Here is a 104626-nt window from a genome sequence, read left to right on the forward strand (position 1 = left end):
ACGTAAAACTGATTAAAATATGCCTAAATCCTTCAACCTAGTAATTTCACTCCTCCGAATTCTACTTAACACAAGTGTTCAGAGCAAACTTATCAATCTTTTCTTCCTTGTAAATTTCTCATTCCTCCCCACATGGGACAAAATAGAATGCTTCCACACTTTACTCCATCCCCTTAATCTCTTCTACATGAAACAGCAACTGCCTCAGTCAAGTGCCTCTGTGTAGGACACTGTTGTTGCCTCACAGAGAAAGACATAAAATGAGTGACAAGCAGAGCCAGCTGCTTACCCACGGCTGGAGGAAGAGGTCATCTTTCCTACCTTTTATCCCACCCGAGAAAGACTTTTTGTCTAACTCCCTTAGAGTTCCCCAGGCTAGGCATGCGGGGTTATCCCCAAAGTGTTTTCAGACCTATGATAATATATGAACAAAATCTGCTCAGTCTTCCTTCCTAGAAACAAAAGTGATAAGGTGCAACTCTGAAAGCTAAAGGAAAATCCTGAATGCAACTTCACCTTTCAAATTCCTGCAGTGGTTTTCAAAATATGCTTCACAGGTAATGGTTTGGAGTACTAGGAGGAAGGAGAATGGATTTTCTATCCCTGGAATCTAAAGCATCTATACCCTGTGCATATTCCACAGATCAGCAACAGCCCCCTTCCTCCCATCACCCACTCCTCCACCAATAAATAATAAATAATTCCTTTTCTTTCTTTATCCCCTACTCACACCCCCAAATTAGGCACTATTTATTTATTTATTTAGGCTGCATTGGGTCCTCATTGCTGCGCACGGGGCAGGGGCTACTCTTCATTGTGGTCGCAGGCCTCTCACTGTGGTGTCTTCTTTTGTTGTGGAGCATGGGCTCTAGGCGTGTGGGCCTCAGTAGTTGTGGCACGTGGGCTCACTAGTTGTGGCTCGCAGACCCTAGAACGCAAGCTCAGTAGTTGTGGCGCATGGGCTTAGTTGCTCTGCGGCATGTGGGATCTTCCCAGACCAGGGCTCAAACCCGTGTCCCCTGCAATGGCAGGTGGACTCCCAACCACTGTGCCATCAGGGAAACCCAAAACTGGCACTATTTAGAGCCCACCTTTTCAGGTTACCTGATTCTAGCCTTTCATTGCTTTTTAGGTATTTTACAACTCTGTAAACTATGGATAAATGATAGCAATGCAACGAAAGTCTTGTCTATAAACATGCAAATATATTGTCTGATGGACGTTTAATTGACTTTTCTCCTCCCCATGGAAAAGCCAATTTCCCTATTCATTTGTAAATTCATTTCAACATTCCTTTATTTCATATAAGTTTGTGTTTCTTGACTTCCTGTTTGAACTGGTTAACATCTTACAGGTTCCTTCATTAATAATAAATTAAATAAATATTTAATACATGCTCGTATATCTAATTGAGAGTTATGATTTTAGCCTTTTTTGAAAATCATCCTTTAACAAGATCAAACCTCCCAATTCCAATAAGAGTACTAGAAAAATCTAGCCTTCCAGTCAAAGAATTGCTAAATAAAGTATAACAATTATCTCCTTAAGTGAGTGGCTAAACTCGCAGATTATAAAGGAGAATCCCCAAGTGCCAGAGTAAAGAAGGAATGGAAAACCAAGGTGGTAAGTACAAGAGATAATCCTGTGGCTGTCCTAGAAGTGACAAAGGGACTAGAGACAAACCTTGGTTCCACAAGGGTTAGGGGAGGTGGAAGTGAATAAATTGAGCCCTTTGAAGGTCTATGACCTCAGTGACAGAGTAGATCAGACTGAAATGTGTCCACCAGTCAGGGAGATGTCAAGGAAGCTTCTCTGTCTCTGTTCTAGACTCTGGTTAAAAACAGGTTTTGTTTTTTCTTTTTGATTTTGTTTGTTTGTTTAGAAGGTTTAAACCCTGGGCCTTATACCTCATTCAGTTTTGGTGTAAGAATTTCATGATTCAGGAACTCCATCCCCACCCCCCCAGCTGATAAATTAATATAAAATACTGTAAGATTAGTGATATCTTCCAGCTCTGTGAAAAATCCAATGCTCTTCTGTGGAAGAATGTTTCCACAACTCAGGCCAGTAACTATTTTCACAGAAAACACAACCCCCACTAAAGTGAGTTAACTCTAAACAATTGTTAAAGCATGAGGAAATAGTCCACCGTAAGTGATTCAGTGAACACAAGTACCAGAACTTGAGGTAATTAAAAAGATAAACTGGGACTTCCCTGGCAGTCCAGTGGTTAGGACTCCACGCTTCCACCACAGAGGGTGTGGGTTCAATCCCTGGTCAGGGAATTAAAGATCCCACATGCTTCATGGCACGGCTAAAAAAAAAAAAAAAACTGGTAAACTGAAGGAATAAAATAATTATTGAAATTATTTAAAATATTTTTAAAATAATCAAAACCAACCAAAGAAAACCACAAGACCCTATTTTTAAAGGCAAATTTGAGGAGAAAATTTGAAAAAGAATTAAATAGAAAATTTAGAAGTAAAAAAGAGTTATTCGAAATTAAAACAAGCACACACACACACAATGGATGAGTCAAAACCCATTAAACAAAACTAAAGATAATTATCAGGCTATTAGATATGAGAAAATGATCCAAAATACTAAAGAGAGATAAAGAGAAAGGGTTATGGCCAAGAGATTAGGAGACATAGAAGGCAGTATGAGAAGGTTAGCCATACTTAGAATAGGAATTCTGGGAGGAAAGAGTGAAGAGAGAGAAATTTGAAGAGATAACTGGCATAAAAATTTTCAGTCTTGGTGAAAGACATAAATCCCCAGATTCAAGGATCACTATGATCTGGAAATCAGGAAAAGTATAGATAGACTCACTGTCCCAAACACCTTAGTGAAACCAAAAAACAAAGAGAAAATCTTCTAAGACTTAAGAACCCTGAGAGAAAATACATATAATGCACAAAGAAAGGACAGTAAATTGATAGCTGACTTTATAACAGCAATAATAGAGAAACCAGGAGGTAATAGAATAACATCTGATTGCTGAGGGGAAATAACTGTCAATCTGGAAATCAATATGCAAGCCATTCAAGACAGAAGACAGAATAAAAACATTTTCATACAAACCAACAAAAAGACAGAGCAATTATCACTCACTGTTAGTTGCTGAAAGAAGTACTAAGGGATGTACTTCTGGAAGAAGGAAATGGAACCCAGAAGGAATGAGATGCAAGAAGAAATGGTGAGCAAATAAACTGGTAAACATGGAGCAATGTAAAAACAACACAGGCTCATAAAAGACAACAATAATAACTAATTTGGGCAAAGAAAAATACTAGACAACATTAACATACATTATGGAAGAAGAGATGATTGAAATCAAAGCATGTTAAAGTCTTTGTTCAAGAAGGTAGAAATAAACGTTAATTTTAGACTTCATCAAACATACCTAGTTAAGTTTTAAAAGTGTTCATTGAGAGAATAGGTATAGAATGTATAACTATGAAAAAAAGATGGTGGGCGGGGGGTGATAAAGAAGCCTCAGTTGGATGCTCTCCCAAACACAGCACCCAGTCTCCCAGGACTGCTGTGTCCCATGCACCAGGGAAGGAGATACAAACCCAGATCCCCATGGCAGCCATGCCCAAGAATAAAGGTAAAAATAGGTACAGAGGTAAGAATGAGAATGAATCTGAAACAAAGAACTAGTGTTCAAGAATGGGCCTGTAGCCCAGGTAAGTAAATGTTGGGAAATGGACAATTAGAAGCAATGTGTTTTGATGGTCAGAAGAAATTGAGGAAAAAAATGTTTCAATAAGAACTTAAGACACTATATTGTTGGGCTTGCAAGACTACTGGACAGCAAAGCTACATAATTTTTCATTACATTTCATACATAAAGGCATCTGCAGGCATATGTTGAGCTTCCAAGACAAGCTACAGTCGAAGGCAGGTTACATTTGTTCCCAGAGATGATGCCAAAATCCAGTTAAATGTTGGAGATGATGATGAAGACACTGAGGATATCTAAATTGAACTCAACGTTTAACATCCTGATTTTTCTGAGGATTCTTGCACAATTTGGATCTAGCCACGATCCGTGAAGAAGACTAAAACATCATTAGCACGAGTGACGTGTGTTAAAGCAGATAGATTTTTGATATTTGTTTTAAAGTATTATATTTCTCCTTTTAAATAATATTTATTTATTTATTTGGCTACACTGGATCTTAGTTGCTGCACGCAGGATCCTCATTGCAGCGTGTGGGTTCTTTAGTTGCAGCATGCAAGATCTAGTTCCCTGACCAAGACTGAACCCAGGCCCCCTGCATTGGGAGCACAGAGTCTTAACCACTGGACCACCAGGGAAGTCCCTAAAGTATTATATTTCTTTAAAAATGTATGATACTAAGGGACTTCCCTGGTGGCGCAGTGGTTAAGAATTCGTCTGCCATTGTAGGGGACACGGGTTCAAGCCCTGGTCTCGGAAGATCACACATGCCGCGGAGCAACAAAGCCCGTGAGCCACAACTACTGAGCCTGCACTCTAGAGCCCGAGAGCCACAACTACTGAAGCCCACGTGCCTAGAGCCCGGGCTCCGCAATAACAGAAGCCACTGCAATGAGAAGCCCGAGCACCACAACGAAGAGTAGCCCTCACTCGCCACAACTAGAGAAAGCCCGCGTGCAGCAACAAAGACCCAACACAGCCAAAAATAAATATAAAATAAAATTTTTTAAAAAAATGTATGATACTGAATTATCTTAAGTCAAATGTTAAATCCACTTTGTTCTTTTGTTATAATGGAATTTACTTTGCTTTAAAAAAAAAAAACTACATCTGCTGTTCAGAGAAAAAGAAAAAGAAGCTACTAGTTTTCTGCTGTGACCAGTTCACTCCAGTATGTGGATGTTCTGAATAATAAATTTTATGCCCTGTAATTATTATGGATTATGTGTAAATCCCTAGTTTTGTTTGACTAGTCTGTGAACTGATCAGAGGCTTCTTGTATGCTCCAGCTACTTTGATGTCCTCTCACAGTTTTGGTAAAATTCAAGGGAGGCAGGGACTTCTCTGGTGGTCCAGCGTCTAAGACGCCGAGCTCCCAATGCAGGGGGTCCGGGTTCAGTCCCTGGTCTGGGAAGTAGATCCCACATGACTCAACTAAGACCCGGCGCAGCCAAATAAATAAATAAATATATATTTTTAAAAAGTTCAAGGGAGGCAGAAATCTGCATTTGATATCACAATGCATGGCTCTTTTTTTCATATTTAATAGATTTTTTTTTTTTTACTAATTTTGATCACATACATTATTTTTATAGTCTTAGGTTGCCAGCATAAAGAAATCAACAAAAAGTCATTTCCAAGTGCAGTTGGGTTTAAATCTGTAAGATTAGCAGTTGCAGAAATTGAACACTAGGTGGCACCAAATCATCATCAAAAATATTAATGTATTCACTTTTTTTACTTAATACGGAAATTTTCACACAAAAAGAAACTTTCTTTTAAATATTTTGCTAAGTATAGAGTTTTAAATTTTTTTCTTTATATTTATAGTTCTCCAAATATAGAGTTTTAAGTATTTTTTCTTTAAAATAATTTCAAAGTTAAAAAATGTTGCAAATATAAAAATAGTACCAAAACAGTCATATACCCTTTACCCTGATTTACCTAGTACGAACATTTTATATCATTCACTTTTATCATTCTCTCTCTCTTTCTTTCTAATAACTCTTTCTATCTATAATTATTTTCCTGAACCATTTGCAGAAAAGTTACATACATAAGGAGTCTTCACCCCTAAATATTTTAGTGTATATTTCCTTATGATAGGGATATTCAAAAGAGTCTCTCTTTTGATGGTATTTAGAAAATATTTTTACAGTACAAAAGATTAAGATAAAATTTTTTCCGAAAGCTTCATACATTGTAAGCTACAGTTGTGTGTGCTTTACATGTACTTAAATTATGATTTAGAAATAAAAATAGTTTTATACTAACTTCTACAAAATAAGCCCCTCTCAAATTATCCCTAACCTGGGAGGAAAGAAAAAAACTAAATGGAAAGATGGTCTCCAATTTCTGAAGAAAAAAAAAGGTAAAAATTATACTAAAGAACATATCATGCTGCTGAGATAGATTTTTTCCATAAAAAAGCTCAGAAATTTCATAACCCAACAGTCCAGTAGAAGGCAGAAATAGGAGTTAAATATAAGCAAAATAAAATAATGAAAACATGATAAAAGTTAAAATACATGGTAAACAGAAAACGATAAATATGATAGTAGAAACAAATTCCAAAACATCACTAATAATAATATATATAAATGAACTAAACATAGTTTTTTAACTACATAAAAACATATTCAAATTTCAAGTATATGGTATTTAAAATAGATACGTGAAACATAATAACATAGAAAGATTGAACATAAGGAGATAGAAAAAGATACCAGGAATTCCCTGGTGGTGCAGTGGTTAAGAATCCACCTGCCAATGCAGGGGACACGGGTTCAAGCCCTGGTCCAGGAAGATCCCACGTGCCTCAGAGCAACTAAGCCCATGCACCACAACCACTGAGCCCGTGCTCTAGAGCCCACGTGTTACAACTGCCGAAGCCCGCACACCTAGAGCCCATGCTCCGCAACTAGAGAAGCCACCACAATGAGAAGCCAGCATACAGCAACGAAGAGTAGCCCTGCTCGCCACAACTAGAGAAAGCCCGCGCACAGCAACAAAGACCCAACGCAGACAAAAATAAATAAATAAATAAATATTTTTTTAAAAAAAAGACACCACACAAACAGCACCCAAAAGAAAGGTGAATACATATATATATGAATATATATTCCATATGAAATATAATAAAGTCAGAAAGCATTATCAGAGATTAGAATAGATACTACATAGTGGAAAAAATGTTATCAGAAAGGGTATAATTTGAATATATATATGTATAACTTATATACTTTGCTGTACAGCAGAAACTAACACAATATTGTAAAGCAACTATACTCCAATTTAAAAAAAAGCAAAAAAAGTAAAAAACAAAAAATTAAAGTTAAAAAAAGTAAAAAAAAAAGGCATAATTTGAATACACCTAAACATAGTCTCAAAATATTTAAAGCAAAAACACGCAGAAATATTAGAAGAAACTTAGAAACTTACAAACCCATAAACTTCTATCAAGAAGTTTAAAAATTAATAAGAATCTAGATTTAAACAACATAATTAACAATTTGATCGAGGTGACAAACACAGAACTGACACCACAAACTAAAAAATACACATTATTTCTTTTTAATGATATATAGTACATTATAAAAAGTAACCACATAGGGATACTGGCTAGGAATATAATGTAGAGCAACCTCAGTGGAAAGGAATTTGAGAAGACTGCATTTATCCTTTAACCCCAAAATCTCAGTTCCAAGAATTTATCTCAAAAATACATGCGCAAAAATATGAAACAATAAGGAATTCCCTGGTGGTCCAGTGGTTAGGACTCAGTGCTTTCGCTGCTGGGGCATGGGTTTGATCTCTGGTCAGGGAACTAAGATTCCACAAGAGACTGTAAAACAACCCAAATGTCCATGAATAGGTTACTGGTTGAATAATCATGGCACATTCTGATTATGCAACTGTAAAAAGAAGCAAGGAATATCTGTATACTGAAATGGACTGATGCCTAGTATATGAAATTTTGTTTTGTTTTGCAGGATATATTTTAAGTGAAAAAAGCAAAGAGAAGAAAAAGATATGTGTGCAGTGCTGCCATAAGAAAGTGCTTGCCTAAGAAAGTGATGATATCTGTATAATATTTATATCTCTACCTCTATCTGTCTATGGAAGAACAAAACAAAAACTTTTTCAAAAAGGTTATCTATAACCGAGCAATTCCACTCCTAGACATATACCCAAAAGAAAAGAAAATACGTATGTCCACACAGAAACTTCAACATGAATGTTCATAGCAGCACTATTCATAATAGCCAAAAAATGGAAAAAAACCCATCAACTGATGAATGATTAAATAAATTGTGTTATATCCAAACAATGGAATATTATTTAGTCATTAAAAAAAGAAGACATATTGATTCATACTACAAAATAAATGAACCTTGAATACATTGTGCAAGTGAAAGTAGTCAGTCACAAAGGCCATATATTATATTATTCCATTGATATGAAAAGTCCAGAATAGGCAAATCCAGAGAGAAAGAAAGAAAAAAAAACTTTTTTTTTTTTTTAATATATATAAATTTATTTTGGGCTGCATTGGGTCTTTGTTGCTGCGCGCGGGCTTTCTCTAGTTGTGGCGAGCGGGGGCTACTGTTTGTTGCGGTGCACAGGCCTCTCATTAAGGTGACTTCTCTTGTTGTGGCGCTCGGGCTCTAGGTGCGTGGGCTTCAGTAGTTGTGGCACATGGGCTCAGTAGTTGTGGCACACGGGCTTAGTTGTTCCGCGGCATGTGGGATCTTCCAGGACCAGAATAGGCAAATCCAGAGAGAAAGAAAGTAGAAGGAAGAAAGAAACTCTTCCCCCCCAGAGTTAGGGGGAAGGGAAAATGGGGAGTGACTGCTAACTGGTATGGGATTTCTTTTGGGGAAGATAAAATATTCTGAAATTAGATAGTGATGATAGATGTCAACTTTGTAAATATACTAAAAACCACTGAATTGTACACTTTAAAGGGTGAATGTTATTGTGTATTAATTATATCTAATATTTTTAAATGTTTCAACCTTATCAGTAGGCAGAGGCAACAGAGTAGAAAGGATAGGAATAGACACTGGATTTCTCTGAATATACATTGTTTAACAGATTTGACTTTAGAATCATGTAAATGTGCCACATAGTTATAAAATCAAACTAAAAAATTAGAAAGAAACCCCCAGGGGTCTATTTCTGGCATGGTAATGTGAGGATCTTCACGGTCCATTCCACAGTAAAACTGGTGAAAATCACTTTAAAATATTCAATTCTCTAGAGATGATCTTTAGGCCATGTAGCAAATGCAAAAACATTTATTCAGGAAAACTTACTAAAATTTGGTAAGAGCAATGAGAATTTGTGGCCTCTGAACCCACTCCCTCCCTTCTCCCAACTCAGGGTGATGGAACCTTCACTCCAGATGGACGCTGCCAAGACATAAGGCTCCCACCCCCCACTCATGGGACAGAGGCTCTACCTTGGGTTTGGCACACTGAGAATATTAAGGTCTGATTCCCTTCGCTCCAGCTCATTCATAAAGCAAAGTTTCCATGCTCAGACAAGCAAGCCAAGAATACCAGTGGCTATACAGCAGAAATTAAAGGAGTAGAAAATAGAAAAACAATAGCAAAAATAAATGAACTTGAAAGTTGGGGACTTCCTTGGTGGTGAAGTGGTTAAGAATCTGCCTGCCAATACAGGGGACATGGGTTTGATCCCTGGTCCAGGAGGATCCCACATGCTGCGGAGCAACTAAGCCCATGCGCCACAACTACTGAGCCTGCGCTCTAGAGGATGCAAGCCACAACTACTGAGGCTGCAGGCCACAGCTACTGAAGCCCACGCAACTAGAGCCCATGTTCCGCAGCAAGAGAAGCAATGAAGACCCAACACAGCCAAAAATAAATAAATAAATAAATAAATAAATGTATTTTTTTTTTAAGTTGCTTCTTTGAAAAGAACAATAAAGTTGACCAACCTTTAGCTAGATTGATCAAGAAAAAGAGAGAAGGCTCAAATGTAAGAGGGACATTACTACTCATCTTACAGAAATAAAAAGGATTGTGAAAGAATATTATGAACAATTGTATGCCAATAAATTAGGTAACTTAGAAAAAATGGACAAATTTCTTAAAAGACATAAACTGAGTCAAGAAGATAGAAAAGCTAACAAGTATATAGATAGAATTTGTAATTTTAAAAAACTATCAATAAAGAAAAATCCAGACCCAGATGGCCTCACTGGTGAATTCTTTTTTCCCTGCAGCTTTTTTTTAAAATTAATTAATTTATTTATTTATTTATTTATTTATTTATTTATTTTTGGCTGCATTGGGTCCTTGTGTGCGGGCTTTCTCTCATTGCGGCGAGCGGGGGCTACTCTTTGTTGTGGTGTGCAGGCTTCTCATTGCGGTGGCTTCTCTTGTTGCGGAGCACAGGCTCTAGGCACTCGGGCTTCAGTAGTTGTGGCATGCTGGCTCAGTAGTTGTGGCACACGGGCTTAGTTGCTCCATGGCATGTGGGATCTTCCCAGACCAGGGCTCGAACCCATGTCCCCTGCATTGGCAGGAGGATTCTTAACCACTGCAACACCAGGGAAGTCCCTTCCCTGCAGCTTTATTGAGATGTAATTGACATATAACATTGTGTAAGTTTAAGGTGTACAATGTAATGATTTCATATATGTATAAATTGCAAAAGGATTACCATTCACTGGTGAATTCTACCAAACATTTAAAGAATTAATACCAGTTCTTCATAAACTCTTCCAGGAAATAGAAGAGGAAGGAACTCTTCCCATTTCATTCTATGAAACTAGTATTATCCTATCCTGGTTATACCAAAACCAGACAAATACATCTCAAGAAATGAAAACTCCACCCAGATCTCTTAGGAATTTAAATGCAGAAATCCTCAACAAATGCATTGCAAAAACCCACAGCTAACATCATACTTAATTGTAAAAGGCTAATGCCTTTCTCCTAAGATCAGGAACAAGACAATGATGTCCACTGTTGCCACTTCTAGTCAATACTGTACTGAAGGTTGTAACCAGAGTAATTAGACAAGAAAAAGAAAAGACATTCAGATTGGAAAGGAAAGAACTAAGATTATTTTTATTTGCAGAAAACAATCTTGTATGTGGAAAATCCTAAGGAATCCAAAAAAAAAAAAAAACTGTTAGAACTAATAAATGAGCTTAGTAAGTTTGCAGGACACAGGGCAATATACAGAAACAAATCATTTTTCTATATAGTAGCACTGAGCAAACAAAAAACAAAAGTAAGAAAACAATTTTGGGAATTCCCTGGTTAGGACTGGTTAGTGGTTAGGACTTGGAACTTTCACTGCCAAGGGTGCAGGTTCAATCCCTCATCAGGGAACTAAGATCCTGCAAGCCCTGGGGTGTGGCCAAAAAAAAAAAAAAAAAAAGACAAAAGAAAACAATTTCATTTATAATGGAATCAAAAAGAATAAAGTGCTTAGGAATAAATTTAACATAAGTGCAAAACATATACGTTGAAAACTACAAAACATTGTTGAAAGAAATGAAGGAAAACCTAATAAATGAAAAGATATCTCATGTTCATGGATTGTAAGACTTAATATTGTTAAAATGGCAATGCTTCCCAAGCTACAGATTCAACACTATCCCTACTAGAATGCCAGCTGACTTCTTTGTAGAAATTAACAACCAGATTCTAAAATTCATATAAAAACTTAAGGAACACGGAATAGCCAAAATGATCTTGAAAAAGAACAAGGTTAAATGGCTCACACCTCCTGATTTCAAAACTTACTACATAACAAGAGTAATCAAGACATTCTGGGACTGGTGTAAAGCTAGTCGTATAGATCAATGGAATAGAACTGAAAGTTCAGAAATAAACATATATATATAAACCACCTGAGGGACTTCCCTGGCAGTCCAGTGGTTAACCCTAACCCTAACCCAATGCAGGGGACAAGGGTTCAATCCGTGGTTGGGGACCAAGATCCCTCATGCCCACGGTGCGGCCAAAAAAGTAATCAATCAATCAATCAATTAATCACCTGAAATTCCTCTCTGTGATTATGCCACTAATTTGTTACACAGTTAGGTTCATTTGTTCCATTTGATTTTGATTTTCAGGCTTTTCTTTCTTTCTTTTTTTTTTTTTTCCTAACAGCTTTATTGAGATATAATTCACATATCATACAATTCACCCATTTTATTAAAGTGAAAAATTAAGTGGTTTTTAGGATATTCAGAGCTGTGCAACCATCACCACAATCACAACATTTTTATCACCTCAAAAAGAAATCTAGTACCCTTTGGCAATTACCACTCAATTATCCCCCCTCACTTTATAGCCTAAAGCAATCACTAATATACTTTCTGTTTCTATATACTTGCCTATTGTGGACATTGCATATAAATGGAATCATTTGATATGTGATATTTTGTGACTGGCTTCATCCATGTTGTGGCATTTATAAACACTTCATTCCTTCTTACAGCTGAACAATATTCCATTATATGGATATACCATACTTTGTGAATCCACTCATGAACTGATGGAGATTTGGGTTGTTTCTACCTTTGACTATTGCGGGTAATGCTGCTATAAACATTTGTGTACCAGTTTTTGAGTGGACATACGTTTCCATTTCTCTTGGATATATACCTAGGAGTAGAATTGCTTGGTCAAATTGTAAGTCTTTGTTTAACTTTTTTGAGGACTGCCAGATTGTTTTCCAAAGCGGCTTTACATCCCCACCAGTGTATGAGGGTTCCAATTTCTCTAAATCCTTGTCAACATTTGTTATTATTGTCTTTTTGATTCCAGCCATCCTAGTGGGTGTGAAGCGGTATCTCACTGTGGTTTAAATTTGAATTTCCCTGATGGCGAATGATTTTCATGTGCTTATTGGCTGAGTGTGTATCTACTTTGGTGAAATATCTATGCAGATCCTGTGCTTATTTTTATTTTATTTTATTTTAGTAAGAACATTCTGAAAATTGAAGTATAATTGACATACAACATTATATTAGTTCAGGTGTGCAACATAATGATTCAATATTTGTATATATGCTGCAAAATGATCACCACAATAATTCTAGTTAACATCCATCCCCATACATAGTTACAGATGTTTTTTTCTTTGCGATGGGAACTTTTAAGATTTACTTTCCTAGCAACTTTCAAATATGTAATACAGTATTATTAATTATAGTGGCCATGCTCTGCATTACATCCCCATAACTAATTTATTTTATAACTGGAAGTCTGTACCTTTTGACTCTGTTCACCCATTTCACGCACCCCGCCCACCACCCCCTGACTCTGGTAACCATCAGTCAAAGAACATTTAATATGAGATCTCTTTTTGCCCATTTAAAAAAATATTTATTTCTTATTATTGATTTGTAAGAGATCTTGATATAATTCTAGATACAAGTCCTTTATCAGATATATGATTTGCAAATATTTTCTCCCAGTCTGTGAATTGTGTTTTTAACTTTCTTGATAGTGCCTTTTGAAGCACAAAAGTTTTAAATTTAGATGAAGTCCAGTTAATCTACTTCTTTTGTTGCTTGTGCTTTTGGTGTCATATCTAAGAATTCATTGCCAAATCTAAGGTCATGAAGATTTATGCCCATGTTTTCTTCTAAGGGTTTTATAGTTTTGGCTCTTGCATTTAGGTCTTTATCAATTTTGAGTTTATTTTTATATATGATATAAGGCAAGGGTCCAATTTTATCCCTTTGTTTGTGGCTATTGTTGTCCCAGCACCATTTGTTGAAAAGACTATTGTTTTCCTATTGAATTGCCTTGGTGTCCTTGTTGAAAACTCAGTTGACTCTATCTCCCTCATGAAATATTGCCCAAGGACAAAAAGAACTGCAAAGAAATTTTTTAAAACACTGTTTTCAGTAATCATAGTGTTAATAAAATTCTTATTGTATTTTGAAGCTAGTGTAGATTTAGTAGGATAAAGTAACTAAATAATTACATTAATGTTCTCAGGAGCCAAGGTTTTCAATTTAAGAAAAAAAGAATAAAAATATAAAATTTAAGAAATATGTGAAAGCCTGTAATCTTAAATTTGAGTTGGAATTATCGATATAAATTCATGTTGTATTTTCTCTTTAAAGTACATATTTTCTATCTCTGTTCACTAAAAGTCTTAGAAGCAATGAAAACACAGGGGCAAGGAGCATCCACAGACTTTAGGTTGTGATCTCTAAATACCGTATCCTGGTACAGAGAACTCTTTGAGAAAATGGCCAATTCCATATCTAGGGCAGGAAATATCTCAGGTGAATCTTGGGCATCTTGTTATGCCAGTCTCTTTTCTACGTGCTTTACATGTGTTGGGCTGTACCCCTCAGGCCTAGAGCCTGGAGTCAGCAACAGAGACATCAATGGTTTAATGGATAAGGGGGAGCTTACACGTCTGAAGCAAGGTCCTGGAGTGACGTCCCACCATGTGTGGCAGACAGTGAGTGGGACATGGTGGCAGTCTTCGCTGGGTTGGGGGTGGGAGCAAAATTACCAGTTATAGGGGAATTGACATCAGGTAGCCTCATTTGTTACCAGGGAAACGAGCAGAGGAGCAAGCCCTTATCACACCTTTGATCAGCTATCACTGGGAATTCTGTGGAGGTCCAGTGGTTAGGACTCTGATAAGCTATCACTATCTGGGGCCAGGGGTGAGTACTAGGAAGGTCAGTCATATGGGTAGGGCAGAGGTGAAGTAGGCACTGGTTGGGCAGGGGATGTACAGAGGGCAAGAGAATATCCATCTTGAGTGGCCTGATCATGCAACATGCATTAGCTCATTTAATTTCATTTTATAGTTGCAAAACTGAGACTTTAAATAGATTGCCCAAGGTCACACAGATACAAAGTGATAAAAAATAGATACAAACCCAGGCTTCAGAGCCAGCATTTGAAAAGTTGCTCAACCTTGCTAGGAATCAGAGAAATGCATATTACAACAACACTGAGACTATTTTATTAGAAACGCAAAAGTTAATGTCAGATAAAATGACATTTTAGGGAGCACTTGAGGATATAGGAACTCTTACACATTGCTGGTGTAAATTTAATTTTTTAGAACCTATTTTGGATAATGATTTCACCATACTTAATACATTTGAAGATGTACATACCTCATACTCAGAAGTTCCACTTCTAGACCAGAGAAATTCTATGTACATCTGTACAAGGAAACAATGTATAAACATCCACGTTCTTTACAGCCCTACAAATTTTGAGAAAAAGAAAGCTGGTGACTTCCTGCCACGTTAAATATGGAGGCTGCCTTCTTTTTGTTTTCGATGAGCCAGGCCCCTTACCCTATCAGAGATCTCTTTGCTTTGCGGTTCACGAAGTAGGGGAATGTTATTTGCATAGAGTATTTTTAACTTTTCAAAGTACTTTTACCATCATTAGGTTTCATAACAGTTGCGTGTGACAAGAGGGTAAGTGTTTCCTTTTCCTTAGGCCAAGAAACTTAGGGGGATTTAAGGCCATAGATCGAGAACTCAGAGCCCTCTTCAAAACTTCTCAAAGTTTAATTTGCATACAAATCAGCTGGTGGTCCTGTGAAAATGCAAATTATGTTTCAGTGGGCCTTGGGTGAGGCCCGAGATTCTTCATTCCTAACAGGTTTCCAGGTTACTGTGGGTCCCCTGGCCACACTCTTGAGTAGTGGGAGATTAGACCATTGACACAGGCTGGATATTAAACTCCACTGGTCCACTTTCCCTGTCTGTCCTTCGCAGTGCAGATGGATTTAAACGTAATGTTTAGCAAAAGAGAGGGATCTCACCTTGAAAAAATCCTGATGTTGTTCTCAAGCAAGCAGAAATGACTTTAAGATTTCATGTTTTCATTCTCTCTGGCACCTTCCTTCTTTGTGTAATCCATTTGTAATTAATAGGTGGGCCATGCATGGGTAACCAAGACTGGAGCTAGGCAGAAACATGCTTGGGTACTTCCAGTGTTTATTTATCTTTATGATTCAGGCTTTGTCAGAAATTATAGTCTGTCTCAGTCCTGGATGCCTTTCCACCTTAGAATCTACAATTGTTTATTAACTGATGCCCAGTGTGTCAAACAAAAAACAAACTTGCAGCACCTTCGTGCTTCACCCTGGTTCCCCAGCACTCCTGGGTGACAGGAACTAAGTGCTCTTCAGGAGCCCTGAGTGGGAGCATGGCTGGCATTTACCCAGAGGGGCCCTGTGAGTCTCCTCTGCCTCAAGTATGAGATCTGATTTGGTAACCACACCACACCCTAAATGCTTAACAATGTGGTACAGGCCTTGCTGTAGGGAATTCCTCTGTGAAGAGAAGCAGCTATTCTCCCAGGGACTGGGTCTGGTTTGGGGGGGTACAGAGCCATTCTGGGTTCCCAGTCTGGTGTGGAGAAGAGCATCCCAGTGTGGCATCCTTGCCCCTTCCTGTGCCCTAGAATGGGGCTGGGGACAGAGGGCAGCTGACAGCCCATAGGCACCTGTCCTAAACAGCAAGTGTGGTGGTTTGGCTCTTTCCTTATAACTGGACAGACGGGTATAGTGAGGTTATCAGCTTTCTTTGTGAAGCATTTTTTGGTTTTCTCAATTACAATTATTATGAATGGTTCTCAAATGTGACTAAAGGACAAATACGGCTCTTGATATATTTCCAAATATCAAGCTTCTCTTGGGAGAGTTTGTTTCTAAGGTAGTCTGAATTCTAATGCTGAGCCCAGCCATTAAGCAGAGGTTGCCAGGATTGGAAGTATCTGGGATGCATGTGATTCTGGGGTTGGATGATCTTACAAGACACGTTCTTACTTTAAAGATGATTCTGATATAATAGCGTTCTCATTGCTCTCCTTCACTTTATCACTCAACTAAAATGTTGGGCTCAGGACTTCCCCGGTGGTCCAGTGTTTAAGGATCCACCTTCCAATGCAGGGGAAGTGGGTTCGATCCCTGGTCTGGGAACTAAGATCCCACATGCTGCCAGGCAACTAAGCCCAAGTGACACAACTAATGAGCCCGCCTGCTCTGAAGTCCATGCGCCACAGCTAGAGAGAAGCTCCTGGGCCACATCAAAAATCCCTCGGGCCGCAACTAAGAACACAGCCAGAGATAAATAAATATTTAAAAATAAATAAATAAATAAAATGTTGAGCTCCCCCTATGTGTGTAAAGTTTCACACTAGCCTTTGTGGTGGTGAGAGTAAAGGAAAAAGGATGAAAAAGAAAGATATGGCATTTGTTCTTTTTTTTTAAAAAATATATTTATTTATTTATTTTTGGCTGCGTTAGGTCTTTGTTGCTGTGCGCGGGCTTTTCTCTAGTTGTGGCGAGCGGGGGCTACTCTTCGTTGCGGTGTGCAGGATTCTCATTGTCATGGCTTCTCTTGTTGCGGAGCACGGGCTCTAGGCACGCAGGCTTCCGTAGTTGTGGCACGTGGGCTCAGTAGTTGTGGCTCACGGGCTCTAGAGCACAGGCTCAGTAGTTGTGGCACATGGGCTTGGTTGCTCTGCAGCATGTGGGATCTTCCCAGGCCAGGGCTCGAACCCGTGTCCCCTGCATTGGCGGGCGGATTCTTAACCACTGCACCACCAGGGAAGCCCCTGGCATTTGTTCTTAAGGACTGCATACACTAGCTGAGAAACTAAGAAACAAAACTAAGAATCATGGGAACATAATAAACACTAACTGGTCCAGAGTCATCAGTTCCAAAGAGAGTGTTTCTGACTCCCATAGCAAGGGAAAACTTCACAGAGGAGGTAAAATTTAAGCTAGACTTTGAAGGCTGTATAGTATTGTAACGTAGGAAAAATGAGCAAAAACACTTAAAGTGCAGGTTATCTAGAGAACAAATAGGTGGTTGCCAGAGGGGAAGGGACTAGGAGGAGGAGAGAAGTAGGTGAGAGGTGAGGTGGTACAAAATTCCGGCTGCAAAATAAATGAGTCACAGAGGTGAAATGTGGGGAAAATAGTCAATGGTTATGTAATGTCTTTGTATGGTGACAGATCATAACTAGACTTATCATGATGATCATTTTGAAGTGTATAGAAATATTGAATCACTATGTTGGGTACCAGGAACTGACATAGTGTTGTAGGTCAACTGTACTTCAAAAACAAATCAACTAACTAACTCAGAGAAAAAGAGATCAGATATGAGGCAGTGGTGGAGCTGGGGGGAGGGGGAATTGGATGAAGGCAATCAAAAGGTACAACTTCCAGTTATAAGAAAAATAAGTATTAGATGTAATGTACAACCTGATAAATATAATGAACACTGCTGTATGTTATATATGAAAGTTGTTAAGAGAGGAAATCCTAAGAGTTCTCATCACAAGGACAATTTTTTTTTTCTATTTCTTTAATTTTGTATCTGTATGAGATGATGGATGACCACTAAACTTATTGTGGTCATCATTTCATGATGTATGTAGGTTAAATCACTATGCTCTACATCTTAAACTTACACAGTGCTATATGTCAATTATATCTTAATGAAACTAGAAAAAAACACTTAGTAAAGTGAACAAATGTTGTTGGAAAAATGGTGCCTATAGTTGATACTGGGTTGCTGCAACCTTTAATTTGTAAAAAAATGCAGTATCTGTGAAGCACAATAAAGTAAGATATGCCTAAGCAGATACTGCTTTCTTTTTTAAAAAATAAATTTATTTATTTATTTATTTTTGGCTGCGTTGGGTCTTCGTTGCTGCGCGTGGGCTTTCTCTAGTCGAGGCGAATGGGGGTTACTCTTCGTTGTGGTGCACGGGCTTCTCATTGAGGTGGCTTCTCTTGTTGCGGAGCACAGGCTCTAGGCGCATGGGCTTCAGTAGTGGCACACGGGCTCAGTAGTTGTGGCTCGTGGGCTCTAGAGCGCAGGCTCAGTAGTTGTGGCACACAGGCTTAGTTGCTCCATGGCATGTGGAATCTTCCCAGACCAGGGCTCAAACTCGTGTCCCCTTCATATTGGCAGGCAGATTCTTAACCACTGCACCACTAGGGAAGTCTGCTTTTTTTTTTTTTTTTTTAAGACAGATCGAGTTTTTGTGGCAACCCTGCATTGTTAGATGATTGTTATCATTTTAAAAAAATATTTATTTATTTACTTATTTATTTTGCTGCACCGGGTGTTAGTTGCGGCACGTGGGATCTTTAGTTGTGGCATGCGAACTCTTAGTTGAGGCATGTGGGATCTAGTTCCCTGACCAGGGATTGAATCCAGGCCACCTGCATTGGGAGCTCAGAGTCTTAGCCATTGGACCACCAGGGAAGTCCCAATAAAGTATTTTTTTAATTAAGGTATATTCATTTTTTAAAGACCTAATGCTATTGCACACTTAATAGACTACAGTGTAGTGTAAACATAACTTTTATATGCACTGGGAAATCGAACAATTCCTGTGACTCGCTGTATTGCGATATTCACTTTATTGTGGTGGTCTGGAACTGAACCCGCATTATCTCTGAGGTTTGCTTGTATATGGGGATCAGTTTTCTCTTGAAGTTCATTCTTCCTTCTAGAGGAAAAAAAAAAAGATTTTAATGCTAACCAATTCCACTAGTCAAAATAAAAGTAATGCAATAGAGCTCATGTACATTGAACCTGGATAATATGAGCCTTTCACGTACTTATGATCTTAACAGAACCCCAGGGAGAAGATAGTACTCAAAATGGTAAATTTTGAGCCAAAAACCAAGAGTTAAAGAATACGTTTTAGTTGTTTTCGCTTTTATAACTTCCCTCAAGTCAGAGTGTGTAGGCAAATCGCCATTTTATATCTCTATTTAAGGTCAATTCTGTGTTTGTTCTTTTTCCACATAAATGAAAAGAATTAGTTACCATGTCTGGAATGCTGAATCTGAAAAAACTGAGGTACAAGAACCTTATTGTGAATTATACAAATAAAGGAAGTAAGCATTAAAAAAAAAAAAAAGCACAAGGCACAAGGCATCTGAAAAATGAAAGTAGAGTCTTTGGGCTAGAGCGAGTTTATGACAGAAAGATGTTGGGACAAGGCTAGGTTGGGCCATGTTGTGAAGTGTCCTAAAAATAAAAGCTAAAGAGTTAATGCATCCCAATGGCAGTAGGAAGCCACTGAAGTTTAGTTAATCCTCAGATTTTACCTATATCAAACACTCAGGGGAGTTCATGAGATTAATATACAATCTTCTAAGGTAAAAGGAAACATTCCTAAAGAATTATAATTCCTTGGCACTCAACATGCTAAAGAGCCAATTTGGTCATCCCAAATCCGGTTTTCTAATACTTGCTCTGCTACTGGTTCATTGATGATGGGAAAGATAACTTCTCTAGGCCGTAATTTCCTCAAGTGTAAATCAAGATCATTTGAAAATTTCCTTTTAGCTCCAAACTCAATTATTCTCATTCTCCTGTTTGACTTTCTCGTAACAGTGAGAAAAGAAGAAAAACCTGTTACTAACCCATTTAATGATATTGAAATCATGGTTTTAATTTTGTACAGTGGAAAAGAAGTCACACATGCATTATTCACTGAAACTTTTATCTGTGGAGAGCACATATCTGTATTTTTTTGACTACTGGGCTATCAAAAATTATTTTTCAACATCACAGATAAAGAAATTAAGCAAAACTACTTTTAAAAATGTACTCTTGAATATGTGAAAGTGAATAACATTACTGATTTGATCTGTTAATTTTGTGCTGTACAGGAAACACCAATAGTAAATTTGTCACAAATTCATTTTCAAAAAAAAGTTGCGTCCATAAAAGGACAAACTTTTTTTCTTTCTTCTTTAAATTGGCAACATGAAAAAAAATTTTAGCTTCCTAAAAGCAGAAGCAAAGAGCTCATGAAAACAGAAGTGTCCTGTGTGGGTATTTTGCAGTCACTCTTATGGTTTCTAGATGGTTGAGTGAGTCAGGAAATCTCGGCTCTAGTTTCTACTCTACCTCAACTAGTTCTGTGAGGGCAAATCCACCATCTATCTGGTTTTACTTTTCCTTTGAAAGACTTATCACAATTATGGTCGTTTTCATTGTATTGTCTTTTTCCTCACTACTGGACTGAAAGATACCTGAGTGCTGAGATTCTGTATTCACATATCTATCTCCAGATCTGGCACATAAGTTACTCAATATTCACTGAATAAATGAATTTTTTACTTATCTGTAAATGGAGGCAGTTGTACTAAATTTCCCGTCATGTTTTTAAAAAATAAATTTATTTTTGGCTGCTTTTGGTTCTTCATTGCTGTGCATGGCTTTCTCTAGTTGCAGCGAGTGGGGGCCACTCTTTGGTGCGGTGTGCGGGCTTCTCATTGCAGTGGCTTCTATTGTTGCAGAGCACAGGCTCTAGGCACGTGGGTTTCAGTAGTTGTGCCATGTGGGCTCAATAGTTGTGGCTCACAGGCTTAGCTGCTCCGCGGTACGTGGGATCTTCCCCGGCCAGGGCTCGAACCTGTGTCCCCTGCGTTGGCAGGCGTATTCTCAACCACTGTGCCACCAGGGAAGCCCTCTATGTCATTTCTATCTTTGATTGTTTGATATGAATTTACTTTGAATTATTTAAGTCCAGACAGTTGAATTTTTCCCTTCAGCTTGATTTCTAGCATTTTATTGCTCATTAGCACTCTTTCCAGATTTGGACATTTTTGTTCTAACTTGAAGATAAAGTGGTACAAGCAGCTATAGTGGGACTGTGTTTAGACAGGAAAGGATTCTCTGAGGGAGTGTCGTAGAATCTGCTATTGAACCCAACTCCTACCTCTTAAAGTTGTGGTTTGCATCTAAAATGACAAGTTAAAAAAACTAATACGTAGGTAAATGTAAATCAAACTTCAGAACAATTTCTAAGTGGAAAATCTGATGATGTCCTAAATTTTACAGATGCTAAAAGCATAATAAAATTTTGTTGCTGAACCTCCCAAGAATATAATCCAGCACTACATGGTGGTCCTTTGTGCCAACAAAACTCCAGGAACCTCAGTGACAATAGCCATGGCCTTGCAGGTGAGTATATACATTTCTTTAATGTAAATCAAAGCCTATTACAATGCATTCTGTTACAATGAAAATCTTCACTTATTTTGGAAGCCCAATCATTTTGAGCAACATTATATACAACCCAACAGATACAATGAAATCACTGACAACTCCTTGAAACGTTATAGCTAAATTACAAAGAGTAATTGGATAATGTAGACAACCCCGATAAAGTATTTATTCTCACATCATTGTGCTCAACATTAGATGACATATAAAGTTCAACTGGGAAAGGGAAATCAAAAAAAAAAGAAAAAAATTGTGCTTTTTCCTTGAACCAAACTCAAATAATGAGATGAGGGTAAACCCCAGTTGGGAAAGTATTTAATTCATTGTGCTTTTATATATTTTTCTTGCTACCTATTCCCAGTTAAAACCTTAAATTTGTGCCTCTGGATACTATTTCTTTTAACTCAAGTACAACATACCAGGCGTTCCTTAAAATCATTTTCTATTAACTATAAAAAGTATACTCAGATAAGAACTCTATAAAATCATTTCCTTTTAGAAGGCATCAAATATTCAGGGATCTTTATTTTTAAAGGGTAAATGAAATGACATAGCTTTCATTGACCCAAACATGCATAATTCATCCTTAAAAATGCACCCAATTGGTAATGACACATGATATACAAAGGGAATGCAACTTTACATATGTAAAATGATTGCTCACTATGGCAATTTAACAGTCAAATTAACACACATTGTACATTAAAAAAAAAACAAAACCCTCAATGTCTTAAAGCCAGTTATCTATAGGAAACCAAGGGAAATTCTGATATGGAATAGTTTGACTCAAAGCAAAGAATAAGGCACCTGCTATGAATTTAGAACAATAACTTTCATTTTTTAAGTTACAACAAAATAGAATTAGTTAACCAAGACACTTGTTTCCAAGAGGGAAACAAGTACAGGGGTTGATTTCCTGGGTGAGAAAGGCAGGTAACAATACAGGTAAAAACCTGCTGGCCCAAGGTCAGCAGATCCCTTTCCTATTCTAGTCAAGTTCCTAAAAATCCTTAACCACTCCTCTCCTTCATTCTCCCAATACTTAGGGGTACCAGAAGCTCTGAGGTTCACACTGTATATAGACTAGGTAGTAGATTTCCCTTCTGTTCCTCTTAAAACAGCTTATTTTCAAGAGGTATCCTGAGGCAATTAACACAGCAAACAAGCAGCTTTCTTTCCAACTCATTAACACATAGACACCTCTCAGGCTTTTTTCATCATTATGGCTAAGAATTTAAATAGCCAATACTTGAAATTTTCAACAGTACCAGAAAGCTCAAAACCTGCCTTATCACTCACCCTTACCATTAGTAAAAAGAAAGTTTGATCAATCATAACCTGTAAAATCACACAACAAAGGGAAGACTAAAGACTGATCCTTATCAGTAAATCCATTTAATTTCACATGACACTTTAGTCTGATGTATCTAGTACCCTAACAGAATTTTAATCATAAATCAAGAAAAAGCATTTCCAAACTAATTTGCAGTTGATGTGCCTTTTTGGTATTAAAAGTGCTATTAACATGCTGTCTTACGGCACACTGGACTCAACAGTATGTCCTGATGAGGCATCCATTTTTAGTACTATTTTTCCCTAAAATGTTGTGAGCATTAATAGACCCCTTTGATATATTAAAGTAATTCTGGTGAAATCAATGGTGATATAAAAAACCTTCCCTGACTTTACTCCACCATGGCTGCTTTTAGCGAAACCGAAGTGACTAAATTATAAAATGCTCAACCAAGTTGTTTTCTTATGGCCTCTTACGTTAGTATATTCACTCATGCAAAATCCAAGGTAGTGTAATAGAAATAACATTGTTAAAATAGACGTTGTGGCTATAAGCATCTCCCTTTATATTAGGCATTTAGAAGCTTTTTAAAATTTTTAGGTGCTAAAGATTTCGGGAAAACTAGGCTGTGTAGTTGTTCCATTTATAAGCACCTTATTACAGGACGGTTACATGACCCTCTATGGGAGTGTGCTTTGAATTCAAGAAATAGTAATAAAGTGCCTAGCTATATAAAAACCGTAGGATTCCAAATTTTAAATTAAGCTAATTGCATTTACACATTAGGGCTAACAAGATCTAGACCCTGTCTACACAGATTCAATCTAATTACCTATATTGTATACTGTTCTAATAACCACATTAAAAAAAAAAAACTTACTCTTTACTGACTGAATAAGTAGGGTCCACTACTGTAGCTTAACAAATTTTATTGCTTTATTCATGTGGTGCTTTTGCAAGGCACTGTGGTATGGACTAGAAAACTTGGAATGACTTGTGAAGAAACCTTGGAATGACACATGAAGGATGATATGAAAAGTCATTCTGAGGCAGGATGCTTTACTGAATTGTTTTTAACCAGGGTATCAAACATCAGGAATGAGTTCAAGTTAAAATTCACAGGAGAATGGAAACATCTTAAGGTCAGTCACTTCACATGCCCATCCTGATACTTTGAATAATCTGGAAAATTGCTGTAAAGAGAAAGAGCAAGTATTAAAACATGCTTGGAATAAAACAGGCCTGGCAACTGACAAATATTAAGGTAGTTCAAGAATCCAAAAATACCCTTACAATTACTTGCAAGTACTAGGTAACTTCATAGTAATATGAACACAGGCCTACCTTAATAATACAATTTTTTTTATGCCTCAGCTTCCTTGAATTTTATGCCAAAATGTCTAGAGAGTTACCAAATAAGCAGTGATTTTTAGAAAGCAATTAAAGCACCAAAGCAAAAAGGTTTTTCTAGCATACAATTATTTTGGTTTAACCCTAAACATTAGGTGTACTTGGCCTGTAACATATGCACATTTCCTCATTCTCACAAGGCTGAAATTCAATAATCTTTAGGTTACATAAATTGCTTGGCTCTTGGCCATTTATCAGGAAAGCTTCCAATTGGTATGTTTAGGAGACAGGCAAAGTGAAATGTTCAAGAGAAACCTCAGTAACTTTAAAATGTCAGAACGTGTAAAACAGAAACATGTATTTCCATATTAACAGCTTGCATATTAAGATGAAGAGAAGAAATTCTGTAATCCATCTCCATGGGCAAGAGTCTACTACTCTAACAGCAGTCTGCCCTGATAACTATTTTTCCCTACCATATGTCAAACATTTCTTTTATTAAACTAAAAACATTTGTCTCGGACGTTAAATTGCCAATCAGGTACAAGTTCCTCTACAATGAATCAATTCTTTGCACTAGCTTTACTTTATAAAATACATCCAATTTTGACATAAAAACATTAGATTTTGGAACACGTTAAATTAAGTTTGAACATCCGCATGTACATGATGTTCAGAAGCTTCTTTTTCGCAAAGGTTGCAAAATATTCTAAATTCTCATCCTGGGAGGTGTTTTTGTTTTTTGTTTTGGTCTAATATTTGTCAACTCGATCATTACTAAGGACCTGACCTCCTTTTCTGCTCCCCTGTGAGCTCAAATCAAGCGGGGAGAAGTTTCTAGAGCATCACCCTCTGTGCATATGTGGGACAAGTAACTGGGTTCACATAAAACAGAATTATGCGGAGCTCCCGGCAGGTGGATTGAGAACTATGCGGGCAGGATTCACCACTGATGGATCACCACGTCATCCCCAACCCGTCATCCAACACCCTACCCGATGGTCGCCCCCAAAACACTTACCAGAACCACAAACAACAAAAATGAAGAGAGCCAATAACCAGGGTCCTACAGACGCCTTCTCTTCGGGAGCATTTCTCTGCAAAAAGGAAAATCCACGGTCTCCAATGCAAAAAAACCACTCTGACCCCGAGCTCTCACCCTGCACCCCGGGCCAGGTCGCCGGGTCCCTGCACCTCACTGGTTTCCCCTGCGTTGCCGAGCCGCCCGGCTCCGGCACCCACCTCCCTGAGCTCCCAACTTAGCGTCCCGCTCGCGGCCTCGGGCCCTTGAGTCGCCCGGGTCTGGGGAAGAGAGCTCGGCGCGGCCCCGGGCCTCATACCCGGCTGCGGAACCGAGAGGGGCGCCCGCTCTTCCCTTACCGAGGTCTTGGCGACGTTGCCGCGCTGGGTGATGTTCTTGCTGTGCTTCTCGTTGGCCATACGGATCCGCTGCTTGGCGACCATCTTCGCGGCGCAACCACCTGCCCCGGCCACCCCTGGGCCTCGCTCGCTCGCTTCTCCTCGGGCCGCTACGACCGACGCTCCGCTCCCGGTGCCCGCGCCGCCGGAGCAAGGAGGCTCTCAGGTGGGGCGCTAGCTCCGGCCGCTGGGCCTGGGCGCGGCGGGCGCGGGGGCTGAGCCCTTAGCTGGGCGCGGGCCGCCGGCTGACTGACGACGCCGGACCGTCCGGCCGAGCGAGACGGGCGCGCGGGAGGAGAGCAGGCCGCCGGGATATTCTCGCGTCGCCGCTGTGGCCTCCGCCGGGAGCGTAGACTGAGAGAGGAAGGGAACGCAACGCTACACAACGCAACAACGGGACGGTGCAACCCGTCGACTCGAACTACTTCGGGTTCGGCTGCCAACGTCAGCATTGGGCCGGCTCCGCCCCGCGGAAGTGCACGCTCCGCCTGCTGAGGAAGAGGGGGAGGGAGGGCGAAGGCCGGCACTCCAGCCTTAGCCCCGCCCCTCCACGCTCCGTAAAGTGTTGCCCCAGAGCTGCGCGTGCGCGTTCGGGCTCCTTTTTCGTGTCTCTCTCCGACCGGAAGTGAATTGGCCCCGAGGCTGGCGGCCCCGGAAACACCAGTTCGCCGTCTCACGCCGGAGGAGACGTGTTGGGGCTGGGTTCGGCTCTCGTGAACTCTGACCCAAGCATATGAGTTTCTCTTTCCGGGACAAGATGGCGCCGTCCACGCCGCTCCTTACAGGTGAGCTCTGAACGAGCAAGGGATTATTTCTTTAGAGCAGTATTTTTTGTGTCTCTAACCTTGGGCACCACCCGAGAAGCCTTGGAGTCTGATCCGCCTTTTCTTGTGGATTGCAGGAGAGCCGGAGGGCCTTTTGGATTTCTTGGTGTAGCGTGGCAGTCGGAAGTTAGGCTCTAGCCTCGGAGCTCCAGCATTCCCCCCTCCCTTTTGCCCATCCATCATTCTTTCCTGACACTTCAAGTTCTACAGGAATAGAGGAAGGGGCATAAGAACGAAGAGTGCTAGTGGGATTTGTTACTCTGGGTCTGCAATACTGGTGTTACACTAACGCTTACTTGGTGACAGGCCCTGTTGACAGGGTGAAGTCATTTAGCTCTGTAATAAGAAAAAAACGTAAACGTATGACTCGGTCTACTAGAATAACCACGCACTTAAATACACCTGAATTTAAGTGATACCAAATCCTGCACTCCTTGCTTTAATGAAATTTGTGGGACTCAGTAGGGCGAGTGGAGCTGCGGTAGTGTAGGTTTTAAGGGGATGAGAATGTGTTCTGGGGTGGTAGCATATGATGAACATTATAAAGATAAAGTTGCAACGTTAGAACATTACAGGATTCCTGAGGTTTCGAAGCTGAGGCAGAGTTTATAATGTTGGAGAAGATAATAAACTTAGTCTTAGACAATGTCAGCGGTGACTCTGGATTACAGTAATGGCTAGAGTCTCATATATGAGCATCAAGTAAGGAGAGGGGAGTTAGGAGGGAAAAGAAGGCTATAAGTTCCCAATAACTTAATAACATATTAAGGAAAAAGAAGCCATTGAGAGAAAGGTTGTCTACTTTTGAGGAAAGGGATTATTTCACCGAGACTTGGAAGGAACCTTAAAAAGCTTTTGCACTTTTCACCATTCTACATTTTGAGATCTTTGTTATTCAGCACCCTGCCCATTCATATTCAATCTGGCTACCACAGTTCATTCACCAGACATTTATCAAAAACTTGACTAATTTGTTAAATAACATGCCAAGCAGATACTGCTTAAAAAGTAACTAAATGAATTTATTTCTGTAGCTTCATAAAGGTAGCTTGTATGTTACTTATAATTTTGGAATACTAAATGCTTTTTTTGAACTTTAATTTAAAAATTGGTACATTTTAAAATTTGATCTTTTTTTTTTTCCCTTTTAAAATCTTTGCAGTGACTGCTTGCAGGGTAAATTCCATCCTGTTTAGCATAGCATATGGAACCCTTTATAATCCTTGAATAGCTCTTGTCATTCATTTTACTCCTTGCCATCCTATCCTATTTTGTTCTCCATCAGTACTGAACTGCTCATAAAACCCTTGAACAACCTATTTCCTCAGTCTAACACTACCCTCTTCCTCTTGATTTGGCTGACGTCTTTTTATCTTTTAAATTTCATTTTAGACATCATTACTTTGTGAAGTCTTTCCTTACTCTTCCCAGATAGTCTTTCCCCAGCCTATTTTGGTACCTCATATATACTTGAAGTTTTTTGTTTTTGTTTTTTTTCACTTATCACATAAGATGATTATCTAGCTGTTTAGATGCTTTTCTCTCCTGCTAGACTGTGAATTCCTTAATGGCAGGGGCAGAGCCTTATTCATCCCTGTCTTCTCAGTGCCAAGTACAATGCCTGCTAAACAATAGACACTAAGTGTTTAATGGAAGAATAACTTAATGAATGATAACCACTTTATCTGGAGTCAGGTTAACCAAGAGTGACAGTTTTCTTCCAGTGCTTAAGATCAAGGACTTCGTAAGAGCTTAAGGGTTATATAGTGCGTCTGCTCCGAATATTCTCATATTTATAGCAGCTCAGAGAAATTCACATTGCAAATTGGCAGAGTCAGGATTATATTCAATCATTCAACTCCATGGCCCATTTTTCTTTCACTAGAACACACTGATTAATCTTTTAAACATTCTTAGTATAGGTATTTCAGTCAATAATAGATTCTTTTACTTCCAAAATCTTTTTTTAAATATAGACTTATGGGACTTTGGAGTTGTGAATAATTTAAAGATTATGCAGTAAATTTTATTAGTTATGACTTTCAGTTGGAAATGACAAAAAGCTAAAGCAGATAAAAAGGGGATTTTTAAAAAATTAATTAATTTATTTTTGGCTGCGTTGGGTCTTCGTTGCTGCGCGTGGGCTTTCTCTAGTTGTGCGAGCGGGGCTTACTCATCGTTGCGGTGCGCGGGCTTCTCATTGCAGTGGCTTCTGTTGCGGAGCCCGAGCTCTAGGCGCGTGGGCTTAAGTAGTTGTTGCATGCAGGCTCAGTAGTTGTGGTTTGTAGGCTTTAGAGCGCGGGCTGAGTAGTTGTGGCGCACGGGCTTAGTTGCTCCGTGGCATGTGGGATCTTCCCGGACCAGGGCTTTGAATCCGTATTCCCTGCATTGGCAGGCGGATTCTTAACCACTGCACCACCAGGGAAGCCCCGAAAAGGGGATTTTTTTAAAAAACAAAAAAAGCTCATGTAACCTTAAAGCTTCTACTGTTACATCCAGGTATTCACATGACTCCAAAAACCTGTTTTTCTTCCTCCTTAAGCTCTTGCTTTCTTTCCGATTAAACTTATTCTCAGGCTGATGTTCTAGTCGGGAGCTCCAGGTTTACATTCAACCAGCTCAACGGCCCCAGAGGAAAGTGCACATCTGTGCCAGTCTCAAGGCTGGCTGCCTTTGGCTTGGCTCATGCTCATCTTTGAATCAGTCAATTTTTAATCAAATCACCAGGACCAAATTATATCCTCACCCCTGGATATTTCCCAAAGGAAAACTAAAGTCTCCTAAAAGGGGGGCCTGGATGCTAGGCATGTAAAACAACAATAGCCCTTACATGAAGCCCCTACTGTCCAATCAGCTTGCCTAGTTGAAGCCATTGCGATAATCAAGACTGAGTCATTTTCTTAAATTGATATATACTTCAGTGGATGTAAGCATTGGAAAAAGTATCATACTATAATGATCACCATATCCCTGGCATAGGACCCTTGTTTGTTGAAGTCCAGTAGTTTTCTCATATTAACTCAGGCCTAGAGCAATAAATGGTATGTGAGTATCTAGAAAGGCTAGTAAGTTTTAAAAAGATACTATGTAGGTACAGTATTTAATGTAATTGTTGTTTTTAAACAGTTATTCTGTGTGAAACTCTGGCATTTATTTGTTGCTTTAATGAAAAGAACTTAGCATTCTAGATTTTTCTTTCCAGTAGAACATATTGCTGATCCTTCTTGATTAAAGGGGAAAATCACTAAAAATAAGGAATCATATCAGGTGTCAATACACTATGTTAAGCTATCCCCACATTTTACTCACTGTTTTACATTTAGTCACTTCTAATTAAAATGAATTCCTCATTAGAAATTCATATGTAGAAAAAAATTGCTTCAGTTATTGAAAAGAGTTGAGTCCATATTTATTTTTGCTTTTATTAACTTATAATGCAGTTTATGTTCCGTTATGAACCTGATTTTGTGTTTCTTCTGATAAACTTTTGTATATCCATGTATTCAAGTTTGTATAAGAAGTTGCTCAAACTAATAAATCCAGTATAGTATCTTAGTGGTTCCAAAATGTCTTACAGCACTTTCTCATAGGATGCTTCTATGTAGGGAAGTGTGAAAGAAAATATTTGTTTTAAATAGTGGCTTACATGTATGAACAAAACTATAATGACTCAATATGACTTTTATGATGAATTTAATTGATAATTAGTTCACATATAACAGACATATCTATTGTAAAGCATCATGTACAAAAGTTGTCTAATTTAATGGGAACCAACAGTATCATCAGTGTATGAAGTAGCTTTGATATGTACTTTTGTCTTGCAGAATACGTTTTTATCTTAGTACAAAAATCTTGGTCTATTTGATTTTTAATTTTAATTTAGCACCTCTGTCCTGTATTCCCTGGCAAATCAGTTCTTGAGAAATGTTGACAGACTTTTGATTGGTTTTATTTCTTGCCGTGTTGTGAACAAGGTATTACCAAAAAGGGATGGGCTTTTAAAAAGCCTTTTTATTTTGATATAAATTAAAACTTGAAAGAAGTTGCAGAGAGAATAAAGAAAGTTCCTGCATATCCTTCACCTAGCTTTCCCCAATGATAATATCTTATAGTGTATTATCCAAACGAGGAAATTGACACTGGTACAGTCGTATTTACTAAACTGCTCTCCTTATTTGGATTTTACTAGTTTGTGCATGTCTATATTTTATCACGTGTAGATTCATGTAGCCACCACTATCAGAATATAGAACTGCTCTATCACCACAAAGATGTTTACCCGTTTATCGTTGGACCCTCCTTCCAACTCTAACTGTTGGCAACCACTGATCTGTCCTGTATCATGATAATTTTGTCATTTCATGAGTGTTATATATCCTGGTGAAAAGCCAACCATTTTTTTTTAGTAAGTTTTTATAGCATGGCCGAACATAATGATTTGTGATAAATATTGAATAGCAACCTTAATATAATACAAAATTATTGAGACTACCTAGTGAAATTATCTTGATTATTATTCAAGGGACAATTGAAATGTACTTCTAAATTTCAAACAACAACAGTTTGCCTTTTTTTCTCCATCTCTATGCAAAATACAAATGTATTTTCCTTAAAAAAAAAAAAAGTGTTATATAAATGGAATCATAGACTATGTAACCTTTTAATTTTTGTTTTCAAAGTGTTCTTTATTTAGAATGTGAACATATGCATGTTGAAAAGCTGATTAATCTAGCTGATTAATTTGACTCAAGATTTTGCTTCTCCAGAAACATACTAAAACCAGTAATTGAAAGCCACATGAGACTGAATGCTACTTGAGCAAGAAAGACATGGCACTTTTCACACTGACTTTTCTGTCGGTGTTGCCTTCTGAGATTTTGCGTTCATAATCTGCATTATTAAGTTAAGTGGGAGTTTTGCTCCTGTCTTAGTCCATTCTGGCTCCTGTAACAAAAATATCATAGACTGGGTGGTAAACAACAGAAATTTATTTCTTACAGTTCCGGAGGCTGGCAAATCCAAGATCAGGGCACGGGCAGGTTCAGTGTCTGGTGATCACCTGCTTCCTGGCTCATAGACAGCCATTCTGCACTGTGTCCTCACATGGTGGAAGAGACAAGGGACCTCTTTGGGGCCTCTTTCATGAGGGCACTAATCCCATTCATAAGGGTTCTTCCTTCATGACCTAATTACCTCCCCAAAGCCATTCCAAATACCATTAGGGATTAAGTTTCAATATATGAATTTGGGGTAGGGGTATGTAAACATTCAGTCTTAGCAACTCTTTTGGGATCTTCTACATGTCTTAGTTTGGGATGTAAGTATGAAATAGAAATTTTGGAAAAGGAAAAACTTGTACCCGTACTGGTTGCCCTGAATACCCTGAAAGTTCCCACTGCTGTGGCCAGAAGGCTACCTTCATGGGTTCTGAGGTACAGCTGCCACTTTAATATAACGTACGAAAACTTTGAATTTTCACCAAGTAAACATTGTGGTCGGTAATAACAGCAAAGTCAACAAATACAGAGGACCAAGGTCACTAGGTACAAGTGTCATGAGAACACAAGAAGCTGAGATGAGCTAGGGAAAGCTTTTTTTCTTTTTTGCCAGTCACTTCAGGCATGTGTTAAGGCAGTAGAGCATGGTTTGATTGCGTTATCATATGGCACATTTTAAAAGTATTTCGGCTTCATTGGGTATACACTGATAATGTACCGTTTTGTTTTCCTAGGTAAGTATGAGAATTTTGAAAGAGCGATTAGTGAGTTAAATTGTCACTGCAGCTTGTGGGAGGGACCTCATTAGGCTGACAGAATTTTATGCAACCTAACGATAACGTGTAATCTGACAACTGCAAACCCCCTAGTTTGGGAAATTCATTTTTTATTAATCCCTCAAATAAATGTTTATTAAAACCTTAACTGTAGTATTAAGAAAAGAATGGCTTGTTTTCTTCTAAATCATAATGTATCATACATTATATTGCAGCAGACGATTGATTTGGTGACAAGAAACAGCACAGCTTTGCCTGTGTAGTAAGAGAATTTTGATGCAATACTTGATTTTAGCCAGAACGCCAAGAAGCAGTTGAGAATTTCTGATGCCAAAGAATTAAACTTCATAGTTTTCAAGTCTTCTAGGAAAACATTTCCTGGCACAAAATGTTTACTAAATGTATTAGAGATTTTTAGAATAGATATCGTCAGTGTTTCATTCAAGGTGTAGCAGTAGACTGAGCTCCTTTTGAAATCATCATTTTGAGTGTAGTGATGGACTCATTTTTTAAGATCCCTACTGCCTAGCACATGGAGCTGTGCAGGGGCCAGGTATAGAGCCTTGTAGGCAGTAGCGTGAGGAGTTTAGATTTTGATATATGTAGAACACTTTGCTAGACTCCATTCTATTCAAGGGCAAACTACCCACAGCAGTTTGGCGACTCAGTTTAGTATATGAGGAAACATGGTATCCAGTTGTATACTTGTGGATATCTGACCAGAAACTCATTATTCAATTACGTGTTTACTCCCTTATTTTTCATCATTTCCACTAGAATGGAAGCTCCATGAGTACATAGATTTTTATCTTGTTTGTCAGTGGTTCTTTTACTTTCATTCTAACTTAAAAACAAAAAAATTATTTATTTATTTATTCATTCATTCATTCATTTTGGCTGCGCCAGGTCTTAGTTGCGGCATGCGGGATCTTAGTTGTGGTGTGCAAACTCAGTTGCGGCATGCATGCAGGATCTAGTTCCCTGACCAGGGACTGAACCCCGGGCCCCTTGCATTGGGAGTGTGGAGTCTTACCCACTGGACCACCAGGGAATTCCGTCATTCTAACTTTAAATTATTTACTTAGGGAAGGTAGATTATATTACTTTCAATATCTGAAGATTGAGCTAGTTAATTTACAGATAGAAAATTGATGTTATGAGAACTGTCCCTTGAGAAGGGAAAGGAAATAGGGATCAGAGTTGGAGCCAAGAGTGGCCCCTAGCTACCAACTTTGATGCTGAAGAGTGGGAGATTTCTGACTAGCTGGCAGAAAAGGAAGCAAGTGAAATTGTAGCCATGGACTTCAGTAAAACTTTTTCTTTTCTTCAGCTCTTATACTGTTGCTGCTAGCAGGAGTTCTAGCTGATAAAATAGTTACTCATCACCAAGTCCTGTCAGTTTTCTCTCTTGAATATTGAACACTTATTCTTCACTTTCCATTTCCACTGCCCTACCCTAGTCCAAGTTTTGTGTTGTTTTATTTTTTTGTGGCCGTGCTGCTTGGCTTGCAGGATCTTAGTTCCCCCCACCAGGGATGGATCCCGGGCCCCTGGCAGTGGAAGCTTGGAGTCCTAACCACTGGACCACCAGGGAATTCCCAAAGTTTCTATTATCTCTCCTGTGGGACTAGTGCAGACCATCCTGAGTAGTTTCTTCACATCTTACTGCCTTCTGGTTCACTCTCTACACTGTACCAAGTTGAGCTTTTCAAATTGCAAGTCTGGTTTTAAAAATCTGCCTAAAACTTTTTTGAAGTTTCCCAACATTCTTAGGCTGCAGTCCAATGTTGCCTAACTTAAGCCACAGGATCCTGCTTGGTCTGAGCCCTGTTTTCTTCTCCAGATCCACCTCCTTCCAGCCACACAGGCCTCCTTTCCATTCCTGTGACACTGTCATCTCTCTTGTCACGGAGTTTCTGCACCTGTTACTGTTCTCCTTGCTTGCTAACTGCTATTCATCTTTCAGATCTCAGCACACAAATCACTTACTCAAGGATGCTTTCCCTAACCTTCCATTTTTAGATTAAAACTCCATATTATTCACTCTAGTAGCCTCTTATATCTTTTCTTTGTAGCACTAAATGCAGTTATAGATTTCCATATATTTGACTAATTATCTGATTAGTTAGGTCAAGGACAAGGCTGATTTTCCTCCCTATTGTATCTGCAGTACTCAACATAAGGTTTTGGTGGTAGTTTTTTTTTTTTCTCCAGTAAGCATTTGCTGAATGAATGAATCATTTTATTTGGTTCAGCTTTAGAAGCTTCTAATTCAGCCATTTTAAAAAAGTATAATCTAGTTCTGTAGATGTTTTTGCTTATTTAATCTTGAACTTTGTTCCCACTTAATTTTTTAGAATATTACTATCGTTGGGAGCTTACTAAATGAATGTATCTCATCCTGTTTGTTCTCTTAGCTTGAGAAATTGTAAATAATAATGTCATATTTTTTAAGAACTTTGAATGAATTTATACTATATTTTTATGTTATTATTTTACATAAAGCACACAGTATTTTAAAGTTTATATTTTGCTGATTGGGGCACAGATTCAGAGGTGGCGATGTATCTAAGGTTCCACAGTCAGATAGGAACTGAGGTCTACCTTTGAGTTCATGTCCTTTCTACTATAGTACAACTGCCTTTCACTGGTGACAGTTACAATTTTGAGTTTTTAATTATAAAAGTTACTTGAGAGAGTAAGCTGATACAAAGAAGATTTAACTTAGACTCAGCTTCTAATTCTGTTTCCAGCATCCATACGTTTTGAAAATGAGATTAGAAAATAATGTGAAAACATAATACTAGGATCACTTTTTTCCATTTGAATGAAGGAATATAAGTATGAATGTTGTATCTCAATGCAAATGCATAGATTTCTTGTAAGATAGATAAAAGTGGATTTATTGAAGTAGTCTCCTTAGAGACTAAATGAATATGCTCTATAGGAAAAGAAATAAGAGGGATATTACCTGTCTTAGTTCAGGCTGCTATAACAAAGTACCACATACTGGGTAGCTTATAAACAACAGAAATTTATTTCTTACAGTTCTAGAGGCTGGAAGTCTCAGACCAGGGTGCCAGCATGGTCAGGGTCTGGTGAGGACCCTCTTGTTTGTTGACTGCCAACTTATTGTATCCCCTGTGTTTTTCTTGTAAAGGTACTAATCCCGTTCATGGGGACTCCACCTTTGTGATCTAATAACCCCCCCAAAAGGCTCCACCTTCCAATACCATCACATTGGGATTAGGGTTTCAACGTGAGGATTTTTGTGGAGACACATTCAGTCCATTGCATTACCTATTTATTTCTCAGCAGTTATATGATTTTATGCAAAAGAGGAAGAAAAATGTGCCCTTTTAATGCTGATGTTTGATAGTTCTGTGAAATGTTTAATGATTTCATTAGTATTTTGACTGAAAGCTTTTTTTTTTTAACATTTGTGATAACTGAGTATTTATTAACAAAGTAATGGTGGTTCTTTCCCTTTTTTTTCTTTAGTCCGAGGGTCAGAAGGACTATACATGGTGAATGGACCACCACATTTTACAGAAAGCACAGTGTTTCCAAGGTATGGTTTATTTTGTCGAGTAATGTTATAGAGAACTATACAATGCATTCTGAAGTATTTTTGTTGTTATATTCTGAACAAAAAAGAAAAAGAACAGATAAGCTAGTTTCTTGGGACATATTATGTAATATTAACAGAAGATGGAAAGAATGAAAGAATGCATATTCTCTATCAAGAAAAATGATCTTTAGATTTGAAAATAATAGCTTAAGCATGTTTAAAAGAAAAGGTGTAGACAATAGTGTAATTCAGTTCGTGCCTCTAGCTTAGAAGAATTTTATCTTAGGGACTGAGGAAAAACCTGCAAATCTGATAGCCAAACCACTGCCTATAATCTTCGATAAATTATGGAATGAGAAAGGTATAAGAAATGAAGAAATATAAAAAAATATACACATATAAATATATAGCTAGATAAATAGACATTTTTGCCAAAAAGAAATAATGGAAAGGTAAACCAAAAACTAACAAAAGTGATTATCTATAGGAGGAGAGAGAATTGCAAGATCCAGGGGACATGTCTGTAAATGAACTTTGGTATATATAGTTTCAACTTTGGACCAAGTAATTGTTTTAAATTAAAAAAAAAAATTGAATGGAAAACGGGAACAAGTGAACCTAGCTTTATATTAAGTTGGTGACATAGCCATATGATGATATGCAATATTCTTAAATGCATTCAATAGTTTTATTATTAATAGAAAATTGATATTGTCCTTTTAAATCTATTGTAGGGTAAGACAAATAAATAATTATATTAATGTCATTAGGAACCAAAGTTTCAGCATAAGAGTGAAGTGGGGAGATAGACTTGCATGTATCAATATGAATTCATGATTTCTTTTCATAAAAACATTTGTATTTCCTAGGTCTGTCCACTCTAAAGGCCTAGAGCCAGTGATAACCTGGTAGCAGTAAATACCTCACAGATTATGATCTCTAAATGCCATTCTTCACTAAAAGGAACCAGTTCCTTGGAGGAGTGGTCAACTCCAGGTATAGGACGAAAAATGTATGAGTTGAGCCATACATATCTTGTGCCAGAAAGCGAGGAAGTTATAAAAGGCTAATGGGGTTTTGCTAAACTGTCACAGGAGTCAACCTGAAGGGGTTTATACCAACCTTAGATGGGACAATTTGAGCATTAAGAAGAATAATGACTCTAAGAATTAAGACATGTTAAGTATATAAGTAGTCTCTAAAAAAATCCTCCTCCCTCCAAATCTTATTGGTCAGCATTAGAAGTCGATGGGATCCTTGTTCATTACTTTGAAAATTGATAAAGAAAGAAAAAATCAAGCATTTATGTTGCCTTTCCTATACAAACTATTTTTCAGTAACCAAATTGTTGATAAGGAAAACTTCTTTATAGAACAGTAATAAATTTAAAAAGAATGATGGGATTAGATAATCACCATTTCGTTATCCTAAAGAAGTCATGTATCAGTGGTCCTCAAACTTTTGCATGCATCACAATCATCTGAAGAGCTTGTTAAAACACAGGATACTGTTCCCTCTTCAGATTTTCTGATTCATTAGATCCAGGGCAGGGCCCCAAGAATTAGAATTTTTAACAAGTTCCTAGGTAATGCTGACACTGCAAGTCTAGGGACCACACTTTGAGAACGACTGATCTACACAAATGATCATTAAAAGATGCTGTTAGATGAACTGTTGATAGGGAACTTTATAATCAGGCTGACATCATCTGACCCTATTGATCATTTTTTTTATTAGACTCAGTTCTCTAGAACCTTGTTACAGGAAATATGGGCCCAAGATCAGCCATACTGGCATCACCTTGAGCCACTGCAGAAATCAAACATCAGAACATCTCAGGCCCTACTCAGCTTACTGAATCAAAATCTGTATTTTAACCAGCTCCTCAGTGATTTGTATGCACATTAATATTTGAAAAGCACCACTTTAGAAAATAAGAGTCTGTGTTAAAGCTTTTGTGCTGCACTTCATTGGGGTGTGCAGTCCCAAGGCAGCAGGATTGAGGGGGAAAGGGAAATGAGACAAGGAAGAAGTGAAAGCAAATATAGAGTGAGGTGCACTGAACTGACCACAGATTCACAAAATCCATCCAAGTTGCTTGGTCATGCAGAATTTCTCCAGAGAGGTTGTACAGAACCACTGTTCCTTAGAACAATCTATTTTGAAGAGGATGGGTACGAAATTGGTCTGCAGCCAGAATCTTCTTTTGATCTGTTCGGGTTGAATCTGAGTGCCAGTGCTTCTCTTCCTGCTACTGCAATAGGCATAATGGAAGCCGTGCTGAAATGTGGCCTTCATTCTTGGAGAGTCTGAGACAACCAGTGGTGTTAGGAGATGAGGTGGCCAGGTCTCTTCGTTGAATAGCTGGTGCCTGGGAGCAGGAAGGATTAGGTGAGTCTGAGGAGGCGCATAATGAGTCCACTACAATCTCAGCGTCACTAAGAGTAGAACAAGGAGACATTATGTGTCTCCTGGTAAGTTGCAATAGGAACTATGCGGTACTTACCTTCTATGAAGATTTTTAAAAACCTGCTTCTAATCAAGCTTTTGGATGAATGGTCCTTAAATTTGGCTGCACATTAGAATGACTTGGGGAGCTTTTAAAAAACCGGATATCCAAGTACTAGGTATTAAATGATAGTAAGGAATTATTGTTAATTTCATGAGTTGAAGTGGCATGGTGGTGGTTCTGTTTTTTAAAAATGCCCGCCCGCGTCAGTTAGAGACGCATACTGAAGTATAGAGTAAAATGATATGACATCTGGTTTTGCTTTAAAATATTCTGGCATTAAATATGAAAGTAGGGAGTAGATTAAAGAAAATTGACCATGAGTTAATAATTATTTAAGCTTGGTGATAGGTGTGTAGGGGGGTTATCATACTTTTTCTCTATTTTTGTGTATATTTGAAATTTTTCATTTAAAAGATTGTTCCAGAAGGAAATAGACAAAGTTTTCCAATTGCCAAAATTAAGAAAAGAATTGAAGTCTGGATACTATAGTCTAGGAAGCTTGCCTTCATTCTTAAACATAATTCTAGAATGAGTTATTAAAAAGACAATTTATAATCATTACAATAAGGAGGTAATTATTGGAGTCAAAATGAGCTTGCTAAGAATAAATTGTTTCAAGTTTATCTCATTTCCTTTCTGAGTAGAATTTCCAGACACATCAGAATAGATCTATAAACATGATTTTAGCAAAGTATCTGAGAAATGAGAAAGTCTTTCGGTTGAATGATGTTAGTGACAGAGTTGTTATTGGTTAAGAGCTGTGAAGTTAGCTGACTAATGAGTTGATGTAGTTTGAGGGAAGGACTATTGGTGAGCCACAGGAGCTTGTTCAAAGGTCATCCAATATTCTCATAATTAATTTAGATGATAGCTTAGAATGATGTTTTATAATTTATATTTTACTTAAATCTGTGAGGAATGACTAATGCTTTTAAAAGGGAAAATGAAGATATAAGTAGATATCAGTAGGCTGGAATAATAGACCGAAAGTTGGGTAGGATTTAAAAAGAATAATTGTAAAATTCTGCCTTAAGGTTCAGAAATGAGTTGCACAAGTATAGAATGGAGGACATCTTGGTCATAGCTATTTATGTAAGGGAGTGAGAAAAAAAAATGTTTTAGTAACTACACACTGAGAATAAGCTACCATTATTGTATGATTGCAGAAACACAAATGTCATCTTCAGATGAATTAATGCAAAGATAGTGTTCAGGGCTTCCCTGGTGGCGCAGTGGTTAAGAATCCGCCTGCCAATGCAGGGGACACGGGTTCGAGCCCTGGTCCAGGAAGATCCCACATGCCACGGAGCAACTAAGCCCATGTGCCACAACTACTGAGCCTGCACTCTAGAGCCCACGAGCCACAACTACTGAAGCCCGTGTGCCTAGAGCCCATGCTCCGCAGTAAGAGAAGCCACCGCCATGAGAAGTCCGCGTACCACAACCAAGAGTAGCCCCTGCTCGCGGCAACTAGAGAGAGCCCGCGCACATCAACGAAGACCCAACGCAGCCAAAAATAAAAAATAAATAAAATAAATAAATTTATTTAAAACAAAAACAACAGAAACAAAGACGTTGTCAAGTTTAGAAGGGGTGTACTGGTCAGTTCTCTGTGTGTCGTTATTTGACATTTCAAATACTTGTTAGCCACAAAGTTCTGATCTAATGTTGTGACTACACATATGGACATCTGTACACACACGCACACATTTCTGTTTGGGTCTTCATTATCACTGGGAGATGTACTCACAGTAGCCATCTCCAGTTGAGAGATACAGTACTTAAAGTTTTGATCGTTTGATAGAAGGTTGCCAAGAAGTTCAAGTTCCACAGGTTAGTTTTTGTACAGAATCCTGCATCCATATTTTTTTAATGTGAAAAACCTCTTATCGTTGTTATACTTTCTGTCTCTGCACATGAGAAATTGATGGAACGTCTTTGTCCTTCAAATCCAGGGTCACTTCTTGGCCACTGGAGGATATTTTATCCACCATTGTTTTGTTATGCAGGTAGTTTGGGAAATTCTTCACAAAACCCCCATGTTGAAATCCTTCAGCTCTCTCAAGATAAGGGCTGACAGCTGGTAGCTTCCACATACACCTACATTTTTGGGTTTTCACACCAACTAGTTATTTACCCAAAAGAGCTCTATTTCTTACTTAACATTGGTCTGTTGGTATAAAATCAATTTCCAGCTTTACAGTGGTAGTTGGCACTGCATTTTAAGCGAGAAAGTATTTTTGGTAGGCTAAAGCATTTTGGAATTATTTTCTAAAATTTATGTAAGTTCTTAGTCATTAAATTTGTGGTAAGATTGAGGATTTTTAATCAGATTTTTAAAAATATTAATGCTTATTAATTTAAGCTTTTTTTCTTGTTATTTTCAGAGAATCTGGGAAAAATTGCAAAACCTGTACCTTTAGTAAGGATGGGACCTTGTTTGCCTGGGGCAACGGAGAAAAGTTAGTGTTCATTTATATAACATTTTATGTGTGTGTTGTAAATATAAAACATAATTGTTTTATGTGAATAACATGTATTTGGATGTCATTTATAAAGTCTATCTTTTAATGTCGGTGCTGTTAGGTGTTATCTCCAATATAGCATCCATAGAACATCTCCAAAGTTGTTAGTTTCTATTTATGTGCCAGGACTTCTTTGAGTTCTCTAGTTACTTAGAATTAAAAAGTAACATATGAAAAAGGGCAATTAATTTAATGCAGAAGAAGCTGAGAGGTTGTTTTAAATAGTGCTCTAAGTGATTGGTTAGGGTTTCTTAAGTTCTGCACTAACACTTAGAGAAAAACTCTCTTTGCTTGTTTATGGTAGGTACCTTATATCTTTGCTGTTAACTTATTAACAACTGTCTATATTTATTACTGTTAGTTTTATTGTGTATAACAGCATATCATCTAAGTATAAGTTATTCAAAAGTATGTTTGGTATAGTCTGTATTACATAAAATAATCAGATTACAAAATTGGTCTTGCAAAAAAAAAAAAGTATTTTGGTTCAGTGTTCATAATTTCACTTAGAAAACCAATTCTTTTCAATTTTCCATAGTCACTGTATTTCAGTTCACAGAACCAGGAAAATGCCTGAATATTTGTTGCTTGGTTTAAAGTTATTTTTGTTGTTTTTAGCCAGATATAATATCTTAGGTTTTTTAAAGGGGGAAAAATGATTACATCCTTTTGAAAAGTATATTTTAAATGTTTCTTACACAGTGGTACTATATTCTGAGGTCTTTCAGCTATCAGGTCAGATTGGATTAACACATGATTTTTAAAAATGCTAAAATGATTGCGTTGAATTAGTTGATTCACTTCTATGACTATAAGTAGCTGGCAGAATTAGCTTTTATAATTAAAAATGTTCATCAGTATTTTTTTTTTTTAAGTTATTGAATCCAACCAACAAACTGCTACTCTCAAATGATTAAGAATATAATTATATTGGGTCTTATTCACAGTGTTAACAGACAGTCTTACTCTCAGCCTCAAAGAAAGGACGTACTCTCAACTTTTCTTATTTCTTTAGGTGTAACCTATTGTGGGTATTTGGGTTTTTTTTTTTTCAATCCATATTTCATTATTTTTATAATATTTATATATATATATTTATTTTTATTTGGTTGCGCTGACTGTTAGTTGTGGCAGGTGGGCTCCTTAGTTGTGTCATGGGAACTCTTAGTTGCGGCATGCATGTGGTAACTAGTTCCCCGACCAGGGATCGAACCCAGGCCCCCTGCATTGGGAGTGCAGTCTTAACCACTGTGCCAGGAAAGTCCCTAAATCCATATTTTAGTTTACACTATTTGGGTAATGAGTTGATAGAAATTTACTATCTGATGGGACATACCATACATCTTTTCATTGCCTATTACCTTTTTGAGGTATCCCTTATTCTACTAGCTTACAGTTTATTGAGTAAGTCTATTTTCACTTTGGCAATTATTATTAATTATTTTATATGTCATATCTCCACTTTGTTTTCTGTTGGATTCCACTCAATCCTCTTAATATGTCCCCACATGTTGTGTCCATCTTTTTAATAGATTTTTTTATACCTGGTTTTAGCATTTATTTCCTTAAGTTGCTGCAGCCACAACAATACATATTGTTCCTGGGGCAAGAGAAACAGATACAGTGTATTGATTGTGGTCGTTGCTGGGTTCACGGTTAACTAAGTCAGAAGCTATAACTGATTTTTCCTTAAATGTGTGCTTATTTAAATTAAAATAAACACCCTTCATTAAACTAAGAATAACTTTAAAGTTTATTAACAACAACAAAAAAGAAAGCTTCATGTAATTCTATAATATGTAATTTACAGTAAGTTGTAAAGAATCTATAGTCATAAGTGTGTGTGTTTGTGTGTATGTTTCTGTGTGTTTAAACAATATACGGTAATTGTTTATTCTTACCAGTTGCCGCTTATCCTAACCCAGTGTCCTCAAACTTGAGTTGAACAAAGTAACTTTAAGGAATTTCTGCAGTGAGATGGAGTATCTTTTTTTTTTTTCTTTCTTTCTTTCACCCCAAGGACTACCTAAGAGCAAGTCAGGCCAAACAGGTTTCAGAGCATTGCTCTGGCATTTATTAGTAGTATGCTCTTGGGCAAATCATCAAATCATTTCATTTTTCTAACCTTCAGTTTCACCATTTGTAAAATGGAGATGATAATACCTGTTTTATGAGATTGTTGTGAGGATTAAATGAGAAAATGTACATAAAGTGGTTAAACCAGAACATGGTTCAGAGAAAGTGTCCCCAAAAGTGGAAACTGCTTTTGTTTTTACAATTATTGTTATTTTTGTCATTGTACCACGATAATTCTTACAGTAATATCTTTTGGAGATTGCTTCTGAGATTTTTATAGACATCAAAAGTATCCTTGCTGATTTCCCTAGCTGCTGCAGTTTCCATTTACTCAAATTAAAAAATATATACTTTTCGTTTTCTCTTGGATTTGAAATTCCTCAGCTTGTCTGTAGATTTGCTCTGTGTTCACTTAAAGGCCTGTTTTTTCCTTTTTGGTTGAAGGTGGTATCTATTGTATCTTCCCGCAAATTCTATGTTATTTCCCAACACCAGCCTTAAATAGGGACCTTTTGGTAAAATGTACACTTTTTTACGTTTAAGTGTTTATTGGATATTTTCTAGAACTGACTGAAAATTGATTTTTATGAGGAATGAACACTTTAGAGTGATCTGTATTTAAAAAGAAGTATGAATGTTTTGGATACTGCTGGCTATTGTGAAACAGTATTTCATTGCTGAAGTAATTTCTTTTGAAACCAGAATAAATGTTATCAATGTCACTAACAAGGGACTACTGCACTCCTTCGACCTTCCAAAGGCAGTTTGCCTTGAGTTCTCGCCAAAAAACACTGTCCTGGCAACATGGCAGCCTTACACTAGTAAGTATTTTCCAATTGTAAAAATATTCTGACAGGACCAACTCAACTCAGTGGGGGAAAAAAAGGAGAAGGTTTATAACCTTATAGGAAAGTAATTAATATTTATGATAGTAAATAGTGTTTTAGAATATTTTTAATCGACAATGAATCTTGTATTCTCCAAATAGAATGTACTTTAAGTAATTTCAAGGTATAGTAAGTTAGTGAGAAGATCCATCATGAGATAGAGGAAAAGAAAAAAGCTCAAGGGAAAATTTATAAAGTAAATAACCAATGGATAGAGAAGATTGCAAAAATTACGAAGAATAATGACCTTTAAAATAAAAAACGCTTTATATAATTATAAATGAAAGAGGAAGTACAGTAGACACAACATCTAAGAAATGTGTATGGTATGACAAAGAGTAGGAAATGGTGTGTCATTTTCTAACGCATTTAAAGATCTAATATACGTTATATGAACATTTTATTGGCTTGGCCAACAGGTTCGTTTGGGTTTTTCCATAACATCTTACAGAAAAATCCAAACGAACTTTTTAGCCAACCCAATATATAGCTGTGCTTCATAGATCAGTGATAAAATATTGGGTCCCGGTATAGGACTTATTTTAAGAAGCATTTTGTAACAATGTGGATATTGTTGAATAAATATAGGATAGTAGTTCACTGTTGGGTTATAAACTTCCTGAGTTCGTTCTTCCAAGAGGCATGGACTCTAATGAATATGATTTTTCCAAGTAAGTAAAAGGGAAATTGAGAATCAGTTGAGGACTGTGAGTGGTTTTATATAACTTTTTTTCATGTGTGTGACTTACAGACACAGCTTTCGTGATAAGACAGTTTAATCTGTTTAACAGCAAACTATGTCACACTTAATAAACAAGAACTCTCTTAAGTGTTCTTAAAAACTGTAGTAATTAACTCATTTCAGAAATACAAAATTCTGCTCAAACAGCCGTCATATTGTCATGGCTTTAGGAATGGATGATTAAATCTATAATTAAAGCTAGAGGGGAAAGTTGATTTAAAGCAACTCTTACTGGATCTTTATAATCTTGTTCAAATTTTTTCTAAGAGTGAAATCTTTTTACTAGTGTTAGGAGACAATTACTGCAAAAAATTTTGTTTTTATGGCAGCTTCTAAAGATGATACAGCTGGGATACCTAACCTACAACTTTATGATGTGAAAACTGGGACGTGTTTGAAGTCTTTCATCCAGAAAAAAATGCAAAATTGGTAAATAAATGCTTTAAAATACTAATTATTTTAAAATATTTTAAATATCTTTGTTGTATATTATTTGTTTCTCTGGTATTGATTTAGAAAATAACTTGTCAGATCAAAATCTAGATCTTTAAGGATTTTGTATGTGAGAATGTAATAGAGTAAAAACTTGATCTTTTATTTAGTATTTGAATCAAAAGGAATAATATTTTTCTATTATATATGCTGACTAAAACTATTAGTAACTGACTTGACATCATATTTATAAGTATTTTTCCTTAAATAGTAAACAATATCGTAAACTTTAACATGTTAACATATGATGTTACATTCTATTTAAATTTTTTTAATATTCTTTCTTTTCAATGTAGGTGTCCATCCTGGTCAGAAGATGAAACTCTTTGTGCCCGAAATGTTAACAATGAAGTTCACTTCTTTGAAAACAACAATTTTAGTATGGAAAGATTTATGAAATAATTTTATTATTTGCTATAAATATGTACAGTTTTTATTGCCTTACATATGATATCATAGGGTTCTCCTAAATACTGTTAATATATTAACAATTGCTGTTATAGTAATTCATTTGAATAACTCCAAGTGTAATTGCTAGTAAAATTTTATAACACAAACATATTCTTTTATAATAAATTTTTACTATCTAATAATTACTATTAAGACATTTGAGTATCTCTTTCTGAGTTTAGTTGCTATTGAAATGCTGTGATACAAATTTTTAAAGTATTTTTTTGTGTAGAATTTCAAATACAAAAGTAGACACCTAGTCCCATAACCATCAGCCCATTGCCAAACCTTCTTCATCCATGCATCTGTCCACCTACCATCTCTTTTATTCTGCTAAAGCAAATTGTAGACATCATATAATTTTACCTATAACTGTTTCAGTATGTATCTCTGAAGATTAGGGCTCCTAATATTTTTTTAAAACTTAATCATAATACCATTATCACAGATTATAGAATATCTGGTCAGTGTTCAAATTTCTAATAATTGAAAATGTGATAATTTTTTTAAAACTCAGGATGCAAATAAGGTCCTTCACATTGCAATTGATTTATATATCTTTTAAGTTTCTTTACGCTATAAGTTCCCTCTCCATTCTTTTTTCCCCCTTGCAATTTATTATTTAAGAAACAAAGTTACTTGTCTTATATATATTCCCGTATTTGAGTTTTGCTCTTGTATCCCATTCTGTAATTTAACATGTTCATCTGTTTCCTGTAAATAACTATTTGGATCTAGAGTTGGTCAGCTTCAAGTTCTTTTTTGGGAAGCTGAGGGCAAGACTACATCATAAGGCAGTTTTCAATTCTTTTATCAAGAAGCACATAATGTCTCATTGTCTTTAATTTTGTATGGTTAATTGGCATTAATGTTCAATGCCTCGATCCATTATTTCATGCGTGGTTAAAAATTGGTGATACTATAGTTTCCCTCCTTCCCCTGTCATTTATTAGCTGTACTACCTCTATAAGGAGAAATTCCCCTTTCTACTATTTGGTTACCTAGTGGACCATTTATATGGGAAAGGCAAAATAAATATTCTTCTCCTTTATCACTTTTAATAAAATGAGTTCTTTCTTTAGCAATCTCCATTGCAACCAATAGTCCCCACCCCCAACCTAATGAACTATGGATTTAAACATGATGTGTTTCAATCCATTTTAATTACTATTCTTATTGATTCTCAAATTGTCCCATCATTGGTCAATTAGTCTTTAATGTCTTTTTTGCTATATGGTAGGACAGATCATTCTAGGATTATCTTGTATATTTCTTGCTATACGCCCAGAATCAGCCAATTCTCCAATATACTCTGCTCCCTTTTTATGGAAAATGGTATTTAGAGACCACAGTCTGGGTGTAGAGGATTCTCATTGCTACTGTGTTGATTGATCATTGTTCCTAGGCCTTTTTTTTTTTTTTCTTTTTTATCTTATATCTGTATTGCCTTTTGCCAACACCCAAGAATGTGGTTCTCTGGGATAACGGGGGTGATAGTTTGATAATATCACATCCACATAATTATTCATTTGCTTTATTCTTCATTGACCACATAGCATTCTTAGAATAGCAATACCAACAGTAACACCTATAACATGATTCCTGAAAAATAATTTAAAGAAGAAAGTTTTGCAGTTCCTTTTGTCCTTAGAATATTCCATTGGTGACTGAACACTTTTTAGTACAGTCACGGACTTAACAATAGTTTAAGATTTTTCAACTTCATGATGGTGTGAAAGTGGTATGTATTCAGTAGAAATTGTACTATGAATTTCAGTCTCTTCCTGGGCTAGTGCCATGTGGAATGGTACCCTCTCGTGATGCTGGGCAGCAGCAGTGAGCCACAGCTCCCAGTCAGCCACATGATCACAAGGGTCAACAACTGATACACTTACAACTCTTTTGGACCTGTACAACCATTATGTTTTTCACTTTCAGTTGAGTATTCAATAGATTACATGAGATGTTCAACACTTTATTATAAAACAGGCTTTGTGTTTAATGATTTTACTCAACTGTAGACTAATATTAAGTGTTCTGAGCACTTAATATTTAAGGTAGTCTAAGTTAAGCTATGATGTTCAGTACATAAGGTTTATTAAATGCATTTTCAACTTATGATATTCTCACCTTACCATGGGTTTATCAGGACATAACCCCATCATAGGTCGAGAAAGTAGAATGGGAATTGGTAAATGTTCACATGTATAGAAGATGGCATGCAGGCTGATTTTGACACCATCTACACAGTCATTTAGCATTACCCTTCAATTTCCTGCTTTTGAGACTTAATTCTTTCCCCACTAATTTGGGGTTAGCTTGTTTGCTTATCTTACTTGCATACCATACTTGCATGCTTTATGAGCATACCAAAAGAAGGGGGCTGCCAGTTTAGCAGTTTGGTATGCTACTTTTGAATAGCTGTTGATCTCTATATTTGAACAAAGAAAGAGCAATAGCTCTTGGTCCCGTTAACTAGGAGAGCGTAGTGTTCATAACATGGTTTCTTACTGCCTAGCACAGAGTAAGCACTCAACAAATATCGGCCATTGTTATAGTTACTATTGTTGATTATCATTGTTGTGGATCTGTTTATCACATTAGTTACAGAATTTTCATTTCCACGTTCTACAGTAGCAGGCTAGGGTCATCTGTCCCATCGAGTGGGCTCTGAGACTACTTTAGTTCAGAGGTTTAAGAGAAGAGAACTGATATTTATTTAATACCTACTATGTGCCTGGCACTGTACACTAGGAATTAGGTATGTAATCCCATTACTTGCCCAAGGTCACACAGTAGTGACTGAGTAGGAATTCAAGCACAGGTCTGTCTCACTCACCCATGCTTTTTCCACTATGTTGCTCTGCCTCACCTACGTGAGACTACAGTGAGCCGTTTTGTGTATAGTTACGTTAACCTTTTATAATGCATTCAGAATTTGAGATATGTCTATTAGCTTCTCTCATTAATCTAATACCATTTACTTTTTTTTAGATACATTTGCAAATAAATTGCATTTGAAAAAAATTAATGATTTTGTGTTATCACCTGGACTCCAGCCGTACAAGGTAACTGCTAATGTTTTTGTTTGTTCATGTGGAATATTATGAGATTAAACCTTTTCCTAGTTTTTAGTGACTTTAAAAACATGTCCATCTTAGTTGATGTGCTTCAAAAAATTTAAGTCATTATTTATGTCTGTGTATCTTAGGTGGCTGTCTATGTTCCAGGAAGTAAGGGTGCACCTTCATTTGTTAGATTATATCAGTACCCCAACTTTGATGGACCTCATGCAGCTTTAGCCAATAAAAGTTTCTTTAAGGCTGATAAGGTTACAATGCTATGGAATAAAAAAGGTATGATAAATATATTTTATCTCCCATTTTGTTTATCAAGCATTAATTTAGACTTACATTCCTATGTATATAGAAAAAGAAAAGAGTATCAGTGCTGATTCAATGAAAATTTACATGTGCTTTGTTACACTTTTTAATATTTTTCTAATCACCATTAGTTTAATTTGTGTTTTAAATCTAATTAAAGTTTTTACCCTTACAGCTACTGCTGTGCTGGTAGTAGCTAGTACTGATGTTGACAAGACAGGAGCTTCCTACTATGGGGAACAGACGCTGCATTACATTGCCACAAACGGAGAAAGTGCTGTGGTGCAATTACGTGAGTGTTCCAGCAGTCTTCCTTTAATAGAATCAATGATAGTAAAAAATACAGTGCCATAAAGATGATATCATCTAAGTTCTTGATCAAGTGATAGAACTCACATATTTTAATAACCTTGAAGATAAAATTCCTCTTATCATCCCCAAACATACCTTATTTTGACAGAATCCAATTAGTTAATTTAGTTATGCCAGCAGTTTAGTAGGGAACTTGCTGAGTGAGATAATTCCATTATAATAGCTCTTTGGGGACTTATTTGATTAATTATGACAGCAAGTTGGTGTAGTGTGTTTAGCACCATCTTCAGAACTGAAGAGTTTTAACCACTTCATATTTTGTTTTGATGAGTTAACTGTGAAAAAATAGTTTTAAAATTCTGGCAACTCCCTAATCTTTTTTATTTTGAATTGAACATGTAAGGGTAAGGTAACCTTTCTTTTAAAAACTGTGTATTCCCATTCAAATCAGGAACAAAACAAGGATGACCTGCCCCCTTCCATTTATTATTTAACATTCTGAAAGACCTAGTCAGTGTACCTGATCAAAAGAATAAGTATACAGTTTTGAAAGGTGAAAATCGAATCATCTCTGCTCATCAGATGAAGTCACAGCATAAACAACAGCCTCTTAAAAAGCATAATGGGAGGAAAGATTCCATATACAGCAACAAAAAAGAAATATATAGGGCTGATGGGAAGAAAACTTTAAAACTTCTGAGGGGCAAACTATAACCTTTAATAACTTTACAAAGATGTCATTTCTCTCCAAATTGATCTAAAAATTAAACTAAAATGCCAGTAGATTTTCTTTTTTACAACTAGATAAGCTGGTTCTAAAGTTGATATTGAAAAATAAACATGCAAGAATGTTTTGAAAACTTTGCAAAAAAAAAGAGTAGCAAAGGAGGGATTCTGCTATTAGATATTAAAATGTAAAGCAATTGTAATTAAGACAGTTTGGTTCTGGCTTATGGATAAGCAGATAAATCAGTGGAACACAGTAGGATCCATAAATAGATCCATACTTCCAAAGCCATTGACATATAATAAAGTCAGCATTTGAATCAATGCAGGAAAATATTGATCATTTAATATATGGTTTGGGGACACTTGGCTAGCTATTTGGAACAAAAAGTTACTATTGCTAATTCTTTACCAAAATAAGTTCCAATTGGGCCAAAAAATTGTATCTAAAACTACAGAACTAGAAGAAAATGTGGGAGAATTTTTTTCTAATTTTTTTAAAAAATTTTTATTGGAGTATAGTTGCTTTACAATGTTGTTAGTTTCTGCTGTACAGCTACAGCAGAGTGAACCAGCTATACGTATATTTTTCTAATCTTAAAGTAGAAAAAGACTTTAAACAAGGTAAAAGTCGTATGGGGAAAGTGATAAATTTGAGTATATGAAATTACAGATTTCTACACTGGGGGAAGAAAAGAGTCCATAAATTAAGCAAAACAAACAAAAAATTAGGGAAAAAATTTTTAGACAAGGGATAAATATGAGAAAAGGTGAATTTTGTTACTATCTCAAGTGTAACAATAAAAGACCAATAACAGGAGAGAAAAATAGGTATAGGACAGTAAAAAATAGTCCACAAAAAAGAAATAAAATTATGTATAAGTATACTAAAAGGTGCTTCATTTATAATAAAGGAAAACAAGATACAATTTTTCACTTAGTAGGTTGGCAAAGATAAAAATTTGAAACAGTATCAGTGAGAGTGAGGGGAAAATCTTTGCTATCAAAAACTACTGGTAGGGCTTCCCTGGTGGCACAGTGGTTGGGAATCTGCCTGTCAATGCAGGGGACACGGGTTGGAGCCCTAGTCCGGGAAGATCCCACATGCTGCGGAGCAGCTAAGCCCGTGCGTCACAACTACTGAGCCTGTGCTCTACAGCCCGTGCTCCACAACAAGAAAAGCCATCGCAACAAAGAGTGGCCCCCGCTCGCCGCAACTAGAGAAAGCCCGTGCACAGCAACAAAGATCCAACGCAGCCAAAAATAAATAAATTTAATAAATTAAAAAAAAAAAAAAAAAGCTACTGGTAGTGTAAATTGGTACAAGTTCTTTGAAGGGCATTTCGGTGGTACATTATGAAGTAAATGTATGTGCCCTTTGACCAGGCAGTTTCTCTCCTACAGATACATTTGTGTACATTTACAGTGGAGTATAAACAGCAAGATTTGTAATGGAATACAGTGCAGCTGAATGAGGCAGAGCTCAATGTGCTTACATGGAAAAATTTCCAAGAGTATTAAATGAAACAACAAAGGTTTAGAACTTTTTGTATGTGTGTAAGTGCTTAAGAGAGAGATGCTTAATTTCAACAAAAATATTCTGAAAGGATATGCAAGAAGTATAACAGAGGGCTGCCTTTGCGTAGAGGGACTTATTTTTGTGGCATGTCTTTTTATATAGTTTGTATCTTTATTACTGTATGCATATATTACCTCTTCCAAGAAAAACTAGTTTATTAATAGTAATAATAACCTATGCTTCTATGAGCCCACATTGCCAGAATGTTTACAGGAAATTAAGGGACTTCCCTGGTGGTCCCGTGGTTAAGACTCCGCGCTTCCACTGCAGGGGAGCACGGGTTTGATCCCTGGTCAGGGAACTAAGATCCCATATGCTACGCGGCGTGGCCAAAAAAAAAAAATTTAAATAAAAGTACTAAAGACAAATAATAATATACAAAATTGCAAAACAATTATAAAAAAAATAAAAGAAATTAAGATTCATTAGGGGTTCTTAAATAAATTTATAATCATACATTAATCCCCATAGTATGTCATGTAAAAATATTTTAATTTTAACATACCATGAAATTTTTGGATTTTTTTTTTTTAGTGTTTGATGTGTTTATGAGTGTTATATGATTGTAATTTGTGCTATTAAATATTATAATCCTGTATGTATTTCTTTATCACTAACTTGGATTTTATATTCTTTTTCTAGCAAAAAATGGCCCCATTTATGATGTAGTTTGGAATTCTAGTTCTACTGAGTTTTGTGCTGTTTATGGTTTCATGCCTGCCAAAGCAACAATTTTCAACTTGAAGTGTGATCCTGTGTTTGACTTCGGAACTGGCCCTCGTAATGCAGCCTACTACAGCCCTCATGGACATATATTAGTACTAGCTGGATTTGGAAATCTGAGGGGGCAAATGGAAGTGTGGGATGTTAAAAACTACAAACTTATTTCTAAACCGGTGGCCTCTGATTCTACATATTTTGCTTGGTGCCCAGATGGTGAGCATATTTTAACAGCCACGTGTGCTCCCAGGTTACGTGTTAATAATGGGTACAAGATTTGGCATTATACCGGCGCTGTCTTGCACAAGTATGATGTACCATCAACTGCAGAATTATGGCAGGTTTCTTGGCAGCCATTCTTAGATGGAATATTTCCAGAAAAAGCAATAACTTACCAAGCAGTTTCAAGTGATGTACCTAGTGAAGAACCTAAAGTTGCAACAGCTTATAGACCCCCAGCTTTAAGAAATAAACCAGTCACCAATTCCAAACTGGTAAGTAAAATTTTACTACTTTGGTAGGAAAAGGTTTTTCAGTGTGTAGAGTTCCCTAGATCCTTTTCTTATGCATGTTCTTGTGTTACTTAGTATCTGATTAGAAGATATAAACTCTAGGGTAGAAATTGTGGAGGACCTGCTGCTGAAGATGGTGAATCGTTGTTTTGGGGTTTTTTGTTTGTTTGTTTGTTTTTTTGGCCGTGCGATGCGGCTTACGGGATTAGTTCCCTGACCAGGGATTGAACCTGGACCCCCTGTAGTGGAAGCGAGGAGTCCTAACCACTGGACTGACACGGAAGTCCCGGTGAATTATTGTTAAGTTGACAAAGTAATTAATGTAAAATCTCTGGGAAAGATAGCTGGGTGTGACTTACTGGGTGTAGATTGTGGGCTCAAATTCAATTGCCTGTCAGGCTAGGCTGGTAGTGTAAGGCAATGGTGAGTGGGAGAGAATGGTGAAAGGGAGAGAGCATGCCCTCTTTCAAGGCCATAGCAACTGCACAGCAGTAGCCCATTGTTTCCACAGGAGATTTTAGGCCCAGTTTGCCAAAAGTTTGATTTTTCAAGACAAGTTGGATGCTTGTATGAAATTTCTCAATTTTTAAAACACTGCTGTTCAAACAAAACACACTTGTTGTCCTTAGGCCATCAGTTCCTGACCTCTGTTGTAAAGTTATGACTGGAGTATTGGTCAGATTCTGATCTGCTTTAAAATGTTAGCATTTCAGAGCTCAGGGGAAAGCATTTATTAATCTCCTGAGTTTCTGTGATGACGTTAAGGAATAAAGTTGCTCTATAAGAATGAACAATATTATTCATATTAGTAGAATGATGACCATACAATAGGTGTAAAGTGGGACTGTTCCAAGTAAATGGGAATATATAGTCACTTAATTATTAAGGCACTCAGGGAAGTAGATACTTTTTCAAAGGATAAATATTTCTGTGCCTCCAATGTGCTCCTAACCCTCTGAAAAACAAAAAAGAACAAGCCTTCTTCCTCCACAAAATGTAGCATTTTGACTTCAGTGAAATGTTGTTGAAACATTTTTGTTGCATTAAGTTATTTAGTAAAAATACATAAAAACATATAACAAATTAAGCCCTGTTTACTATTTTTGTATTTAGATTTTTTTAAAAAGGATATAATAGTCTTAGGATTTGTTCTGTCTCTTTATTGAAATTTTCCTGACCTGAGATTAAAAAAAAGAAGTGACCTTAATGCATCCTGCTTTCTAAATCTGTGTAAGATAGCACAAGAGGAAGAAGTTCTGAATTAGTGTATATTTTTATTCTCTGACTCATAAAACTAATTTGTTTTGGTTGGTGGAGGGAGAAAAATTAATATAGAAAGAATATATTTTGAAAATAGTGAAAAAAAACTAGGTAAGAACTTCTTAAAGCCAAACTTTTTTTTTTTACTCTTTTTTTTTTTTTGGCTGTGCCGGGTCTTAGTAGAGGCACGCAGGAACTTTGTTGCAGCATGTGGGGTCTTTCATTGTGGCATGCAGGCTTCTCTCTAGTTGTGGCGCTTGGGCTCAGTAGTTGCGGCACGCAGGCTTAGTTGTCCTGCGGCATATGGGATCTTTGTTCCGCGACGAGGGATTGAACGTGCGTCCCCTGCATTGGAAGGTGGATTCTTAACCACTGGACCACCAGGGAAGTCCCAAAACCAAACTTTTTTGACATTTAAGATTTCTACTAAATTCTTGCTTTTGTATATAACCTGGTGATTATGTGATCCTATCACATCATTTAATTTGAAGGAACTATATGCCTGTGAATGAGAAATTTTTGTTTGTATCTAATTCCAGAAAATAGCTAAATGGCAAAGAAAACATTGTCAAGAAATTACTAGAAACAAAGATAGTCTGGTCAATAACTTCACAAAGGAAGAAGGTTACATAGCAGAGGGGAAAAAAAGGTGTTTGGATTCCTCCCCCTGAAGGAAAAAATTACTTTTTTTATAAGTAAAAATTCATATATAAATTATACTTAAATATTTCTTGGCTTTCAAAAAAACCCTTCACTTTTATAATGTGTTCATCAAAACAATCTTATAATTGATGTAATTGAAGAAACAAACTTTATTAATGAGGATGAAATTGTGTACAGTAGACACATAGTACTAAAGCCAGAAAAGCTCATGATCCATAGTAGCTGTGTGGATTTTTTTCATCTAAAATGAAAGTCTTTCCGGGGACTTCCCTGGTGGTGCAGTGGTTAAGAATCCGCCTGCTGGTGCAGGGGACATGGTTTCGATCCCTGGTCCGGGAAGATCCCACATGTTGCAGAGCAACTAAGCCCACATACCACAACTACTGAAACCCGCGCACCTAGAGCCCGTGCTCCGCAACAAGAGAAGCCACCGCAGTGAGAAGCCCACATGCAGCAACAAAGACCCAACACAGCTAAAAATAAATAAAATAAATTAAAATAAATAAATAAATAAATAAAATGAAAATCTTTCGGTGGCTACATAATGCTCATAGTGTGGAAGAGACTTGTAACTCATCCTTTCTTCTTGCATCATTCTTTTTTTTTTTTTTTTTAAATATGAAGTTCAGTTTGAGTTTTTTTTTTTTTTTAATAAAATGTATGTCTGTATTATTTTAAATTTTTATTTATTTATTTATTTATTTTTGGCTGTGTTGGGTCTACATTTCTGTGCGAGGGCTTTCTCTAGTTGTGGTAAGCGGGGGCCACTCTTCATCACAGTGCACGGGCCTCTCACTATCGCGGCCTCTCTTGTTGCGGAGCACAGGCTCCAGACGCGCAGGCTCAGTAGTTGTGGCTCACGGGCCTAGTTGCTCTGCGGCATGTGGGATCCTCCCAGACCAGGGCTCGAACCCGTGTCCCCTGCATTGGCAGGCAGATTCTCAACCACTGCGCCACCAGGGAAGCCCTTGCATCATTCTTAATTGCTTTCTCCTTTTTTTTTAAATTCTCATGAGTAGAAACTTTTTCAGCCAAAGCAAGATACTATAGAAGAACTCACTATTGAAAGAATATAAAACAAATGTTCAAGGATTAGTATATCTTAACTAACATCATGTGCAGTGGGGATCAAAAAAGTGCAAGAGGCTTGCCACGCAAATTTGTCTGTTCTACAAATGTGGGTTCTCATATATTCAGTTGCTTCAAGTAGGGTAGTTCACACACAGAACTTCGATGCCTGCAATAGTTAATGCAGCTGCTAAGATAAAAATCAATTTATGGTTTTTTACTTATTCCTCTATATCTTAAATGTTTGAGCTCTGCCCATTTGATTATAGCACTTATAAGTACATTACACCTCTGAGATCTAGTACTCAGGAAACTTCAAAAGTGTACATCATGGTGATTTAATACACATTGTGAAAGGTTTCCCCTCATCTGGTTAATTAACATATCCATCACCTCACATATTTATCTTTTTTTTTTTTTTTTTTATGGTGAGAACATTTGAATTCTACCCTCAGGAAATTTCAGTTATACAATTATACAATACAGTGCTATCAGGTATAGTCACTGTGTTTTACATTAGATCCTTCTTGATCCTGTATGTAATTCTGTTGTTGTTGAATGTGGTTGACAGTTATATAAATATCTGATGATGAAAATGATTGCCTGTTTTCACAGTATAGTCTGACAAGTCATTTAGTGTTTTAAAACCTCTTCATTATGTTAATTCTGGATTTATAACTATGTAGTTACCCCCTTCTTATTTTTTTATTGTCTGTTTTAGTTTTTCCATTTGCTTTTATTTTTAATCTTCTAATCTCTGATTTTGCAAGATCTAGCAAGTGACTCTTTGTGCAAAGAAAACAAATGAGGCAACTGTTTCTGTTGGCGGTAGTCAAATCCAAAAGGACCCCAGAAGAAGCTATTGTTAGTATCTAATTTCATAAAAATCATGTGTCAGTGGTAGTACTAAGAAAAATTCCATTGTTTAAACAAAAATAAAGTGAATTTTGCTGGCTCTTACATAACTGAAAGATATCATATATCAACTAGTAGGAAGATCCTCATTAAATCCATCTTGACCGTTGAAGTGTGCCTACAACAAGAGTTTTGAAATATTCTTTGCCAGTGAACTTATGATAAATTTGGTAAAGTAAGTTTGTCCTATACTAGCCAGATTGTATAATATGTTGTATATGTTTGTAAATACATGGACTCCATTTCAAAGTCATTTATTTTACATTTTCTATAGCATGAGGAGGAACCACCTCAGAATATGAAACCACAACCAGGAAATGAGAAGCCGTTATCAAAAACAGCTCTTAAAAATCAAAGGAAGCATGAGGCTAAGAAAGCTGCAAAGCAGGTACTTGGGGCACTTATCTTTTCAAACAAAACAAACAAATAAAACCAATTAAATTAGCTCTATGCCTTAAAGTTTAAAGAATTGTAGTCCTAAAAACTTGACAGGTTATAAAATGTAGTTGGAGTTAGACTTAAGTAGCCAGAATGTCTCTTTTGTGTTTGCCTATGAATTTCTCAGTAGTCCTTTATATATAATGTGGGACCTAGGAAACTGGAACTGACCTTAAAACCTGAAACCCTCATGGGATTATGTAGTGTGTTACTTGCCACAGACCCTTTTGGAGGAGCCTGTGTGAAGTGGTATAGTTTGCTTTCTTGAAAGCATATGTTTAAGAGAGACCAGAAATTACATGACTCTAAGGCCATTTCGTCACTCAGTATATTACTATAGGAAATTGTTCAGCTGGGAATCTAAACACTAGAGTACCCAAACAATGGAATTGTTCTAAAATAATTTTTTATATGACTTGGTAGTTGAAAAACCACACCAGCATAATAATTGACAAGTAAATTGTCATGGTGTGTGGCTTACGGTGATATTGAGATCTGCTGGGCTGGAAATTTGTGGTTAGTAAAGTCGTGGTAACCACATTTTTGAGACTGAGACAATTCCATCTTCCCTATTAATGCTTGAATTTTGACAGTTCTAGGTTACTTGTGTGTTTTGGTAGGCAGTTACTATTTTAAGGTATAGAATTTCATTATGCAGCCATATTCTGCTAAAATCTGGGCCTAAAAAAATCGATGTGCTCTTTTGTAGTTAATATAGTTCATCTCCAGAAATGTCTTTAAATAACTCAGGCTTAGGTCATTCCAAGTAAAATGATCTAGTCCGTGTATTAGACTTGTGTAAAAAGGAGGACTTGGCCTTTCATCAGAGTGGGTAGAGACCTCTGCTGGCCCCGAATATTACAAACTGGTAGCTAAGATTCCTTTTTTGTTGTTGTTGGTTTTCCAGCTAATAATTACAGGTATAATTGACAAATAAAAATGTTAAAGTGTTCAATGTGATGATATGATATAGGTATACATTGTGAAAGGATTCCTATAATCAAGTTAATTAACACATTTATCACATATTTACTTCTGGAGGATGGAGCACTTAAATTCTACTTTCTTAGCAAATTTCAATTACTGTATTCAGTACAATATAGTATTATCAACTACAGTCACCATGTTATACATGAGATCCTCAGACCTTATTCATCTTATAACTGACGGTTTGTACCCTTTTACCAACCTCTCGCCGTTTCTCCCACCACCCTCCAGCTCCTGGCAACCACCATTCTACTCTCTGTTTCTATGAGTTTGACTTTTCTTTTTTTTTAGATTCCACATATAAGTGGTACCATGCAGTATTTCTCTTTCTCTTTCTGGCTTATTTCACTTAGCATAATGCCCTCCAGGTTCATGCGTGTTGTTGTAGATGATAGGATTTCCTTTTTTTATGACTGGATAATGTTCTACTCTGTGTAAATATGTATGTATGTTTATATATCACATTTTCTATATCCGTTCTTTCGTTGAAGGACACATAGATTGTTTCCATACCTTGGCTATTATAAATAATGTTGCAATGAACATGGGAGTACAGCTATCTCTTTGGGATAATGATTTTTGTTTCCTTTGGATATATACCCAGAAGTGAGATTGCTGGATCACATATTTTTAATTTCTTGAGGAACCGCCATACTGTTTTTTATAATGACTATAAGATTCCTTCTAATTGAGATTTAAGGGCCTTCAGAAACCCCCTCAACGTAGAATCCTACTTTTATAAGTGATGTTTCTTCCTCTTTATCAGAAGATATTTTTAATATGACCATTGCTGGTGCTGAGCTAAGGTCCCTTTGTAATAAAATATTAGTTGTTTATTTTTAAAAAATATTTATTTACTATTTATTTTGGCTGCACTGGGTCTTAGTTGAGGCATGCGGACTCTTAGTTGTGGCATACAGACTTCTTAGTTGCGGCATGCGTGTGAGATCTAGTTCCCGACCAGGGATCGAACCCAGGCCCCATGAATTGGGAGCACGGAGTCTTACCCACTGGACCACCAGGGAAGTCCCATTAGTTGTTTATTTTTGTGTGTTTTTCTGGTATTTGAGCACATAAAATTTGGGGAGGAGGGTCATAGAATCAGTATGTCTCATTTAGAAAAATTAATATTAAAATAGTCTGACTTCTTTTTCTTTTTGCCTACACCGCACGGCATGTGGGATCTTAGTTCCCCAACCAGGGAACCCACACCCTCTGCCATGGAAGCGTGGAATCCTAACCACTGGATCACCAGAGAAGTCTCAGTGTGACTTTCTTAAAGATAACTCTGTGGTTCTTTTGAAAAAACAATCAGTGCTATTAATGTAAAACATAATAATTACAAAAACAACCCCACACACACACCCCACCTCGTACAACCATATAATCACCCACACATGTTATTTACTAAAGATGATACTACTAATCCATCATTTTGGAGTTATTCTGCGTGTCTTCTCAGTGATGACAAAGAGTTTTCTACTTGCAAGATAATCCTTTCAGTATGTATTTTTCAGACAACTGGCTGGAGCGAGTAAAAGTTATGACTGTGTGATAGAACAAAGGTAAATGATCTATGACAGGATCTCATCCCTGACTGTGAATTAAGGAACCAAAGATAAAGGAGTCAGATGTACATAATCTAACCAAGTACTTTTATAAACTGGTGATGACTTTGTAAGCTTATCAGCTTTACCAAAAATAATTGAAACAAAGAGTTTAATCTTACCATGTACATAACCTTTTTTAGAGAATGACCAGAATTCAAGTACATTAACACAAACATTTTAACTTATTCTTGGTTTTTTAAAATGTGGAGGAAAATCGTCATTTCACTTAACTTTACTTATTTATTTATTTTAAATTTATTTTTATTTTTGTTTTTTTGGCTGCGTTGAGTCTTTGTTGCTGTGCGCGGGCTTTCTCTAGTTGTGGCGAGCAGGGGCTACTCTTTGTTGCGGTGCACAGGCTTCTCATTGCCGTGGCTTCTCTTGTCGCGGAGCACGGGATCTAGGCGCTCGGGCTTCAGTAGTTGTGGCGCATGGGCTTGTTCCACGGCACGTGGGATTTTCCCAGACCAGGGATCGAACCTGTGTCCCCTGCATTGGCAGGCAGATTCTTAACCACTGCGCCACCAGGGAAGTCCCTCACTTAACTTTAATAGTTTTTCATATTTATGACATTTATCTTCCTAGAAAATTAATATTCTCAGCTGATTACAAACAACTAAATTAAAAAATTTTTTATCTGATGTCAAAAGTGAATTTTGATAGGCAAAGTGTGTCTCTTCTCCTTTTATCCACTCTTCTCCTTTAATTTTATATTATGAAAAATACCAAACTGTGTATTATCAGAACTTATAGGCTCCTTAAGAGTGGAAACTAAATAATTTCTTTCTGAATACTCTGTTAAAGTGCTCAGTAATGTTCTCACATAGAAGGTTAGGAATTAATGTTTGTTGATTGTAATGTACAAAATACAACCAACATGACTCTAAAGAGAAAAAAATACTCCAATTCTGCACTCTCTAAAAACTCTCTGGCAGACATTTTTAGATTTGGAGATCTAGGAGTGATAGCCTGTCCCATGTTCCCCTGGGATGCTTTGGTAGTTCAGAGTATTCCATCCAGAACTCTTAAGAGGTTTTAGAGTCTTGCAGGGTCTGTGTATTCCACTGGGAACTCTATAAGGAAGAAGTAGAAACCCTACCTTTGGTCCAATAAAGAAAGACTTTCATAACTTTTCCCTCCTCTTGTCAAAACTATGTCTTGTCATAGTTACAAAGGAGAGTCGGTCTTTTGCTCTTTCATTTATTTAGCATGTACAGTCAAGCTCACATTATGCTGAGGGCACAAGTAGACAAAGAAACCTCAGGTACAGTCTCATGGGGGATAGTACAATGCAGTTACAGTGTTACAGTAAGGAAACATACCATGTGTTGTGCAACTAATCTGGTCTCTTGGGGGGTGGGGGCATTTTCCAGAGGCCTAAAGGATAAGTAGCGTTAGCCAGGTGACCTGAAGGTGTTCTAGGCACAAGGAACAGTACACATGAAGGCCAGGAAATAAGAATATATGGCACCTTAGGGGAAATAAAAATGGTTCAGAATCAGTGGTTACTCGGTGAGAAGGGACGAAGCTAGAAAGGTCATCAGAGATCTGATCACATTGGGAGCAATGTACTGTCCCTTTCAGGGAACAGAGTTTTCCATGGCACTTTCTTGCAGAGCTGAATTGATCTGATTATAAATAAATCTCTATGGAACTTACCCTGTAGCATCATCTATTACATGTACTTGATATACGTGTAATAGTTTTTGAGGATATCCCAAGAGTGAAACTTCAAACACCTTAATTAGAAAAGCCCTCTCACATTTCCAACCATCCACTTAGTGGCACTTCCCAAAATATCCAAAAATTTGGAATGCTTATTTGCTGACACAGAAACCTCCTAGTTTACTCTGGTAAGGTCATTTCATTTATTTCCATTTGTTATTATATTGCTAATTACATATTTTATATTACTAACATAATATTTTATCATATTACTAATATAATACTATATTACTAATATACTATTATTTTTTATTTTATAATTATGTTACCTTAATTTTGGGGGGTGGGTGGGCGGCCCACACGTCACAGCATGTGGGATCTTAGTTCCGTGACCAGGGATCAAACCCGTACCCCCTGCATTGGAAGCGCAGAGTCTTAACCATGGGACTGCCAGGGAAGTCCCTAACTTTAAATTCTAGATCTAGCAAAGTGTTCCCTATGACAATTATATAGTGAAAACCTTTTGGGTAGCTCATTATACTGTGACTTTTTTTAACACTTCATTGTAATTATCTGTTATGGGACAATATAGCATACTTCATGAGACCAGCAATTCAGATCCTTTCTTTATATAAAATGTGCAAAAGATAAAATCATATATTGGTTTCTGAATTTTATGTACCAAGGCTATGTTTGTTGAAATACTTTAATGATTTCATTTTAGAAAATTGAATTTTTGAAAATATTTCCTATAGGAAGCAAGAAGTGATAAGAGTCCAGATATGGCACCTACCCCTGCCCCACAGAGCACACCACGAAATACTATCTCTCAGTCAACTTCTGGAGACCCTGAGATAGACAAAAAAATCAAGAACCTAAAGAAGGTGGGAGGCTTAAGTGAAAAGCACATGTGTTTACTGAAAGAATACATGAGAATTATACAAAGAAAGTAATGCTTAGATGCCTAAAGACAGGCATCCGAGAGGTTTGTAGCAGTCCTCATTGTTGCTTTTTCACCATGAAATACTGTAACTTAGGAATGGCACCTATTTTAGTTCTGTTCACAGTTGTCTAAAGGATATTAGTCTTTATTATTGATTTTTGGAGTAATAAGAAATAATGTACATTTGAACACTTTTATACTCACTTTTTCATTAGACACTTGTGAGACAGGTAAGAGCAGATATTTATCCCATTTTTAAAGATGAAGAAAGAGAAACGAAAGTAAGTTTATTAACGTCAAATTGCAACCAGTTTGTGATGGTGGCCTTGGAGGTAAAATCCAGGTTTCTAGAGCCCTTCCCAGGCTACATTATGGAGTTTCTCTTAAAGCCAAAGACGTCGTCCAGGTACAATAAGGTTCTGAAATAAATGGTGAAAATGGTGATATATTTAAATACATATACATGTACATGTATACACATAGATGTACATATATGATAATATTAATTAAAATCTTGAAAAATACTTTGCTAAATTCCGTGTTCTTAACATACCCAATTTTACATTTAATTTTAAAAAGTAGTTTACCTTAGCATTTTAGCAGTCTGTTCCTGATACAAATGTAAGATAATTGATTTTCCTTATTCAGGTTTCACATTTATATGATTGAATTGTTAATAAGAAAATTTGCATTCTAAAATTACTTGTTCTTCCTTTTGACTCATAATATATTTGATGTTTGCAGAAACTGAAAGCAATCGAACAACTGAAAGAACAAGCAGCAACTGGAAAACAGCTAGAAAAAAATCAGGTCTTTTCTGCATCTTTCATTGGGGTTCACAGTCACTACCACCCTTCCCCTTTTTATTATAAGCAATTATTTAATCAGGTAAAAGATCATATAGATTTTAAAACTTCTTTTGAAAACCATATGCCAGTTTTTTTTTTTAACATTTTTAGTCTTAAATAGGCAAGGATAGGGGAAGACATGATGTGGATCGTGGTGAATGAGGAAGTCACTATTTCCTCTGAGGCATACTAATGCCATTGCTGCTGAAAATAAAGGCAGTTTATATTATGTTAGACAAATAGAAGATTCTCTTCTTTCCTGTGTCTCAGGTCGCACTGTCCCGTTTGCCCCTTTCCCTCCTTCTTTCCTCAACACTTTGAAGCCCAAGTGTAGAATGGAAGATTTATTAGACCTAAAGATGCATGCAGTAAGACAGCTCTGTTTTTTGCCCCCTTGATTCATACCAAATAACAAATTAGAACTTGTTTCTAATCTGTATTTTTAAATCTATGTTTACCAGTAGATCTGGTAAAGTCTCAGAAATATTCTTTCTCTAAATTTTTTCTCTTTTTGCTATATGGCTATAGATCCAATAATTATTTTATTTCCTATTTAATAACTTTATTGTTTTAAACTTTTCTAGTTGGCGAAAATTCAGAAAGAGAAAGCCCTTCTCCAGGAGCTGGAAGATTTGGAACTGGGTATTTAAAGATTCAAAGAAAGCAAGTTGGTTACCAGAAATCAGTGCAAACATATTTTCTGTTAAACCCATTGGTGTACATGGAATATTCATGTGCCCACATTTAATGTTCACTTATAATTTTAACCATTTATCCAAGATTCTGCATATGTTTGGAATTATTTAATAATGTCTGTTAAATTGATTTTTACCTCCTGCATCCTATATCATGTCAACACATGATATAGAAAAGAGACATATGATTTTTTTTTTAAGCTAAGCTTGACAGATTGAAAGACCAATGTCATTGTTTTTTAGTAGGGGACAGTATTTACCATATAAATGAATAAAGACGTTTTAAATTTGATCATTGTTGACTTTGTTATAAGTTCCTCAATTAACGGATCCTTTATTAATTTACAAGGCAAGTTTGGGAAATATTTCCTTTGAATATATAATGTGGCTATCTTGATCCTAAACACTATATTATCAAACGTTAAAGAAACGCCTTAAAATCAGGTTGTACTGAATATATTAAATTGTTGGGACTTCCCTGGTGACGCAGTGGTTAAGAATCCGCCTGCCAATGCAGGGGACACGGGTTTGATCCCTGGTCCAGAAGATACCACATGCTGCGGAGCAACTAAGCCCGTGCACCACAACTACTGAGCCTGCACTCTAGAGCCCGAGCGCCGCAACTCCTGAAACCCACGCGCCTAGAGCCCGTGTTCCTCATCAAGAGAAGCGCACCGCAACAAAGAGTAGCCCCTGCTCGCTGCAACTAGAGAAAGCCCACGCACAGCAATGAAGACCCAATGCAGCCAAAAATAAATAAATAAATTAAAAAAAATAAGATAAATATATTAAATTGTTTATATTATTCGTAGTATTTGAAGTAAAGTTTTTCTGACTAGTTCTAAACAGTAAATATAGACTAAAAATAGACATTTTTTGGGATATTTTATTATTTTTTGATACTTCAAATAATAAACCTGATCATTTAATGATGAGGTAAATATTTTCTAAACATGAACTGTGATCATTTTGCTATAGTCATCTTGATTGTTTTGATTCACTCATATGAAGAATAAAAGATGTACTGATAATCCAAGACGCTCAGCTATCAAAACTAATTTCTATTTGGTTTTAGAATCTATTACTGTTAATTTTTTTCATCTGATTTACATTTGAAGTTATTTTTATTTCATTTGCATTCAGGTTTTCATTATCTAGAGCTAGTATTTAAACTAAGTAAAAGAAAAGAATCTAGGAATACTTTGAGAGATATACACAAACAGATAACTGAGTTTACTGATGCCCCAAAGCTGCAAATAAGATTTGGTAAAGACCTAATGCATTAAAATTTGAGTGGCATTTTAAATGTTTTGTGTGTGAAGTGAGTGTGGACATACAAACACTCATGTACATATAATTGCTTTCAACATTAATTTATTTCTGATAATAGAAACTTAAGCTTTTTAAAAGTAATATATTGCTTTTATAATATATTTAAAAATTGTTTTGCTACTAAAATGTTAAATAATTCATCCTGAGACAGTATAATGTTTTTTGGCCTGGCAGCCTAACAATTTTTTTTAATTTAAAATTTTTAAATGAATTACCAGTTTACACAGTTTACAGCAAATATATTAATCATTTTTAAAATGTTAACTTAAGGGAATTCCCTGGCGGTCTAGTGGTTAGGACTCCACACTTCCACTGCAGGGGCATGGATTGGATCCCTGGTCTGGGAACTAAGATCGCATATGCCGCGTGGCCAAAAAATATTAAGAAAAATAAAATAAAATGTTTATTTCAGAGGTAGTATCATTGAACCTTTTGTTTTAGTCAGATGCTTTTTAATTGCTCCAAGATGACTGTCTGACCAAAATTAGATTGCTTGGACTCGTTTTTTAGAATTGTCTTTATTTGTGTAATCATTTAATCCATTTAATTTTTTCCAAAGAAATGTTTTATTTCTGAGCACATATCAATATTAAAATCACTGGGCTTCCCTGGTGGCGCGGTGGTTGAGAATCTGCCTGCCAACGCAGGGGACACGGGTTCGAGCCCTGGTCTGGGAAGATCCCACATGCCGCGGAGCAACTAGGCCCGTGAGCCACAACTACTGAGCCTGCGCGTCTGGAGGTTGTGCTCCGCAACAAGAGAGGCCGCGACAGTGAGAGGCCCAGTGAGAGGCCCGCGCACCGCGATGAGTGGCCCCCGCTCTCCGCAACTAGAGAAAGCCCTCGCACAGAAACGAAGACCCAACACAGGCAAAAATAAAATAAATTTTAAAAAAAAGACCAAATTTTCCATTGGCACTCCCAATACTCTTCCCAAATCATCCAAAGCCCAGATGCTATAATAATTTTCCTAACACCCTCTTACTGAGACTCCCCTTGATTCCCTGTGGTGTGTGTTCCCTTTGCCGCAATGAATAATAAATGAAACTTTTTCAATTCCTGGTGTAATCTTGACCTTAAAGGCTTTGTTTGATGGGATCTAAAAGACATATCAACCAATGGCAATGGATTCCTTTTTATTTTGGTCCAGATTTTGAAATGGAACAGGACCCTGTGGGGCTCTCCTGGGTACAAATCCTTTCTGTGTCTCTGGTTTCTTGTTTGTGGGAAATAGGATTCATTCAGCCTCCTTGACCTTCCCTGAGTTCCAAAGGGCAGATTCAAACAGTTGCTAATCAGGGAAGGGAGGGAATGCAGAAACAAGGGAGGAGCAGTCAAGAAACAATAGTGCAGCCCTGGGGAATATACATAACAATATCTTTGAGTTCTTCTGCAGGAACTAAGGCCCCTACCCTGGTGGAGGATGGTAACTTCAAGCTGAGCACCTCACCACCAATCAATCAGAAGAAAGCCGCACACCCTGCATCCCTCACCCCAAATTTTGCCTATAAAGACTTTTATAGGCAAAACCACCAGGGGTTTCAGGGTTTTAGAGCACAAGCCACCCATCCTCCTTGTATTGGCGCCTTTACAGTAAATGCTGCATTTTCCTTCACTACAGCCCAGTGTCAATAGATTGGTTTACTGCCCACAGGTGAGCAGACCCAAGTTTGGTTCGGTAACAATCTGAACAAATTAACAATAAAAATAAATATTCATTAAGACAGGAGAAATTTGAACACTGGATGTTTTGGTATTAAGCAATAATTTATTTTTCAAGGTGGGATAATGGTATTGTGGTCCGTTTTCTTCACCCCAAAGGAAAGTTATTTTTTAGAGATACAGGCTTAAAAATCCAAAGATGAAGTGATATGTCTGGCATTTGCTTCCTTGGGGTGGTTAGAGCTGTACTATAGACCATTAAGATTATGCCAAAATACCAGTAATTGTTAAAGGTCGTTAATGAGTTAGGTAATTACTCTGTTCTTGTATACGTTGAAGTTTTCCAAAGGTCTTTTTAAAAAAGGCTCCTTTAGGAGAGTGCAATATTCCAAGTTCAAAGAAAAGGCCATAGCATGCACCCCAGAAAGAGTGAAGTATTCCTGTTTGGAAGGCGGGGGCTTTCTCTTTTATGTCCCACACCTGAATCAAGGCTGTTAAACAGGTGTTCCTAAGTGTCTCGGGGAGATAAAAGTCTGAACTACATGAAATTGTATGTAGAACCCAGGTGTGCCAGAAGCTTTAATTAGCAGGCTCCTCTAATATCCCATCAGCTGCTGTTTGTTCTCTACCTATCTCACTCCATCTCAAGAGTCTCCGCGCACATCCAAGATGGTGGTTCAGGACCGTGAAACAGGTCAGCTCCCCCTCCCAGAGCGTGCGCAGGCGCCGGGATACGCAGGCGCATTCCAGCTTCCCTCAAGACCTTGGCGGATCGCGCCTGCGCGGTGGGGAGCAGCTCGCGGCTCCGGCTCTGCTTTGGGCCGGCTGAAGTCTGAGTCTGAGGGTGGCTGAAGTGGTTGGCTCGTTTAAGATGAGGCTTCTGCTACTTCTCCTGGTGGCGGCGTCGGCGGTGGTCCGGAGCGATGCCTCGGCCAACCTGGGTGGCGTGCCTGGCAAGAGGTTAAAGATGCAGTACGCCACGGGGCCGCTGCTCAAGTTCCAGATTTGGTGAGTATGTGCGCCGGCGCCCGGCCGCCCCGCCGCGCTTTCGCTCGGCGCCTCACACTACGCGAGGCCGCGGCTTCGCGGCCTAGAGAGCTGAACCTTCCCTGGCCCGGAAGAACGGTGCCAGCAGCCTTCCGCTGCCTGCCGTCTCCGGGGCTCTTACCCGGGATGGCCAGGCCGCCTTCTTTGCCTCCAGACACAACCGCTCACTTCTTTTTTGGTTCCTAGAATGGAGGGAATGGGGAAGGAGGGCACGAGAAGGTTAAACACTGAAAGGCGAAGACGCGGGGACACTTGTCAGTACGGAGGACAGGTCGGCGGCGTCACGCCATGGCCACCCGGCTGCCTGCGGAGGTGGGCATGAGTCGGCGCAGGGTCGGCGGAGGAGCTCCAGCGTTTGTTTGCCGGTTAACTTCCTCTCGGCTTTCGCGGGGTACGCCAGGCGGCCTCGCTGCCCCGCTAGGCGAAGGTCACCTCGGGTCGTTGAAGGAGACCCGCGAGGGACAGACGCCTTTTTCTCCAGGATCCGCCGGGGTGACTGTTGGGTGAGAGCGTAGGGATTCTGACAGCTGATAAGCTTGGATGGGGAGGCTGATTCTCCGTTTGCAATTTCCAAAGTGTTTTTGTAAAGGAGCACGTTGCTCTTCTGACAATCTTTCGCTCCCAGATAACTGCATCTTCTCCCCCATTCCCCTTACTCCCGTGAGTTCCCTGCCCTGGCATCTCTTTCTGCCTTTTAAATCTCTTGGGCGTTCAGAGAAATAGAAAAAAAACAATCCCTTTTCCCCCTAAACCCGGCATTTTTCGACAGTGTTCTGTAAGTGATTTTGTTGTTACCTAGTTAAGTATTAGAAGCAGAGCAGTAATGCATGTGATAAGGTAAGTGGTGTTGGGGAAGGTTTGAAAGGCTCAGATTAAAAACAAACAAGCAAAAACCAAAATTGTAAAGTTGTGGAAATTAGAATCCCATATCTCAAAAGGTGACGTTTTTTCAGAATAGGATGTTTGGATTAGTAAGTCTTCAGAGTCCTGATACTTTGGAACGTTGGTTTTGGCCATAATGCATTTAAAATCAGCTTTTTCAAACTTAATGTATTAATATAAGTGTACTAAAGTTTAGATTTTCTACTTATCCAACTAGTTTTTTTGCTTAATCTTTAAAGATTAAGCAAATCTTTAATATTAAATCAATTTAAGTGCTGTTTAAAGAGAGTCAGAAAGTAAGATGGTAAGTCTTTATTTTTGGAGTGAAAACTAAAAACCTTGCAACTTCTGATTAAAAAAAAGCTCTCTGTAGTGTTACTATGTGCCTGGCGTATATCGTCATATCATCTTTCATATATGGTACTGTAAGTGGGAGTTATGGCTTGATTATTCTGAGTTTTTTCTCCATATTTATTTTTTTCCATTAGAAAGTGGCAGTCATCTTACTAACTTATAAATATTGTTAAGGATTAAGTGTGATACTTTTGGATTTAAGTAGTTAAAAAAAAGACTGCATTTTCCAAGTTACGTAATTTTTCTATTTTGTATGTCTTGGTTTCACTTGGTCTTTTCCAAAATACTCTTCTTTTACAGTTGCTTGTATTGGAATACTTGTCACAATAATTTAACAAATGTACCTTATAAAGTTTTGAAAATGTGTAAACAAATGTAGGAGGAAGGGCATTTAGTCCTTCAAATTAAACTTTTAAAAAAGTCTTAAGTACTTCAGTTAAACTCTTGATACTTAATTTTTGTTTCCTTTCCTTTTTTTTCTTTAAGTAGAGAATTACAAAAGTCTGTTAAGTATTTTCTTTTGCAGTCATCCTGAGCATGCTACATACAAAAATCCTTCCCTTTTTTTTTTTATTCGGTAGCTGGGAAATAACTATTAATATGCCCTATGCCATACCAATTACAGGTAAATTTAGCTTGTTTGTTACTTTTCCCCCCAGAGATTAATGTGTATATAGGAAAGTGAATATTTGGTTTCTGATTTTGGTAGAGTCTCTTGGGCATTTATTTGCAAGTTTGTTTGGGAAAGGAGAGGAAGCGAAGACAATTGAGGGTAAATATGTGAAAATTCTTTTAATTCCATCTGAAATCGGAGTGCTATAAAATGCAACTTTTCATTAATTACCAATGTTAACAAAGGAGAAAACTATTTTTACCTTCCTTTCCATTGCTTTTGTCCCTTATTATTTTATATTTATTATGAGTACTCTTTCTTTAACTTTAGCTCAATATATCGTCTGTTAATTGTGGCACTTTTGTAATTGCTAATAGAAAAAAATAACAACACAACACATAAATGGAATTGAAGGGAGAGAGATCAAGCGTGCAAAATAGCTTAAAACAAACTTTCCTATGTTGTGTCGATGTATTTTCTCAGTACATCCTCATTCAGTACCTGCTTGTGCCAAGGGCTAAAGATCCCCCGGTGAACAAGACAAATGTGGCTCTTCTGGAAGCCTACAGAGAAGCACAGACTTACTTTATGTACCTGAGTGTTTGGTTTATTACATCCGTTGATTGAGCAATTGAATTAGATAAGTTTGATGACATTGATTGCATATTTGGGGAAAAAATTTGTACTGCTTATTTGGACGTTTAAGTATTAAACATAAAAAAGGAAGTTCTCTAATCAGAGCTTAAAATAAAGTTCCCTTGTCACATTTTCCTTTCTTGTGATTTTTTTGTGTAAATGTATTCTGATAGGTATTGTTTGGCATGTTTGTATGCATGCTTTTTTCCTCCCATACGTGTGAATTAACATGTCATCAGATTTACAGCATTTCATCAGTTGTTACAGTTTAAAGAGATTACTATCTACAGCTCTTTATGGTTAACACTTATTTGAACATTTGACAGTTGATTTACTAAGAATAGTAGGTTAAAGTTAAGATATTAGAACGTAAGCAGAATACAACAGAATTTTCCAGTTTTTGTTAATCTAAGAATCCACTGCTGTAATTTTAGGACAACCAATTTCTAAATGGAGTTTTAAGAGGTAAATGAAGCAACTACTAGAAGAACAGATTTTAATTGAAATTTATACCAACTTAGCCTTTGCTTTCATGGTATGGAGGCAAGAAAATAAAGACCTAAGTCTGATTTGGGTGTTGATACTGATCAAGATTAGTAAAATGCTGAATTGAAGAAATCTGAGAAATTGGGAGTTATAGAGATCATGTTAGTTACTTAGACAACATTTGTATATTTAACAAATATTTGTGCACCGTCTCTATGAAGGTGCTTTGCTTGGTGCTGGGAATTCAGTTCAGTGCTCTCATAGATGTTAAAGGCAAGAGTAGAAGGCAGTCATTAATCCATGGACAACACATAAAATTGCAGTTGTGTTAATTGCTGTAGGAAAGTAATATGATATGAAAGAGACCTAGTCACAGGATCAGGGAAGGTTTCCATGAGAAAATGAACTTTGAACTGAGACTTGAAGGATAAAATGTATATAGAGAGCACTGTTGAGCAATGGAAATAGCACGTTCAGTGACCTTATAGTAGGAGAGATCATAATTTTTTTTTTGCCATTATATGAATTGTGCTTTTTTTTTCTGAATTTTATTTATTTTTTTATACAGCAGGTTCTTATTAGTTATCCATTTTATACATATCAGTGTATGCATGTCAATCCCAATCTCCCAATTCATCACACCACCACCCGTGCCCCCCGGCCACTTTCCCCCCTTGGTGTCCATACGTTTGTTCTCTACATCTGTGTTTCTATTTCTACCCTGCAAACCGGTTCATCTGTACCATTTTTCTGGGTTCCACATATATGCATTAATATACGATACTTGTTTTTCTTTCTGACTGACTTCACTCTGTATGACAGTCTCTAGATCCATCCATGTCTCTACAAATGACCCAATTTCGTTCCTTTTTATGGCTGAGTAATATTCCATTGTATATATGTACCACATCTTCTTTATCCATTCGTCTGTTGATGGGCATTTAGGTTGCTTCCACGACTTGGCTATTGTAAATAGTGCTGCAATGAACATTGGGGTGCATGTGCCTTTTTGAATTATAGTTTTCTCTGGGTATAGGCCCAGTAGTGGCATTGCTGGGTCATATGGTAATTCTATTTTTAGTTTTTTAAGGAACCTCCATACTGTTCTCCGTAGTGGCTGTATCAATTTACACGCCCACCAACAGTGCAAGAGGGTTCCCTTTTCTCCACACCCTCTCCAGCATTTCTTGTTTGTAGATTTTCTGATGATGCCCATTCTAACTGATGTGAGGTGATACCTCATTGTAGTTTTGATTTGCATTTCTCTAATAATTAGTGATGTTGAGCAGCTTTTCATGTGCTTCTTGGCCTTCTGTATGTCTTCTTTGGAGAAATGTCTATTTAGGTCTTCTGCCCATTTTTGGATTGGGTTGTTTGTTTTTTTAATATTGAACTGCATAAGCTGTTTATATATTTTGGAGATTAATCCTTTGTCCGTTGATTCGTTTGCAAATATTTTCTCCCATTCTGAGGGTTGTCTTTTCGTCTTGTTTTTAGTTTCCTTTGCTTTGCAAAAGCTTTTAAGTTTCATTAGGTCCCATTTGTTTATTTTTGTTTTTATTTCCATTACTCCAGGAGGTGGAACAGAAAAGATCTTGCTGTGATTTATGTTGAAGAGTGTTCTTCCTATGTTTTCTTTTAAGAGGTTTATAGTGTCCAGTCTTACATTTAGGTCTCTAATCCATTTTGAGTTTATTTTTGTGGCTGGTGTTAGGAAGTGTTCTAACTTCATTCTTTTACATGTAGCTGTCCAGTTTTCCCAGCACCACTTATTGAAGAGACTGTCTTTTCTCCACTGTATATCCTTATCTCCTTTGTCATAGATTAGTTGACCATGTGGGTTTATCTCTGGGCTTTCTATCCTGTTCCATTGATCTATATTTCTGTTTTTGTGCCAGTACCATACTGTCGTGATTACTGTAGCTTTGTACTATAGTCTGAAGTCAGGGAGTCTGATTTCTCCAGCTCCGTTTTTTTCCCTCATGACTGCTTTGGCTATTCGGGGTCTTTTATGTCTCTGTACAAATTTTAAGACTTTTTGTTCTAGTTCTGTAAAAAATGCCATTGGTAATTTGATAGGGATTGCATTGAATCTGTAGATTGCTTTGGGTAGTATAGTCATTTTCACAGTATTGATTCTCCCAATCCAAGAAGAGAACATAATTTCTTGAGGCCAAGGCTGCTGACCTTAAAGACCAAAGAGAAGGTAGCACAGACCCTGGAAGGTCTGGATGGCTATGTTAAGGAAAAATCAGTAAGTATCATTGTGGAAAAGACATTACAGGGAACAAAAAAATAGATGTGGGGAGACCATTTTAGGGGGCTCTTGGAGTTGCCCAGGCAAGAGACAGTGGAGCTTGAAGTAGAAGGGTGGTGGTAGGAGTAAAGGGACAGGTTTAAGAGATTTTTTTGCAGATAAATTTAGCAGTTCTTGGTGATTACATTATTTGAGGGGCCAGAGAGGTGGCCTGCAATGAGAGGTGTCACAGGTGACTCGTGAGTTCTGGAGCGATGCTGTGCCATTCACTGTAGTGATAAACAAGACAATTTTTATGGTTTTTTTTACGGGGGGGACTGAAGGGGATGAATCCTGAATTTTTAAAAAAAATTGTATAGGTTACAATGTTGTGTTAATTTCAAGTGTACAGCAAAGCGATTGTTATAGACATATAAATATATATAGTATATATTTTTACTTAGAGATATATACAAATATATATAGTATATATATATATTTTTCAGATTCGTTTCCATTATAGGTTATTATAAGATGTTAAGTGTAGTTCCCTGTGCTATATAGTAAGTCCCTGTTGTTTACCTATTTTATATATAGTAGTGTGTATATGTTAATCCTAAACTCTTAATTTATTCCCCCCACCCCCAACCTGTTTGGTAACCATAAGTTTGTTTTGCTTTGTTGCTGAGTTTTTAAAACTTAAAAACACAGTAGCCAGGGGAAAATCCTACAAAGAAATTTTCATCTCCCCAAAATAGTCACAGTAACTGAAACTAAAAACTTAAATAACAGTTATTATATTTCTCCAAACCTAAGATATGATAGGTTGTAAGGTACACCATTATTCTGTATACCACTCAGAAGGAAAAAACTGTGGCCATTTAAACTGACACACTAATGGTTATAAGATAAATCTTGGTTTTTAAAAAGATGCTAAATAGGAAGAATGTACTACTTGGAAACAGTGAAATAAAGGAGTAATAAGATAAGTTGATTCAGACAGTAGAGTAGTATAGAGTGCTCTAGAGAGCAAATAAAATGGTGGCTGCTGCACCTGCCGCTATGTTAGATTTTTAAAGTTACATAGAATTTAGTCACCTGTTTTTTTTTTTTTGCCATTTTAAGCAATAAATAGCTCAGGAGCTAACTGAATACTGTGCACATAATAGTAGTTTCTTCTTAATAATGAATGAAGTACCTTAGTTCAAAGCTTTTAGATGTAAGTAAAATATGAATGGTTTTAAGGTTTTATCTCCTCTTACAGAAAATGGGAACATTGTTTCCTTACAGTTTGCCATTAAGGTAAGTGGTAGAGATCAAATTTAATATATCATTTGGAAATCTCATAAATAACCTCATAAATTTTGAATGGTATAGGTACTGGGAAGGTGAGCATTTACTGGACCAGCAGTTTGGAGGCGTATGTTCTTAACTCGATCTGCCTTTTATCTTCTGAATGACTTTGGGGAAGTATTTAATCTCTAGCTCTCAACTTGTTCATCTGTAAACTAAGGGTGTTGGTTGCATTCCAGTTACCTCTAATATTCTATTATTAGGTATTGTAAAGAAGCTTGAAGGAAAAAAGTAAAAGCATGCATGTATGTTTATCTCCATCTTTGTCACTTAAGAGTGTAGTTGGAGTCCTCCGGTTCATTTGATTTTTGTCACCGTCCCTGCTTTCCAGAAAGGAAAATCATGTTTTCACATACTTTATCTTGATTGGGGTGTAGCTTGGGATTGATAAGGAAGAAATCTTGGCCACAGATTTTAGCAAGAACTGCTCATAATCAAGCCCTTGTTTTGTTTTTTTTAAAATTTTTATTGGAGTATAGTTGATTTACAGTGTTGTGTTATCAAGCCCTTGTTTTTAATGTCCCCTTTTTCATGCCACTTGTTTTCCTGTTTTGTCCAATTTTTAGGAAGATACGAATTTGTTTTTTTACAGTAACATTTGAAAACCAGTTGTTTGGTGGGAGAGACAGACATGTAAACAATATAATAGTAAACCATTCTGTTCTGAGTGTTCTAAAAGAAGTCTTAAAAACCCAGAGAGAAGAAGGATTACCTATTCAGGGAGCGTTGGAAGGCTTTGCAGAGGAGGAAATGAAATCTTGAAGGGCATGGGTAACTCCACCAGGAGATACAGAGAATGAGCTTTACTAGCTAAAGGAAGAACACATGCAAATGAAGCCTGACTCAGCATAGAGGGGGAGGAGGAGACAGGAAATGAGAGCTGGAGTCAGCTAATCAGTTAAAAACACCTAGCACAGTGTACCTGCTACTACCATTTATCAAGTGCTCATTATCGTAATTTATTATTTGTAATGTTGTAATAAGACCTGCAGTAAATAAACCTTTGAAAGCTTTACTTACTGACTTTCAGCTTAAAAAAATGAAAATAGCCCTCTGGCTGTTGATGCCGAAAGCTCAGCTTCTCTGTACACTGGTGCGGAATCGAATCTCGGAAACAAAGTTTTGGGTGAAGTAGAAAAGGATAGCTTTATTGCTTTGCCAGGCAAAGGGGAACACAGCGGGCTCCTGCCTTTGAAAAGCTATGTGTCTCAACCCAGGAGGATTTGAGGAGGAGTCTTACAGCAGTAGTTCAAGGGTGGGGTTGCTGACAAGATTAGGGTGTGTGCAGGGTCTCTTAATCTTGATGAGCTTCTCTGGTCCCTTAAATCTTCCCTCCTGTGGTTTCTTGGCTGCTCCTCCCTTGATTAGCAACTGTTAATGGAGACTGGAGTCTTGCCTATAAGAAATGGGGGACAAAAAGGCTTCCATGCCCTGGAGCCCCACAGGATACTTCGCGGTTTCACTGTGAAAATAACATGTTAACTGTAAAAATAATTTTTAAAAAAGTATATGGAAGAAAGTGAAATATCCTTGTAACTCTTTAATAACATTTTGAAGAACCTCCTTCAAGCCGCCTCTTCACGCAGAAACATGCTATATTATATAATTTTATATTAATGAGTTTATAGTTGTATGCTTTTTTTGAAATTTGCCTTCGCCTCGTCACTTATCTTTTCATATCAGCAGATACTGTTCTGTATCAACAGGCATAGTACTCCATAAGATGGGTATTCTTTAATTTATTTAAGCCACTGAATCTGTTTTTTTGACATTTATGTTGGTCCTTATTTTTCATAAAATTACTTTGTTAAGATGACTATCCTCAGATATCATGTGTGCTTGTCCAATTATTTCCATAAACTAAATCCATAGAAGTAAAATATTATGATTACGTTAATGTGTATCACATTTAAAATTTTGTCATAATTAAACTAGTTAATACTCCTACCAGAAGATCTTAAAGTGGGTTGGGTTTTAAAGATTCTTTAGTTTATTGCACTGTAATTAGAGAATGTGACATTTGCTACTATGTTTTATTCTGCGGACATACTGAGGACTTAGGCCCAGGAGACAGCCTCTCAACTCTGAGGAACTGTTCTGAAGAAGTAAGGGAGGAGCCAGAATACATAGGAGTTTTAAAAAAAAAACTCCAGGTTAACGTAACATCAAAAGATTACTGTTAATTAAAGAAAACCAGACATCTCAAGGTAATGAATTTAGTGCTTTTCTGTGTATGGAAAGATGCAAGAGTCTGGACTTACTGAAATTCCTTTGATATGTACCTTAACTGTCTAGGTCCAGTATCCTGTTTTTTTCCATCCTGAATCTCCTCAGGGTGCACAGCTGGGGGTGTCTGCAGTGGCTGATGGCTTGATGGTTGCAACATCCTTTGTTTACTGAGATAGCTGGTGACATTCTTCATCCACCTACTTATTAGGCTTTCTTTGTGACCTAACATAGATGGTCAATTATTGTAAATATTCTGTGGTCTCTCAGGGTGTTTTCTATAGGAAAAAAACTGATGTATCTGTGAATTCCATTTATTGATGATACTATTCAGATCTTCTGTACTTTTTGTTATTCATCTTCTAACACTGATTCAGTTTTCCACCCATCAGTTTTCTTCTTCAGGGCCTTAAAATATTTTTTTAAATTCTGCTTTTGGTTTTGAGGTTTCTTACAGTCCTTCCTTATCTCTTTTATCATCCTTTTCTTCTGCTTCTTGCAAAATATTGTTGGATGTCGACTCTTATTTTGAATCTTTTGTTCGCTGTTTTTGCTGTTTCAATTTGTGACATTTTTTTCATAGTCCCTCGGGTGTTTTGTTTTTTCGTTCCTGTTTCTCAAGGCAAGGGAAACAGCTTCAGATATTATCAGTTTGTGAACTGTATCCTCTCCATTAGACTGTTAAAGCTTACTCTCTCTTCTTCATTAGAATGTTGCCAGCATCAGAAAGGCATAGATTTTTGTCTGTTTTGCTTGCTGCCGTTATATCTTTAGAGCCTAAAACAGTACCTGTCATCAGGCAATATTTATTGAAAAAGTGAGTACAATCTCGTGGTAGTCCACTGTGTTTGGTTCTGACATAACCTATCTTCTCCCCCCTCACTTCCCTTTAAAAATTCCTAACTGGAGTATAGATCGATGTTTTCTGATACTGTTCCTTTCAGGTGGATTTCTACTTGGTTGACCTCTGCTTCAGTTTGCTAGCTTTTAGGCATAGAATGTGATACATGTAAAACTTCAGTTTTGGACATACTCTTCACTCAGTAACCTTCTTGACCTGGCCTCCGTCTCTGCTGATGGGGCTAAACTTCCAGAATTCGTTGTGTTATTGTCAGTCATCTTCCTGCTGCTCTTATTCGCCAACACACTCTTACTGCTTATCCTGTTGGTGGTTTTCTTTCTTGAATCCCTGGGTTTTTTCATCGAGTTTATTCTAATGTCTGAAGTCAGTTTACAACCAACAGGTAAAAGTATAAGACAAACAGGAAAGCAGTAAAGCAGGCAAGAGACATATCTAGTTTTGCCATTGAATTAGCATAGAACACAATATATTTTTTTTTTATTGGTCTCTCTAACAACTTATAAAAATGCACCGAGGATGAATTTTATGGTGTGTGAATTATATCTCAATTTTTAAAAATGTATTGAAAAGAATAAAAGTGTTGTAGGAAGGGGGACCCCTTCCCGAGAGTGGGCTCTTGTCTAACACTTGGAAATGAATTGTCCGAGGAGACATGCGTGCTGACAAAGCAAGAGACTTTATTGGGAAGGGGCGCCTGGGCGTAGAACAGGAGGGTAAGGGAATCCAGGAGGACTGCTCTGCCACGTGGCTCGCAGTCTCGGGTTTTATGGTGATGGGGTTAGTTTCCGGCTTGTCTCTGGCCAATCATTCAGACTCAGGGTCCTTCCTGGTGGTGCGCGCAACTGCTCAGCCAAGATGGATTCCAGCGAGGAGCATTCTGGGAGGTTGGCGTCCCAGACAACATGTGGACATGTGGCGTCTCCTCTCTCTTTTTGACCTTTCCCGAGTTCTTCCCTTTGGTGGTGGCTTGTTAGTTCCGTGTTCCTTACCAGGATCTCCTGTTGTAAAATAACTCATGCACATTGTTACTGTCTTTGCCTGGCCAGGGCGGGCGCTTTCAGTCAGTGTTTCCTCTAACAGAAGCATCAAGTCATATATGAAATATTTTAAGATGAGACAAAAATTCCTGCAAAATGCAGGTAAGTCACCATTTATTGAATGCTTTTTTTTATCAAGTCACTTTTACTGAGTGGCTGCCATACCTTATAAATCTGTTAATGAGAAGTGCTTTCCAGAGTAAAGAGATAAAATTCCTTCCCCACAAAGAGCTGAGGAATTGACACAATTTATAAATTCTTTGTGGAATAGTCTGCGGCAAAAGATTTCCTGAAATGTTATGCCAAAGGTATGGGAAGACTAGAAACTAGTGACCTCAAGAATAAGACACAAAGAAGGAAGAGAATAAAAACAGATCATTAATTGAATTTTAGGTTTATCAAATCTTTGGGAAAAACTCTAAGGAAGCCTGAAATTTTTTTTTTTTTTTAATTTTGGCTGTACCACATGGTATGTGGGATCTTAGTTCCCTGACCAGGGATCGAACCGAGCTCCCTGCAGTGGTAATGCAGAGTCTTAACCACTGGACCGCCAGGGAAGTCCCAGGAAGCCTGGAATCTTAGAAGCCATGTTAGGCATATTTTGTATTCATATGCGTTTTTACTATGGTGGCCACTGCGGTGCTCCTAGAGTGAGGCAGCTGGAAGGGAAATCACTTGATTTCATATAAGACAGTTCTTAAACCTGATAAGCTCATACCTGTCTAGTGCTGATTTTCAACTTTTAAAAACGCTAGGGCCTGTGATACAGAGTGAAGTAAGTCAGAAAGAGAAAAACAAATACCGTATGCTAATGCATATATATGGAACTTTAAAAAGCAGTACAGATGAACCTATTTGCAGGGCAGGAATAGCGACAGATGTAGAGAACAAACGTGTGGACAAGGGGGAGGGGGAGAATGAAGTGGGAGATTGGGATTGACATATATACACTACCATGTGTAAAACATAGCTAGTGGGAACCTGCTATATAAGCGCAGGGAGCTCAGCTTGGTGCTCTGTGATGACCTAGATGCGTAGAATGGCGGGTAGGAGGTGGGGCGGGAGGGAGGTCCAAGAGGGAGGGGATATATGTATACATATAGCTGATTCACTTCCTTGTACAGCAGAAACTAACATAACATTGTAAAGCAACTATACCCCAATTAAAACAAAACAAAACAAAACGCTGAGCAAGTTCTGATCTACATTTTGATCTTCATTCAAAGTGCGTGAGTGCTTTTTTTTTTAATTGAAGTGTAGTATAGTTGATTTACAGTGTTTCAGGTGTACAGCAAAGTGATTCAATTAGTTTTTCAGATTCTTTTCCATTATAGGTTATTACAAGATAATATAGTTCCCTGTGCTATACAATAGGTCCTTGTCTTTTATCTATTTTATATATAGTAGTGGGTATTTGTTAATCCCAAATTCCTAATTTATCCCCCCCCCACCCCTGCGGTAACCATAAGTTTGTTTTCTATGTCTGTGGGTCTGTTTCTGTTTTGTACATAAGTTCGTTTGTATCTTTTTTAGATTCCACATATAAGTGATATATGCTATTTGTCTTTTGTCTGGCTTATTCACTTAGTATGATAATCTCTAGGTCCATCCATGTTGCTGCAAATGGCATTATTTCATTCTTTTCTATGGCTGAGTAATATTCCACTGTATATCTGTACCACATCTTCTTTATCCATTCATCTGTTGGTGAACATTTAGGTTGCTTCCATGCCTTGGCTGTTGTAAATAGTGCTGATGTGAACATTGTGTGAGCACTCTTGTTTGTAATTTTTTAGAAAAGCATTTATCAGGTTAGTCTTCACCCCTGAATATCTTGTTTCTTGTATGGTTTATAGAGCCCCTTGTTCAGATTTCATTGCTTTAAACACTTAGAGCAGGTAATGCACCAGACAAATGTCTATTGCTGCTTCTACTAAACAGAACAAGGAGAAATAAAGATTACATCTAAAAACCCAGTTTTCAGTGATCAGTGAACTGTCTGACTGGTCAATGCTGTTGACAGTTAGAAAGCATGGTAAAAATACCTTCCTGATTTTCTGCATACAGCATGGGAGAAACATTAGTTGAAATTCTTAGAATGCAAGTAGAGAAACCAGTTTTGAACTGCTTTATACAACACATTTGGAAATCTGTTTAAAACTACTAAAAGAATAGTATAGAATCCAAAGGCAGGAATGCAGCAGTGCCTGAAGATGGTCTGAAATAGAAAACTGAAAGGTCTGAGAGGACTTCATACACTCTTGCTCTGGCTCACATCTGTATTCCTCTCAGTAAAGTATATTTCGTTTTTCTTTTTCTCTTTGAAGATTGATTTATCTCCTCTCCTCAGTCTTTTTTTTTTTTCTTTCCTACTATTTAAAAAATTTATTTATTTATTTATTTATGGCTGCACTGGGTCTTCATTGCTGCACACGGGCTCTCTCTAGTTGTGGCACGCGGGGGCTATTCTTCGTTGAGGTTTGTGGGCTTCTCATTGCAGTGGCTTCTCTTGTTGTGGCACATGGGCTGTAGAGCACGTGGGCTCAGTAGTTGCAACTCGTGGGCTCAGTAGTTGTGGTACATGGGCTTAGTTGCTCTGCGGCATGTAGGATCTTCCCAGGCCAGGGATCGAACCTGTGTCCCCTGCATTGGCAGGCGGGTTCTCAACCACTGTGCCACCAGGGAAGTCCTCCTCAGTACTTTTGAAAGATTACCACTCTCCTCTACCTACAACAGCTCTGATTAAATGTTCACCTGTCTGGAGATAGTTACTTTTTAAAATCCCAGTTCTTCATTTTTAGGGAGGAAACTCAAGTCTTCCGTGACAGGTTTGCATTTCTGGAACATTAGATATTGGCAAGGGGTTGGGTCTTATTGTATAAACAGGATCCAATCCTATGTGTGGGTGGGAGGATAATTGCAGGGGAGGTTATTGTAAATAAAAGGGAAAGGTGAGTTCAAGAGATGTGAAAAATAGAAATCACAAGTATTTAATTCATAACAGTAAATATCTGAGATTTTGCCCCATTTTCCTTTAGTAGGGAGATAGGAGAGGTTGGGGTTTGTGACAGACTCAAGTTGATATAAGTAGGCATTTGACTACAATTAGGGGCAGATGTTAGTATAGAAAAGGAAAAGTGGGATGGTTGGCACCATGAATTAGGAGACTGAAACTTGATGGACTTAAAAAAGCACAGAATCTATTTGAAATAGCATGGACAAGTTGCCTAAATTTCCTTTCTATTCATTACAGAAAGGTGATCTAATTTGTATGCAAGTTCTTTCTTTTAGAAAATTAATCTTAGAAAAGTATTGTGTAAAATATTTTAAATTGAACAACTGCAAAAGTTGACTCCATATAGTAAGATATTTTTGTATTGCAAGAAGGAGATTTGCAAAGTGATTAGGACTTAAATTAAGATTTCTTTTCACAGTTTAATTTACTTCTTAAGGGCCTTTGGTCCAGGGGCAGAAGAAGTAGGCAGCAGCTACAACATATTTTTAGCATGTTCACATATTTATTCGTTGTAAGTATACTATGAGTTATATAGCTTTACTCACTGACCCAGAAAGTGAAAAGTTGAAAGAGCTGGGTGTGGTGGTAGAGGTGGAATGATTACTGGCTCCTTACCATTTGTGCCTTTAATTGAACATTTTGCCCACCTTGATAAACAGTAGGTATGCTTTATTTTGGAAAACATCTGTCAGCAGTAGAGATGGCTATTTCAAAACAATTTGAACGTTTGGGGAAAATTATTACATAGGGAAAAAGTTACTTGTTTTTTCTTCACAAGTCTCAAAGCAAATACAGGGAGGAAAGTTTACTAATGCATAAGTAAACTTGCCTAAAAATAGGTTGTGTCAGTCTTGTAAACTACTTCATTTTTCAGAAATAAGAAATGTACAGGTTTTTTTGTTTTGAGGTATAACACATTAGTTTCAGGCGTACAATGTAGTGACTTGATATTTGTATATATTGCAAAACGATCACTACGATAAGTCCAGTTAACATCCGTCACCATACATAGTTACATTACTTTTTTTCTTGTGATGAGAACTTTCAAGATCTCTCCTAGCTACTTTCAAATATGAAATACAGTATTATTAATTACAGTCACCATGCTGTACATTATACATCCCCACGACTTTATCATTTTATAACTGGAAATTTGAAGAAAGTTACAGGTTTAAAGTCCTTTTTATATTTCAAGATTATAGGTTGATTCTATTTGAAGTTTGATACAAAGATTTGTGACTTAACTGAAGAGTTGAGACCTGAAGAACCAAGGATAGAGTTGGGCTTTTGAGCATAATAGCCAGAAAACTGGGTGACTAGGAGGACTCTGACCTATAGTGTTGCCTGCATATAGACATACTTTCCTTTACGAAGGGTTGGAACTCCCAGAGCAAATGTGAGGACTGTTGGGGCCCACAGGCTCAGTTCACCCAGAGGGAGAATCTATATCTTCATCATGGAAGAACCTCAAGAGATACCTGCTACTTTATGGGTACTTGATTGTGGCTTTGTGGACACAGGGAAGGTTAGCTCTTACATCATCTAACTTTTATTGAGGTTTAATGGAAAGGGCCTAGGATCTCAAATCACAGAGTCTGTGTTCTGGTCTCAGCCCTGACTAAGGGCAGGGACCATATGTAAAGTCACTTGATCTCTCTGGGTTTCAATTTTTTCCCCTTCATCTATAAAAAAGGAAATTTCAACTCAAGGAAATTTCAACTCAGGTAAGTCTCCAGCTCTCAAATAATGCATTAAAAGTTAGATACTATCATTTTAGATCATCAACTCCATTGTAAACACTGATGCAAACTTAGGCATTGAAATCAGGTGGCATTTCTTGGTTTCAAGGTAGTTAGGCATATAAGTGCTTTACATTTTTTTTGGTAGTATCTTCAAAACAAAAGAACGTTAAAAATTTCTTATATTGAAAGCAGTTGTGAATCTGACAACAGTAATAATAAAATATTGGATAGGACTTCCCTGGTGGCGCAGTGGTTAAGAATCCGCCTGCCAGTGCAGGGGACACGGGTTTGAGCCCTGGTCCAGGAAGATCCCACATGCCGTGGAGCAACTAAGCCTGTGCACCACAACTACTGAGCCCGTGTGCCTAGAGCCCGTGCTCCACAACAAGAGAAGCCACCACAATGAGAAGCCCGTGCACCGCAACGAAGAGCAGCCCCCGCTCGCCCCAACTAGAGAAAGCCCGCGTGCAGCAACGAAGACCCAAAGCAGCCAAAAATAAATAAATAAAATAAAATAAATTAAAAAAAAAATAAAATATTGGATAAGGTGAATGTTTAGGAAGGATAAGGTGTCTGGAGATTAAGTTCTTTTAAGTATTTAGTTAATAGAGACTTGTCTCCCTTTGCAAAAATTTCATACTTTTTAGGGACTTAATCTTTTGTGAAATTTTCATTCTAAATGTAAAAGAAGTATTACTTGTAAAAAAAAGAGTGATGAATTTCTCTCTCTTTTTTTTTTGAAAAGTGAGTTTTCTTACATTGAGACCTACTAATATTTGGACTGGTTCTCCCTATCAGATATGAACTTGTTGCTGATCCCTTGAGTTGGTCACGGTGGTGGTCGATATTTTTTTCCTTGATGATTGTGGTATTTTTTTCCTTGATGATTGTATGATTGACAAAGTTGGCATCTTGGGTTTCACCCTATCAATTACTGATTCTGCTCCCTCCTACCAAGTGATGCCTTCATTGCTTTATATTGTGTTTGTTTTTTTTTTTTAATCAATCATTTTATTTTATGGTGTTTCAATTTACTAACTACAGCTTGTTATGTGTATTTAGAGATCTACTTTTTTTTAATTAAAATTTATTTATTTATTTTTGGCTGTGTTGGGTCTTCGTTTCTGTGCGCGGGCTTTCTCTAGTTGCGGCGAGCGGGGGCCACTCTTCATTGCGGTGCGCGGGCCTCTCACTGTCGCGGCCTCTCTTGTTGCAGAGCACAAGCTCTAGACGCGCAGGCTCAGTAGTTGTGGCTCACGGGCCTAGTTGCTTCACGGCATGTGGGATCTTCCCAGACCAGGGCTCGAACCCGTGTCCGCTGCATTGGCAGGCAGATTCTCAACCACTGTGCAACCAGGGAAGCCCCTATATTGTGTTTTTGATGATAGACATTGTAACAGGTATGAGATGATAACTCATTGTGGTTTTGATTTGCATTTCCCTCTTGATTAGGGATGTTGAGCACCTTTTCATCTACCTGTTGGCCATTTGTATGTCATCTTTGTGAAAATGTCTATTCAGCTTCCCTTGCCTTTTTTTTTTTTGGATGCACCCAGCTTGCAGGATCTTAGTTCCCCAACTGGGGATTGAACCCAGGCCCCTGCGGTTGAAAGCACCGAGTCCTAACCACTGCACCGCCAGGGAATTCCCCCCTTTTCCCATTTTTTTAAAATTAGATTATTAATTTTTTGGCTATTGAGTTGTATGAGTTTCTTATATATTTTAGATAGTAATCCCTTATCAGAGGTTATATTTGCAAGTATTTTCTCCCATTGTGTAGGTTGCCCTTCCTTTCATTTTGTTGATGGTTTCCTTTGATGTGCAGAAGCTTTTTAGTTTGTCATAGTCCCACTTGTTTATTTTTGCTTTTGATGCCTTTGCTTTTGGTGTCAAGTCCAAAAAAAAATCATTGGCAGGACCAATGTCAAGGAGCTTACTCCCTATGTTTTCTTCTAGGAGTTTTATGGTTTCAGGTCTTCTGTTCAACTCTTCAATCTGTTTTGGGTTGATTTTTGTGTATGGTATAAGATAGTGGTCCAGTTTCATTCTTTGCATGTCCACTTTTCCCAACACCATTTATTAAAGACACTATCCTTTTCCCATTGTATATTCTTGGCTTCTTTGTTAAAAATTAAGCAACCATGTATGTGTGGGTTTAATTCTGGTTTCTGTCTAATTGATCTGTGTGTCTGTCTTTATGCAACTACCATACATACTGTTTTGATTACTGTAGCTTTGTAATAAAGTTTGAAATAAGGAAGCATGGTGCCTCCAGCTTTGTTCTTCTTTCTCAAGATTGCTTTGGCTGTTTGGCGTCTTTTCTGGTTTTATACACATTTTAGGATTGTTTGTTGTATTTCTGTGAATAATGTCATTGCAATTTTGATATGGATCGCATTGAATCTGTAAATTGCTTTGGGTAGCATGGACATTTTAAAAATATAAATTCTTCTGATCCACGAACATGAGATATGTTTTCATTTATTTGTGTCTTCAGTTTCTTTCATCAATGTCTTATTAAAGTTTTCAGTGTACTTTTTTCCCCCTGTATATTCATTCTGGTGGCATTTCTCCCTTTTCTTGCTGGGGCAACAAATATCATATATCCACAGCCTAGTTATTTGGAGATTTTAATGAAGGTGATGGGATGCTATTGACTTAATTTCTGGAGTAATGACATGGATTACTGTCATATTGCTGAAAAGTATCTTCCCAATCTTTGTTTTCCGTTGCAAAATAGAATCAAATCTTAGAGTCAGAAAGAGTCTAAGAATTTTTAAAGTTTCTTTTATTGTGATTGAGCAGGCATGTTTGCCTAGTTAAGGGTAGAGTGGGAATAAGAAACAGGGTGTCATGTCTCATGCCTTGGTATTTTTTTAAGCTTCCTGTGCCCAGATTTTGGAAGTCCCTATTTCAGATAAATAAGAGATGTTTTCATTTCAGTGTTTATACAGTTGTTGATACCAACAACAAAAACAGAAAAAAAGGCAAAATGATTTGAGAGCTCAGAATATGGTGAATTCTCTGAATAGGTATTTGCTTCTCTCCAACAGTAACCCAAGTCTATAAAGTTTAATGTTCTAGTAGAAGGATTTACTTGAAGGGAAGATCACTTAAATATGTGAAATCTATGAAAAAAGTTCGTGTATCCAGCATCAATCATTATTAGTTTGTGATTGTTCTTGAGAAACATTTTTAATCTTGGTAATAATTTTTAGGCTTTGTATAACTACAAAATAAATCTAGTCATATTCTAAACCACTTAATGGAAGCACTTTCATTTTTCTGCAGTGTTTCCTGAGGTTATAGGCGGGTGTTTGAGGAGTACATGCGGGTTATTAGCCAGCGGTACCCAGACATCCGCATTGAAGGAGAGAATTACCTCCCTCAACCAATATATAGGTAAGTAAGTTTCTGTAGTTTATAGAGGAATTTTTAAGTGAATTCTTTCACATTTGTAAATAAACTTTTGTGAATTGGTTCAATTAACTTTCCTTGGTTATTATAATTTCTTAGTTGGTTGTAATTTACAGAGAACAGTTTTATAAATAGCAAGTTTATTTGATCCAAATATGGAAGAATTTTTCTGTAACAAGGAATAGAGGAAGATCATTTCAGAGATGGCAACCCTTCTAAAGATGTGTTTTCTTATGTAATTTTTATTGTGGCCATAGATCAAGAACTCCTACATTTTTATAGAAAGTCAGTGGTACAAAATTCTGTACTGTTAAAATAGTATTTTTAAAAGCCAATGCTCTATAGTTTTATAAATTAATTTTTGATTGATTCAAAAGATGTTAAACATTTTTGTTTTAAAACTGCACAATAAAATTCAGTTACTAGTTTTTTCCTAGTGTAATTGGCAATTTTTAGATTTGGTGTTTAGAAAATGTCCATACACATAGACTTGAGTTAAAGAAATTTTGAAGTAGATGAGAAATTGCAGCTTCTGATGAATTTCCTTCTTTTCTTTTAATAGACACATAGCATCTTTCCTGTCAGTCTTCAAGCTAGTGTTAATAGGCTTAATAATTGTTGGCAAGGATCCTTTTGCTTTCTTTGGCATGCAAGCGCCTAGCATCTGGCAGTGGGGCCAAGAAAACAAGGTATGTAATGTAATAGCTTTGGTAGCTGTAGGTTCTTAGTTGTCAGTGAGACATTTTAATGGATTTTCCTTTTTCTTTTTTTTTTTTTTTAAGTACTTTTTGCTATTTACATGTGGTATTTCAACTTAAACCACTTTTTATTTCTGGGCAAAGCACTTAACGTCCTTTAGCCTTAGCCTCCATATTTATACATTAAGAATGATTAGGTCTTAACCTTTTTATTATTTGAAGGATAGAGAGGTGTTACTTTAGTGGAATCTGGGCACAAAATAATTTAATACCTGATTTTGATTATATAAGTTGGGCCAAATCATACAGTAAAACAGAATATATACATAATGTAGGCCTTTTATACCACCTAATATGGGTAATAGGTTTATTCATGTTAAAAATGGGATTTCCACCAATTTATTCTTATCAGAATTCTCTGTTTCTATTATTTGTTCTTTGACTTTTCTGTTCATGGGTAATCTAAAGCAGATTACCTGAAACAATCAATATAAATGTACATAAGAATCTTGTGCTGTTTCTTTTATTCTTTGTAGGGTCTTGCTGCAGCATACACTCTTTCCAGATCTCTCATCTGTTTTACCTAAAATATTTTCTGGAGGGACTACCTTTCTACTGTGAGAAATGGGAATAATTTCTCTCTTGAATGAGATTGCTTAGGTTTCCTTCTAATAAGTATTCTCTTTTGGAGTCCTCTGTCTGGTCTTATCCTTTAGTTCTAGGCCGAGACTACCTTTAGCCAAGTCCTAACATAGCTGTACTTCTTTTTCTTAGGGAATCACTTATTTCCAGTCACAGGCAAGGCTTCTTAACATAAACATCCGCAGGTGCTACCTCTAATTGAGATGTGTCTCTACTCTGTTATTAACAAAATATTGATTTACATAGGATTAAGAATTAGAAATTAAGTACTTACTGATAATGTTTTGTGCTATATTTGTTAATTCTGTTGATTCTAAATTGTCTTTAGTGCATTTTACTTCTTTAGACTTATAACATTGTCAGTCTACTGACAATGAAGAGGATACTTGAAGGCTGTAGCTTTCGTGACACTTACTTGTGTATTGTTCTTATGAAAGTAGACTTTGTGCCCAAATGCTAGGATAACTTCTATGAAATCGAAGCCCACCTAGCTCAAGTGGGGTTAGGGGAAATCTTCTTCTCATCTGCTATAGGCATTTTGATTTATTTTTCTGAAACAGCTGGCTGTGAATTGACATCCTCACTACATCCTGCTTTTAGTCAGGTGATTTTGTTAAATTGAAACTTTTCTGTTCAATAGGAGCCTCTGATCTTTTGGGACAGTATAGATTTGCCTTCAAAAGGTGAATGAATGTAACTTAATATGCTAGTGCTTTCTAACCTACTTTTTTTTAGTTAGACTTAAAATGATTTGTTTGGAACATGGACAGGTTGTGTTGAATATATGGAGTTGCTGATTATTGCATCACTAGTCTCTTGTGAGTTCATACATTATATTATAAAAATTCTAAAATGAACCCTTCTTATGCTGGTATTCTTTTGTTTAACTTATTAAGGTAATTATGAGATTTCTAGAAATTTTATCTTTACATTAGGAATAACATATGTAATCTCTTCAGAATGTATGGATTAATGTCGCAATTTTCTGTGTACACTATCTGAATATATGGAGTAGCAGTAATAATTTGTATAGAAACTTAAAGTAGATTTAAAAAGAGCAATTACCAAATAAAAATGAGACTATTTAAAAGCTTACTTAATTTGTCATGTTGTTTTGATTTGAAAATGACTTTACCTATTGTACTTAATTGTATTTTCTTTTAGGTCTATGCATGTATGATGGTCTTTTTCTTGAGCAACATGATTGAGAACCAGTGTATGTCAACAGGTGCATTTGAGATAACTTTGAATGGTAGGTTCTGAATAGTTTGCATTCTGTGATAAATGTTAAATGATTTATAATAAGTGAGGCTTTTCCATTTTTCATAATATGCTAAATTATCTCTTTACATGGTCCTCACCTACTCCCATGGCTTTAGAATAACATCTATATGATGACCCTTAAATATATAGCTCTGGAGAGCTCTAGACCTCTCTTCTAGGTGTTATAGCCAGGAATCCTGAACATTACCTACTCCCAAACTGTTGATTACTTGAGCTTCCTGCAATTCTTTTATACTCCAGTTTGCTCCTTCCCTGACATTTCTCACTTATTTAAGGGCACCATTATCATTCTACCCAGTTGCCCATGTCAGAAACCTAGGATAACATCCTAGGTTTCTCCCTTACTCTCCATATCTAATGGATTACCAATTTTTCTCAATTCTACTTTTTACAGTTTTCAAAAATCTGCTTCTATTTATCTTCATTGCTAACCACCCTAATCCAAGCCACAGTTATCTTGCTACCCTCTAACATATTCTCTAAACCAGAGGTTGGCACATATGGCCTATGAGCTAACAATGGCTTACAATTTTAAAATTTCTTTATATTAAAATTTTTTAAATTCAAGTATAGTTTATTTATAATATCATGTAGGTTTCAGGTATACAGCACAGTGATTCAGATTCTTTTCAGGTTCTTTTCCCTTATAGGTTATTACATAATATTGAGTATAGTTCCCTGTGCTGTATAGTAGGTCCTTGTTGGTTATTTATTTTATAGAAAGCAGTATGTATATGTTAATCCCAGCCTCCTAATTTATTCTTCTTCCCACCCCCCTTTCCCCTTTGGTAACCATAAGTTTGTTTTCTGTGTCTGTGAGTCTCTTTCTGTTTTGGAAATAAGTTCATTTGTGTCTTTTTTTTTTTTTTTTTAAGATTCCACATATAAGCGATATCATATGATATTTGTCTTTCTCTGTCTGGCTTACTTCACTTAGTACGATAATCTCTAGGTACATCCATGTTGCTGGTTGGCTCTTACCTTTTTTTTTTTTTTTTTGGCCAAGCCACGCAGCTTTCTGGATCTTAGTTCCCAGACCAGGGATTGAACCTGGGCTCCAGCAGTGAAAGCACCAAGTCCTAACCACTGGACTGCCAGGGAATTCCCTCTTATGTTTTTTAATGGTTAAAAAAATCAAAAATACTTTGTGATGTGGAAATTATATGGCATTCAGACTTCAGTATTCATACCTAGAGTTTTGAGTTTCATCATTGAAAAATTTGTGGAAATATATCTCCCTGGTTTTATAAGTACCTATATGGTATCCTTGATTTTGCTTCTTGATATGTAAAGCCTAAAATATATACTATCTGGCTTCTTACAGAAAAATTTGCTGACACCTGCTCCAACACTTGAGTCATTTAAAAGAAAATTTTTTTAATGCACATTTCATCTTGTTGCTTCACTCCCTCAAATTTATTAAATGGCTTTATTTTGTTCTCAAGATAAAGACCAGAACATTTAACATGGACAAAAGGCCCTGAATGATGTAGCCTAGGCATGGACAAACCATAACCCTGTGGACCATGTCCTCTGCTACCTGATTGGTGAATAAAGTTTTATTGGAACACAGCCATGCCCATTCATCTATCTATTGCCTGTTACTGCTTTCAGGCTACAATGAATGTTAAGTAGCTGGGACAGACTATACATCTTCTTGAGCTGAAAATGCTTACTTTATAGTTTCTTGATCCCTGATCTAATCCCTGCCAACCTTTCCAGTCTCCCTTGTACCACTATTCTATATTTCAGCTTTCACGTTTAATAATCTCTCTCTTTTAATAATAGTAAGTACAAAGGCTCCTTCCCAGCCTCTCATATATATGTCCCTCTCATAGCATCTTCTAGTTTTAATTTTTAGTATACAAATGTGATTTTGTAGCTATTTGTATAGTTCTTTTTATATTTCCCCTACTAGAATGTAAACTCCATGAAAGCAAGAAGCTGAATTCTATCTCCAGCTGTGTGCATAGACAATACATATTTATAGAATGAATGTCTATTATAGAATCATCTTTAATTTGGAAGGGGTGGTACCATTTATTTTATAGATGTACCTGTGTGGTCTAAGCTGGAATCTGGTCACCTTCCATCCATGCAACAGCTTGTTCAAATTCTTGACAATGAAATGAAGCTCAATGTGCATATGGATTCAATCCCACACCATCGATCATAGCCCCACCTATCAGCACTGAAAACTCTTTTGTAAGTAGTTTAAAAATACAGTAACTATGTATAGGTATCAGTTAATTGTCATGAATCAGCAAGATATTTCATATATTAGCATAATAGATATAGATATATATAATAATAGATATTGCATATATTGTCAATTGAGTTTCCAACTTAAGATTTAACAGATGGTTGTCTTCTTCATTAAAATTTATAAATGACCAAGAGAGTTTGGATCTGCTAAAATAAAGTAAGGTTGTACTATTAATTTTATGTTTAAGGCTTAATCATTGGGCCTGTAACATCATTTTTTTGACTGTGAACTTCTAATGGCCAGAATTCACATACTATACATATATTGTACATATATACCCTCTCCTTACCTTCAAATAACTAGTTTCTAAAACTATGCAAGTTCTTTTCACATGCTCAAGATAGAAAATTTATAAGCAAATGTGGTGAACACAGAGAGGTGTAAGTTAGTTAATTTTGTTTAGCAGAGATGTTCTCAGTTCTTTTCTGATCAATGAGTGGATTTTACAAGAGTGAATTTTGAAACAAAATATTCTTTTTTCTGTGTGTCTTTCAGACATTAAGGGATTTTTGCAAGAGCAGCGTGACTGACATTATGAAGGCCTGTACTGAAGACAGCAAGCTGTTAGTACAGACCAGATGTTTTCTTGGCAGGCTCGTTGTACCTCTTGGAAAACCTCAATGCAAGGCAGTTTTTCAGTGCTGGCACATTTTGGAATTCTGCACATTCGTGGAGTGCAATAATACTGTGTAGTTTTTTTTTTCTTCCCCAAGTCCACTTGGTTAATAGTTTAAAAAAAAAAAATGCAGACATTACTACTTGCACTTCTTTTTTCTTGGTCATATTTGAAAAAGTAGAAAATTGAGTTGCAATTTGACTTTTTTTTTCAAAGATGTCTGTTAAGTCTGTTGTGATTTTATACGAATTTTCCTTTTTTATAGTTTAAAACTGATCCTTTTGGGACTAGAGCTGAAGTTCCCAAATACTTTATAAGAGTTTATCAGACATCTCTAATTTGGTCATGTCCAATTTATAGAGTTTTCAAAATATTGCAGATTGTGAACAGCACATTATATAAGATTATGGGGGGAAATCCTATATCCAGAGTACTCTACCAATTTGTGTATGTGTGTGTGTGTGCGTGTGTGATTACCAGAGAACTACTAAAAGACCAACCACTTTTTAAATCCTGTTAATGTAGTTCAAGTGTCCTGCCTTGACCAATTTAATGAGTTGATTAACTGGGCCTTTATACTTAACTCAATAAAAAACTAAGCAGATGTAAGTTAAATAAAAAGTTTGAGCTTATTGCCCAGCGTACCTATTGACATTATATTTAACAGTTGTCTGCAAAGTTTTGTTTTTGACTCACAGAGAATTTCCTACAGGACGTACTTTATATTCACACACAAATAATAGGTCATTTACCATTTTTAGGATGATTGAAACTTGCCTCACTAAAGAAAGGTTAGTTGAACCTCTTTACAACATTAATATTAGGTAAATGGAGATCACTTGTCTAATAATTTAACTTGTCTAACATCATATCAGAATTTTATTATATTTGAGGAACAAAATTGAAAAGTTTTTTATTCAGTGAATTTAATATCTTTCCAGAGTTCTAAAAGGTAGTTTTTTTTAAAAAGCTTAAATTGATAAAGACTATAAGAGTAATTTAGCAGAAATAGGACCATAATGTAGAGAAATAGTCATATAGCAACAGTCATAACATACTTCATCTTCCCTGTAGGAATAAAAATGGTAGGTCTGGATTTGTTAGTGGAAGTAAAGGGATTTATGGAAAAGTAATGAGATAATTCAATATTGAGTCCACCAAACACTTAGCACAATCTTATACTTCATTTGTCAGTGAATATTTGTTGGAATGCATGTCCGGTAATTATCATGATTGTGACAGCCTCAAGGTGGAGCATACTGTAGTCTCTAGCTGAAAAGAAGTTAGCCTAATAATTCACTGCAGAAAATTGATTAAACGCCTTATCCTTTTAATTAAGGCTGCAGAACTGTTAACCTAAGATCGTACACTGGCAAGAGTCAATACAATTTAAGCTAGAGGTTACTTAGAGATTGTTATTCAGGTGTAATAACATTTTATCTTTGACTAGGGCTTAAAACTTTGTTAACTTGATTTGTACCAGCCCAAACTTCCTTCTGCAAGTTTAACACACTGCTGAGTGTGTGTAGGGTCTTTCTTCAGTGACAGACATTCCACCAGTGACAGTTACACCTTTTGACATTTAGACCTTCCAGACTTGTCTTGGATATTCCCATGTATCTGACAGGCCAACCATGAAGAATTTAAGATTTAATTCTAACTTTTTCCATGTTTGCCTTGGGTGAATAACTTGTCCTTTGGAGAATAGCTTTAAGGGGCTTGGTCATTGATAAAACTCAAGTATTTTGTTCACACCCATTTCAATATTATTTTATGTTTGGCCATATTTAAATCTAAGCTTTAATAGAGTCTAGTGAAAAAATTAGTGGGAAGTGTGAATGTAAAAAAGAAAAACATGAAAAAAGGGAAAGTTAGAAAGCTATTTAGAATGTGGCTTTATTATATTCCTAACATTTCAAAATTTATTACATAGTTGCTTACAAATTGGTGTGGTTGTGTAGTTTATAAATGTTTATGTACTCTGTTAATTAGAAGACCATAGAACATGACAGCAGGTTGGCTAATGTTATTGGGGTTTTTAACCATAGTTGCTATTGTGGAAGAGATTACATGTTAGATTAATAAAAAAAATGTTGGCAAAACATGGCTTTATACCTCAGCATCAAAATGTGCAAGACACATACGCTTTCAGAATATAAATTCATTATTAACTTATGGCACTAAGATCAATGGCAGCAGTTGATCAACCTTTACCACTATCAAAACATAACAGGAGCCTAATGATGATTCTTATTTTGAATGTTATTAGCTGGGGACCTTGATTGGTTGGCATTTTATTGTCATGATTTTAACTAATTTAGATTAAAAAGAAATAGCCTACAGAATTTTAAAGCATGATTTAATATTTCATACTAAGACTTAAAACTTTTTCGAGAGAAACATGAGGAATTGTAAAGTCTGGGGGCTTATCTTTAAAGCATTGTGAAAATAAACTTTTATTAAGCTGATATGAAAGGAACCCCTCCTTTCTGGAACTGAATCTGTGCTAGAGCACTTTATATGATAACTGTATTTAGGAAATTTTATGTTGTAAAAATTGTTGTCATCAGTAATGTTTTCTAATGGTTTCTTAACCCAACCAGTGCTACACCCCCCTCTCCCCGTCCCAGTCTGGCCCTCCCAGTGTTACCACTCTGGGACCTTAAACTACTTCTTGAGCCTTATGGTCCAGTTTCGTGTGCTTCAGTGTTACCTGAAATTTCAACAGTTCTGTGGTATGTTCTGTGCTGGGGTGGAGCAAAGAGGAACAGTTTACATTATTGACCTTCTTTACCCCCAACCTCCAGGATCCCTGAGAAAGTCATACTAGCATCCCCAAATCTGGAGAGAAATAAAATTAGGACTTCTCTTGACTGATATAAACAGTTAAACAATCTCAGAAGAGAAAGCAAAAGTTCAGATATTTTTCTTAAATCCAGCTGAGCCTTTTCCTTCACAGTCCCAGGCTCCTTTTCCCTAGGCTTAAAAAAGCAAATAGAAGCAGACCCAGATCTGAACTGTATCTTGAAGAAAAATAGAAATTGGTCTCATGTACAGTGGGAAGAGTGTTAAGTCACCCATTCTTTGTCAAGGCTTGTAGAATGTCTTCTGTTGCCTTTGTTAAGCATGAGCAAAATAAAAAGAAACAACATGATATCTAGGCAAACGTGTAACAGTAGTGGTTTTAAAACTTTAGTGTGCCTAAGAATCATTAGGATAAATTAGTGGATCCCATCCCTAGAGATTCTGATTCATTTGGTCTGAGAGGGGTCCATATAATTTGCACTTTAGCCCAGCTTCCAGATAATGCTGATGCTGTCAGTTTGAGGTCCACACTGAGGAGCCCTGTACCATCATAGGTCAGAGTACAAAAGACTCAGGACAATCTGGAAGGAAATGTAGCTCGTAGAACAGAAGAAAATTTTGCATATTTGCTTCACATTTATGGAATGACTTAATAACAACAAGAAATTCAGTAAAATGAGAACCTAAAAGAAGAAACAGAATGAGATGAGAGGGAGATTGTTTCCAAGAAAACAAATTGAGGACTTAATTGTCCCAATTAATCTGTTTTATCAGTGCAACGTATTTGTTATCCTTTGTTGGGTTAGTATGTTAAAACTTTTGGGGTGGGTATTTTAAAAGGAAATGTTAAATCTTTGAGTATAAAATAACTGATTTGAATTGCCAGGTTTTCTCAAAGTGGACAACATGCCTGCATTAATCTTTATAATGACAACTGATCTTGATTTTCACGTCAGACAAATTATTTAAATTCTTACTAATGCATACTTTTAGTTTTATTTTAGTAACCATAATAAAATTCTTCATATCACTGGAGAAATCCAATCTGAACTTAATTAAGCCCCCCAAAAGTAAAGGATTTACTTTCCCTTAACTGAAAAATCCAAGGTAAAGTTGGCCTGATTTCTCCATGAGCCTCCACCATAATTGGGGAGAGGATTGTGGGGGGCTGGGGAGGATGGGAGAGAGGAATGAGAACATTGATAAAGTCCTAGAAAGCACTTTGGTGTAACTTGGGTTACATTCGTATCTTTGGATTCTGTTTCTCACTTGATATCCACGAATAATTTTGTCATGTTAGTTCTTCCTTTTCTCTAATTATTGACTTTACTCCCTCCACCCAACCTCCTTCCTGTTCAGGATCATAACTGTTTAAGACAAGTTTATGGCTTTGTGGTTATAAGCTGCTGAGACCAAGTGCTTAGCTATCTGGAAATTTTCTGGAGTGGGTGGAGCCAGCACTGGGTCGCTTGGCTTGGTTAGTAAAGTGTTAGAACCTGGCAGGCAGGTTGCTACCAGTACTCCCTGGGGCCACTGGCTATACTCATTTACTTTGTGTACTAGCAACTCTTATTAGAGGAAAAAACAATTACCGTTCTTGTTTATTCTTGAGTTGCTAAGAGCAGGTCTGTTTGCAGGGAAGTGTACTGATGACATTTCCTACTAAATATATTTTTTTAATGTATTAGAAAATGCTGCTGCATTTCATCTTTTAATAGTCCATAGGCTCTCGTGATGAGACACTATTTTTAAGGTATTAAAATATATAATGTATTTAAACAATAGGTAAGTTATCAGTGTGATTCTGCTAGTAAAATTCTGTATTATACAGAACTATGGAAATTTGGTGTTGCAAAAGATTTTTGAGATTTACTTCAGAATTCTGAAGAAAAGACTAGGAGTTAAGTATCTTGCCCTGATTTCTATAGCTTGTGGCAATGCTAAAATGAAAGGAAAACAAAACCCTATACTGTTGGTGGGACTTGAGGAAGGAGGAGAAAAGCAAAGAGATCTTTGTCAGAAATTACTCCTGGTGGGAAGAGAAGAGACCAGTAACAAAGCAAACTTAAAAATTTAATCTCAGTTTCACTTCACAACTGTTTATTTACTTTTACTTTAGCTATGGTGTGGAATTTTTCGCTTCAACTAAACTGAAAATAAAAGGCGACAGAGTGCAGGGTACCCCAGAAGAAGAGAAGGCAAGTTCCACTAAAGTAGGGCTTCTTAACGTTTGTGCTGAAGCACAGGTCTGCCTGGGACTACGGCTTGATGTGACCCTTTGCAAGATACAATTTTGCCAAATACTTACTGTAAAATTCATGCAAGAAATTCGCTCCAAATTGTTCATGTTGCTTTTAACATAAAAATTTTGTTTTATTGTACTTAATAACTCCCTAAATCTTCAAGCAAAATTCATATTCCAGGAAACCGTTCTTCCTGAGACTGTGTGTAACCCCTGCTCCATTGCTTATTATTCTTGGTGTGGGTGTGTGAGTGTGCTTGTTTGTACACACCATCTTAGGAAACGTGGAGTGATCTACATTACAGTCATTTCCTTTAAATGTACATAAAGTTTATATATAATCTGCACTAAAGCTTTGCACTTATGGTGGTTTTATAAATGTTGCCTATGAATGAGTGGATGGATGGATGAACGAATGGATTTGGTTAAGGCAGTGGTTCGCAGCTGGGGGTTTTACTCTCTAGTGGGCACTGGTGATGAGACTTTTTTTTTTTTAAGCCTCTGTTTTATTTGCTTTATTTTATTTTTTTAAAAACATCGTTATTAGAGTATAATTGCTTTACAGTGTTGTGTTAGTTTCTGCTGTATAACAAAGTGAATCAGCTATATGCATACGTATATCCCCATATCTCCTCCCTCTTGTGTCTCCCTCCCACCCTCCCTATCCCACCCCTCTAGGTGGTCGCAAAGCACTGAGCTGATCTCCCTGTGCTATGCTGCTGCTTCCCACTAGCTATCTATTTTACATTTGGTAGTGTATATATGTCAGTGTTACTCTCTCACTTCTTCCCAGTTTACCCTTCTCGCTCCCTGTGTCCTTAAGTCCATTCTCTACCTGGTGATGAGACATTTTTGACTGTCACTCCTGGGAGGGTGGGGTGTGTTGCTCCTGGCATATAGCTGGTAGAGCCAGAGATGTTGTGAAGCATCCCACAGTGTCCAAGACAGCTTGCTACAACAAAGGATAATCTGGTCCAAAATGTCAGTAGGGCAGCAGTTGAGAACCCTGGGTTAGGAGAGTTGGAGGAGGGTGGTGGGAAAGGAGAAGAAAAAGACTGAGACAGAGACCAGTAGACCAACACATGCTCATGCAGAGAGGGTCCTGGAATGGAGCCTGGGAACCATAGCCTTTAGCTGGGACCTGGCGGGGAAGGGGGGCGGAAAAAGTGATCAGCCTCCGGGGGTGGGAGAGGGCGGCTCTTTTCTAGCCAGGCCTGAAAGGATTTGCTATTAAGGAGGCCTGATGTAGTTTCAAAGGGTCTCCTTTGCCCCCCTGAGTAGTTTTTCCATATTTAAATTTCAAATTACTTCAACAGAGGAAGCCTTTCATTCCAATAATGAAATAAAAAGCTAAATTGAAGGTGACAAACATTTTTTTGGAAAGACTGTCAAATATAACAGGCCAACAAAGAGAAATGGCTCTTATTAAATCCTTTCTGTTTTTGATTAGGGAAAGGAGAGAAGAACTTTGAGGGCTTGAGGTTTGTAGTGGGTCAGAGCAGAGCGCAGAAGGGTACAGAAAGAAGAGGCTTCACAGTGTTTTCTAGGGAAGTTCCTGTTTTCTTGGAACTTGTGTGGGAAAGTGAAGCTACATGACCAGAAGCAACTTTGAAATAAGTAACTTTAAAAAAAGTGACATTGGTGTAGGAATAATTTTTCCCCTTGAGACATTTGTATTAATGAGTTGGATGGTAAAAGATGATTAACATTCCAGACTGGTAGAGTCCAGCATTGGCTTCAACAATTAAAATAACGTGTGTTTAAATTCTCCAGGCTTCCACCTTTCCTTAGGCTGACTGAGGGGGGAAAAATAGCTTTGGAGTCTGCACCGAGGGACAAGCAGATCCACAACTTGAAAGTCAGTCGTGTTCTTGGAATATTCCAACTTCAGAATAATGTTTCCATTTAGCTTCTTACAAGCATGTTTTTTAAAATTAATTAATTATTTATTTATTATTTTGTTTATTTATTTATGGCTGTGTTGGGTCTTCATTGGTGTGTGTGGGCTTTCTCTAGTTGTGGCGAGCGGGGGCTGCTCTTCCTTGTGGTGCACGGGCTTCTCATTGCAGTGGCTTCTCTTGTGGCAGAGCACAGGCTTTAGGTGCGTGGGCTTTAGTAGTTGTGGCACATGGGCTCCAGTAGTTGTGGCTCGCGGGCTCAGTAGTTGTGCCGCACGGGCTTAGTTGCTCCGCGGCATGTGGGATCTTCCCGGACCAGGGCTTGAACCCATGTCCCCTGCATTGGCAGGCGATTCTTAACCACTGCGCCACCAGGAAAGCCCTGCATGTTTTGAGGGGTGTCTTTGTGCCAGGTAATGTGGAGGATAACAATTGTGAAGACGTCTAATACAATTGCTGCGTTCAAGGAGCTTATAGTTTAGTTAAACACAGCACAACATAATAAGACCTCATAAAAGAAGCCTAACAAAGTGGGCTACAGAAGCAGAGGGTGGGGCAGTGGCTCTAAGCCCTTGAATGTAGAATTTTTGATAAATGGGAGAGGGGGGTTGGGAAGGCACAGAGGAACAAACAGCATTTTAGAGATGGAAAAGAACACAGAGACACAGGGTCTTTGTGATAATTCCTGTAAGGGAAGGACCATAGAGGAGAGGTGTCTGGGAGGGGGTGGGTGAAAGAGGGGTGGGTGATGTGGTGGGAAATAGGCTGGAAAGGTAGGTTGGGGAAAGATGATTGAGGGCACTGAGAGCTGAGGAATTGGGCTGCATTCTATGGATGATAGCCAAGGAAGGTTTTTGTGCAGATGAGTAGTAGGATCCGATCTGGGTTTTGAGGTGATTTGGCTGTAGAGAGGATATGGGGGGCTGGAGTGGAGGGGAGGCAGAGGCTCTAACAAAAATATTATTCTGGCATCCTAATAGCATCTCTTCAGATATTTTTGACCTTGGAGGTAACACGCACGTGTGTGCACACACACACAAACACACACACACACACACACACTGATTTATTCAATTAAAAATCAGTGTCGGCTTCTGTGGTCATAGTCCCTTTATATTCGGGAGTTTTCTTTTACTTTAAGGTTTGGGTTCATGATAAAATTTACATTCCCTTAGAATTATCCTCCTTAAATCTAAAGTCTCATGTTTACAATTTAACTTTCAACCCTTGGGTATCATTTAAACTTCTCTTTGTATCTATTTTCTGCTTATTGACTAAGGAGCCTCCCTTTTTGCCCTGAGAGCATGAAATTCACTGTAATTAAAGTGTCTAGTGGATGCGTGTGATTATTATATTTTTTTGCGAATCCATCTTTGCCCTTTGTGATCCAGTCCAGGACATAATCTTGGCTTCAGTCTCCAGGGGCAGTACTCTGTGTGTCCTGTGAATATTGATTTCAGGAAGGACACAGCTAGATATTTCTGTAGGGGATTAATTTTTCTTACTCTAAGGAAAGTTGTATGATGGATATTAAACTGATCATTTTCTTGGACTGAATGAGAACTCCATGTCACTACAAATATGAGTAGGACCTAAAAGGCTTGTCTTGCTGAAATCTGCAATCTTGATTGGCCTATACTGAGCTGCCAGATATATATAGGATCCTCACTCCCTCAGCAGTCAAGATGGCATAATACACTTGTTTTTCTCTGGAGAATAGTGGGCAGTGACTGAAGATTTGTCAAGGGTCACTCATGATGGGGTTGTACCTCTCCATCTTGAAATTTCTGAAAATCATTTAGTTAAAAGATAAAAAAACATGTTGCAAGGGCATTTGTGCTTCTGGCCATGATGGAGTAACTGAGACCTAACTAACCTTCCTGAACAGATAACGAGAAGTAGATGAAATCTGTGAAACAACTACTTTCAGAAGTTGGACACCAGGCAGTGCAGGACTCTGATCCCCAAGAGAAAGGAAAATAGCAATGAACCATATACAACCACCACTTTCGGGCTTCCTCTTGGGAAGCTTCTTAGCTCGGGCTGCCGTAACAAAACCCCACAGCCTGGGTGGCTTGAGCAACAGGAATTTATGTTCTCACAGTTCTGGAGACTAGAAAGAAATAATCAAGGTGCTATCAGGGTTGGTTTCTGGTGAGGCTTGTAGGTAGCTGTCTTCTCACTATGTCCTCACGTGACCTTTCTTCTCTGCCTATGTGGAGAGAGAGATCTGTTGTCTCTTATAAGGACACCAAGCCTATAGGATTGGGGCTCTACATTTATGAATTTGTTCTACCTTTACCTCCCTGAAGGCCCTACCTCTGGTGTATAGTCACACTGAGGGTTAGGGCTTCAACATATGAATTTCGGGGGAAGACAGTTCAGTTCATAACAAAGGCACTTTCCAGGCTAAGATGCAGAGAAGGGGGATCCCCATCAAAGCACAGTTATGTTACTAAGTTGAGGCAGATTGGAGTTCATGGAGGGGGCTAGAATTTGTAGGGCAGACAGCCATAGAAGAAGGAGCTATGCAAAGAAACGGCCACAAAAGTCTCCATAGGAGTTTCCTTGAGTGTATTGCTGAAACCTCATAAGGCTGGGCAAAGAATGGGGAGTTGGCAAGCTGAACAATTACCTGAGCTCAAAAAGGGCTGGGAAACAGTCATGTTCTGAGCTGCTAGAATGGAGAGTTAACATTTAGGGCATTCAGTAGAGACCTCAGAAGGGTCACATCTTGGCAGTAGGGCTAAACTGCCCAGAGTAAAGAGTATCTTAAACTCACACTCATGAATTTAATAACAAGCCTTGAAAGGTTCACCATGATCCGAAAGTAACCAAACTGCCTCACTGATCAGTCTGACACCTTTTGAAGGAATCAACAAAATTCAACACTCCCCAGTGCAGAATTTGCAATGTCAATCCATTAAAAATTTACTATACAAAGAAAGAAGTAGGAAAATGTGAACCATAGCAGAAAAACCAATAAATAGAAAACACCCAGAAATGACTAACAATAGGATTAGCAGACAAAGATTTTAAAATAGTGTTTATACATATGCTCAGATATTTAAAGAGAAACATGAATACAATGATAAGAGAAATTGGAGATATAAAAACGGAACCAAATGGAACTTCTAACAATGAAACCATACAATATCTTATATGAATAATTCCCTGGAGGGGCTTAAAAGAAAATTAGACACTGATGAAAAAGATCAATGAACTTGAAGACATAGCAAAAGAAAGTAAACTGAAGAAAGAAAAATCCAAAGTGGCTACGCCAGTTTACATTCTCACCAGCAGTGTTCCAATTTATCTACATCTTCACCAACACTTGTTATTTTATCTGACTTTTTGATTATAGCCATCCTAGTGTCTGTGAAGTGGTATTTCATTGTGGTTTTATCTGAAACTTTGATAACTAATGATGTTGAGCATATTTTCATGTGCTTATTGGCCATTGTATATCTTACTTGAAGAAATATTCAGATCTTTTGCCCATTTTTAATTGGGTTGTTACTTATTAAGTTATGAGTTCTTTATATATTCTGCATTCTACACTTCTATCAGATATATGACTTGCAGGTTTTCTTTTTTTTGTGGGTTGTCTTTTTTACTTAATGGTGTCCTTCGAAGCACAAAAATTTTTAATATTGGTGAAGTTCAGTTTATCTTTTTTTGTTGTTACTTTTGCTTTTGGCATCATATCTCAAAAACCATTGCCTAATTCAAGGTCATCAAGATTTTTGCCTATTTTTTTTTGTAAGAGTTTTATAGTTTTAGTTCTTACAGTTGGGTCTTTGATCCATTTTGCATTAATTTTTGTATATGGTTTAAGGAGGGTTCCAAGTTCATTTTTTGCATATGGACTACATTTGTCGAAAAGACTTGTTTCCTCATTGAATTGTGTTGTCACCTTGTCAAAATCCATTGACCATTCTCAATTCTATTCCATTGTCTAGCCTTATACCATTAGGACACTATCTTGATTACTGTAGCTTTATAGTATGTTTTGAAATAGGGTTTGATGAGTCTTCCAACTTTGTTCTTCCTTTTCAAGATCGTCTGGGCTATTCTGGGTCCCTTGCATTTCCATATGAGCTTTAGGATCAACTTGTCAGTTTCTGCAAAAAAAACTAGCCGGGATTTTGATAGAGATTATGTTAATCTGTAGATTATGTTAAATCAGTTTGAAGAGTATTGTCATCTCAACAATATCAAGTCTTCTGAGAACATGGGTGTCATTCCATTTATTTAGGTCTTTAATTTTTTTCAACAATGTTTTTGTAGTTTTCAGTGTACACGTCTTGAATTCTTTTGTTAAAATTGTACCCAGATATTTTATTGATGGTATCATAAATGGAATTGTTTGTTTAATTTCATTCTTAGAATGTTCATTGCTAGTGTGTAGAAATACAATTTATTTTTGTACATTAATCCTGTATTCTGTAACTTTGCTGAACTCGTTTATTGGTTCTAGTATTTGCGTGTGTGTGTCGATTGCTTAGGGTTTTCTATGTGTAAGATCATTCCATCTGCAAATAGAGATGATTTTACTTCTTTTCTTTCAGATCTGGATGCCTTTTATTTCTTTCTCTTGTCCTGATGAGAACCTCTCGTACAGTGCTAAGCAGGAGTGGCCAGAGCAGACATCCTTGCATGTTCTTGATTTTGGTGGAAAGCATCCAGTCTTTCACCATTAAGTATGATGTTACTTAAAGCTGTGAAGTTTTCATAGATGTCCTTTATCAGGGTGAGGAAGTTCCCTGCTTTTTCTGCATTTATTTAAACCATCATGTCTCTCCCTCCCCCTTTATTCTACACTATTGTCTATTATATTAATTGATTTCCAGATGTTAAACCAACCTCATATTCCTGGGATAAATTTCATTTGGCCATGGTGTGGTGTATAATCTTTTTTATATGTTACTAGATTTGGTTTACTAGTATTATATTGAGAATTTTTGCATCAGTATTCATAAGCAATATAGATCTTTAGTTTCTTTTCTTGTGCTATCTTTGATTTGGTATCAGGGTAATACTGGCCTCATAGAATGTGTTGGGAAGTGTCCACTCCTGTTTTTCAGAACAATTTGTGAAGAATTTCTATCAGTTCTTTTCTGGATGTTTGGTAAAATTCAGTAGTGAAGCCATCTGGGCCTTGGCTTTTCTTTGTGGAAATTTAAAAATTACTAATTTGATCTCTTCCACTTCTTCTTATATCAGTTTCAGTATTTTGTGTATTCCTGGGAATTTGTGCATTTCATTTAAGTTATCTATTTTGTTATCATAGTCCATAGTATTCCCT

General features: G+C 37.1%; 3 protein-coding genes across 3 annotated transcripts; 2 read left to right on the plus strand and 1 right to left on the minus strand.

Annotated features, from left to right (window-relative positions):
* Positions 1–23931: 23931 nt before the first annotated feature.
* Positions 23932–26212, minus strand: SERP1 (stress associated endoplasmic reticulum protein 1). Its single transcript, XM_068546097.1, has 3 exons — positions 25750–26212; positions 25391–25466; positions 23932–24212 (listed from the first exon to the last, which is right to left on the minus strand). Exons 1-3 carry the CDS (start codon positions 25831–25833, stop codon positions 24172–24174), a joined length of 201 nt encoding a protein of 66 aa, XP_068402198.1. The 5' UTR covers positions 25834–26212; the 3' UTR covers positions 23932–24171.
* Positions 26213–26477: 265 nt separating this feature from the next.
* Positions 26478–64309, plus strand: EIF2A (eukaryotic translation initiation factor 2A). The gene is made up of 14 exons (XM_068546098.1): positions 26478–26573; positions 35890–35959; positions 40859–40933; positions 43775–43893; positions 45031–45130; positions 45490–45572; positions 48638–48711; positions 48855–48999; positions 49202–49318; positions 52286–52857; positions 57056–57169; positions 62237–62365; positions 63169–63234; positions 63857–64309. Exons 1-14 carry the CDS (start codon positions 26522–26524, stop codon positions 63920–63922), a joined length of 1782 nt encoding a protein of 593 aa, XP_068402199.1. The 5' UTR covers positions 26478–26521; the 3' UTR covers positions 63923–64309.
* A 3418-nt stretch (positions 64310–67727) lies between these two features.
* On the plus strand, positions 67728–94475 carry SELENOT (selenoprotein T). The gene is made up of 6 exons (XM_068546100.1): positions 67728–67968; positions 86742–86852; positions 87430–87556; positions 89372–89459; positions 91543–91696; positions 92253–94475. The coding sequence occupies exons 1-5, from the start codon at positions 67832–67834 to the stop codon at positions 91665–91667; spliced, it is 588 nt and encodes a 195-aa protein (XP_068402201.1). The 5' UTR covers positions 67728–67831; the 3' UTR covers positions 91668–91696; positions 92253–94475.
* The last annotated feature ends 10151 nt before the right edge of the window (positions 94476–104626 follow it).

The sequence above is a fragment of the Eschrichtius robustus genome, chromosome 6 (assembly GCF_028021215.1).
Source record: "Eschrichtius robustus isolate mEscRob2 chromosome 6, mEscRob2.pri, whole genome shotgun sequence".
Taxonomy (NCBI): Eukaryota; Metazoa; Chordata; class Mammalia; order Artiodactyla; family Eschrichtiidae; genus Eschrichtius; species Eschrichtius robustus.

Coding starts and splice junctions, on each gene's coding strand:
- SERP1 (XM_068546097.1), bottom strand. CDS start 25,833: ATGGTCGCCAAGCAGCGGATCCGTATGGCCAACGAGAAGCACAGCAAG. Junction 25,467..25,749: donor GCAACGTCGCCAAGACCTCG/GTAAGGGAAGAG, acceptor TCCTTTTTGCAG/AGAAATGCTCCCGAAGAGAA. Junction 24,213..25,390: donor TTTTGTTGTTTGTGGTTCTG/GTAAGTGTTTTG, acceptor TTCTCTTTACAG/CAATTTTCCAGATTATTCAA.
- EIF2A (XM_068546098.1), top strand. CDS start 26,522: ATGAGTTTCTCTTTCCGGGACAAGATGGCGCCGTCCACGCCGCTCCTT. Junction 45,131..45,489: donor CAGAAAAAAATGCAAAATTG/GTAAATAAATGC, acceptor TTTTCAATGTAG/GTGTCCATCCTGGTCAGAAG. Junction 49,000..49,201: donor AATGCTATGGAATAAAAAAG/GTATGATAAATA, acceptor TTACCCTTACAG/CTACTGCTGTGCTGGTAGTA.